This window comes from Sceloporus occidentalis, unplaced genomic scaffold (assembly GCF_023333645.1).
Source record: "Sceloporus occidentalis isolate IW3139 unplaced genomic scaffold, rSceOcc1.0.p SCAF_98, whole genome shotgun sequence".
Taxonomy (NCBI): domain Eukaryota; kingdom Metazoa; phylum Chordata; class Lepidosauria; order Squamata; family Phrynosomatidae; genus Sceloporus; species Sceloporus occidentalis.
The window spans coordinates 175,725-297,580 of NW_028317078.1; the positions used below are offsets into that span (position 1 = coordinate 175,725).

Genomic DNA, 121,856 nt, shown 5'->3' on the forward strand with positions numbered 1-121,856 from the left:
ACATTTAATTAAAAAAAACATTTCGGGAATCATTTTTTTCCTCCAATCCTCTCCCGGTGATGTCACATTCCTTAGACTCACTTTGGGATTCATTACCTGATTTTCCGTATTTTAGCTCATACTGGGAGGTGGGAGGGGGGCTGAGCGGCTGGATGGGGTAATTCCTGTACACATGATGCCCTTGTGCTGAAGTGAAGGGCAAACGCCGGTCTGTGTTTACTGTAAACCGCAGTAATCCAGGGCAGCTGCTCGCCGCAAGTGATGTCATAATTCACCTGCCAGGTAACCCCCTCGCTTTATGGCAGCAAACTAATTCCTGGGGTCACTGCGGGGGATGCTGAGACTCCGCACGGGGTAGTTAATGGCGCTTGACGACTGGTCTTGGCCCAGCCTCAACGTTTTCGATATAAACTTTGCTGATTTCGTTTTCTCTTTGCAGAAAATTGTACGAAAGCTGAGGATAATCCCCTGTGTTAATAAAATGAGTGGGGGGCAGTTCAGGCGATAGGGGGCATTACTGTGGGGCTGGTGAAACTCCAGGGGAGGGTAACAAAAGAAATTTGAGTCACAGCGACACCTTGTGGCCATGTGTGGTACTCCTTGGAGTAATGTAACAGCCCAATGGATACATTTCTTAAAGGGACAGTAACATCTGTTACTGATATATAATTATATTATATACATTATCATTCACACAGCGCTGACAATACATATGCTATATAAGGAGAATGACGAGACTAGAACAGACAGCTTACAATCTAGAGGGAGGAACAGATGTACTATTAAAGGGAACCCCTGAATGCGTGATGGCTCCCCAGATATTTGTCTGGGGTCCACGCAGAGCGTAGCGCCAGGAATCCTATGGGGGGTTGGGAAACCTGTAGCAGATTTGGTTTTGGTTTCTATAAATGTATTAGTTTCATTAATTTAGTTTATTAAAACCTCTCCAGTAACAGGATGGACTCGGTGTAAATATAAAGCAAATGCAGCAAAAGACTCCAGACCAACATTTACCAGCAAATGGATTTATTGGGTTAACTAAAACACAGCAGATTGTCACATAAAGAAACGTATGTTTAATTACTTCTTAACCCCGATATATGCCTCCTGTTTCAGAAGAGTGGCGTATGGCATCCCCCGGTGCGTATCCGCCAGCTGATTCTCAGTATGTTCCTGATGTATGTGGACCGTGGACTGTGGACGTGGCCCTAAAGCAGCACATCAGCGGTAACAGTGCAGGCGGCCCTGGGGGCTCTCTGCTGTCGCCGTCACTCCTTGGCTGTGGGGACGCAGCACGACAGGCCCCGTAGGCAGCGTTTGAAGGATTCCTGAAGAGGTCTGAGCAGCAGAGTGTGGCCTCCAGCCATTTTCCTTTGGGGTGTTTTGGGTGAGGATTGGGGGGTTCTGGAGGGTATTTTGCATTTGCCCCGAGGAGTGGGCCCTGGTGCATTTGTTGCCCGCCCGGGTTCTGCACTCGGCTTGCTGACGGTCTCGCGGGGCAGAAAGCATAGTCTGAGCAGGTGCCTCGAAGCCGTGGAGCAGTTGCGCTGGGCAGGGATCGCCGGCGGTCTGGGGTCTCCGCTCAGACAGATGCAGGCCCCCGTCTGGCAGTTTATCAGGTAGGTATGGTGCTGGGAAGACATGGCGGCTTCTCGTCTTCTGACTGCGCAGTCACAAAGCTTTGGTTCTGGGGCAGAAGGGAACAGAAAAGTCATTTGGTGCGACCCCCGCTGCAACCGGACCCCTTCTTAACTTAGTCTCATTGGGCTAATTATACAACATGCACTGCTACACAACAATGTAACCTAATGACATGTAACAATGTAACATGTAACATGTGATGCGTCCCGCCGGTGGAGCAGAGGCCGTGCGCTCTAATACATGCAGAACCAGTGAATGGAGGCTCTGTCGCTCCCCAAGGCTTACACTTAGTCGGCGACTAACAACATCCCACCGGTAACCATGAAACCTGCCACTCGCCATGCGCCAGCTCCATGGTACCTGAAACCCCGGGATTTGTCTTACTTGTACCTTCTAGGTGACATCGCTGCCTGCATACAGGTGGACATTTCGGAATAAACACATTCTGTGATGGATAGATTTTTTTGCTCACATGGCTGTCAAACGTATGTTACACGTATGCGCAGATGCAAGACTGCTTTGGCCAAATATTTGGAAACAGCAGCAATTTTGTGCATTTATCACAACGGATTTCTAGAAAAAGTGACTGGCTTGGGAAAACTCGCATTTCCGCATCCGGAGGAATCTTATTTTGGAGCACCCATCTAAATATAATAATTGTTATAGCGCCAACATATGCTAGAGAGACACAAACAAGGAAAATAGCAATTTGTAAGAAAAGGAAGGACATCTGATGGCGGAGAGAGAGTGTTGGCACTCTCATCACTCTCAGCACAGCATGAGACAGCATCAAGGCTCGCGCAACTCATGCTGCTGGAAGCCGAGTGACGGCGGTCAGGGCTAGGAACAGGTTTGTTATAATCATCCATCTTCCGACAAACCGACCTGTCCACATTCTCTGGCTTTAACACTCTCAGTGCTGGAGAGGGGAGCCGTGCAACGCAGCATTCAGCTCGCCAGTCACTGAAAGAGTTAAACGCGGCTTGCTCCTCGGTGGCATAAACTGCTCTCCATCTTCCTTTGGAGCCGGCGGTCCGAACGCAGCACTCCTCCGCCACGGAATATCGTTCCACAAATAAACGCAGAACATTAATAACCGCGGGAACGCTCGCTGCTCTTACCGGCCGCCTCCTGCAGACTGTATTTGAGACACATCGTGGCCCTCGGATGAGGCTGATCCTGTGGCGTCCTCGCTCCGGGCCTTTATGAACCCGGTCCTGGGGTAAGTATCCAATCAGCTGCCTGGATCTGCTCCCTAGTGGCTGTGAGCTCAGCGTGGGGACAGTAATGAGCAGTCGTGGCAGCAGCTGGTGTCAGGCAGATGAGGGCGGAGAGGAGCTCTTTGTATCTGAAAAAGAAACAATTGTGTTTGCGGTGACAACATGGCGACACGTGAAGGACATCGAGATCAGACAACCCCCCCCTAGCCTCATCAGCTGCCATGACCCCCGCCAGAGAGACCGCCGGGCCCCCAGCTCGCTATAGTGATGCCATACACACCGGATATGGTGACGGCAGCAAACTGAAGCCGTAATCAGAGCGTTAATAATGAGGAGCGTTAGACACCCCCCCCCAAGGGTCGCTTCCCACTGGAATCTGGCCCCAATGTCACCTTTTTATAAACCCAAGGGCCGCGTATTGGCGGGGGTGATCTGTAGTTGGAAAGGACCGGTGGATTTAACGGTCTACTCGGACCGTGTACTACTAGGAATTCCTAAACTCTCCTCCTGAATTAGCCCCTACCACCTCTGCTGAGAAGCCCCCTTGTTCATGCCGCCCAACCACGCGCTTGCGCTCTATGAATCGGGTTTCTTTTTGTACGTTGGCCGGCATTATGTAGGTCCTCTTCACGCGGCTGAAGTGTAATATTTTTACAGTCGGCGCTCGTAAATGGTGTGAGAAAGTGTAAGGAATACGGCTGCTCTGATGTCACCGAGCCCTGCGAGGAACCCCAACATGAGAACGTGATCGGTAAATCCGCCAAACTGTCAATCATCCCCGGCAAGGGGATGGGTCAGGAGGAAGGACGGGGCTGCAGGCGGTTCGGGGGAAGAGGGTCTCACGGCTCTTCACCTTGCGCAGGTACAGATCGGAGGATCCGGCCGTATTGTGTTTGTTGCACAAACAGTGAGGTGACGGCCGCGTCGCTCCCCCTCCCCCCCAGGACCCGGCAGCGTCTGGAAGCTGCTCTGTTACATTTTGATGGGTAAACACAGGGCTGTTAGAAGCAGCTCTGGGGCATTAATGTTTAGCGACGCGTCAGCCACGGATCCGCTGCAGGAAAGACGCTCCCGTGTCCTGCGTATGTTTCTCTTGCCGGCGTGTCTAGTCGCAGCACACGCGCCCGCATGCACCTATAATGTGACTGACCCGCAGACACTGATTAAGCCATTTCTTCACACCCCCGGGCAGTAGGGGCCACGTGACTCTCTTATTGTAATGAGTCATATAGAATGGATTTTATACACATTTGTTAGAGGGGTTAATAGTCTGGGGCTAATATGACAGAAGGTCCCTTTAATTCGGCTGCAGTGGGGCCCTTGTTCTCCTCTCAGTCAATCAGGAGCTACGGGCAGACACCAGACACCAACATGGAAACCCTTCAGGCACGTGCGTACTACTTCCGATGAGAAGACGTGACGTAAGCGGAAGTGCGACCGCCCGGAACCTACAGGCTTCCGCCCTGTCCCAGGATGGCGGCGCCCTTTGTCCGGCTGTAGCAGTTCGCTGTATAATGTGACTGCGGCGGGGATCCGGGATGGCAGGTACCGGGTCACCCAGCACTACCCCTAGGGGCAAATCCTGGCACTCCCCGGGGAGGGAGAAGGGCTGTCCTACCCCCAGCCAGACCTTCATTACCCCCTCACACAGGGGCTGAGAGTGAAACATGCTGTGTATTAACACTGACACCCGGGGGGAGGCGCTCGCTCGCCCCATCTCTGCATTCACAATGACATTAGGGGGAGTGAGAGCAATTACCCCCTGCCTGCCCCTCATTGCCCTATTGGGGTGACAGACAATAGTGTAGGGGCAATATGCAGAGGCAGATACCCCAAGGACAGATGCCTGAGGTGTAGGGGCAGTATGATGAGGTGGGCGCTCAAGGTATAGGGGTGAAAAAAGTGGGGGCGGCTACTGGGGCACATGGACTGTAAGTGGAAGCGTTAAGAAGGGGCAGATGACAGATTTGAAGGGCAATAAGTGTGGGGTTAGTAGTGAAGGGGCAGCAAATGTGGGCAGAAGTCACAGGTGGAGTAAGCGTGGGTGGTCACCCCAGATGTCAAGGCAGTAAGGGGGGTGACACCCTAGGTACAGGGACAGTTAGGGGCCACACATGGGAGATGATACTCAGGGTGTAGCAACAGAAAATTCTTAATGAAGAACCCTGAGACCCGCTTCCTCCTCCTCATCAGATAAACCACGTGGGACGTCGTGTCGGGCGCGTGGCTGCCGAGTATAGAGATCTATCCCCTTCTGCTGCCCCGCGGCGTTTCTGCATCTGCCCCCAGGGTGCAGGTTAGCAATGATAGCAATGAACACCCTGGTACCGGTACGAGAGGGTTCTGGATACTATAGATGCTTTTTGATTGGCAGTAAATCAATGAGAACAAGCCGGCCAGATACTCGTCCCTCGCGTCCTGCGCATTGTCCACGCCAGGTCACCAGTGGGTATGGTAGAGTGCCAGCTCTTTGGGTGCCCTTCTTACAGTTTCTGGGCTGCTTGTCTCTACAGCGATGGACTTCCCTCAGCACAGCCACCTGGTTCTGGAGCAGCTGAACCAGCAGAGGCAGCTGGGGCTTCTGTGCGACTGCACGTTTGTGGTGGATGGGATTGACTTTAAGGCCCACAAGGCGGTGCTGGCGGCCTGCAGCCAGTACTTCAGGATGCTCTTCGTGGAGCAGAAGGATGTAGTTCATCTGGACATTAGCAACGCAGCAGGTACGGACTGCACATTGGTGAGTCAGTGAGCTGGCCCTGCGTAATGTATGAGTGAATCGGTGAGCCGGCCCCCTATAATGTATGGATAAATACTATTGTGTAGTTAAATTGGTGTGGTGACTCGGAAGTCTTCCCATTGACGTTACATATATATTATACAGGTTCACCTTGCAAGAGCAGCTTCCATTTTCGTTAAGTGAATGGAAGGTTTGTCCGTCGCTGGTCGCGTGTTGGGATACCGTGTCTTCTGTGTACTTCGTTATTAACGTTGTGTGTGTCTCAGGTCTGGGCCAGGTTCTGGAGTTCATGTACACGGCCCGTCTCAGCTTGACGCGGGAGAATGTCGAGGATGTGTTGGCCGTGGCCGGGTTTCTGCAGATGCAGGAGATTGTCAATGCGTGCACGGCTCTGAAATCACTGAGCATGCCTGCGGAGGAGAGCGCCCTGGAGACACTCGACCCCGGCCAAGGTACGGTTCTAAAGCTCTTCCCCGTAAAGGCGGCAGGAACCCCCGGCTGGGGTCTATAAGAAGTGCGCCCGCGGATGCTGAGGGGACGTCGTACTAACGAACAGAATACCTTTTCCAGGAGAACTGCTTCACGTAGATGGAGAGCTGGCAGCTCCAGCCGAGGACGCAGCCCTAGTGGTGGAGGCGAGTGTCACCGTGCCGGTGATTTACCAGCCTGGCAAGGATGGCGCAGGAGCTCCTGGAGAAGGTGAGGCGTACAGATGCTCCCAGCCGGCATCATGAAGGGATGGAACGGCCAGCAGGGCTGTTAGCGAAAGAATGAAACGTTTGAATGTTGTGTTAACCGGTCTGACCGCGTTCCGCAGAGAACACGCGGTATTCATATATATTTCATACATTCCCTGACACATGAAAACGTTTATCGTCAGAAGCATTGCCCGGAAAGCGTTTTCTGGAGTACATCTGTTTACCGTCATGGCCTCTCCATGTGACCCAGTTCTGCCCGCACAGCCCCCGGGGGGTCGCGGGTGACTGTAACCGTCTTGTAACCGTCTGTATCATCCCCAGGCCTCGCAGCGAGTAAAGCTGATCTCTGCATAGAGCGACCCGCCATGCCTGAGACCAGCAATACAGAGGAGCAGATGCTGAGCCCGGAGGAAGGTGGGTCTGCTGCCAAACAATATTATGGCCCTTTAACCTGATTTACCGGCCCCTAGATATGTTATCTCTGTGCCTTCCGCTGCCATTCGCCCGTTCCTTGCTATACTTGCTCTCAACTCTTGGGAAAGGTCGACATTCCTGCTTTCCGCCGGCTGATTGGTTCCCCAGTAAGGTCTGATGGGGGTTAATTTAGTGGCCCCTCGTGTCACTTCAATCTGCACTTGGGTCTAAAAGTGACAGCGACGAGGAAGACGCATTATGGAGAGAGAATGGGAAAGGGTCCAGTTGTCGTGGCGAGGGGTTTATAAGGGGATGCTTTGTACGATCGGCTTCAGGAAATGTTTGTGGAAATATCTTGCAGACGTTGAAAGTAGGAGTGAGAGCATCAAAGCAGGAGATCCGATAAATCAAACCGCCTGGCACCCGGGTTCTGCAGAGAAGACGGATCCGGTTTCTGAGGTTACAGAAGCACCGGCAGGGCAGGAAAAAGAAGCAGCCGCCGGCAATCCGCAAGAACTCGAGTTGATCTGTGAGCAGGAGGGCGAGAATGCCATCTCCCAGGTAGAGGAAGGGGGCAAGCCATCTCTGCCGGGAGAAGGATCTCTGGAGGAAGAGGAGGAGGACGAGGACGACGACGATGACGACGATGACAGAGCTGCTGAGAGAGACCCTTCAATGGAGAATGAGGAGAGTGTTGACGATAATCAGTCTGCAGCCACTAATTCTGATGAAGGTACGTCGGTGGGATATCGCCACTTGCGGTCGGCAACATTGACTTACGGCGATCGCAGCGAGACCCGGACGTACGGCCCCATCACCCACAAATGTGAGGTAGGTCAGACAGACGGCCCGTTGGGACTGCTTGTGACTCGTGCGGCTGTCGTGCCATTCCTCACTCGTGGATGTGTCTTTGTGTTGTCCAGTACTGTGGGAAAACGTTCACGCACACCGGGAACTACACGCGACACGTACGCACCCACACAGGGGAGAAGCCGTTCACGTGCCAAGAGTGCAACAAAGCCTTCTCTGACCCGGCTGCCTGCAAAGCCCATGAGAAAACACACAGGTAATCACCGCTTGGCACGCCGGGGGGGGGGGGGGCAGCAGCGAATGCAGGCGGGTTACCTTCAGTTTTTTCCAACAGCCCCCTGAAGCCCCACGGCTGCGAAGATTGTGGGAAGAGCTATCGGCTCGTCAGCCTACTGAACCTGCATAGAAAGCAGCATACGGGCGAGCTGCAGTACCACTGCAAGGACTGCGGCAAAATGTTCAGCACGTCCGGCAACCTCAAGAGACATTACCTGGTTCACAGCGGGGAGAAACCTTATCAGTGTGAGTACTGCAACAGACCCTTTTCTGATCCCACCTCAAAGATGCGGCACCTGGAGACACACGACACCAACAAGGAACACAAGTGCCCGCACTGCGACAAAAAGTTCAACCAAGTGAGTATGAGTGAGGGTCCCACCGGTAGGAGTAGGGACGGACAGGGATTGTTTGATCTTGGTGTACGTAATATGTGATCGGCGTGTTTGCTCCCGCAGCTTGGCAACTTGAAAGCTCACCTAAAAATTCACATCGCAGACGGACCCCTGAAATGCAGAGAGTGTGGGAAGCAATTTACCACCTCAGGTAAATAAGCCAAAGGGGCCAAGAGACCGGTCGGGCAAATACCCCCCCTCCCCTGGCCTCATTACACCGTCTGTCCCTGGAGCGGAGGGGGCATCAAAATCTGTATTTTATCCTGTCTTTCGCAGGGAATTTAAAGCGACACCTTCGTATTCACAGCGGAGAGAAGCCATACGTGTGCGTGCACTGCAAGCGCCAGTTCGCCGACCCGGGAGCTCTGCAGCGGCACGTCCGCACGCACACAGGTACTTTCATTCACGGCCACGGGATTTAAGTCTTTATTTATTATTGTTACATTGGGGACGGGCTTGCCAAGCAGTGCTATACGTGGGCGAGGGTTGAACACGCAGATCATACGCTGTCGTCCTTTGGTTAATATGCCAGAGCTTTCAGGTTCTCGTTTTTATTTCACTTGAAAGGGGAGAAGCCGTGTCTCTGCATGATCTGCGGGAAAGCGTTCACCCAGGCGAGCTCGTTGATCGCTCACGTGCGGAAACACACGGGGGAGAAACCCTATGTCTGCGAGCGCTGCGGCAAAAGGTGAGGCTTTGGCGTCATGGACATGGAGTCGCACGACTACCCTGGGCACGTGGGATTAATGGAAGCAGTGGGGCAGCTGACACGATTAGCGTGCGTGTGAATGAATTACAGTGTTATCTGTGTAAATTAGTGTTAATGAAATGTAATTTTAGGTTTGAACTGGAAATGGGGTTTTGCTAAATTATCTGCTTTGTCTCCCAGTTTTGTCCAGTCCAGCCAGCTTGCGAATCACATCCGCCATCACGACAACATCCGGCCGCACAAGTGCAGCGTGTGCAGCAAAGCCTTTGTAAACGTCGGAGACCTGACTAAGCACGTGATCATTCACACTGGTGAGCGGACGCGACATTCTCACACGCACTCTCTGGGTAAAGTTCTTAGAAAGTTGTGACATTGTGTTGTTTGCTTGGCTAGGAGAGAAGCCGTACCTCTGTGACAAGTGTGGTCGTGGCTTCAACCGGGTGGACAACCTGCGCTCTCACGTGAAAACTGTGCACAAGGGCAAGGCTGGCATGAAAATGAAGCATCACGGGGACGGTGACATGGATGAGGAAGAGGTCAACGTTGTGACGGTGACTTCTGGTGAAATGGTCACGCTGGACACCGAAGCTCTTGCACAAACTGCTGTCACAGAACTCACCGGTGAGATAAATGGTAGCCAGCGATTCGTGTAAATCTAGGACTAGGCAGCACGGGGCGGCAGGAGAGCGATAGATCACAGCAAGGACTGGTCTCCATCCATAAATCTATCTGCTTTTTCCAGTGGTTCCGGTCACGGATGCGGCTGATGAGACGGAGGCACTTAAGGCAGAGATCACCAAGGCCGTGAAACAGGTTCAGGAAGCAGGTAAAATTCACCATTAACCCCTTCATCCCAGAGCTGTCGTCTTTTTTCCTTAAACGTGCACAATAGTTGGTTAGTTTCTGAACGATCGGGTATTATGTCCACGTCGGCTTCATTGTCACAATTACTAGCAGGGGGGCAGAGCTAGAACGTTAGTGAAAACATCACATGCTTATTTGCATACAAGGTGAGGCTGTGATGCTCCTCGAGGTTCCTCCGATGCCAGGAATGAAGGCTTGCGCTTTTTTTGTCTCTCGCAGACCCCAACACACAGATTCTGTACGCGTGCGATTCCTGCGGGGATAAGTTTCTGGACGCTAACAGCTTGGCGCAGCACGTGCGGATTCACACGGCGCAGGCTCTAGTCATGTTCCAAGCAGACACGGACTTTTATCACCAGTATAGTGCCCCAACCACGTGGCACGCAGAACAGGTCATACAGTCCGGGGACCTGCTGTCCGATCAGCCTCAGTCCATGGAGTGCCAGGGCCCTGTGGAGTAGACGCCGCGTCGTCCTGGACGGGAATCAGCCGCACCACGCGATGGAGAAGTGCTGAGCAAAGCTACAAAGCAGCTGTAAAGATGTATTTGTGAGAAGATATTGGCCTGTACCAGTGCCCTTATGCATTAAATATTTTTTAATGGGTCTGTGATGACTTCTTGTATGACATTATATAAACCCCATGCATCGTTCCTGGAGGTGATAAGATTACAAAATAAAGAGGTTTTTAGATGACCTCGTGCATCGCTCTTTGTTTTGGCGACTTGCTGCGTGGTCAGCCATTAAAGCATTTTAAGTTCTGTGGAAACCCCCCCACCAAATACGGAACAATTAGACCACTTGAAACTCATGGGGGAAGCATTGTGTAGTTAAATCACAATGAAACTGGTGTTATCACTATAGCAACTGTAGGGTTGATTAGGTTTGCAATGGTAATAAGACCACATTTTGCCCAGAAATGATAAGCTAGCCCCACAGTGAACATTGATTTTTGTTTGAAGTCACCGTGTTGGGGCAACAAGGTCACAAAACGCACAGAAAGTTCCCACCATGTGCTGGAGGCACGTCTGAGAGACGAGCCACATCAGCTATACTGATTCACCTTGTGCTCCAAAACAGAATCACCAGCAAGTGGATGGGCCTTTCCCCTGCGTTTTGGGATTTCTCGGTGACAGCTGTCCTGAGCGGGCACTGTGGGGTCTGAAGCCGGTACCGGCCGAGCAGCACCCCGATCGGTGCCATGACCTCCAACAGGAAAGGCATGGAGTTAAACTGGTTACATTTCCAGACCCTGCATTCCACAAGCCCCTCACAACAGTTAATGTTTAGAGACTTCAGGCTCTTGCACTGATGCCGATCAGCCCCACCCCCCCACAGCCTGCATATTATGGTTAAAGTCGTGACAGTGGAACCTCGCCTTTAACCCCACATTTACAAAGGAAAAATCCCACTTTATGCATTTAACGTTAACACATTTTTTTTTTGTTTTTTTTTAATAAAGTTTGTAATCCAATGGACACACAAAAACAAAAAAACTTCAGAACGGGGAGGGAAGATTCCATAAATTAATAGGTGTCAGCGGAAAAAAAAAAATATAAAAGGGAGGGACATGAGGGCATTAAAATTCTTTTGTCCGTATGTGTGTAACACTTCCACACAGATTGTGATGAGCAGTTAATGTCTTAATGAAAAGCACTTACAAATGAGGGACGATACGTCTGTATGAAAATAAGATTTTTCTCTGAAAACACATTTTTGGCACAGATTAAAAAAATGTATGTCGAGAGGGGGGTTGGATTTCTTTAAAGTCAGTATTATATATATTTATATATAATATATATTATATATACTTATATACACACACCCATGGAGTTCTATAACATCCAAGGAGAGGAAACTGATCTCCCTTTGAAAGGTTTCCCATGTAAACTGTACATCCCAAGCGAAAGCAGAGACGGGAGAGAAGTCCGGGAGCCGTTCAGGCCGGGTTATATTCACTAAACCCTCGCTCGCTCTCCGGCGTGTTTCGCAGTCACTGGCTGAATATTCACAGGCTCCTGCATTAGTCCACCAGCATATCGGTACTGTGTTCAGATATTCCAACATCACAGCATGTCAATCAAAAATATGACACAAAAATAAGGGGCAAGGGAAATGCTGTACAACGATCCAAAGTCACTAATTTAGTGCAAAGGCAGGTTCAGCTCCTCAAAAAATAAAAAATACACAAGCGCACAAATCCTGGAATATCCTGCAGTTGTGTGGCAGCGGCATCCCGCGCCTGCCAATACCACAAAGCTTCTGGCCGTGTGCATCGTTGTCTAATATGTAAACATCCAAGTCGGCTCTCACTCCGCGGGAAGCTTGGATATCCTCCTCCGCTCTCCACCCCCCCAGCAGCTCGGAGCCAGTGGCAGCTCTGGCAAATGTTTCGTCTAGCGCTGGTCTGGTGTCCGACAGGTCAGGAATGGCAGCTCTAGAGCTCATACTGATGCGATAACAATCATCAGGTGAGGAGAGATGCTGGAAATGCTGGCTAGTAGGTCAGGCGCGAGGTGGGACAGGTGGCTTTCGGAAAATTCACAGGGTGGAAAGATCTGCAGAACGTAGGCAGGCTGGAAAAAGAAAAAAGGCCACGTAAGGCAAGGGTCATATCCAGATAAGACATTGATCCACAGTAACCGGTTCTCTCCAAGGGTCTATCCAGCAGAATGGATCAAACATTTATCAATACATTGTCCTGCTCCTTTACTAATCATTCTGCCCGGTTCTCACTTCATTTCTAAACCTCCAAATTAACAGTATGGGGGTAGCAGTGAGTACCTGATTTGACCCTGGGTTGGGTACGTTGATGATTCCCGCAGCCTGCTTGGCCTGCAGGTAGGTGATAAACGCAGCTTTCAGCGACTCTGTCTGATTGACCACGTCCTCCTGGTCACGGCCACAAGGAAGCGCGAGTAACAAGCAGTAATCGCTTTCCACCTGTCCAACAAACACAATGATTAAAAATAATAGAGATTTTGATGCGGTCCACCCACTTCGTTACTGTAAATGAGCTCACCGTCATTCTTCGGGCAACTCCATCAAGTTGTGTGGCCTCGAGCCTCATGCGTTGAGCGATTCTCAGAGGAGGGCCTCCCTCGGGAGCCGGCAGGGACCTATGAGCCAGGACATTATTCCCGGCCACAAAATGTAACTGCACCGCAGCGGTGTCATTTTTCAGCGCCAGTAGACCCTGCCAGACGATGGGGTATTTCTGCGAAGAGAAGAATGCGGAAATGTTGAGGTGGCTGCACAGTATTTCTGGTTGAATTATGACAGATCAGCTAATATCTTCTGCCCCTTGCCGTTCTGTATACTCATGGCCATGCTCCCTTATGAAAATCTCCTTAAATACAACCCAGACTAGTGAATTCTCCACGCCCGAGCGCACGTGGACTTTCCTGTAAACCGTCCATCCCCGTACAATCGAGAAAAAAATCGTTTAATTTCATGCAAGGCGTTCCGTAAAAAGTTTAAAGCTTTCAGGCATAAAATTTGAGAAACCCTGAAATCCACAACTAGCAAACTAAAGAAAAAGGATGGATACGTACCGTCAAAAGTTGTACCATGTCGACGGATCGATGGGGCAGGTCCTGTTTGGGGACAGACAGGGATTCTGGCCTGGACAAAGTCATGTTAGTCATGAACACCGAGTGTTTCTGAACAGCTTGGGGCTGGTGAGAAGAGGACATTTCAGACTTCAGGTTGATGGCACCAGGCGATGGGTAGGACGTTTGAGACGTGTCCACGGAGCCCCTCTGCAGATGCTGAATGTGCGGATCCATTTGTCCAGTATGCCTGTTGAGTGAGGAGTGGTGGCTCTGCTCACTGACCAGGGGCTGCGGTACCTTGGAGTCTTGGCTCACTTGCGGCGTCTTGCTGCGTACTGGCTGGTTTGAATGCGAATGCTCCCCGTCTGGGCCGACCTGTAACATTAAAGTCCACTTTCCGTTAAACGATTCGGATAACGACCAATATCAGGGTAGCCTTTTCTAGGTGGCACATGCCGTTTGCACTTTTTTTTTTTTTTGCATTAACAATTTGTTGTGTTAAACCATTATCTAAATATGTAACTACATCCACTAACACTCCTCCCTTCTCACTGTCCCCCCTGTAGGGCTGCCAAGAATCACATCTACTCAGAGATGCTCAGCTTGATGGGGAGCAGTAATCGCGCCACGAGTACGATGGCTGCTCCCAGGTAGGTTTCTAAAACACATTTAAACCTGTAAACTCCTTCGTAGATATTAAAAGAAACTAAAGATGTGCGCGCATGTCATGCTGCTGTTCTCACCTGTGACGGGGTCATACTCCGAGACTGCAAGCCGATGGGCGATGCCCCTGAAAACTGAGGGTGACCGAGCTGGGTGGCGGTGTGGTAGTTCCGTATATCCGTGTACACAGGACGGTAATCGTGAAAGGAACCCCCAGAGGGGTGCATAAGAGGCACACCATGAGGTACCACCACCGGCTGAGGGAGATTCAGCCCACTAGGTGGGACACTAAGCATTCTGGCATCGCTGTGCGGTGAATGGGGCATTTTTACATCAGGTTGTTTGGCCAAGTCTTTCACAGGCTGTGGTGTCTTGCTGGTAGGAGGTGTTTTGACCGGACCCTCTGGCGTTCTGGACTGTCTCGCCTCCTGATGGTGATCATTTACAGCCGTTATATGAGAGTGCATCATCATACGGACGTCGCGAGTGACACCGTATGGATCTATACGCATGCCTGACGTAGGCATTCGGTAATCAGGTTGCATGACCAATACGTCTGACTGGACGTGGCCCGAGCCTCTAGAAACAGGGTGGTGGTAATGCATCTCCTCTTCCGGGGGATGTTGGGAAGACATGGTAGGAAGCACTATCTCTCGGATAGGTGCTGGTTGGGGTGTGCTGGACCTCTGGGGTCGGACATCAATCTGAGACTGCATAGCTGCTCTGGGAGAGTGAAGCGCTTCCGGGCGAATGCCATACTGCATTGACGGAAGAGGTGGGGTATTTATTCTGACGTCCCCTTGAGCCAGATGGCCGAGTGGCACCGGCTGCGTCACGCTGTGCGGAGGCATGATGACTGTCTGTTCTGGGTGCATACTGGGCAGATAAGGAGGCACGGGGATTCCAGGAGCCAACATGACCGAGGCGCTGGTATTTAAGGCAGATGACGCCGTAACGCTGGGATGACACGATCTGGTGAAGGGAGACGGAGAATGACCGGCAGTGCAGGGGGTATGCTGCTCCTGTTTAACCCCATGATGTGCGAGAGTCCGCTCTGTCGGCGTGCTTGACCCGGAGCCCACGTGATTTGATTCCGACGGCATTTTGCCAGACAGCGATGAATGATGGGGACTGAGCCCGGGGCTCATACTCGCAGGCTGAAGAACCTTTGACTCCACTTTGGCGTCCGTAATCTTCTTGCTGGCAGCTCCTATCTGAGTCTGCATCACCTGGCTGTGCATTAGCACCGGGGCGGTGTTCTGGGTAAGTACTTTGACTGCTCCAGCCTGGGACGAAGCATTGGGGATGGTTATGTGACTGGATTCAGGCTTCTCCTGTTTGACAGTGGATATAACAGGAGAGGCATTGTAAGGCTGATAGCCGGCGGACGGTTGAGAGCCTTTTGGGAGTATCTGAGATGTGTTGAGAGGTTCTTGCTTCACTTGAGTCTTTGAAACAGACTGCTGGATCTCTATATCAACAGCACTCGCGGGAGGGATCTGGCTAATTTTTGCACTAATTCTTTGAGGGCCCTCGGTTTTTTGGCCAGAGTACGTTAAGAACATTATTCCTAGCGACGTGTTTACTCGCAGGCCTGGACTAGGCCCGGTTTCGGCAGGTCGCTCCTCTATGATGGACATGGTGGGTTTCATGCAGGAACGACCGTCGTTTGGGGCTTGCCTTTGCTTAATCTTCTGCGAGGGGATACAGGGCGGCGCAGCCTGGAGCTGCGGGGAATGCTTTCCTGAAGCAATTCTCGGCATCTCCTCCAGATCAAAGGCAGGAGGCATTCTGCTAATTACAGAGGTGGCCTTGGGAGTCACCGTAGCCCCTTTCTCCTGAATAACAGGAGCCTCCGCTGCAGGTGGAACTACTGTATTAGTGAGGGGGACAGAAGGCTTTTCCTCAGAAACTGGTTTAATGGCCTCCACAGGAGGTGGAGGAGCGGGCTCCTCTACTTGGGACGCAGAGACAGGCTCGGAAATAGAAGATGTGACAGTTGTTGGAGTACTGCTAGATGAAGAAACATATTTGGGCTCCATTAAAATTTTCCTCAAGGTGCTGGAGTTGGTATCCACGTCAGATGCCTTTGTATCTGGAGGCATTGCAGGTGGCGGTGTAGGAATGCTAGTGGTATCTTCATGCCTTACCATCCAGTCTGATATGATGGCCGGCCCCGTGTGAGATAACGGAGCCGCAGGCAAAGGTGCTGCTATTTTTCCCGGTGCAGCTGAAGGAGCCGAAGGTGTGGCGACACTAGGTGGCGATAGAGGGGGATTGTCCATACTCGAACGCAGCTTAAAACTGCCCTGGCTAACATCGTCTATGAGCAGTGTTTGCGGGGAACGGCTTACGTTCGCGGGCTCTACAATGTCGTCATCTTGTTCGGCGTCTCGAGAAATGGTTTCAGAGGAAGAATTAAGACTTGTGTCAAGAGTCTGTTTTTCAGGGATGGAAGAAACGGACAGATCAGCAGACTTTACAACTTGGCCTTCCTCTAATATCTTTTCATCTTTTCTGGGAGAAGCATCTTGGAGATCATCACCCGCGACGGCGTGGCCGTCTGTCGGCTCCAGTTTTTTGCCTGGTAACTTTTTCCGCCTAGGACGTGTCTGCTTAGGTCGGCCTTTCTGTTTGGGAACGAACTCAACGTCTTGCAGAGATTCTGCTTCTTGCGCAGAATTTGAAGACTCGCTGAAGCTCACGTCTTTCCCTTCCACAGATTCCGTTCCAGCTGTCGCAGGACCAGCAGATGAGCTCTCGGTACCAACGGCGGAATCGGTCTCTAAAATAACATTCACCGCCTGGTCGGTCTCGGGCTCCATGTCTGGCTGGGAAGTAGTAGGGGCAGCGGGAGCATCTGCCGGTAGCTCGGTTTCCCCTTCAGGTGGATACGTTGGGGGTGCCGGAAAGCTCTCAGCATCCGTAGAAATATCGTAGATGATGGACCCGATAGCCAACGCCAACTCTGTTTCACTGGCCTGATGTGCAGGCTTTTCTCCATCTTCTTCTGAGCGACCTTCTGCCACCTCACCGCCCTGCGCATCTTTGTAAACCGGGTCGGCCGTTTCGGTGATTTTTTCAATGTTTTCCACAGCTTGCTCAAGTTCTATTTGCCGAGCGAGCTGCGCTGCTTCAGGTGTAAGCTTGGGATCGCGATTGGCCTCTTTTTCCGGTGTTTCCGGGAAAGTCGTGTCTTTGTTTGTAAAAATGGTCGTTACAGCGTCATCCTTTTGAGGGCTTTTAACCGTAACGGGTGATATTGCCGTAGGCTCAGCATCTTCAAGAGGCCTCATGGCGCCCTTAACTTCATCCACGTTGAGGCGAATTTCAACACTTTTCAAACGCACAACAGTCTTTCCACACTTTGTCCGTCCGACTTTCGATTTTGGCGTTTTTTCGAGACTTTTCTTCTCCAGCACATCGGGAACGGGGTCATCCATCAGAGTTTTGTCTGTGTCTCCTTCCTTATATTCATGCTTAATGTCTGTGATAGTTTCTTCTTTGGCCATTTTTGCCTTGCTGCTGTCTTCAGGAGTGGGTTCTCTGTTCTCGATGACCTCCTCAGGTGATTCCTCAGAAGCGTCATGTGGTAATTTAGAGTCGGTCTTTCCTTTCTTACCCACCTGACTGCTAGATCCAGGAGAGTGCGTCAGCGCCCCCTTTTGTGACCGTGGAGAACGCCATCCCTCTGTTGGCTTTGTGGCCTCGATTGGCTCCTTACTTTCTGTATCTTCAGACTCAAGCTTTATAGCCTCTGCTTTGGTGGGAGATACCTCCTCTCCAGTTCTGCGTCGCATCTTTGGAGGACGACCTCTTTTTGGTGTGTTCGGTACAACTGCAGGGGCCTCCTTGGGTTCTTTTTCTACCCGCTTCCTAGTTGACCTTGGTGTCTCAACAGGTTCTTTAGTAGAGGTCTGCCCATCGTTGTCCCCGGTTGTAGCATAAATGGATCTAACGTTTCTTCGCCTTGTCCTTCCCAACAGCAAACTTGTTTCTGAAATCTCAGGCTCGGGAACCGAGCTCGGTGACTTTGCTGTGCCTCGTGAAGTCCGCTCAGACTCGCATTTTGTTTCAGTCTGTTTTGGGGCCTCACCACGTGGAGATGTGGATCGGTTGCGTTTCTCACGGTCAATTCGAACACTTTTTCTGGTTGCTGGCTTATCTGCTGCAACTGACCTCTTGTTTTTGTGGCGATTCTTCTCTTTCACCGGGGTAGGAGGCTCTGCTTCCACATCATTTTCAGAAACTTGCGGCTGCACCTCAGGAACAATATCAGGTCTTTGACATGTATTTGTCAGCGAGGCGGTATCTTCAGAGGCTTCATTCATGTCTTCTGCCTTTGTAATGGACTTGGAAGGAGAACTACTGCTTGTGTCATGTTCTATTTCACCTACAGCATCAGAGCGGGACTCTGCGAAAGAAGCTCCTGGAGTAGGGGGCTTTGTATCCAAGTATGAAGGATGCTCCTCTGGTGGGGGACCTTCAGGAACCGGAGGGGGAGGCAAAGGTTCCTTTGGTTCCTCTACAATGTGTATAGGTTCTGCTGGAGTTGGTGGAGATGGAGGATCAACAGCTCTTGGAGGAGAAACCGGAAGAGGTGTGGGCTCCGGTGGTGGGGGCTCAGGTGGTTCAGTCGGCCTATCTTCTTTAGGTGGTTCAGTGTCAGGTGGGGCTTTATCTGGAACTAATTTCTCCGGAGCAGGTGGTGCAGGCTCCTGTTGAGAAACGGGGGCAGGGGTTGGCACTGTAGATGGCTTAAGGTCCTTCTCCTTGGGTTCAGGGACACTGTCAGGAGTTGGCTGTGACTCCTTTTCCTCTTGTTTCTCTATTTCTTTGGGTCGATGCTCCTTTTCTTTCTCTTTCTGTTGCATTCTTGTCAGCTCAATAAAACGACTGTGAAAAAGGACAACCGGCTCTTGCACAAGGTCAGGCACGCTGCTTGTTCCATCCGAAGATATCTGCCTTCCGTATGGTCGAAGAAGACAGAGGTCGGTGTCGTCATCTTTTTTCTCCAGGTGTTGAAGCCGTTTGGAGTCTTGTTCAAAAATGGAGCTATGCAAAAAACGGGAGGCAAATAACTCCTGTTTCTCCTGCTCTTCTTCTTTATTGTCCTCTTTCTTATCATCCAATTTACCATCGGAATCTGTCCTGATTTTCTTCTTTTTCATGTACCACGATGGTATCGGTCGTGGAGCAGAATCAACTTTTTCTTTATCTTTGTTGCTCCGGAAATTTGCAAATCTAGAGTCCCAGTCTAAAAAAGACCAGTTTTCTTCTCGGGAAGAAGAGAGAGACTTGGCTCTCTCCAGCAAAGCTTTAGTGTCAGGAGTGATAGTTTTATCTAATGCAAAAGAGTAAAATTTGTTTCTTTCCAGAGAGCTAGTTAATCTTTCTTCACGGTCACGCAGTTTTTCTTCCCCGTCTCGTAATAAAATAGAAAACCTTGAGGTGTCCAACAAGGAGGTGGCTTTGGGTGAGTGGGATTTATTATCACTGTCATCATCAGAATCAGAAGGAACCTCACCAGGTTCTAGATCCCGAGAGCGTTTTCGAATGCTCTCGCGCTTGACTATGTTGCTGGGGAAGCTTATGTCAGCCCTGTTACTCTCCGGCTTTATTTGGTTGTCCCACTTGCCGTGCTCTTCGTCAGGACTCATAACAGACATTTTAACTTTGGCTGTTTCTGCAATTGGCTCCTTTTTGACCGAGTCACTAGGAATCGGCTTAAAAGGCTCCTCCTTAACAGCTACGTTAGAGAACGCCATTTTGTCATCCACCTTAGGAGACTCTCTGAATTCCTTAACCGGTATTAATCGTGGGGAACTTGTTGCATCCTCATCTTCGTGAAAAGGAAAATGTCGCAGGCTCGGAGAACAGATCCTTTCTGGGTCATCGCTAATCTGGCGGGAGCTCCGATAGTTCCGTTCCCTTTTTGTAGCATTTTCAAACTCTATGTGATCAGTCTTTTTTTTTTTACTTGGAGGCGAGTCGTCGGTGACATCTTGAGGTGGTTTGCCCACCTCATGCACAAGACTTCTCCTCTCCAACTCATCACTTTCCTTGTTGAGGCTACCAAATTTTTCAGATTTCAATATTTCCAGCTCCATCTGCTGCTTGAGCTTGCGGCTCTGTTCCATTTGCTTTCTGTAACTCTGGGTGTAATCAATGTCTATACCAAGTTTCTCTTCTGTCTCCGATCTTTCCAATCCTAGCATTTCTCTTGAGAGAGAGTACATCTTCCTGTTCTCTTCTTTAGCAGCTTCTTTATCCAGGTCCTCGGCCAGCTGCAAATGCCGAGGAAGAATTTTCATGGCGCTGACCTTTTTACTTGATGCCTCTGCTGTTTCAAACGGGTCATCAACAGGTTCTCCTAAACGGGACTGCAAATCTGAGTTAGGGTGTAGAGCAAGCCCGAGTGATTCCTGACCATCTTTAGGACTGCTTGGTGTAAAAAGTCTGTCGGGTCTGGCTTTTCTGGACTCCCTTTTCAGAAGATCTTTCCTGGAGCCTTTCCTTTCAGACTCTCCTTCCCGAAGCACAGTCACCTCTCTTGAGGAAACAGCCTCCGTTTGCTTTTTTGATACGACGCGTTGATCCTCCTCATCTTGGTTGCTCCGTCTAACTTCCATTTTCTGCCTATCGCATTTTAAAGTGACATCAGCAAACCTCCTTTTTCGAGCTTCCAGTTTGTCCAGGTCAGCTGCCGTAGCCCCTTCCACAGGTTCCGTCTTCAAGTGCTTTTTTACCTTTTGCTTACCCTCTTTGTCTACCACTTCGACGTGGCTGGAAAGAACCTTCTCTTTTGGCACTTTGTTCCTGGCCATTTCAAGTTTTGCTTGCTCAAACTTAGGTTGTTCGAGTCGGGGCGCTGACAGTTTCTGGTCCGGCGGTGGGGACTTTACAGACTCGCTATCTGATTTAGACTTGGCTGGTTTCTCAAGTCCAGGGGGATCAAAAACTTTGCCTTCCTTTTCATTGACTCTAGTAAGAACCACGCACGGCATAAGGTCCAAGCGGTTCTTGGCTATTGTATCCTTGTCTGGCTTTTCTTTGGCTTGCTGTTTACTAGACTTCAGTCTCTCAAGGCTTGTCTCTCTCTCGTTTTCCTGATCAGTCTCAGAGGATTGAGAGCTTGGAGAATGATTTTTCGACTTTCGCTTTGTCCGGTCAGGTTTGTCTTTCTCAATTTTATCAGTCTTTTCTTTCCTAGGTGGCCTTTTCTCTTTATCTGGTCTTTCTAAGTCAAAGGAGCGTTCCTTCTCGGTTTTTTCATTTTTGATATAACGATCTGCCCGAGCTTTGTCTAGCTTGTCAAATCGAGACGGAGAAAGAGAACTACAGCTGCCACTCCGGTCAGACGAGCGGCTGTAGATCCGGCGTTCGGGGTCGCTTGTAATTCTTTCGGATTGTGACGGAGACCCTGCTGGGCTCTGAGGCCGCCTGGAATGGGTAGGACTTTGGCTGCGTTCGATTTGCCGTCGTTCATGATCTCTGTCTGTTTCAAAGCGCTCTCTCTCCCTCTCTCTCTGCCTGTAGCTGTATTCCCGGATGTCCTGCTCGTATGGGTCTCTGTAGTCCCTGTACTCTCGCAGATCATCGTAGTAGCGTTGCTCATAGTAATCTGCGGGGTATGAATCCCAGTCCGCATAGAATTCTCTGCTTCGTGCAGGATACTCTCGTCTGGTTTCCTCCTGGTACGTGCCGGGCGTGCGGACCGTGTCATAGTACGTGCGCTCGGTGGATGTAAATTCATGGTAAGACCCTCTCCTTGTTTCATCCCCTCTGTAAAAGAAAGCATTGATAGTAAAATAGTTATACCACATCCAACTAATATTTTATTTAATTCCATAAAGAAGATAAGGACACGCTGTACTGAACAGAAATATTGTGTTACTGCTGAATGCAATCAATAAACACATTCCCACAGCAATGAATTCAGTGAACCTCAGCACCTTTTCATTCCAATTCCAAACATGTTTATCCCTACGAGATTCACAGCACTCTGAAGAAGAATTGACTCACCGTCTCTCTGAGATGATGTCGTAGAAGTCGCGTATATCCTGCCCCGACGACTCCATAGACCCGTAAAACGCCAGCTGAGACTCTTGGTTTGCAAAATCCACCTTTTGAAAAGAGAACAAGTTTATCAAAACACAAAAAAACTGAATTCTTCTGATTACAGAGGGCAGACGCGGGAAAGGTGATATCGAGCGCTGCAGATCCACCCTTCAGGTAGCGGATGGGTTTCAACACTTTCTGTTTAGTGACAAAATGGATTTATTTGAGCAAGAAGCCGGGGATCAAAAGCAATGGAAATGGTCATTCGCGTCTTTTCAAAAACAAAGATGAACATAATAGTATTTTCGAGTATAAATAATGCAGATGTTAAAATGGAACGTTAAGGAGGGATAGCAGGTTAACTCTGAAAGCGCGTGATGAAAGCATCAAGATTCGCAGCAACAAAGCCTGAATAACGCCATCACCAGTTCTGTCTACATCTCCACGATAGGCACTTTACGATGAAGTTGCCACCGGGTTAAAGGAGAGGTTGCAGGGACAGCAGGGCTTGTAAGCGGCAGCCCACGGGACATACACCCCCACCAATGTTCTTCTGCTTTCCTTGTAAAAGCAGGAGATTCCATTCATGAAGCGAAAATGCATGTTCGGTGTTACCTTGGTGTAGTGGTTTAACTGTTTACCAGTAACAACAGTAGTTTAATGGAACAACACATCACCAAGAAGCTCAGAGACACAAGGACGGCACTCCTTAAACTGTCTGGGGCTCGCAAAATGATCCACGTGCGATCAAACGCTATGGGACGCTGTGAGGCCTAAACAGCTTTTAACCCTTTGGACCCGGTTTCCCCTCGTTTTATTAGAGTACTCCCATGATCCCTAGAGGAATTTAAGTATTGTGGTTTATAAATTTTGATACGCTTATTAAGGTGGTCTCTGCACACCTTAACGTCATTCCCACCAATCTTCCTCCCCTTGGTCTCTTTTACAGCTGCTTGGGCATATTCAATCTCATTGTAGAGTATCAGGGCCATGCCTTTAAATCGATCAAACACCACCTGTCAAAAAAAAAAAAAAAAAAAGGACATATAAGAGCCTTGCCCACTAAGGATTTGGTAAAAGATCACTGTTCATCTTTTCTGGTTTGAATCACGATTTTCAATGAACGGCCTCCTCGCAATCCCGCACAGTGCAACCGATTCTGTAGAAAGCAGCTTCAGGCACTGCGGCAATGTCTGCTCGTCATTTTAAATTTTGGGTTACCAAATTATTAATTTTCAGGCTCTTCTGAAGAAACGTAAGATCTGGGAACCTACCCCACACGAAAATCCTAGGCGTTACATTGTTACTGGTAAGACAACCACATGGTCCTTGATAGGAAAGAATGATGCAGTCCTTCCTAAGCAGCGGCATGGGGAAAATGCGGCTCGGGATGCACCCAAACCAGAAGAAACTGTCTGAAAACAGATTGCATGCAAGCGCTACCTATGACACGGCTGAGAAGAGGGTGCGGGGTCTACACATGTAGCGTTAAATGCTCATTACAAATACAGTCAGACGAGTCGACACAACGTTCAATGTTCCTATGCACAGCCTGCCTGGTCTGACTATATGCGTAATTACGGTTAGAAGCAAAGGAAAGAGGTTGAGGAGATGCAGGATCCATTCAATTAAACAAAAAACCCCACAGCCTTCCTGAAATTTCACCTACCTTTACGACGGGCCCATAACGACAAAAATGCCGGGTTAAATACTGTTCAGTGACGTTGGAAGAAAGCCCATCTATCCACACACAGTTGGTAGGCATGCTTTTTCCGAATCCCAGCTGTAAGAAGAAAAATATGTATATTTAATACGGAAATAATACATAGTACATAAACTGAAGTGTCCCTGCTGGAAAACGACACTTTGATTATCTGGGTAATCATGTTTTCGTCGTTTACCATCCTCTTTCTGTTCAGTTGCTTAACTTTCTTTACCAGATATTTTTTTTTTAGAAGTTATAACTTAATGTTATATAAACTACCCCAGGAGGAGAACTTTCCCCAGAAAAGCCCAATTCAATCACTGCCGTTACAGGTTAATAAATCTTGGTCTAGCAGAAGTACTTATTGTTTACATAATAAAACCTGATCTGACGTGTTTTACTAAAACATCGATAAAATAGGGTCTGAAAAACACGATACATATGCAAGTAGCACTGAATGTTATACCTTCAGCCGGTTATTCCCCAGATACTCGCCGTCCATCTTCTTAATGGCTTTACAGACGCTGGCGATATCGCAGTACTGCAGAAACGCGTACTGAGGGACTCCATTCACTTTCTTCACATCGATATCCTGGACAGGGAAGGATAAGAACAAAGTCAAATCAATGGCACCCGGCAGGAAGAAAACGAAACTGGATAAAAAGACAAAAATATCAATCTAAATAAATCTGATTGTAACCAGGGCAAAATACTGCGGAGCGACCGGACGCAGACAGCCCCGTCTGCATGCGCTGATCGAGTGATGTAACGCAGGCCAGGCCCTGACACGAATGGTCAAAGTATTGTGTTAGATGCCAATGGCTATTCCCCATGTCGAGGAAATCGGCAGCCCCTCACTGGCCGCCATGTTTAGGACACGTTTAGGAATTTGGTAGCAGCCGCTGCATGCGATGGCGTTACGCTAAGCTTTACATACCACTATTTCCCCAAATCGCTGGAAGATGTTGTGCAGCTCTAGGTGAGTGGTTGTCTTCTCCAAGTTACCGATAAACAGAGTCCTTGTTGCTTTTGGGTGAAACTCGTCTATTCTTTCATCCAAAGGCCTGAATTCATTCTCGCTTTCTGTTTCTAAAGCAAAATCAGAGACAGGGGGTCCTTAGACTGCGAACCACGGTTAGTCAACAAACTGGCCGGGACCTCAATGAATGCAGTCTTTAAGGTGCAATTAAAACAACACACGGATATGTCTGGAGGAGCCAGTATCGCCTTTTCAGAAAAATAAATTGGTACCCCCAATTATGTTATTTCACACAAAGCTCTTTCAAGCTGCGTAACGGACTGCGATCCTCAGACATCATTCCATAGGGGCCATGGATGGTCAGCCTTTGGGTACCAGCCTAGCTACCCCGACGCGGTGCTGCGTGTGCCGAGTTTCCATACCTGGACCAACCCATGCGGTGACTTCGATCTGCATGCCAAAGAAGAGCTTGGCTTTTGACGCGTTAAGTGCTTTCTCCTGATCTTCCTGCTGTCTGAAAAACACCAGCCCGTAACGCTCCTCCGACACGCCGTGAATCTGTACCGACGTCACCTTCCCGTATTTCTTAAACTCGTGAAAGAGGCCATCTTTAAGGCTGGTATCTAACAATAAAAAAGGCACCGTCACGGGAAAGGCCGGCAGAGGACATAAAAACTGTGATAAAGCCATTAGCAGGTTCCAAAAGTGCATTAACACAGAGGCAAATGTTTTTATTCTCATGGTAAATGTGCTTCATATACTGCGCAGGCTCCAAGGGCCCGGTGTGCCAGTACGGGCATCTATCGCATGGTGCAGTCCCCCGTAAGGTTTCACTGTTACCACCTGATGACGGCTTCTCTAACCTTTGTACTATAGTGTTTTTGTAAAACTGGAGATATTGCGCGCGCGCACACACACGTACCTACACACACACACACACACGCGTACTTACGTACATACACACACACACACGCAGGCTAACCGTAGATTACCTGTGGAGCGAACAGGAAGATTCTGCACCTTAATCCCAAAGCTCTTGCGAGGCTCGTCCTTATCCAGAGACAGGAGCGGCTGGGAAGGAGGCGCGGGGACGGCGGCAGATTGCACAGACCTCGCCGGAGACTCATCGCTCGAGCTGCTGCTGGAGTCGCTGCTGTAACCAGAAAGATGCCGTTAGCCCCCGGCGTGAACAGGGGAAGGACTCGTGATCTGCTAACCTTTCCACCCCAGTATCTGGCTTTCTATATAGGGTACAATCAGGATCAGATGCATGAAAGGCATTCGATGAACAAACGGATAGGGACATGGCGCTGGCGGCACGTTAGAACTCATCTTTGTGCAGCTGGGCAGGTGCCAACAGGTCAGAGGGCCTGCAGCCGGGGCGCGCGACACCCGGAACCCTGCATGACTTATGTCTAATGATGGAGCTACAGAGGAGACACATATATGGCTGTCACATGATGACAGCGGGAGCGTGACACACGCAACACGCTACACAACATTGTGTTTTGCTGAATCAGTGAACAAACCAAACCCTATTTTTGGCTCTTACTGTATTTACATTATACTGGATGCCAACAGATTCCCATGACTGCCGGCAGACATCCCTCCCATCAATCAGGGGCACGTCTGTCATGCACGACCCTCTTCCCCCATATCTGTGGCTTGGGCCCCTAGGAGCGCTTTTATTGGTGGCCCCGCCAACAGCACTTAGTCTCATTCTAGACAGAAACACAGAATTTAGATAAGGGGCTTTTGGCCCATTTTTCTGGTTTAATCAGTCATTGGTCTCGCCTTAGATTCAGGAGCCGTATATCTACCCAATGCATGTTTAATACCCTCACTGTATTACCCTCTACCACTTCTGCTAGGAGGCTGTTCTCATTGCCTACCACCCTTGCAGTGAAGAGTATGATATTTGGGCAAAACACAAGATAAAATAAAAAAATCAAGAAATAGTGTTTCAGCGAACACTGACGGCTCCCGTGTGCCCGTGGCCCTCATCATCAAATTTCTGCTCACGCGGACCAGGGCTGCATCTTCGCACCTATACTCTCTCTAAACATATACAGCAAGCGCTTCCTAAACAGCCGGCGCAGCACTCTGCTGTGCAACGCAGGATGGCACTCAACGCAGGATGACACCCAACAATAACTTCTTTGGAACGTACCAAGACAAAAAATATGCGCGCGCGTATATGAATGTGTGCGCGTGCGCGCGCGTATATGAATGTGTGCGCGTGCGCATATGAATGTGTGCGCGCTCTGGTTTGAGAAAATCACCTGCTGCCTGGGAAACGCTTGCCAGGTACCGGCTGTGGGGTTCCTGGGTAAGGGATCTGGAGTCTAGTAACGGTTCGAGTCTATTACCCCATAAGCAGAGCGGCCATAACGCTGCTTCTCCACGCGGCCCCCTGAATACTGAGCCACCGTTCGCTGCAACATTTCCCAGAAGCGAGCGCATGTGAACCCTCCTCGCATTTTTTAGGTTTCACTTTCCACTGGGAAGGAATAACGCAGCTATGTGGCTGGTAGGAGGGTAGGAATAGTTAAATCATCACATTACGCAGCTGGGTAACGTAAGGACGGTGCACATTTACCACTAAAAGATCACACTTGTGAACCGGGAGTTTAACCGCCGACACAGAATAAAGAGGATTTAATGAGAACGAGCGCACAGAAATACCCAGGGCCGGCAGCAAGCGGGAGCCAGAAACGCGCAAAAGCTTAGAGCTTCACAAACCCAGCGCACCTTAACATGGAAACGGCCAGCAACGGCCCCTGAACGTCCCCAACTGCACAGCATTCAGAGACCACCGTCTGGTCTCTAAACGAGGACCAAAAAGCTGAAATCTCTGGAACCACAGAAGAGCCGTGGAACGCGTTACGGCACCGCTTTCGATCCATCTCATGACACAGAACGCGTTACGGCACCGCTTTCGATCCATCTCATGACACAGAACGCGTTACGGCACCGCTTTCGATCCATCTCATGACACAGAAGGCGTTACGGCACCGCTTTCGATCCATCTCATGACACAGAAGGCGTTACGGCACCGCTTTCGATCCATCTCATGACACGGAACGCGTTACGGCACCGCTTTCGATCCATCTCCTGACACAGAACGCGTTACGGCACCACTTTCGATCCATCTCATGACACAGAGCGCGTTACGGCACCGCTTTCGATCCATCTGACACAGAACGCGTTACGGCACCGCTTTCGATCCATCTCCTGACACAGAACGCGTTACGGCAGCGCTTTCGATCCATCTCCTGACACAGAACGCGTTACGGCAGCGCTTTCGATCCATCTCCTGACACAGAACGCGTTACGGCACCGCTTCCGATCCATCTCATGACACAGAACGCGTTACGGCACCGCTTTCGATCCATCTCATGACACAGAACGCGTTACAGCACCGCTTTCGATCCATCTCATGACACAGAACGCGTTACGGCACCACTTCCGATCCATCTCATGACACAGAACGCGTTACGGCACCGCTTTCGATCCATCTCATGACACAGAACGCGTTACAGCACCGCTTTCGATCCATCTCATGACACAGAACGCGTTACGGCACCGCTTTCGATCCATCTCCTGACACAGAACGCGTTACGGCACCGCTTCCGATCCATCTCATGACACAGAACGCGTTACGGCACCGCTTCCGATCCATCTCCTGACACAGAACACGTTACAGAACCACTTTCGATAATCTCCCGACACGGAACACGTTATGGCACCGCTTCCGATCCATCTCCCAACACGGAACAAGTTACGGCACCGCTTCCGATCCATCTCCCGACACTGAACAAGTTACGGCACCGCTTCCGATCCATCTCCCGACACTGAACAAGTTACGGCACCGCTTCCGATCCATCTCCCGACACGCGTTACGGCACCTCTTCCGATCCATCTCCCGACACGGAACAAGTTACGGCACCGCTTCCGATCCATCTCCCGACACGGAACAAGTTACGGCACCGCTTCCGGTCCATCTCCCGACACTGAATTCGTTACGGCACCGCTTTCGATCCATCTCCCGACACGGAACAAGTTACGGCACCGCTTCCGATCCATCTCCCGACACGGAACAAGTTACGGCACCGCTTCCGATCCATCTCCCGACACCGAATTCGTTACGGCACCGCTTCCTACCCATCTCCCGACACTGAACGCGTTACGGCACCGCTTCTGTTTTTATCTCCCGACACGAGACACGTTATGATGGGCGGCAGCAGCGAGCTCCGGAAGTCTCTGCACACGTTACATGGATCGTTATGTAAAAGATGCATCTAGCTTTATGATTCAGTAGCGGCTATTTAAAGAACCGCCGCCGAACATGGACCGGCGCCGGAATACGAACATCGACTCAACACCTGATAATCCGTCAAAAGCCAGACTACTCCTGAAAACGGCCCCAACAACCACAAGCAGCCGTCGGCCCGGTGTAACGCGCAGACTCACCAGAAATACGTTAGGACATGTGACAGATTCCAGGTGCATGCTGGGAGCAGACCAAGGCATGGATCAGGCCCTCCTTTGGCAGAGGGACTGGATTTTACCAAGAACGTGCTTTATTCCTCAGGAACAGGCCGGGGTATCAATCACTACATACTCCGGCGTGATGCAGGACCCTGCGCGCAGCTCCCGCATTCAGACAAGGGGGGGCTGGCGTTCCAGTGCAAGCGATCGCACGAGACCAGCATTAGGGGGTCCTTCCCGCGCACACTGTGCACCCTACACGGCTCGTTATACATCATACTCACATACAAGCGCACGCTTCACAAAACCATGCCGGCACACCACTTTCCTCACCCAGAGCCCCTGCACTAGGGGTGAACCAGCGAACGCCGAGGGGTGAACCAGCGAACGCCGACGTTTACACCCTTTACAACAGAAAACGCAGATCCTAGCCATGGTGTAAACCAACCAGATAAATTGCTATACCGTGTAATAAGCACACGCAGACAAAGCCCAATCTGCCATGGAAGTGCTTTCCTTGGGGGTATTAGACGGTGTGTGTGTGTGGTATTAGACGGTGTGTGTGTGTGTGTGTGTGTGGTATTAGATGGCGCGTGGACGGCAGAGGTTTGCACATTGAAAGGGGAAGGGATCAGGGTAAAGTAAAGAAAGCGGAGCCAGGGTAACGAGGGGGTCTGAATCCCACTATCCTCAGCAGGGCCCCCCCCCCCATATTCCCGAGCTACATATCCGGGTTCATTGGAAGCCACACAGCAGTATAAGGGAGCGAGCGCCCCCTCCCCCACCGCACGCTGCCTGCACACAGCCCTGGGATGTGGCATGTGGCCAAGTGAAACTGGATAATTCCAGTCCAGACTGGTTGCAGACATACAAACAAGGAGCCCGGGCCTCAGCAACATGCAGGCTGTGCACCCCTCCCCCATCCGCACAGATCAGACCGGGGCACACCGGCGGCAAACGCGCCTCGTTCCCACGCACAAAGTACCAAATAAACATGGATGCGCTCATTAAATAAACCAGACGGCTAAAAATACCGGGCCTCACACAAACAGCGGATAAAGCGAGCGTCTCCGGCCAGCGACTTGATACGTATTCACTAAGATCAGCGTCCGGCAGCCTAACACCGAGCGCAGCTACTGCTCCCTGGAACGGGCCGGACCCACAGAACGACCGACCAGCTCCGTCAATGAAACCCTGTGTGTGTGTTTTATAATACAGAGCAGGGGCCGTACCCCCGAGAACCACCCCACGCAATGGGCCCCAACACAAACGTTTATTATGTTATAGGTGGGGGAGTCACGGGATATTTACGCTAAGCACTCGGCGCTGCGGTTATTTAATACGCCGGCTCTCGCCATCAATACCAATTAGGAACAGCAGGCCTAGAAATGCAACGATTTAAACGATGAAGACGGCGGTGCCGGCTCCGGGGAGCCCCCCAACGGACTAGTGGACCCCAAACACGAGTAAGGTCTGAGAAGCGTGACTATGGCGTGGCGTGCGGCTGGAGTAGTTCCGTAACGTGTTTGATTCGTGCATTTTGCTGGGTACAGGTACGCGTGTAGAGCGAAAACACAAAATAAAAACAAACTTTACATCCCGCGGACTCCGGTGCCTCGGCCTGGATTACAGAAATTAATTCCCCCCCCAAACCAACGACCCATTCAGCCGGGAATTTCAGGCGGCAGCCGCAGGGACCCAAAACGGCAAACTCACAACCAGCGCTAAAAGTCAGCGGTGCGCGTCGACAATTCGGAGCCAACAGACTAAAGTGGGGGGGGGGGGGGGTCAGATAATCCCCAACATGCAGAATATGAGCTCTGCTCACCAACGGGAAAGGGGGGGGGGAGACAACTTATTCTAACGAATAAGCGGCATAAACATAAATACGGCGCGGGACAAAGCGGCATCAAAACCGGCCATTAACCAAAACAAACGAACACCAAAAAAGAAACCACGATCTACTCCGACCTGCATTCCACAGAGCAACGGGGTCTATTCCACGGCTGGCCAAAACCCGGCACTGGGGGCCATTATAGACTCAAATTACTGCATGAAGAGACACAATATGAACCAGCTCACTGCCAAAACCTTTGTTTGCCACGGACCCCCGACTGGTGCTAAACCCCCGTAAGGAAAACACAAAAGTGAAGTGAAGTGTGTACTTTCCCAAATTTCTGGCGGACGCAGCGAACTGCATTCAGGTGCAGAAACCCCGATCCGCAGCTTTAATGCATTTCTGGACACACGAGGCAGAGGCGTTGCCGTCACAGTAATTGCGAGCTCCGGGGAGCATCGGACGATACAGAACCCAAGCAGCCCGGAGACAGAACCGGATGAATAATCCGGGGAGCATCGCTCCAGACCAAACAGCAGCACGGACCGTGTGAAAGAGCATTTCACCACTTATTATTTTTAATCTCTGGAGACAAAGTCCGCCGTTCCAAGTAGAATAAAACGTGTCGCCTCTGCCAGGAACCTACCTGTCGCTGCTGGTACTGCTGCTGCTGCTGAGAGAGTCGCTGCTGGAGGATCTGCTTCGGGATCCGCTGCCGCTAGGCGATCTCGCCGGCCTGGACGCCTGGCTAGCCAGCCGCTGGGGGGACTGGTTCCTGGACTGGGACGAATGAGGCGACCGGCTCCTGCTGTGCTGGTAATTCCGATCGGGGCGTCTTCCTCGTACCTCCCGGGAAATGTCATTCCTGTAGATGTCCCTGTGCACGACGCTGGGTAATGTAAACGGTTCCCGCACCCGAGACTCATAGCGAGGATCATGGGCATCGAAGCGCGTAGGACTCCGGCGAGAATTATAATATATCCCGTGCTGCAGTGTCCGTTCCCGAGGGTCTCTATAGTAATCCTGATCGTAATGTCTCGTGCGATCAAATCCTCCCGCTCCCCTTTCATGGTGTCCATAGGCACTATGTTCATAAGAACGCTCCCGTGTTTCAGAAGCCCTGCATCGAAGGGGGAAAAGGGATTTTAGGCTAAATGCAGCAGAGAAATGCAACAAAACCATTTCATGCAAACACATCGACAGTGAGATTTAACGCTATGCATTTACAGAAAACGACCTATCAGGCGTATAAAGGATAAAAAGACAGCATCCTCGGGGAGTCTAGGCAACGATCTGCAGGGCTTTCATGGCCAGTGGTCCTACGGAACGTAAGGCATCGGGGGGGTTAGTGTTTGGCTATGGGGCACTTTAAAAAACTCCATTAGTTTACAGAGCAGAACTTGCTCTGTAGAACAAAATATAAAAGAGAAAAGTGAAGAGGTTAAAAAAAAAAAAAAAAAAAGTTTTTTTTCTTTCCAGTGGCCATGAAAACTCCACTTCAAAGCCCGGTCTGGACTGGGGAGACGAGTCTTCATCCATAGACAACGTCCCCAGAAGGTACAAAGTATACGAATGTGTCCATCTATGCATGTAATAGATACATATATTTGTGTGAAGGAAACATCAATAAGGCTGGTAAGAATGCACATTATTTAAACTAGATTTAGACTTGTTATTGGCTATTTTTAAATATTGATTTGTAATACTAATCGGCCCCCCAAAAAAGTATCTCTGCAATGTGGGGGTTGGGATATATACTGCAGAAGAAACCGGTTTTATATGTTGTATTGTTGGCACGCGTCTCGTCTGCTGTATTAAAATGTGGAATTTTCGCTGACTTTTTCAGAATTATGGAAATCATTTTTTTTGGGGGGGGGTGCATGTTAAAACGTACTTCTCTCGTATAAATTCTTAAAGAGTAACCTATCTGTGCACAGCTCTGTGGATGTGGAACAGTCTGGTAATGAATCAATAAGGGGTTAATCTAGGAAATATGAAGTTACGCTTTGACATAGAACTTTGGGAAGCGACTTGCTTGGAGGAGCCACCATCGGTTAAATAAAACCCACGACACGATGGACTCGTTGCTTAGTGAGGTAAGAGCGGACGGATATATTAGTGTTAACTACCTAATTCGCTTTGTGTATTAATTGGGCGGATTGTGGTGAATCGAGTTACTTTAGTCTGTCTTCTGGGTGCTTCTTTATTGGATGATGAAGGAAATCGGGGTAAAAGACTGATCTTCAGTTATTGTCCTGGCTACTTTTACACCTTGTTGGTTACGGCATGGCATCCATTCTCTTCGTTAGCCCCGGGCCCAGAACTTTTATGGTTTAAGCCTAACCCCCAGTCTGTCCTGGGCTTAAAACACATTATTCTCGGCTCGGGGCAGCCTGAGGAATCCCCCGTCAGTGGATACGGGGAGAGTTTACCCGTCAGTTTAGTGGAAGGAAGTGTGAGAAGCCTTTGAATGTTCTGAGCTACGGCAAACACACCGGTGCAGCGGCTGACATTTAATATAAGGGCTGCAGAGAAGAAGCAGAAGAGGAGGCAGACCGGTAAGCTGAGAAAAATAATGACTTTATAACAGTATCTATTAGTACTAATGTCTATCGGGGTTAGTGGAAATAAAGGGTGACGTGGTTAGGAAAGTGGCTAATATACACAGGGCAGCACATACCAACCTTTTCCACGCGAGGAAACACCACCTACAATCCCACTTAAATCTAGGGAGTGATTTGAGAACATAACTTCCCCAATTTGGTCCCTTTTTATGGGTAATCCACCTTCTCAATGAGGCAAAAGGGCAAGGGTTTCAAGTGACACTTTTGATGAACCAACAAGGAAAAAAAAAATCTTAGTGGAAAGACCAAAAAAAAAAAAAAAAATGCGAGAAGAAAAAAATTAAAAATAAAAGTACAATCCACAGAGGAGCGCTCCATCCTATGGTTAAAAAACAGTCCTAAAACTTCTCCACTCGTCCGCTGCGGGTTTCGGGAAGAGAAATGCGTCCTTCAGCATTCGTCGAGCAGCTGGTAAATTGGTCTTGTGGTGGAGAACGATCCCAGACATCCATATTAAAGTCTAAATAAGCCGTTCATTCGCATGGTAACGCTCTACACACCCAGACTCTTTTCATATCCATAGGCCAAAGATAAACCAAAAAAGGTAGGGGGGGGGGGAATAGGAGGTTCCGCGCAGCATTCATCCGATATCACGTTGCTTTTTTTTTTTAATCCAATGCACCGATGTTCTGAGTCACTAAGTCTATGTTTTACACGATAATCCCCGTTCCGTAATTCCTTACAACTCCAAACCGTCTACTGGCGGAGCGCTTCCCTAACACAGAATAATCCCCACGGGAGCAGAATCGCTGTAGTTCCAGCACGGAGTCTTCGGTCTTCCGAGGAAACGAACGTAGAATCCACACGGCTCTCGTACGGCGTTCACCACCAACCCACTTCCAAACGTGTTAAAATCTACCAGCCACCGAACGCGAGCCCTGTACACGTTAGCACTCCAGGGCCGGACTTCACCTTATTGTAACTCCAAGAATAAATCCATAGGTGGAGACGTAGTATCCACAGAACGGTAACCCGATAAGAATTATCCCAGAATCCACGCCAACCAACGAAAGAATCTAATCACCAAACACACATCCAGCCAGCTGCAGGAACAATCCATTACGGATCCACAAGATCCCACCGATTAGGAGAAGCATCACTTCTGTCTCCAAACCCAAGAGGAAGCACATTCGTTTCCCAAAATCTTAAATCCATCGGGGGGCCCTACACCAGTTTTGGTTTTTTTGTCACCATATAAAATACAAAATACCTGCCTAGAGAAACCTTGGAACTTACCCATCCACTCTCCGTTCATAACGTCCTTCCCGTGCATGAAGTGACTGCGGGGGGCCGTAAGTCGGCCCTCCGCCACCTCCTCTGAACCCAGAAACCTCTCTACTACGAGATGTTATGGAAACTGTATCATCCAAAACGCGAGCTGCACCCGGGATGGTGCCGGGTTCATTATAATCCGTCCGTAGGTCTCGGTCACCCATTTTATTAACTGCATTGTGAGCCTTCTGTGCACTTTTGATATCCACAAAATCCACGAATGCTGCCACGCCCCCATCAGATCCCCTTTTCGGCAAGATTTTGACACTTTCAACACGTCCATATCTGCAGGGACAAAAAGAACGGAGACAGAAGTCATTAGAATCAGCTTGGACTGAACATACAGCTCATCCGTCCGGCACGTGGCGAGAAAGGCAATGGCACACAGGCGGGACGCACAGGGTTAAAACAGCAGTTAGGTCACATAAACCAGAAATACTGACTCATCATGTTTATCAGCAGCACAAGTGTTACAAAAAGTAGTAAATTCAAGCAGTTTATGAAACATTTGTACTGTTTTACAAAGACCCCCCCCCATACTTTAGTATTATTTGGTGACCCGGCCGCCGAGGGCGCATATCCCCGGGGTGTCACGGCGAGCCGCTTCACACGCATCTGGAAGTTATTTCCGGCCGCACTCTACTCGTTCCACTAAAAGAGGGGGAAAAAATAGAATCTGACGTTATGGAGTCTTTCTCCAGCAGCCAGACCAGACTGGAAGTGGAGAACCAGCGGAGGTACGAGGGCCTGGAAGGAAGACTCCCATCACCTCGCCGGATGCGGCCGTCTGCGCGGAGCGTGCCTTTTACAGGAGTTAAAACACAAATGGATTGTAAGCTTCCTTCTGTAGCAGGCTGTACCTTGTCGATGTTTGTAACAGCGTATACATTACAGACGCGCTATAAATACACGGATCGCTTTGCCAATCGTACCATTTGTAGCGCACTTAGGATGACCGCCGCAGAGCTGAACACGTGACGAAACGCCCCGCCCCGGCTACATACTGGATTTACATGTAACCCCTGCGGTGCTCGGGCTGAGAAAGCATAACAAGAATGTGACTTCAAAACCATTAGTCCACGAGAAAGGGTCTCAGAACACTAAACGGTATAGTATTTTCCAGCATTTAAAGGGTCACCGGCAACGGCCATCCAAACATAACCTACAGCTACGCCTCACAATCCGGCTACGACTGAAGCCATACTGGAAATATGCGCAACACGGAAGGCGGACGTCACCGAGCCGGCAACACGGAAGCCGAACGTCACCGAGCGAAGCGCGGCCCGACGAGCCGGCAACACGGAAGCCGAACGTCACCGAGCGAAGCGCGGCCCGACGAGCCGGCAACACGGAAGCCGAACGTCACCGAGCGAAGCGCGGCCCGACGAGCCGGCAACACGGAAGCCGAACGTCACCGAGCGAAGCGCGGCCCAACGAGCCGGCAACACGGAAGCCGAACGTCACCGAGCGAAGCGCGGCCCGACGAGCCGGCAACACGGAAGCCGAACGTCACCGAGCGAAGCGCGGCCCGACGAGCCGGCAACACGGAAGCCGAACGTCACCGAGCGAAGCGCGGCCCAACGAGCCAGCAACACGGAAGCCGAACGTCACCGAGCGAAGCGCGGCCCGACGAGCCGGCAACACGGAAGCCGAACGTCACCGAGCGAAGCGCGGCCCGACGAGCCAGCAACACGGAAGCCGAATGTCACCGAGCGAAGCGCGGCCCGACGAGCCAGCAACACGGAAGCCGAACGTCACCGAGCGAAGCGCGGCCCGACGAGCCGGCAACACGGAAGCCGAACGTCACCGAGCGAAGCGCGGCCCGACGAGCCGGCAACACGGAAGCCGAACGTCACCGAGCGAAGCGCGGCCCGACGAGCCAGCAACACGGAAGCCGAACGTCACGGAGCGAAGCGCGGCCCGACGAGCCGGCAACACGGAAGCCGAACGTCACCGAGTGAAGCGCGGCCCGACGAGCCGGCAACACGGAAGCCGAACGTCACCGAGTGAAGCGCGGCCCGACGAGCCGGGAACACGGAAGCGGAATGTCACCGAGCGAAGCCCGACGAGCCGGGAACACGGAAGCCGAACGTCACTGAGTGAAGCGCGGCCCGACGAGCCGGCAACACGGAAGCCGAATGTCACCGAGTGAAGCGCGGCCCGACGAGCCGGCAACACGGAAGCCGAATGTCACCGAGTGAAGCGCGGCCCGACGAGCCAGCAACACGGAAGCCAGATGTCACGGAGCGAAGCGCGGCCCGACGAGCCGCCAACACGGAAGCCGAACGTCACCGAGTGAAGCGCGGCCCGACGAGCCGGGAACACGGAAGCCGAACGTCACGGAGCGAAGCGCGGCCCGACGAGCCGGCAACACGGAAGCCGAATGTCACCGAGCGAAGCGCGGCCCGACGAGCCGGCAACACGGAAGCCGAACGTCACCGAGCGAAGCGCGGCCCGACGAGCCAGCAACACGGAAGCCAGATGTCACGGAGCGAAGCGCGGCCCGACGAGCCGCCAACACGGAAGCCGAACGTCACCGAGTGAAGCGCGGCCCGACGAGCCGGCAACAGAACGTCACCGAGCGAAGCGCGGCCCGACGAGCCGGGAACACGGAAGCGGAATGTCACCGAGCGAAGCCCGACGAGCCGGCAACACGGAAGCGGAATGTCACCGAGCGAAGCGCGGCCCGACGAGCCGGCAACACGGAAGCCGAATGTCGCAGAACGAAAGCATTTTATTTCCTGCGATCATTAACCACAACTAACAACCGGGGTCACCAAATGGTCTAAACTTCCCGCGGCTTCCAGCAGAGGCCGGTTCTACGAGGACGCGGGATGTATTTTAATTAGAAACGGATTATTTTAACAAGCGGGAAATATAATAAACCCGGCGGATTAATGCCGGCCGTGACTACCTATAAACGCGCACTCGTGTAACGGCTCTACGGGAATCCGGGCGAGATAAAAATATCCCTTCCGCCGGGCGGACGGCACAGAACCAGCGGGAACCTTCCTTCTATGAAACGACGAGGTCAAAGCGAGACAACTGGAATCCGCGAGGCCACCGAGTCCCTTACACACGAGAACAAAGACCCGCCGAACGACACGAGCGAAAAAACGTTCTCTGCAAAACTAAAACGCGTCCGGGAAGGGGCCGAACACAAATCACTTAAACTTCGGGCGTCACGGCACGAGACCCCCGCTCCCTGTGCGGCATGAGACCCCCGCATAACAACGGGATGCGCCTGTAATATGCATTTCCCACACAAAATCATTGCCATTTCTGACAGCGAGAATATTGCCCCTCTACAAGACAGCGCCGTCCACCCCGCTACTGGCACCTCCATTACCCCGCTGCGACGACCACATTACGGGGCATTTCAGACACTGCCGCGACCCTAACGCAATCGTCCAGATGTAGTAAGCGGGGGGGGGTTGTGACGTTTCACCGTTTATCCCCTCCAATCCATCCACCAAAGCCCCCCACATTCCACAACATTCGCTCATCGGCGTTTCCCCGGGGCCCCTCAATCTGTATTTAGCATGTGAAGCGACAGTAAACAAACTACGGGTAACCGGAGAGCGATTGAGATGGAACGCGTACGAGAGCCGGGCTTTCACACCACAAAAGAATGGATTAATGCGGATATCGGACGATAAAAGCCCTTCACGCAGGCAAACAAAGGACCAAACGCTGTTTATGCCGCCATGGAGACGATTGACATGGAAAAGAAAGCGCGGACATTTTGTGAGCGATCAGTCAGCATCGAGCTCGCGTTCACAACGGCAGCTCGCTATTTAATTAGCCTTACTAAGCCTTTTGTATTTTCTCAGGCTGGGGGATGGGTGGGAACCTGCACAGTATTTATCGAATATCAGCTACGTGGAAAAGCCCCACAAAGAAAGGTGTTATTCCACCCCAGCAACGACCTGCGGCTTTCCGCATCTCTACAGTCGGCGGCGAGCCGTCAGCTATTGTAAGAGCCCGTCGCAGAGCCTCGTTAACACTTACACGGCCTATTTACACCCCAAATCAAGTCTTTAGCCCCCTCCTGCACAACACAGAATCCCGCATGCAGGTGCCGGGGCGAAACGGGTGAGAAGCGTTATCGTGAGGGCTACCTGTAAATCCCACCCCCATAGATCTCTTAGCAACATCACCGTAGCAACCCCAGCACCATATTTAAACCCCTTTTTTACGTTGCTCGGAAAACCTAGCAACACGAGACACAGTTCGCTGGATCATGCGGAATACAGAACATCACGTAAACCTACAGCTCCAAAAATAACCCCCGCTAGAGGCAGATGGGGCAGAGACTGGGGGAAAAAAAGGCAGACCAATGCCCAGACGGCCACGGGTCTGCTCGGTGCTGGCTACCATATCAAAGAATCGCCTGCAGCCAGCACATCCCTGGCTTGGGGGGGGGTGGGGGGGGGTTAAAGACGACGGCTTGTAAACAGCGCGGGGTATTACCCTTACAAGGAGAGGCAGAGAAATACCTCTGAGCCAGGAGGACAGTCTCTTCCGTACACATAAAAGCCTAAACCCCGCGTTACATCAGGCCTCAAAGAGTTAATCCCGACCTGTGCATCAGCTCCTATTAATAGCCCCGGTGGGGATGCACTGTGAGAACCCACCCCAGCTTCCCACCAAAACCCTGGCCAGCAGGGACTATGAATGGCCGGTACCCGGGGGGGGGGGATGAAATAATTCGCTGGGCACAGAGAAAAGAAAGTCAAACAATACGGCAGCCGGAGGGGCCGCTTTCTGCAGCTGCCGGGAGCCAACTCCATCAGGGAGCAGGGGCTCAAAGCAACCACATTACAGAAGCAAGGGGCATCTACAACCATCTACACAAATACCCCAGTAACGGCTTTAACAGCTGCGGCTTGTGGCCATATACCCCCCCCAAGCGCACACCCCTCAGCCGCCCCATATACCCCCACCGCAGAGCACCTGCCTCAGCCGCCCCATATATCCCCCCAGCGCGCCCGCCTCAGCCGCCCCATATACCCTCCGCACAGCGAAGAGCGCCTACCTCAAACAGCCCATATACCCTCTGCGCCCATCTCCACCGCCCCGTATACCCACCGCGCAGCATGCCCGCCTCAACCGCCCCGTATACCCCCCGCCATATACCCCCAGCGCGCCCGCCTCAGCTGCCCCATATACCCTTCATACGGCGTGCCCACCTCAACCGACCCATATGCCCCCACGCTGTTTGCTCCTCATAATGTTCCAGCCCGGCATCAAAATATCTCCAACACTTGCCGAGGATGGCGTATTAATCCAAGGAAGCGACAGGAAGCTGCGGGCTCCAAGCCGGCTCGGGAATCCACAGCCAGGAAGCCAACACTGCGCGGAAATCCCACACCTGGAGCCGCGTACCTGCGATCCACTCACACAGAGCGCCGCCCTGACTGTCGCTGCTGATCCAGGAGAGCTCGGTACTATCATACGGCACCGAGCGCAGCCAACGTCACACAAACTACACGTAAACACAAACACTACCCACACACCTGAGGGGACATGTCACCCGCAATGACACGGTGTGCACACATTATACACACAACGCATTCAGCACACACTCACAACTACACATATAGTACAGGACGCTGCTCCCTGGCGGCCCGTGTGCTCGGCGCCGGGGGTACCTGCCGCACGTTTACACGGAATGAGATGGTCTGGCTGTCATAGGCGTATCCGGCGCTGGTCTCACCGTTTAAAATGCTCGATAATCTTGTCGTCGCGCACGTTTTCGGGCAGGTTCCCCACCCACAGGTGCCTGGTTTCCCGGACCATGCTGGCTCGCCGTTCCGGCTCATGCAGACGGAGGGAAGAGCTACGGACGGCGGCGGCTCCGCATTGGCGGGAAGCTCTCCGGGGCTGTAGGGCCGAGTCCTCCGCCGTGTCCCGGTCACACACGCACTGCCAACCCTTGGCGCCGACACCGGCTCTGCGCATGCGCGGCCCGCACTGAGGTGAATGGGGAGCCGAGGAGGGCGGGGCCGTTCTGCGCAGGCGCCGAATGAACTGAGGGGGTAGGGGAGGGCGGGGCCGCTCAGCGCGCCGCTGTGTGCGCGGGAGGGAGGTGGCGGGCACTGGGCTTGCGCACGGGCACTGAGGCGAGAGGGGGAGGTTGCAGGCATGCGCATCACACGGGAAGGGAGGACGTGAGCTCAGGGTTGATGGGATGGGTAGCGAAACGCATGCGTACTCTTCCCTCAGCTTGAGCTGGGAAAACAGTGGGGGGGAGGGGTATCTCTTAGAGCAAGTCATTATATAAGGTGAAGGCGGGGCTGGCCTGGAGGTTTCTGGGTACTCGGAGCTGAGGAGAAATGGTCCTCTCACAGCAGCTCCCCTGCCTGAGGCGGGCTTCTGGCTGTTATACAGATATTGTGGGAAATCTGCCCATTGTGTCTGTTTCCGCAGGCCTGTGTGAGAAAGTCCCTGTACAGAGGCCTGCCCTTGGAAACAGGCTCTTCTCCCATTTTTAGTGCTTATTGATTTATATAGTGCCATCATATGCTGTGGTGCTGTACAATGGGTTTACAGGACATGACCAGTAATGCATCACATAACAGTTTGGAGAGAGGCAAAAGGTGAGAAGGCCCTGCTCGATGAGCAAAATAACCCGACCGGTGAAGCTGCCCCAACCCGGGTTGCCCGTGAGTCACAGGGGAAGGCCCGTCGGGTAATTGGGATTGTCTGGACAGTCTGCACCGAGGAGGTGCAGGGAGTTCAGACTGACCAGGAGCTGTAGGGGCACGGCTTCAGTCAGACCGTCTGCCCTGGAGTAGGTGGTAGGCAGGATTTAATCTTCAGTGTTCTGTAGAGCGGAACGTGCTGTATTTCAGTCTGTATATTCGCATTGCAGCAAATACTTTACATAAAGCCATCTCACACACATTAAAAATAAGGTTTGTGGAACTGTGAGGACTGAAAACCACTTTAATGATCCCTATAAGCCGTCACACACCTTAAAGTTCCTTGTAAGTAACAGGAATCTGCCTCCATGCATCATTGCTTGGTGTTATCTGCCCCTGTCCATCATTGCTTAGTTATCTAACCCCGTGCATCATTGCTTGGCGTTATCTAACCCCTCGTGTCATTTCTTGGTGTTATTTCCCACTTTTTCCCCCCCAGGGAAATATCTGTGTTATTAATAGGTTATATAATTGAGTAAAGCCTATAGAAAGCCTGTGGAATTGGAGAAAAATAAAGCTCAATCTAAGTTGTTCTTTGCTCCTCAGGGGTTGGACCTGTGGAAGGTCGGATAATGAACCAGACAAACCTACGGCAAAGTACTGTAGCAGGAAAAAAAACAACGAGCCATTGATTATAATCGAAGATTATGGCCTAGTAGCCAGGCAAATTTAATGCGCTGGGCACCGGACGTCACACATCGGGGAGCACAAGCTGATCCCGTCTGTAGCGACTGAATATGAGTGACTGTTGGCTTTATACAGGTAACCACGGACAAATCCTTAAGACTTTGTTAATGTGATTAAATGTGGTATGTGTTTGGAAACAACAAGTCCGTAGTCACCCGCTCGCGGAACTCGGCTGTAAGGTAAGTGCCTGATGTGGTAAACATTCACAACTGCTTCTATATTACGCTGAATGCTGCTGACGGGGGCGCCCTAACCACGAACTGAAATGACACATTGCGCAAAATGGGCAACAGTTTTGTGTATTTGAATATAATGCTGTGACATGTGCCATTCGTTCTAGTTATTTGGTAATAGTACGGGACGTGACATCATATGGGCGTGATGGCGCTTCCAGCGTACTGACAGTCTGATGCCTAAATATGAGCAGCTTGGCTCAGGGAGAAGAACCGCAGACACAATAAACCTTTTCTTTCTGTATCATTAGTGATTCCAGCTGAAGTGTTCACCTATTCCCCAGCCCTTAAATTAATCCTCTTAATTATCAGCGCTCACTTTAGTATTTGCCTTCATTGTGCGTGACTCTGCTGCTCTCTAAATTTAGCCACGAGCAGCTGTTCTGCAGCCCGGCAGAGATCTCCGCAGGCTCATGTTCAAGGACATTGTTTATGCTGCTCCAGTCCCGGGACATGATGCAGCTGGCGACCTTACGGTCTCGGCACGGCGCTTCCACCCGTCGTCACGTCACATGAACGGCCTGTAGAGTAAAAGCCCTCCCTAGTCTATGGCACGGTCTGCAGAAGTCGTTACACACCGGGGGCCGAGCCGGAAGATCGAGCTCTGAAGAGACCGTCTGGCTGTTCACGTGCCTGAAATGAGCTCATAGGCCTAATGATGGTGGGTCAGTGAGAGTTGGCTGCTAGGAGGAACAGGACCTGTGCCGGCTCTATAAGGAGTCTGATCGATCACGTCTGGAGTTTGTCATGCTTTGTGTGGATTATTTCTGCTATGCTGGATGTTTTTTAAGGAAATGTCACGCATGTAACAGACCAATCCATGTCCAGAGGCCGCCATGTTATCCCCCCCCCCCCCGTGTCTGATGCAGAGAAGCAGGTGGCACACACTGGAAAATCCATTCCAGGGGCTTTAAATCCCTTTAAATCTCCTTTATTGCCTCTCTGGTACCAAGCGCTGCTTTGAATAGATTTGCATTGTCGTTTCTAGTGACAGCCTCGGGTGGAAGCGGCTCATATACATATTCAGGTTTTTTGTTTCACCGTTTGGTAAACGAATTTCCTGCGTGGTACCGAACATGAAATTATTGCGAGCCGTCTGCTGGGCGTCTGCGCACTCTGAATGTTGCTGGAGCCGGCAGGAAGGGGCGCCCGTGTGATTGATGATGTTTCTTGTTACTATTCACAGCACGGCTGCACCCCGACGTATCTCTGTAAATATTCGGCGCTCGCTGTAGCCCCGGCTTTGTTCTCTTTATGCTCCAAATGGGGGATCTTGAATGTCAGGGAGGAGACTGTGGGATTTAGGACAAGCGACACGGGAAGCGCGTACTGCCGGCCGGCGTACAGCAGCTGTATTATTTATTATTATTTATTGATTTATTCCGCAGAGCCCATTATTGATCTTCGGTTTTGGTTATCCGCTGGTGGATGCCGTGTGAGGTGTGTAACCGCAGATCTCATTGAGCAGGTGGAACGTCCCTTTGTTATCCTGCATTAACACTGAGGAGCTGCTCGTGCGGGGTTCATGCATGAATTAGATTTATCATGGAGGGGGGGGTGAGGTTAAGATGGCGGCCAGAGATCTGCAGGGGACGGTCACTTATATTCAGTTGCTACAGACATGGGACATGCGGTGTTATTCACTATTGTGTCACACGCTGTTCCTTCAGGCTCCGGAAGATCTGTGTAACCATGGTTACAGAATGTGCTGCAGCCGAGCCCTTAGCAAGTGATAATATTGTGAGCGTGGTTTGGGGCCAGGGCCGGAACGTGCTGCGTGTCCCCGCATATAGCGACTGGGGCCAGGGCCGGAACGTGCTGCGTGTCCCCGCATATAGCGACTGGGGCCAGGGCCGGAACGTGCTGCGTGTCCCCGCATATAGCGACTGGGGCCAGGGCCGGAACGTGCTGCGTGTCCCCGCATATAGCGACTGGGGCCAGGGCCGGAACGTGCTGCGTGTCCCCGCATATAGCGACTGGGGCCAGGGCCGGAACGTGCTGCGTGTCCCCGCATATAGCGACTGGGGCCAGGGCCGGAACGTGCTGCGTGTCCCCGCATATAGCGACTGGGGCCAGGGCCGGAACGTGCTGCGTGTCCCCGCATATAGCGACTGGGGCCAGGGCCGGAACGTGCTGCGTGTCCCCACATATAGCGACTGGGGCCAGGGCCGGAACGTGCTGCGTGTCCCCGCATATAGCGACTGGGGCCAGGGCCAGAACGTGCTGCGTGTCCCCACATATAGCGACTGGGGCCAGGGCCAGAACGTGCTGCGTGTCCCCACATATAGCGACTGGGGCCAGGGCCAGAACGTGCTGCGTGTCCCCGCATATAGCGACTGGGGCCAGGGCCGGAACGTGCTGCGTGTCCCCACATATAGCGACTGGGGCCAGGGCCAGAACGTGCTGCGTGTCCCCACATATAGCGACTGGGGCCAGGGCCAGAACGTGCTGCGTGTCCCCACATATAGCGACTGGGGCCAGGGCCAGAACGTGCAATGTTCCTCAACCGTGACCGGTTACGTGCAGGGAACGTTGCCTTGTGCCGCCTGTAACGTGCAGGGAACGTTCCAGGTTGGTGATTCCCGGAAGGCTCCGGTGACTTTGACTAGCACGGTGCCATGGAGTGACCGGCTAACACCCAGTAATACCAATATCCTCCAACTGCACAGAAGGCTTTGGGGTCTGGGCTTTGTAAGCGTGCAGCTGTGTGTCTGTAGCTGGACGGTGGGCAGCGTTTAGAAGGGCATTGTGGTGCGCCCGGCTGGCCACCTGTGTACAGGATGCGCATGCCCGGAACCTAGCTCTCCGGGACTGAGCAGCGTGTGCAGGGACACGGGGACGCGCACATAGCAGAATAAGCGGGGCCGGGAGGTGACGCGGGAGCGCAGTCCGGGTTTGCCGTGTCGTTGATTCGGTGATTTATTAATGTGACTCTCGTGGTGTAAATGCTGCTACACGCTGCATTGGGTTTAAGGTCCCGGGAGCTCGGTTAATTGCCGTCGTTAGCTCCGCCATTTTGCGATCTTCTGGAAGCTTCGTGTCCGCCATTTTAAGTGATGGATTAAAGGCGCGTGCGCACTACCTGGCTACTTGCCAACCACATCATGGCCGTAGCACTGTGGTTTATACCCCATTGCCAACCAGACTGTAACACAGTAAGCAGCGATAATTAACAGTTTGTTTGCTGCGTGTCACAGATTTCCTTCTGGAGAGTGCCAAGTAAAGCAAGCAACAAAAAAGATTCTACCGTTTTTGTGATTTTAACCTACCCCATGTCTGAGGACATTCCTGGCTGCCTCCTGCACTGTGACTTCTGACCTTTACTGGGATTCTTTTACAACAGCACAGAAGAAAAGATGTTTCAACGAAGGAATAAAAAAAAATCAAAGTCCACTAGTGATAAAGGGCATGAAACGTGCAAGTCGCTCATTGGAACTAATACAATTACAGAGGGGCGTTCTCAAAACGGATGGAAATGTCAGACCGGTGTATTCCGCACAGCCAGTACCCACTACCGCTGCCCTCTAAATGTGCCTGGGGGGTTAGATGTATTGTGATTATTGGAGTCTAATGATAAATATCAACAAGTCTTACTGTAGCCGATGCTGTAATGCCCCGGATTTCAGATTGGAGAAGATGATTGAAGGGTTTTGGAGCGCCTCGCGTGATTCATCCCAGAATCTCGCGCTGAATGTTTTATTGTGAAGATAATTATAGAGTCGTTGGAGAAGTTTGTAAATCTGCTCATCTGCATACAATGGATTCCCATGACCCGGATATTTGAAATGGTTACATTGCGTTTCTTCTATGTAATGAAGCGTGTCCTGGGGCCCGTGGAGCCATTGTGTGTGCTTGTGCTGTAAGAGGGCAGTGTGACCTGCCCAGGGGTAGGCTCGTTAAACCAGTTTTTGTTCCTTTGTGGACTTTGTGTCCATTCAGCGTCTGTAACTGATATAAGGTTGTGTAATGCGGTAACCGGCTCGGTTATTGGGAAAGGTTGTATTTCTTTTTCTTTGGGTTGGAAAAGGCATTTGGTAACATTTTCGAGACCTGTGAGGTTACCCTGCGTGCAGTCGGCATCTCACGTTGTCTTTAAATCGTTAATGTCTCATGGACATGAATGAGTTAAATTTCGCATTCATGTAAATCGGCTGCGATTTTTTTTTTTTTTTCAGAGATGATGTGTATTTAGGTCGATCGGTTTAACCGCCTTGGAGTTCTGTGGCATCCGCCCACCGGTTCTTTGGCTGCGTTGCACGTTATGTCATCGTCGTCACGTGTTATTTGTTACTAGTTTATCTGTTTGATTACTAAGCATTGTAACTTCATATGTGGAGCAGGTAGCCCTGACGGTTAGGGATTGTGGGTATTCTCACCATGTGGTATATCTGGACAGTGTTTCTGCACCTTAGCCGTGACCCCATGTGAGTGCCGTGTATCCATTTCACTGCTCCGGGCTCCCTGCAAGTACATGGTGTCACCTTTCATGATTTCTGCATATTCACGTTTTCAGTAACTCTGCCTGTACGAGGCCGGACTCTCTGACCGTTGGCCCGGCGGTGCCAGGCTGGACTCTCGGACCGTTGGGCCGGAGGTGGGAAACAGGACAGTGTACATTTTCTTTACAAAACCGGCAGCAATGTGTAGATTTTCCCAAAGCTGTTGTGCTGAAGCCAGCTTTAATTCCCGCATCTGCCGGATCCCGGCGAGGGTGTAAGTTGAGCCCCCATTAGCCGCAGACAGGAGGGTCTAAGCCATATGCTGCCTGCCTAATTATTCGTGAGGGATTTGTGTTGCTGATCAAATGATACACTATAGAGTTTAGCCCCTTCACCCCGGGGGGTGGCATGTGTGACACTGTAAGGGGTTATTATGGGGAATTAGCGGCTCCCATTACACAGCCCGGTGTGGGAAGATCTGCCTCTTCCATCTCACGCTGGCTTTTTCACTGCCGGCCCTTCCAGCAAATTGTAATTTATGCGCTGATGACAGGCACGTTCCCACGGAGAGCAATTACCCCGGCACAGGGGCAAAGACTCCTCTGTAACCAAACTGCAGAAAGGCACAAACATCTGTTATTACCTCCCGAAGCGAACGTCTAACCAGCTCCGTTGTGCGGGGAAAAGCCGTGTGTCCTCTCCTTAGGCTGGCCTTCGGCGAGGCGTACGATAGGCCAGAGTCAGCGCCTGGAGCGGGTACTCGGCCCTGGCAAACAAAGGGTTGCCGCTGGTGGAAGCTGACCGGAGTTAGAGTCCCTGGGGCCTGAGAGTCTCATCATATCAGCCCTCATATCTCAATGGCTTCATGGGGATTGTTGTAGCTGGATATGGCGCCCCCCCCAGCTAATGAAATACACAAAGCAGACTTTCTGTCTCATTGTGGATGTCATAACAGACGAGAGTGTTTCGCACACGCGTGTAACGTGACTGTCACGTGTCTTTACCTTCTTTGAGTTTATCCTGTGTCATTTACCTGGGGGTATTTAATCTCTACTCCGGGATTAACAGCTCCCGACCCGGTTTTCATGGTTACCCCCCCCCCCGGCTTTTGCCAATTATTTTTCATTTATTCACCAGCCTTTTATATACAAATAAACTCCGTTCTCCTACAGATCAGAAAGATGGCAGAGTCACGAGGAACATGCAATGGCCGCAGATCTAAATGCTACTAGCCGTGCCCAGACAAACCAGAATATCCAGAGCCGCAGCCGTTACGTAATGAAGGGCCGGGTCGGCCCACCCTTTATCACCACAGCCGGCACGCAGGTCATCCTTTAGGCTATTAGCGCCACCCAGTGGCCATGCCTCTATCTGCACAATGGCAACAGTGTTAAATAATAGTGAATACAAACATTGAGCGTGAATGCGGCTGCTGGCTGGACCATTCACCAGAACACGTCATCCTGATGTATGGGGGGCTTTTGTTGCAGAGCTGAGATGGCGCCCCAGCCTTTTAGAGGCACTGTAAAGGATGCTGAGTTTAGAGACTGTTTACAGGAGCTTCATATAGAGAAGAGCTTACAAAAGCTTATGTTCAAACTCAGCATCTGTTTGGGAAAAGGAATCTGCTTCGACTAAAGCCTCGGGGTATAACCACTTCCGTTACCCCATCCTGTGGCAGAGAGACCCTGAAGGGCCGGGTATACCATAACCCAAAACACTACAGAGATACATACACTCTGCACGGCAGCTCATTGATGCTGAATCTCTAGTGTTCCTCAGGCTCTGCCATGATCTACAGCTTCCCCTGACGTGAGGATGCGTGAGGGGCCACAGGTTTTATCACAACATTAGTAAAACACTTGGCGATGGTGCGTGTCCCTCTACATGTAATACCTGGGCAGAGCTATGTTGTGGGGAGCATAGGGTTAAATGATTTGTAGAAATGACTTAAACATGCTGGATCCAAATCTCCATGCTTGGACATCGATAAAACATAAATTTTCAGGTAAAAATATATATAAAATTATCATTTATTTGATACAATTATGTAGCATAAACATAAAATTATAATAAAATAAAATGTGTCTCCAAAACAAAGAGAATTAAATATCGTTACAAAAAAACCCACGAATATCGAACGATACGATTATCTGGTAAGTTTTCACATTCTGGTTCATTTGCAAAAGTATTTGATTATTTTTAAGCTGTAATTTATAATTAAAAAAAAAAAAAAAAAAGGATTTTTGCCGTGTTCCGAGAAATGTTCGTAACTTTGCATCGAACGTAGTGAAGTCTGAACAGTTAACGTACACACTGTGCCGTGTTCCCATATTTATTTTATATAGCGCCTTCATATTCTGCAGCGCTGTACAACGTAGCACCGAAGCCGTGTAAAGCTGCACTTGCACAGTCCTGTGTGGATTGTTGTTATCTGTTGGATACTGTGCGGTTTAGTCGTCTTGGTCGGCTGAAATAATGGTCTCTGTTCTTTTATGGCACGTGCACTATTTAGTTAATGAGCTGCAGCTGGGGGGTGTCTGCGCCACGGTCTTTAGTCTTCGGATACAGCGGTGTCCAAAACGGGTGAGAATAAGTGGTTTCTTGTGAATTCTGTGCAGACGTCTTTCTGTGAGTGAGCTCGGCCAGCTTAATCTGTGCGCTGGGATGATGTTTAAAGACGCCCCGAATACGTTCATTACGACCCCCCATCTTTCCATGTGAGGTGGCAAGGCTTACACAGCAAGTGCCCGTTCCGGGGGTAACAGCCGCTCTCCGTGGGCTCCAGAGACAAGGAGATGTGACAGTGCTGGAAATGCATTAAACATGATTGTTAAACATGATCGGGAGTTAATGAACCCCCGGAAGAAGAAGTGCATTTGCGGCCCCGTCCCTCGTTACAGACGGGAATTCCCACGGAAGGGATTCTCACTCACCTCGCAGCGGTAACAATTCTCGTGGAAGTTCTTCCCAAGACATTCAATTTTATACGAGTCGTCTCTCTCTCCAGGAATTATGGGCTCTCCACAAGCACTACAGATGGGGGCATATTTCCTGGGGGTAGAAGATGAAAACGCCATGTCACTTTGTGTCTGGGAAGAAGTAATTGCCGATCGAATTACCATATTGAATAATAAAGGTAATGTCCGTAACCCTGGGCTTGTGGTGTGAATGCGCGGCAAGTGATAAGAGTGAAGTGTGTGTTCCTGGAGCAGATATTTGGACCCTCACCTGTAATAATCATCAGCGCAGTGAACATCGTTGTATTCATCCACCGCAAAGCTCTCGTCCGCGATCCTCCGGTGGCAAACTACACATGTGAAGCACTCCGGGTGGTACCCGTTCCCCATGGCACGTACAATATGCTGGGTGATCAGCGTCTGGCACTTGGCACATTTTTCCAAAGTGTCCTGAAATGATCAGATAATCCACGTTTACTCCTCGGTGGGCATTTCAGGGAACGCGCTATTCAGGGGGATCCCTCTTCTACCTGCGGCCTGCTCATCGTCTCCATTTATCCATTTAGATACCTGTCTGTATATATATCATTCTGTCTGTCGTATAACATGGTGCTCTGTCAGCTGGCCTCTCGCCGTAGTCTCCAGTCTAATGACACAGCGTCTGTAAATGATCTGCACGTCAGGGGACACACCTTATATCTGTCACGCACTTTCCCCTCCTGACCGCTCTCCTGGGACACGTTGTGCTGATATTTTTATACCTGGCGCTTTGTTGCGTTGGCATTTCTGGCCCTTTTAGTAACAGAGACACAAACAGTTTTAACTGCTGATCAGCGGAATTTGCTAAATTGGCGAAACTATCTGCAAGCTCACAGTCCGCTGCCTGGGGAATAACTGCTGCTTTGTACAGTAACCTCTGCTGCTTACCCCGCCGGGTTTGGAATGAGTTCAGTGATGTCAGGGCCATGGGATTCATCCATGCTTCATCCAGAGCATCACGCAGACTTTGTCACTTAACCAAGTAATGTCCGATTCTACTGCTGGATCCCACTGTGACTGCTCACGGCTTCTACTGCTGGATCCCACTGTGACTGCTCCTGGATTCTACTGCTGGATCCCAATGTGACTGCTCACGGCTTCTACTGCTAGATCCCACTGTGACTGCTCCCGGATTCTTCTGCTGGATCCCAGTGTGACTGCTCCTGGATTCTACTGCTAGATCCCAGTGTGACAGCTCCCAGATTCTACTGCTGGATCCCACTGTGACTGCTCCCAGATTCTACTGCTAGATCCCAGTGTGACAGCTCCCAGATTCTACTGCTGGATCCCACTGTGACTGCTCCCAGATTCTACTGCTAGATCCCACTGTGACTGCTCCTGGATTCTACTGCTGGATCCAACTGTGACTGCTCCTGGATTCTACTACTAGATCCCAGTGTGACTGCTCCCAGATTCTACTGCTAGATCCCACTGTGACTGCTCCTGGATTCTACTGCTGGATCCCACTGTGACTGCTCCTGGATTCTACTGCTGGATCCCACTGTGACTGCTCCTGGATTCTACTGCTAGATCCCAGTGTGACTGCTCCCGGATTCTACTGCTAGATCCCAGTGTGACTGCTCCCAGATTCTACTGCTAGATCCCACTGTGACTGCTCCTGGATTCTACTGCTGGACCCCACTGTGACTGCTCCTGGATTCTACTGCTAGATCCCAGTGTGACTGCTCCCGGATTCTACTGCTGGATCCCACTGTGACTGCTCCTGGATTCTACTGCTAGATCCCAGTGTGACTGCTCCCGGATTCTTCTGCTGGATCCCAGTGTGACTGCTCCCGGATTCTTCTGCTGGATCCCACTGTGACTGCTCCTGGATTCTACTGCTAGATCCCAGTGTGACTGCTCCCGGATTCTTCTGCTGGATCCCAGTGTGACTGCTCCCGGATTCTTCTGCTGGATCCCACTGTGACTGCTCCTGGATTCTACTGCTAGATCCCAGTGTGACTGCTCCTGCATTCTTCTGCTGGATCCAAGTGTGACTGCTCCCAGTATATCAGACTAATCTGTTCCTGTTCCGTTTGCGCTTTTTTTTAAAACCCTACAAGACCCCTTTTCTGTATAATTGTACCAGTTACATTCATATTGGATTTTTTTCCAACATCAACAATAACAGAGCATGAAAGCTGTGCATGTGCCTTGCACGGGGCATCTTTACCTTGTAACAGTGCTCACATATAGGCTGCCCGTCTTTCTGGTAGTACAGCTGTCCGGCCAGTAACCGATGGCACTTTCTACACGTGAAGCAACTGGCGTGGTACTGCTTCTTCATGGCTTCGATGGCAGCTGCGTTGGGGGCAATGGATTTATGGCAGAAAGCACAAACATCTGATCAAAAGAAAAAGACAATACATAAGGTGTGAAACCAGGAGACCAAGTCTGGAAATTAGATTGAAGAGGGAGCATTGAGCATTTATTTCTCTGTAAACAAACAAATGTTCTTTTAGCAGATAAAACCTCTTCTATGCCTCCTGCCCCTGCCAGGAAACTCCTTAGAAAACCATGGAAATGGAGTCTTAGTAAAGCATAATTCACTGTCACTTTCCATGATATTAGGGGAGGGGACATCAGCCTCATTTCAAATAAAATAGACACATTTCAAGGCGTCTATATTTCCTTAATACAGGAAGCAGAAGAGAAGCGGCTTTATGAACAGATAAGAAACCCCTCATACCGTAGTCTTCCTGCTTCCCTGGGTATCCGTTCTCAGGCTTCCTGGCTGGCATCGGCTCTTCTCTCCTCTGCTGGGTGTAAGGCCCAGGAACACTTTTCGTAACATTCAATTCTGTCGGGATCTCAGAGTTGAGCTTCTGGGAACAGACCGTGTCTTGTCAAAGATTGTGTACAGAAAGACAAATAATTTCCCCAAAACTGTTACCAGGAACTGTATTTATAATATAACCTGCAACCAATGGCTGTATCGGTTACGGTTTACATTAGTCCTGATTCTTGAGTAGAGACAAACATCCCAGATGTGGAAAAGCCACAAAGCCTGACCTGCGGCACTCAAGAAACTGCCCACCCTAACGTCTATGAGAGGGAACAGCACCTCTCTCTGCATTCTTGTTATTGAACTGGGAATGTTGTCCTAAGGTTGGGCCAACATGACACGTAAATACCGGCCCCGGTCAGTTCATTGTCCCGGGGCTATAAACATTGTTAGAGAGGGGGGTTTCAGGAATGTGACTGAGGGCACCCAGTTCAATATGTTCTTATGTTTAGAATAACCATTTATTAGTTATTGAGATATATACTTCTCTCACATACTTTATCGTCATTACCTGAGCAGAGGTGCTGTGGGTCAAATCCAGCTTCATCAGTTCTAAACTAAGTGAATCTGGGACAGGAGCCGGTGAAGGATCTAGTGGGATCTGTTTGGAAGATGTTAACAAATCTGGGGGAGGAGGCGGAAGATCAGGAACAGAGAAAGCCTCCTGTGGGATCTGTATCGGACTCTTTAGCAGACTCGGAGATGGGAGACCGTGGACAGGAGCAGATGAGGGATCTCGGGGGATCTTCTTTGGACTGTTTAGCAGACTTGGAGGTGGTGGTGGGAGATCATGGACAAGAGCAGATGAGGGATCTCGGGGGATCCTCTTTGGATTGCTTAGCAGACTTGGAGGCGGTGGTGGGAGATCATGGACAGGAGCAGATGAGGGATCTCGGAGGATCTTCTTTGGACTGTTTAGCAGACTTGGAGGTGGTGGTGGGAGACCGTGGACAGGAGCAGATGAGGGATCTCGGAGGATCTTCTTTGGACTGTTTAGCAGACTTGGAGGTGGTGGTGGGAGATCATGGACAGGAGCAGATGAGGGATCTCGGAGGATCTTCTTTGGACTGCTTAGCAGACTTGGAGGTGGAGGAGGTGGTGGTGGGAGATCATGGACAGGAGCAGATGAGGGATCTCGGGGGATCCTCTTTGGATTGCTTAGCAGACTTGGAGGCGGTGGTGGGAGATCATGGACAGGAGCAGATGAGGAATTTCGGGGGATCTTCTTTGGACTATTTAGCAGAGTTGGAGGCGGAGGAGGCGGTGGTGGGAGATCAGGCCCGAGAAAATAATCTGTAGCAGGGATGTCATCCAGGAAGGAGTAAGGGAAGGATGAGAAACCTGTAGGGAGGAGAGGTACATGGTCTGTAGCAGCCTATGCTGGCAGCACTGGTAGGGACAATGCAACATAAAGGGCTTAACAAGGGGAATTAATATCTGGGTGCACTCAGGGCCAGGAGCTGCTAGGCAGGTGGGAAGATACGCTGTGAAAGTGACCTATAGCAGTTATAAGACTTCCAATCCTATCATCCTTTGCCTCTGAATTTGTCTATAAGAGAATTTGTGTAGGATGCATCCGCAAAATGTTATTACTGTTTGTTAGACCCTGTGCAGCGGCAGGGCTGGGGTATATCTTCTGTGGGGTGGAACTGAGGTGGGAAATATCCTGACAAGAGAGCACGTCCTGGTGATGCTGGATTTCATATCTTCTGCAGAGCGGATCTAGGTGGGTTGAGGCCTGTTAGGGCAATTACAGGGATTTCTTGTGGTATTCCCGGGATTCCTCATGGCATTTCTGCGGGAGGGGTCACCCCGTCCCTGTCTCCGGCGATTACATGGAACTTATCGGGGACAGAAACCTGTGTACGTTTCAGGGTACATACATCGGCCATGGAAGAGGAGTCACGGAATTAACCTAATCTACACGTCACAAGTGGTTTTCACTTCCTAGAATCTGTGAAGGGGTCACCAAAACAAAACAGCCCTGCATAGAATTCTAAAAGTGGAGAATTCAACCCAAGCTCAGCGCATGGAGCAGAAGACTTTGAATGCAGAGAGGGAGATGGATGAGTGTTATATAGAGGGGCAGGGAGAGAAGCGCCATCCCCTTATTACCTCCATTCTGGATGTCTGCTTGTTCTGCTACGGACCGATTGTCTGATATCTGCAGGTGCGGAGGCGACGGGGGGAGTTCTTGCCCCTCTCTGGGCCGCCCCTGCTTGTCTACCTGTGTATGTGTCTTGTGTGGAATTTCAGCTCTCCAAGATGAGGTTAAAGTGATATGAACCGAGGACACCATCCGTTTCCCTGACATCTCCTGAGGAAGAGAGACCCACATAATATAAACATTTTACTAAACGCTTTGACTAAAGGACAAGAGCAACGGTGTTCAGTGGAGTGGGCGTCTCGGCTTTAGCAGCATGTTCCATTCCCTTTGTTCACTTGGTTGCCTTTCTTTGTACTCTTCCCGAAAAAAAACACATCTTTCATGGTATCCACCCAGATGCGTAACTTTACATGTATCAATGTTAAACGTCATCTGCCGCCTAGTAGGATTTCTTTTCGAGGAACGTGCCCTGAGCTGTGTTTAGTGTTATTCATTAATATACTGACTTCTAAGTGATTAATCTACAATTTAATTAAGTAGAGGACCTAGTGACCCCTGCGCCACTCGCTCCTTCACCTCTACAGCTACTGATCTTCACCCGTCAACCCCTGACTAACTTCCAGCTGGGAGATTATCCACCAATGCAGAGCCACGTGGGTTTCAGAGGAGCTTTGCCATTTCCATCTCATTCCTTATTCTTATAAATTGCAAGCTCTTAGGGGCAGAAAACCCAATAGCTCTATATCCGCCGGTGATGACGGAGTTATAGGCACACCCGTGTATTTGCTGATGGCGTTTACTCAGTAATGTGCACTTTGCTACCAGTTCAATCATCCCAGCTTCGTACACGGCACATGCATGATACATGCAGAGTCACGGTCATGCAGATAGGGATCTAGGGCTCCTGTGTTTCATGAGAATTCTTGAGAAGTAAAGGCAGGATCCCCTGGAAACCGATGTATGTTGATTACTCCCGGAACTCGCCCGGGTAAAACACTAGCAAATTCCTTTCAAGGTCGTTAATGCCGCAGACGGCCGTGTCTTGGCCAGAGGTCCCTATCGCCCGTTCAGTGGCATTAAGTGTTTGGCAGTCCCCGCTGTCACACAGCCTGCTAGTAATTCTGATAAGATTCAACGTGTCGCTGACAGGTTCACTTTACTTAGTGTCTAGCGATGACCTCACAGTTATCTGTATATAGTGTATACTACTGCCATATAGTATATCCTCCATACAGTATCTGCCCCTATCACCAAGTACCCTATAAAACAGTGTACACAAGACACATACCATATAAACATGTAACACCAAGTAACAGGAAGGGGCGTAATTACCCCGCTCCCTCTGTAATTATCCCAAGCACTTCCAGTATAATTATAGAAACACATTTCACCAGAAAGACTTTCCCTTTCCGTACCTGCGGCGTTCACAAGCGCCATACTTATAGGGTCTTATTCACAAAACAGTGAGTTTAAAATGAAAAATGTAAGCCTCCAGAATTACGTTCTCCCGGGAGGAGCTCACTGGGAGTCGATGTCACATAGATCATATGATAGTGAATAAGCCCCCTGGTAAAACACTCATTGCTCAGCCTTCCTTTATAGAGCTGTCCCCATTAGCACACAGGATGTATCCGATCACACGTCCTTTTCTGACCATAATGTGCATTTCCAGTACGGAGCCTGGCAGGGCAATGCGTAACGGGGCCCCTGCGATGCTCAGGGCGTTGTATAATGGGGTCCCTGCGGTGCTCAGAACGTCATCTGTCCACCAGACCGCAAAGAAAGCTCCGCCGGGGAGAAGGATTCTAACCCAAACTGTCACAGTAGCTCTTTACCTGTACCATTCAACAAAACCCCCTAATAACCCAACATAAACACACACCGGCGTAAGGACCACAAGAGCTTAACTCTTTAACCCTTTACTAATAACACCCATCCAGACTGAGGAGCTCAGAGATGGGCAGACACGCTTACCTATATGAGCCAATTCACTCCCTATTCATTTTAAAACATGAACCCAAAAGACTGACAGAGGGCAACGAGTCTTTCAGCTTCCTGTGAAGCAGAGTCCATACCTGAGTGTGCCGTGGGGATTCCCTGAGTAATCCTGAGTGGGTGTGTGTCGGGTCCTTCTGTCTTCCCAGAACAATAGCTGAGCTGCGTCTCTTTGTTATTTGTGATCAAGCCTACTGTGAATTGTGCAGGGGTCAGCGAGTGACACAGAGCCTCCTACTGACATCACCGGCCCCTTCCTCCACTGCCTGCCTCCCTCCTTCCAACCTTGTCCTGCCCCTCAGCCCTCACTTTACCATAAAAGGTGGAGGCTTTGGGAGTATCAGTGCAACAGGAGGAACTTTTCTTCTACCTGCTTTTTCCTGCCGGCTGTTCCAGGGCTGTGAACTCCCAAGTCCTATACCTCCAAGCCATACCTTAGACTCCCAGGTTTCTAGCGTACGTGCATCTCACTCGCTCAGAAAGTTTGTGGGTCTCGGCATTAAGCTTATTGTTTTATTCACAGGTGAGCCTGTGTTTGCACGTGGTCGTGGCAGGCAAATGAAGCAATAACCGCGCTATTCCCCTGTGGAATGCATCAGGGCGTCCTGAGTGCCTGGTTGGGTACACTTTGGGTTTCTCTAGCTCTGGGCTGCTGTTGCAATGTGACTTTGGGTCTGATTTTACATCTGGATATGATAAAGGCCTGGGGGCAGCAGACATCCTGTGGGGGGTCACAACCTGATGGCAAAGAGTAGAAACATTCCACACATGTCGGGCCCGCTGCTACCCCCTGCTGGTGGTTGCAGTATTCTACACACACTACATTGACACTTTTTTTTTCTTTTTTTCTTTTTTATTATTTCTTTTTTCTCCTTAGTTCCCCTGTTCGGTGGTTTTCATCACCTCCTATTACATATTCATGAGGGTGTCTGCTCTGAATGTGTTTCTTGTTTTTTCTTGGTATGCTTGTTGGCCTCTGCTGCCCTGCCGGAGCCCGCCGTCCCCAGGCGTCCTGCCTGGCGGTCCTGGTCTTAGATCGTATTCTCGATCTACTGGCTCATTCTTCAATGCTATTGCATTTGACGATTGCTTCGTCTTGGTTACTTGTTATATTGTTTTTGTTTTCTCTTTTTCCTTTTTTTGCTGAGCGGTGTCGACGTCATTACTGAAGGGTTCCTGCCAATTTCTCCATGTCTCCTGAGTTGATACGTTTTACCTCTCTCAATGTTAGGGGGCTTAATAAGCCACAGCAGCGCTCCAAATTGTTATATGTCTTACGCTCCCTGAAAACTAAGGTCGCTTACATTCAAGAAACGCATTTTCTGGCCTCTAAACAGTTTAAGTTGTCTGATAGATATTTCCACTCGGTCTACTACGCCAGTAGTCCGGACTCCATCCGGAGTCGCCATCTTGATTCACAAAGACATTCCCTTTAAGGAGCTGGAGGTTTGGCGGGACCCTGAGGGACGCTGTCTGTTTATTAAATGTTTTATTGGTCAACAAAAGGTCACTATGGCTAACCTATATGCCCCAAATAAGACTCAAGCTGCGTTTATAGTGCAAGTCTTAACTAAATTGTCCACCTTTCAAGAGGGCCTCACCGTCCTTGGTGGAGACTTTAATATGGTCCTGGATCCTGCCATGGACTGCTCGGCCTCGACTTCTCACATTTCCTTTTCTAGCATTAACAAGGTTAAGAGGCACTTGCACCTAAGCCAGTTGGTTGACGTGTGGAGGGCGCAGCATCCTAGGGATCGTGATTATACTTACTTTTCGGCTCTCCATAAACGTTACACCAGAATTGATATGTTTTTTCTTTCCCACCATCATTTGTCCCTTCTTTTTAAGACAGATATTGGGATCCAATCCTTAAGTGATCATGCCCCTGTCTGTCTTTCTCTCTCCCTCCTCAGTCTGCCTACGAGACTATGGTCTCGGCGCCTGAATGACAACCTTCTGGGGAATCCTCAGGATGTGGCTGACCTGTCCAGTCACCTTCACAATTATTTCCAGGAGAACATCTCTCCTGACACCCCCTTCCCTACTGTCTGGGAGGCCCATAAAGCGGTCATTCGGGGCCACCTGATCAAATTGGGTTCTCGAAACAAAAAATTGGAACTAGCTTCTATTTTAAGTCTTAACCAACGCATTGCTCAATTGGAGATGCGCCATAAGCGCACTGGTGAGGGCGCTCTCCTTCTCCAATTGCAGGCACTTCGTGATCACCTGGCTTCCCTTTTAAATGATAAAGTTAGGCGCAACTTCCTGCTTCTGAGGAAACACTTTTTTGAGCTGAGGGATAGGCCCGGAAAGTCTCTGGCCAGGGCTCTCCGACATAAACGCTCGTCCACATATATACCTAAAATACGTGACGTGCAAGGGACCCTCCACTACCACTCTGAGAAAATCGCGCAATGTTTTCAATCCTTTTATCAAAAGTTGTACAATCTGCCGTCCTCTTCGGATAGTTCCGTACGGGCTGCCATAGACGCTTATCTATCCAAATACCAGAGAACCCGTATCTCCAGGGACGATAGGGCGGCATTGGACGCCCCTATTACCTTGGAGGAGCTGGATCAGGCCCTGAAGCTACTGCCGCGGGGCAAATGCCCGGGACCGGATGGTTTCACCCTGGTATATTACAGGAAATTCCTCCCTGTGCTGGGCCCCCATTTGTTGAAGCTCTTTGGAGTTCTTTCTGATGGCTCGCCCTACACCCTTCTTCTAACACTGCTGTAATCACTGTGGTCCCCAAGCCCGGCAGGGATAATGAATGCTGTGGCAGTTACCGGCCAATTTCGCTCATAAATACCGATCTGAAATTTCTGGCTAAGATACTGAGGCTTAGGCTCCAGCCCCTGATCACCTCCTTTGTCCACCTGGTGGGCTTTGTTCCTGGTAGGGAGGCACGGGATAATACGATTCGTCTACTTAATCTCATAGCGCATTCTCAATACCATAAAACTCCCTCTGTTTTGCTGTCTATGGACGCGGAAAAGGCCTTTGACAGGGTGGCCTTATTTGCGGTGTTGGCTAAGGCGGGTCTTGGACCCATTTACTTGTCCCTTATTAGGTCTTTGTACACCAATCCGTCGGCCCAGGTCAGAGTGAATGGAGTCCTGTCGGGCCAGGTCGCCCTGTCGAATGGCCCCCGTCAGGGATGCCCCCTCTCCCCTTTATTATTCATTTTATCCATGGAGCCGTTGCTTACTGCTATACGTCTTAACCCCAACATCTCGGGCTTACGGATAGGGGGCGTGGATCATAAAGTTATGGCCTATGCAGATGATGTGCTCTGCTTCTTTCAAGATCCACCTACATCCATTTCCCACCTGCTCGCTGAATTGCCCGCATTCCAGACCCTTTCTAACTATAAGTTAAACCTCCAAAAATCAGACGTCCTTGGGCTCAATGTAGACGTATCGCTCCGCGCCCGTTGTACTACTTCCTTTCCCTTTCATTGGCGTTCCGATAGTATTAAATATCTTGGTCTTTTTATTTCCCCTGACCTTTCCGAACTCGCCTCTCTTAATTTCACCAGACTTCTCCGCTCCATTGATTCCGACTTGAAAAGATGGTCGTTCCCCCATCTCTCCTGGTTTGGCAGGATGGGTGTCCTTAAAATGAATGTCCTCCCTAGGTTACTTTATCCCATTCAGACCCTCCCCATTTTCTTACCGAGGTCGTTCTTTAGGGCCTGCCATAGGATTTTTACTGGATATGTTTAGAGAGGTAGGGCCCCTAGGCTCTCTTATTCTCATTTGACTAGACCAAAATTGTCAGGTGGTGTGGGGCTCCCTAATATTGAGCTTTATTGGACGGCCTCCCATCTCCGGCGGCTTGTCGAGTGGTCCATCTTTGCGCCTAAACTCTGGGTTGGTATGGAACACTCGATTTTTGACCAACATATCTCCGTTATACCTTGGGTCCCTGAGCCACTACGCCTCCCGCTCATCCCACGTCACCCTACCATTTCACCTACCTTGAGGGTTCTTAAGAGGGTCCTCTCCAGGGGTCATCTCCTTACACATCCTGGCCCCCTCACGCCCATCTCACATAATCCAGCTTTTGTCCCAGGTTTGTCTCTTGCGCACTTGAGGGCATTGTTGCCTGCCGGGACTTGTGTGCTCCGGCTGCATCATGTCCTCGCGGGTTCCTCTTTGCGCCCGCTTCTTGACCTTTGTAAACTCCGTCCTGTTCCCAAACACTTTAATTTCTTTTATATCCAACTTAGGCATTTTGTTTCAGGCTTGCTCAGAGATCCCCGGGTGCTGCGTCCTCTCACGACCTTTGAATCCCTGTGTGATGTTGGCAAGGAGACCCCACATCTCCAAACCGTATTACTATAGTTTCTGGGAGAATGAGCTGGGGGTTCAGTTCTCGGATCAGGAGTGGGGAAACATTGCCTACCTTACTCACAAGGAGTCCATTTCTAGTACAATGCAAGAACTGGCATTTAAGATACTCACCAGCGGAACTCCATAAATTCTTGCCTCAGGTTTCTGCGCAGTGTTGGCGCTGCGAGTCGTACGCGGGTTCCTATGTTCACATTTGGTGGGATTGTCCCTTGGTACGTCCATTCTGGTCTGTGGTGTTCGCGGTTATCAAAGAGGTTTGTGACCCTGATTACCAGTTGATGCCTCAGCTGGTCCTGCTACAGGCCCCTGCTATCCCGATTGGTCGCTATAAGCGCTCCCTGACCCTACACTTTCTGAACGCAGCCAGGGCCATAATTCCTCAGCTCTGGAAATCTCATTCCACACCTCCGATTAGGCTTTGGCTGCAGAAGATTAACTTTCTTTGTCATATGGAGTCCCTGGTTATGACTTCTAAGGGCTTGTCGCATAAACATGAACTGCGCTGGTTTCATTGGAAGACCTTCCTCCTGTCTCCGCAGTTTCCTACCATAGTGGGTGTGGATGCTCCGCTGTCTCTCTGAGAGCTCAGCTCTCCCTACCTCGCACACACACACTCCCCTACACTCTTGGTTACTTACTCCCTTATTGCTTTTGACTTTTTCTTTCATTTTTGATATTGCTGTCGATGCCGCTCACGTTTGCTGTTCGACGTTTGATGGTGTTATGATTTCTTATTGTTTTGTTTTTTGGTCATTTTCGTTTGTTTTGTTTATGACATTCTGTGCTTCCACGCGCTGAGGCGGTATGCACACGATTACTGCCAGTGTTTATTCGATCTTCACAGACCTTTGCATACTCTGCTCTTGTTTTCTCAATTGAACCACATACTGTGCTACTTACCTGGTGACACTCTGTCGCTATTGGATACGGGTAATTTGTCATGTATGTCTTTTTGCCTATTGTCTTTTTATTTGGTTTCAAGCCATGTTTTGTTTATCTCTGTATGATTGTACCTATGTTCCCAGTACGCTCATTCACTTTGTGACTGTGTGCCGTTTTGGTTCTCTTTGCAATAAACGGAATTGATAAAAAAAAGAGTAGAAACATTCCACTTTTTATGTTTGAAATGTTTAAAAATCTACTTTTTTATAACGTACCTGGACAATGCGAATATTTCTTTATAACGTGTCTCATTTTCTTGTTAAAGTGTAATAAGGTTCTATATATTAACCCAGCAAGTAACTTGCATTCAACTCCTAGACAAGCAACATGCGGATTCCTGCATGGCTAGAACAGTGGTATACCAAAAATGTCAAATCTACATAAGTCTAATGTAAAGAAAGGTGGTACATATGTGATACCGCCTCCAGGCAGAAGAGGTAGCAGCTAATGCAGTGCATGGGATAGGCATATGGCTCCTGAATTTAAGACAAGACCAACTGATTAAGGTTTCAGCCTTTACAGCGGGAGAAATGGGTGACTAGACGGGGTATATTTTGTATAAAATCTCATTTTCTGAGGAGTGAATCAGACACTCAAAGCATCTCCAAAATCATTCCAGATGCTGATCCCCGCTGTTCTTTGTATTTGTAAAATGAAGTATATGGAGTGAATAGCATGTGCGCACACACTGGGTTGCTCGGTAAGCGCGTGCGCACACACTGGGTTGCTCGGTAAGCGCGTGCGCACACACTGGGTTGCTCGGTAAGCGCGTGCGCACACACTGGGTTGCTCGGTAAGCGCGTGCGCACACACTGGGTTGCTCGGTAAGCGCGTGCGCACACACTGGGTTGCTCGGTAAGCGCGTGCACAGACCCGTGTGATCTGGGGCAGGATGTTGCACAGTGAGGCTGAGTCAGCTCTGTCTGCCCGCCGCTCCACATTCCTCCCGGCCTGGGAAGAGGCTGCAGGAGGCTGCCTCCTTGTCTGTTTGATGCGGCTCCTTCCCTGCCAGCTCCAGATGCTGGGATCTGTGCGTCGGGGGAGGGGGCATCTGCGCCGTCACACCCAATAATTATTAGAAGGATTCAGCAATACCCAGAATATTCCCACAGAGAGCGCCGGGAGCTTGTTTTAACTGGGGTGTTCATTAAAATGTAATAAATGTTACGTAATTCTCTGCTGATTACATCATATTATAGGCAGAGTGTGCAGTTCCTCCTGGCCTTGCTTTGTACTCCCCTATTTCCCGGCGCACATCATGGTCGGGGGCTCGGGGGCTCGGCCACCAGACAGGATATTCACATGAGAAGAGTCTGTGCGAGGCTACACATTACTCCAGCCAATCCGAACTGACATATGACACGTGTCCAATGCTGTTAAGGGTTCATATAAAGGGGTGGGATTCCAACCGCTAAGCATATTGTGTTATATATCTGTCTACTGGGAGAAAACGTTCCAATGGGGACTTACACCGCTATAGAGACATACGCTGGGGTGCGTTGTTTAAAATCACATGACTCCTGACAATTGAAAGGGGAGTAGGGTCTGAACATAAAACATATCTGTCTGGCAAGTTTAGTTTGAAACTTAAATATGTTTAATTTTCATTGTGACTCATAGAAATTACCTCATTTCTTTATCGCATCCAGGTCCACATGGCCATGACATCATCGGCCAAATAGCCAAACATTACTTGGAAAAAAAACAGCACCCGTCGTGTCTCTCAACCAAATTCTAGTCAAGTTTCATAGTTACAGAACCCCTCCTGTGTACCCCAATACTAGATGGTAACCCCTAAAAAAGTTAGTCCCTCCTGTGTACCCCTATGCTGGATGGTAACACCTAAATCTCTCAGTCCCTCCTGTGTACCCCCATACTGGGTGGTAGCCCCTAAATCTATTAGTCCCCCCCTGTGTAGCCTGATATTGCATGGCAACCTCTAAATCTGTTAGTCTCTCCTGTCTACCCCAATACTGGATGGCAGCCAAGGTTCAGAGAATAGTCATTATCCTTCCAGATGATGGGAAGGTTTAGTAAGATCAGGAAGGGGTTAATATGAAATCTGTTTTGGAAAGGCTCAGTTTTAGGTACAGCTGCACCTTTTGAAATGTGCTCTTTTTTTTGCTGGTTGTTTGGCAGCGCTGCCCCAGACCCTGATGTAATGCCGGATTCCTGCACCAACATGAACCTTTCCTCCAGAGACTGGTTAAATGAGATTAACTGTTTGGTGGCAGCATGGCCTGCGAGAGACCCTTCTTGGGCAGAGTAGCCAGCACTACAGGCACTGAGTTAGTTAATCTATCCCCATTGTCACTTCCTCTGGAAAAAATTCTCTAAAACAAAAAATGTTCTAGTTACCGGATCCACAATGAGAAACACATGTAGCCGTTAACAAAATGAATATTTATCAGAAGTGAACAGCCCGAGGTCTGTTCCTATCAGAACTAAACTATTATTAAACCTGTCTGAACTAGAGAGAAAGGCTGGGAGTCGGCGGGAGGAGGCCGGGGGGGGGGAGAGAAAAAGGCTGGGAGTCGGCGGGAGGAGGCCGGGGGGAGAGAAAAAGGCTGGGAGTCGGCGGGAGGAGGCCGGGGGGGGGAGAGAAAAAGGCTGGGAGTCGGCGGGAGGAGGCCGGGGGGGGGAGAGAAAAAGGCTGGGAGTCGGCGGGAGGAGGCCGGGGGGGAGAGAAAATGGCTGGGAGGAGGCCGGGGGGGAGAGAAAGGCTGGGAGTCGGCGGCAGGAGGCCGAGGGGGAGAGAAGAAAGGCTGGGGAAGAGGCTTGTTGGGAAAGGGAGGCTTGTTGGGAAAGGGAGGCTGGGGAAGAGGCTTGTTGGGAAAGGGAGGCTTGTTGGGAAAGGGAGGCTGGGGAAGAGGCTTGTTGGGAAAGGGAGGCTTGTTGGGAAAGGGAGGCTTGTTGGGAAAGGGAGGCTGGGGAGGAGGCCTGTTGGGAAAGGGAGGCTGGGGAGGAGGCCTGTTGGGAAAGGGAGGCTGGGAGTCGGCTGGGGGGGGGGTTAGAGGCTGGGGAGGAGGCCTGTTGGGAAAGGGAGGCTGGGGGAGGAGGCCGGGGGGGAGAGAGAGGCTGGGAGTTGACGGGAGAGGCCAGGGGGGGGGAGAGAAAGGCCGGGGGATTTAGAAGGTGGGAGCTATTGGCAGGGGTCTGGGAAACCTGTGTTTATTTTTCTCTAGTGTTGCCTCTTAGATAAGGTCCTCTTGATCAGACCATTTCTTATTGGTAGTCAGGGCCGGCCTTAGGGGTGTGCGACCTGTGCGACCGCACAGGGCGCCATGGTTGCAGGGGCGCCTGACTGGGACTTAGATTAAAGCATCGTTTTGTTTTTTTTTGTGTTTTTTTTAAAACTTTATTTAACATCATTCATGTTAAATAAAGTTTAAAAAAAAAATGATGCTTAAATCTAAGTCCCGGTCAGGGGCGCCGAGCGGTTGCTCGTGAAGTTCTCGGCAACCGCTTGGCGCCCCTTACTCTCCGTGACTCCGTCGCTGTGCCGGCATCTCATGTTGAGCGCCGGACTATTCCGGCTCTCAACATGAAATGCCGGCACCGCGGCAGAGAGAGAAGACGGATGCCTCCCGCTCTCACCGCAGGACTCCGGCAACAAGGTAAGTGGGGGGGGGTGTAGTTTGAAGGGTGTAGTTTGAAGGGGCAGAGGGGGGGGTGTAGTTTGAAGGGGCAGAGGGGGGGGTGTAGTTTGAAGGGGCAGGGGGGGTGTAGTTTGAAGGGACAGGGGGGGTGTAGTTTGAATGGACGGGGGGGTAGTTTGAAGGGGCAGAGGGGAGGGGTAGTTTGAGGGGCATGGGGGGGTAGTTTGAAGGGGCAGTGAGGGGGGCGCCAGAGGAGTAGTCCGCACAGGGCGCCACAACGCCTAAGGCCGGCTCTGTTGGTAGTTACTGAAGGGTGTGCAATGTTTTAGATAATTTCAGTACCTTAGACCCCTTCATCACATGTTCTCACTTTACCATGTTAGTTATTATGTGTTCCAGAGTTTCCAAGCCTCTGGTGGCCTGTGGCTTGCAAACAGATGTTAATATTTAACCAGAGGAATTCCACTCAGCAGCAGACTGAAGCGTGACCTCTAGTGGCCTCTTTTAGTACTGCAGCGTAAACCCAGGCAGTGGCAGACTGCGCTGTTACTTCTACGGGGCAAATGCAGGAAGGGCTGCTACCGTGACCAATAATTTTACCGACTCTGTGTTACTATACACTTTTAATAAAAGATTGCACATTGGGAGTATAACAGATCTCAGACGATATGAGGCCAGTTCCTGTAAGGTTTGCACTCCCCATTCCATTTTCTATAGAAGTCATCCAACACCCTGCAAATAACAGAGAGCCAAGTGTGTGCGTCATGTGTACTTAGTGTATGAAGGTGCCATCTGTCCCGAGTGCTGAACATACAATAATACAACATTCATCTTGTAATCGTTTGCATAAAATACATTAGAAAAAACATAAATCACACTGAAAAGAATGAAGACTGAAAAGAAATAACTATACACATTCCTGTAAATTTAAAGATGAGCAAAAATATGTTCAAAAAAATACACAAATACGGAGAGATTCATTGTTTGAGTGTCTGGCGGTTGAAGGAGGCATTGTGACCTGTGGATTATAGAGGTTTTCCAGTTTAATGAGCCGTGGTTGTATGGAATTTGTTTCTTCGCAAGGTAATTTCAGATGCTTCCTTTAAACTGCAGAACTCGAGCTGTCCCTCCAATAACAGTTCGGTTAAATGCATCTTGTGTGGTAAGTCCTGACGTGCTTCTGTCAGCACAGAGTCATATAGGCAGAAGCTGGGGCTGCCCCTGGCGGGAAGCCATGCAGCAAGCACCCTGTCCCACAAACCACCCTGAAGATTAAAACTAAACGCTTCAGTAAATCTTCTAGAATTCCGATAATTCCTGTAACTCTGTAACCGACTGAGAGTCTCTATCCCTCCAGCCCGGTGTCTTCTCTACTGCGTCGGGAGTTTGTTGACATCTTGGAGCTGTGGTGAATTGAGGCTCTTCCTGCGTAGTCCTATGGGAAGGAATGGACACGGTATCACACACAGCCTTATACTCTACCCAATGGCCATATAACAACAGCTAGCATAGGGTATAGAGATGTCTTCCTCTAACCTGCTCTCGGCAGATGTCCAGCATGGCTCCAGCATGGATCAGGCACCATATCTCCCCCACCAATGAGATGATGATGTGTAAAATGTCAGACCACCTGCCAACTGTCATCATAAGGATGAGGAGGCCCCCCATTCGCACAAACACCGTCTGAAACGCCATCTGCTCTGTGGGATTTTGGTGCTGCTCTTCTGCAAGCAAAATCATAACAGTGCTAAAGATCAAAAATAGGTTCTACAACAGCAGAGAAAAGCCCCTTGGACACAATGCCCAGTGCTCTTAGCACAGATATACAGATGAAGCCCCAAGCCCCTGGAAGTTTAAAGTGCATTTGTTTCCCAGAGCCAGACTGTCACAACGATGGTCACTCACCTTGCATGTATATGACCAGCAGAGTGTAACAGATGGTGAGAGGGGTCCAGAAACGGACTGCCTCCGAGGTGCTGAGGAAATCTCTGTTGATCACCGCGACGCCAGCCAGATCAGACACCAGAAAAGCAACTTTTAGGGCCCGACACAGGACATCAGGGATATCCCTCCACGAGGCCAAGAGGGACAGGCATACCCCACAGTAACGCTCTCTGCTATGCAGCTGGTACATGGTGCCCACATGGTGGATCATCCTCCTGCTCAGCCAGAGGATTAGCCCTGAAAGTCCCACGGCCAGAAGAAGGTTCCAGGTGCGATGCGGGGCGCCCTCGTGGAGGTAGTCCAGGCTGCAACTCACCCCACATCCCAGGGAGAACTGACACAGGAGGAAGAGCTGGGAACTCTGGGCACCCTGCATGGAATGAGATGGAATTAACCATACAACCAGGTGGCCTGCCCCTCCATACTGGCAGATAGGGTCTCACAGATATGGACAGACCAGTCACTTGCATCATTCTGCTGTCTAAGTAGGTAACACCTTACCTTACTGAGAGACAGGACCATGGAGACAGCTCTCAAAGAAAACTCCAGGACTACCAAAGCACCTACTCGTGGTCCCAGCACAGAGTAGATGATGGCTAGAAGCCCAAGGTGCAGAGTGTCACGCAGTCGATACTGGGAGCGAAGCCGATCTGCATGCTTCTCTTTGTCTGGATCACTGTGACAAGAATGTGCCTATTTAATGGGTCTCTGGTGTGTGTATTAGCCAAAACATAGTGAGTGCGTGATACAGAGTTATAGTCAGGGGCAATACTGAGTTAGTGTTAATGCAGGATACAGAGTCATACCAATAACAAAAGTTATGGTGGGTAAAGGTGACGTAAACCCTTCGACTTAAAATTAAGGGGGTAGTAGAAGCATTTTTAAACACTCATCTACAGACACCAGACAAGCCAGAAGGCTTGTTTTTTTCCCTCAGAAATCAGAGAGGATACAGAGTCAGCACAGATACTGATAGGCAGTGCGGGATACAGAGTCGCAGTTGGCGCGGGATACACAGTCGCTGTCGGCGCGTGATACAGAGTGGCCGCGGGATACAGAGTCGCGCTCGGCGCGGGATACAGAGTCGCAGTCAGCGCGGGATACAGAGTCGCGCGCGGGATACAGAGTCGCGGTCGGCGCGGGATACAGAGTCGCGTTCGGCGCGGGATACAGAGTCGCGTTCGGCGCGGGATACAGAGTCGCGATCGGCGCGGGATACAGAGTCGCGGTCGGCGCGGGATACAGAGTGGTGGTCGCGCGCGGGATACAGAGTCGGGGTCGGCTCGGGATACAGAGTCGCAGTCGGCTCGGGATACAGAGTCGCAGTCGGCGCGGGATACAGAGTCGCGATCGTCGCGGGATACAGAGACTGTATCCCGCGCCGTCCGCGGTTCTGTATCCCGCGCCGTCCCCGACTCTGTATCCCGCGCCGACCGCGACTCTGTATCCCGCGCGCGACTCTGTATCCCGCGCGCGGGATACAGAGTCGGGGACGGCGCGGGATACAGAGTCGCGGACGGCGCGGGATACAGAGTCGGGGTCGGCACGGGATACAGAGTCGGGGTCGGCGCGGGATACAGAGTAGCGGACGGCACGGGATACAGAGTCGCGATCGGCGGGGGATACAGAGTAGGGGTCGGCGCGGGATACAGAGTCGCGGACGGCGGGGATACAGAGTAGGGGTCGGCGCGGGATACAGAGTCGGGGACGGCGCGGGATACAGAGTCGCGGACGGCGTGGGATACAGAGTCGGGGTCGGCGCGGGATACAGAGTCGCGGACGGCGCGGGATACAGAGTCGGGGTCGGCGCGGGATACAGAGTCGCGATCGGCGGGGGATACAGAGTAGGGGTCGGCGCGGGATACAGAGTCGCGGCCGTGCGCGGGATACAGAGTCGCGGACGGCACGGGATACAGAGTCGCGATCGGCGGGGGATACAGAGTAGGGGTCGGCGCGGGATACAGAGTCGCGGACGGCGGGGATACAGAGTAGGGGTCGGCGCGGGATACAGAGTCGCGGACGGCGCGGGATACAGAGTCGGGGTCGGCGCGGGATACAGAGTCGCGGACGGCGCGGGATACAGAGTCGGGGTCGGCGCGGGATACAGAGTCGCGATCGGCGGGGGATACAGAGTAGGGGTCGGCGCGGGATACAGAGTCGCGGCCGCGCGCGGGATACAGAGTCGCGGACGGCACGGGATACAGAGTCGCGATCGGCGGGGGATACAGAGTAGGGGTCGGCGCGGGATACAGAGTCGCGGACGGCGCGGGATACAGAGTCGCGGACGGCGCGGGATACAGAGTCGGGGTCGGCGCGGGATACAGAGTCGCGGCCGCGCGCGGGATACAGAGTCGCGGCCGCGCGCGGGATACAGAGTCGCGGCCGCGCGCGGGATACAGAGTCGCGGCCGCGCGCGGGATACAGAGTCGCGGCCGCGCGCGGGATACAGAGTCGCGGCCGCGCGCGGGATACAGAGTCGCGGCCGGCGGGGGATACAGAGTCGGGGTCGGCGCGGGATACAGAGTCGGGGTCGGCGCGGGATACAGAGTCGCGGACGGCGCGGGATACAGAGTCGCGGACGGCGGGGATACAGAGTAGGGGTCGGCGCGGGATACAGAGTCGCGGACGGCGCGGGATACAGAGTCGGGGTCGGCGCGGGATACAGAGTCGCGGACGGCGCGGGATACAGAGTCGGGGTCGGCGCGGGATACAGAGTCGCGGTCGGCGGGGGATACAGAGTAGGGGTCGGCGCGGGATACAGAGTCGCGGCCGCGCGCGGGATACAGAGTCGCGGCCGCGCGCGGGATACAGAGTCGCGGCCGCGCGCGGGATACAGAGTCGCGGCCGCGCGCGGGATACAGAGTCGCGGCCGGCGGGGGATACAGAGTCGGGGTCGGCGCGGGATACAGAGTCGGGGTCAGCCGGGGATAATCGATGTCAGTTTGCGCTACCGTCGGCATCTCTTATTGCGTCACATTCAATGTTTGCTACTTACTTCAGGCACATGATGTAGAGATGAACCTTCATAAAGTTGTAAAGCACAGACACCGCGCAGGCCCCGACCAGACCTGTAATGAGGTGCATGTAAGAGGGGCCCACATATAAGAGTCCGCGAATGGCAGTAAATAAGGCGATCCAGCATTCTGAGCTTTTTACTGTTAAATACACACCGTATCAGCCATAACATTCTGCAAACTGACAGGTGAAGGGAATTACCCACATCAACACGGATAATCTCATTATCATGGCGCCTGTCACTGGGTGGGGGAATATATTACGCAGCGAGTGAGCATTTCGTCCTCAAAGTTGATATTAGAAGCAGGAAAAATGGGCAGTGTAAGGATCTGAGCAGCTTTGGCGAGGACAAATTGTGACAGCGAGACGACTGGGTAAGAGCATCTCCAAAACTGCAGCTCCTGTGGGGGGTCCCGGTCTGCAGGGGTCAGTATCTATCAAAAGGGGTCCAAGAAAGGAAAAGTGGTGACGGGTGGCCGAGGCTCATTGATGCGCGTGGATGGGGGCGGCCCGTGGGGCCAAATCCAACAGACAAGCGACTGCAGCTAAAACTGCAGTATGTTGAGTATGGGGCGCATGCTGCCCCCTGTCCACTGCCGAAAGTGCCTACAATGGGCACGTGAGCACAAGAACTGGACCGCAGAGCAATGGAAGAAGACAGCTGGTCTGAAGAATCCCATTTTCTGTTACATAACGTGGATGGCCGGGTGCGTCGATTACCTGGAGAACACACGGCACCAGGGTGCACTATGGGAAGAAGTGTGATGCTTTGGGCAATGTTCTACTGGGAAAGCTTGGGTCCTGCTATTCATGTGTATGTGACACGTACCACCTACCTAAGCATTGTTGGAGACCATAGACACCCTTTCATGGACACGGTATTCCCTGATGGAATTGGCCTCTTTTGGCAGGATAATGCGCCTGGCCACACAGCAAAGATGATTCAGGAACAACAACCAGTTCAAGGTATTCACTTGGTTTCCAAATTCCCGAGATCCAAATCCAATCAAGCGCCTGTGTGATGCGCAGGACAAACAAGTCCGATCCATGGAGGGCCTATGTCAAAACCTGCAGGACTTACAGGATCTGCTGCAAACGTCTCGGCACCGGATACCACAGGGGACCTTCAAAGGCCTAGCGGAGTCCGTGCCTCAACGGGGCAAAGGGGGGACCCACACAATATTAGGCAGGTGCTCATAATGTTATGGCTGATCGGTGTGTATCAGTGTGCGGTATCAGCTCTGTTCTGGTGCTAAAGAACAGGAATTTAACGGGACTGAGGGATCTTTAGATAGCCCGGCAGATAGTCTGTGGCATGAATAGGATGATGGGCGAATGGAATAATCTTTCAGCAGAGGTGGCAGATTAAGAAAATATGAGACCAACACACGCTTCTCCTGAACTGGTAACTTGCTATGAATTAAAGTCCTGGCTTCCATGCAGATGGGTTAATATCAGATTTCTCCCTCCCCAGTAGGGCCACTTTGAGCTCAGTGGTGAGCCCGGAATCCCTTAACATTCTGGCTCACCAGTGGCATAAAATCAACACAATCCCAATGTGAGCTGCGTGTGTTTGTCACATATATACATACACACATATATACACATATATATAAAACACACACGTTTACACACACATATATACACCCACATATATACACATACACATATATACACACACATACATACACACATATATATGCACACACATGTACATACACACATATATGCACATATATTTATATATATATACATATACACATAAATTGACACTGTGTGCTTTATATGCTGATGTCTCTGTTCCTTTTTCCTAATCTAGCTGTCTCTAGCCCCTGAAAGGGGAAAAAGTGGCTCACCTTGCAGCAAAGAGTCCACACTGCCCCAGTGTGGCCAGGGCAGGCCGGGGAGGAAGGAGGAGATGTAGGAGATGAGGCCCATGGCTTTCGACTGACACAGAGGAATGGGAGCCTGTGGTCGGGCTCCTCTCTCTGTGGCAATGTGGACTCTTCCTCTCTGTTATTTGAGTGTAAAGGTCAGTGCTGGCAAGACAGCTGATAACAGCCCTACAGGGCAAAGGGAGGCCAGGCAGACATTAACTCTGCGAGAGCCAAGCCATGGCACACACTCCCAAACCTCTTACTCCAGGTAATTTGTTATTAGGGTTAATAAGGTGAAATTTGGCCAAAATAATAATACTATCCGTGTATCTCACCCCCAGCCAGGCCCTGACCAGTAGATCTTTAGGACGCCTTTGGTGCAGAGGTATTCCTTGCCACAGTAATAACGGCACCTTTGTCTGTGTGACAGGTACCCGGTACTCCACTCAGTGACCATGAGGGCAGGTGGCACAAACAGGGGCTAATCCTAGCCAGTCTCGGGTGCTGGTTTTAGTACCAGTCTGAATCGGGCAGGCTCTAAGCATGTTCTTCCTAGACAGACAGCCCTTAAATGGTGGCTGCCCCAGATCACCCTATTGTGACCTCAAACCCTGATCCCCCTCTCTCCTCCCTCGATGCTCCCCCCGACGCCCCTCTTTTCTATGAGGGCTACGGTGACCACATGTCCCGCCGGCGCTTTAGAAATAAATGTTATCCCGCAATAGAGAGGGGGCAGATAGTGAGAAGGGAGGGAGAGGGGGTACATAGTAAGAAGGGAGGAAGAGGGGGTAATGAGTGAGAGTATGAATTTATGTGTGGATGAATTGTCTGAATGAGGGAGAGAATTAATTTGTGAGAATGCATTAATGAATATGTGTAAATGATTTGTGTGAATGAATGAGAGAATACATAATTGTGTGAATTAGTGAGTGATTGTAAAAGTGTTTGTGTGTATCATAGATGTGTAATTTGTGGAAAGGCAAAGATGGCAAGCAGGGTGTTTGAGCCTTGGGCACCAAGATGCCACAAGCAGGGTGTTTATGGGACAAAGTTGACTCATGGTGGACTGTTTGGGGACAAAGATGGCAAGTCCTATGTGCTGGTCGGGTTCTATGTGGGCAGTGTGGACGCCAGGACTGGCTTTGGGGTGTGTGACCTGTGATTTATGCCTGCAATTTAGGGTTTTATCTATACCTTTAATGCCATGTTTTTATGTGAATTCAAATTGATCTATACCTGCAAAGCTGGGTTTTGTGTGTTCATGTGTTGATCCATATCTGCTATGCTATGTTTCCATAAATTATTTATGTTTACCTGCAAATATAAAGTTTGTATGTTAAATTATTATACATATTACGTAGATAAAAATGCATGTCTAAAGCATATATATACACACACACACACACTTATACATAACCTTTATATATCACATGGAATCTCATGGTGTGCTTCATAGTGTGTCCCTGAATGGCAGAAATAAAATGTGGTCACCCGAATGAGGGTATCGCAGGGTTCTACAGCCCTAAAAGCCCCGATAATGTGTATAGAAACTGCAGGGAGTATACGTTAAACTGGGGTACTGTTTGGTCACGGACTGGCGCTGGGAGCTGTTTAGCAGGCATTGGGGGCACACATTCCTTTGTATTTCCTCTTTGTTGAGTCTGCTGATGGTCCTTGGACTTTGTATTATGTGAGACCCCCGCAGGTCACATACTCACTGGGTAATGCTTGTTATTTAAATAGATACATGTTTACAAACCTGGGTGTTTGTGGGGTGGCCATTACACATTATGATGTAATAGTGTAAAGGAGGAAGACAAATATTTACAAGTGTTAAAAACACCCTGCAGGGGGGCAGACCGGCCCAATTTAAGGTACACCAAGGGGGAGACCCCTGTGGAGAAGAGCACACAGCCTCAGGACGCGGGGGCTGGTTTAAAAGAGGGGGGTTTTCTACTTTGGGTTCAGATCGGCAGTTTGCCTCATTTTATCTTAATGGCCAACGTTAGAAACAGTAATTTAATATTTTGTATTATAATCTGCGCTTTAATATAATGTCCCCATTGCCGCGTTTATTAATCAATTATGTTGCTTATTTTGAGAAATGAGTCCTCGTCTGCCCCAGAACCAGCATGTTTCTCCAGCTACTCAGATGGACGTAGGGGGCAAATAACTGGACGAAAAGGGCCCTTTAATAAATATTTCTCCAGCTGTGTATTTAAAACTGTTGGAACTTCTCCATAACACTTAGACGATTAATCCCATATCGCCAATACTTTATACGACCATTGGACTTCAGCCTCTTCCCTGAACCACCACCAGGGGGCAGTTAAATACCATTAAACCCAAGCCCTAAAAAGATGTGTCTAGAACTTGCCGTCGGCACCGTCTAATCTGCCCGTTTCCCCGTACTCGGTCTTTTCTGTACCGATATACCGTATACCTTTCCTCTGATGGCTGAATGTGCCCGAAAAGTGTGTTCTTAACCTCTGTTAAAAGGTCCCAAAGCTTTAGGTGAATGAAGCCTCTTTACTTACCTGTCAATGCCCACCTCCGATCGTCGCTGTCAGGTGAGGAGACGGACGCCTGTACTGTCGAAGCCCCCCCTGGAATACTCTTCCCACCTGCACTGTGCGGCAGCCCTCTCTATATTTCAATGTTTCTATCATATCCCCCTTCTCTTTGACCTTTACGTTCTGTTTAATGCATATGTTTGCTTACTATACTGGTATACGTGGGGTTTAGGACGTGTAACCCCAGGTCCCTAAATATCGGTCACATTCCAGTTTGGCCGGATCTGCCGTACGACAATCACCCCTGAAGCAGCGCCCCCCGATGACTTGGAGAGCCAGAGCTGTATTTATAAAGCACTTGTTTACAAGCTCAGATTCCCCTGAGTTCAGCTGCTCCTAGCACCCGCACGGCCCGAGGAGACAGGGCTTTAAATAGCACGTGGAAAAGAATTGTCATCACAGCTACGTGTGAATCAACACGATAACAGAGGTTATAAGAAGAAAAACTACCACAACAAGAGGACATAGTTATCATTTAGAGGGGCAAAAGGAATATTACTTTACTGAGAGGGTAGTGGATGCATGGAATAATCTTCTAGCAGTGGTGGTAGAGGTTAATACAGCGAAGAAGTCTGCTCATGGATCGGATAAGCATAAGGCTATCCTAGAGATAAGATAAAGAGTCTGACATCAGCGTTTTGTTTTATTGCTTCATCTAGCAGCTCCACTGACCTCAACGCTCTGGTAGAATCAGGACAGTATGTTGTGGTGACATCACATGATGTCACGGTCCTAATACATTGCATAGCACACCCCTTCCATGTTGCATCTGACAGGACTGTTTTGAGATGGTTGGCCGTAAGGCTGCGCTGCTAGTAATGATTACAAAAGCCGATCCTTGTAACCCATGTTTTGGACGCGTTAAATAGGTGACCGGGGGGCTGTCGTGTTTTAGGGCACACGTTAGATTTTAAAGCATTATAACGTGGAGCAGGCCGGTTATGGTTCTAAGCACTTTCCTGGAGACCTATTGTGTCTGTGACTATAAACATGTCCAATGTCACAGCCTTTCTGTTTACATACCGGGTCCCGGGAGACTATATCTTACCATCTGCATCATACGTCTAGCCCTGTGAGAGTTACATGGCTGAGTACACGTTAACCACGTATCACCACCTCTGCCAAACACATTCACTGAATCAGGACGAGAAGCAGAGCCGGGGTTACACCTTCTTTGGCCGAGTAGAATTAGAGTGCAAGCTTTAGAGGCAATATAGGTCTCACCTTCAGGCATGCCCGATGAAGAGACTTAAGCTGTCTCCATCCCTTGCACTCTAATTCTAAAAGGCATCATCTCCACTCTGCTTGTCTTCTACCTCTCCCCGAAGTAACGCACTCCACTCACACCAGAATCAGGAAGGACGCACAGAAGTCTGTATCGCTTTGTTAAAATATAATAGCCGTTTTGTGTTTAATGTCTCTTGACGTGTACAGCGTGAGGTATGTAGTTGCAGCGAACATCACCCCTGGAACATGTAGCTCAGAACCTGAGAGTGGGGATCAGGACCCAGAACAAGGCCTTCAACAGAGACCAGTGCGGCCCTAAAGCGAACATGTTAAGTTCCCCTAATGAAAGTGGTCAGCGTGTCACGGGGTCACTGGACGCAGCTTCACCTTTCGGATAACGCAGTCAGACCGTTCCATGGTCGGCGTCCATCTTGGCTGCTGGAGAAATGGATTCTCCGTGGCGTTCATCACTCCCTGTTTGTAGTTCTTCACGTTCTGCTGGGGCTATAACAAACACCACCCGTACACCATGCCCCTCACCCCTTTCCTTAGGCTGTTTCTCCAACAAGTTCCACGAAAGGTTCTTTCCGCCTCCCGTAGCACATCTTTGCTGGTTGTCCGTTCCCACTGCCGTCAGTGGTGCTGATAATAGTACGTAAATTTCCTCAGCTCTTCCCAGAAGAGCAAACTAAGTATAGTATGTGGCCCCAGACGCACGTAAGCCGGCACAATCCCTTTATACAGAGCTAGGACCCCTTCTGTATTTACGATCTTCAAAAAGCAGTCCACGAATCCACGATACAGCTGTCCCTGCAAAATACGGACACAGAGCATCGTTCAGCCTTACGCCCGGCATTAGGGGTCCGCCGCATGCCTTGGTGCTGGGTACGGGGGCTGCCGTGTGTGGCGTGTTATGTACTGGAAGGAGCGGAGATGTGCTGCTTACCTTGCCTGCACTGTCCACGGGTTGATTGTACAAGCGGGTGCTGACCACATCAAACGGCGTCATTGCGATGGCCACTCCAATGCTGCTGATCATGCCTCCGGCCAGGGCCACCAGCCAGCTGTCCTCAGAAAACCACTATAAGACACTCGGTATCAGAAACCTGAGGCCCCAACGTTACACAGCCCCCCGAAGGCACCAGATACCCCCGCCCGTCACCATCACTTTACATACCTTTCGCTTTTTCACCCATTCTTTGGCGCTGGCGAATGTCGCCAACTGGACAGCAGAGCCCACCATGACCCGCGGAACCGCGCCGTTCACCCCGCGCCATAATCCCAGTATCCCCTGCTTCTTGTAGATCGACTCAAAGGCCCCGGTCAAACTCTACAAAGAGAAAATGGAATATTTATCAAAGAAGAAACGTGCCCCTCCTCCGCTCTCACGTCACGTTACATACAAAGTTCACGCCGCTTTGTTTTTCTTTCATAAACAGAGACCTTTGCACATTTCACTGATACGGGATTGCAGGCGTGGCTCCTGGGGGCTGCTTCAGTCACTTTAACTTGTTTGAGGCAAAAAAATATTGAGAGCTCACACCCTAAAACACGCCGATCCCCCTCAAAAGCCCACCGTCGGGTTCCTCTCCTGCTTTTACATTGGAAGCAGGGATACTCAGCTCGTTATTTCAGTAAGCTGAGCCCATGTTCCATTTCCTTGTTTTTAGATTTAATTGTAACGAGTAATTTCAGCAGCTCTGTGATAAGCGATCCGCTTGCCGACCCCTTCATTTCTGGGCTCTCCCCCCACCTCTGCAGGAATGGACCCCGATAAATTCATTGAGACGCACAAAGAGAGCTCTGCATCTTTACGACCTTGTGTTTTGGTGTCTTTGATGCAAAAATATCTTCTAAAGAAATGCAAATATAGGGAAGCAGGAATACTGGAAGCGCAGCAGAGGCTCTCGGGAAACATCCTCCTCTTCAATGCACTTATGTGAGCCAGGAGAACACAATAAGACACTTTTACACGGGGCACGGTGGGGGGTCCCGGCTGGAAGTCGGGGGAGGCTGAGGAGTAACGTGCCAAGCTCGGGGCTAGAAAACTCAGGAGAACAGCTAAGAACTACAGAATTTGATGGCGCTATATAAAACAATAAATAACTTGCAGAGCCAGCGTCGGATAAACAGAGAGAGAGTCTTTACTGCCAAGTCCTGCTGTTTCAATCTTTGCACGGATCTTACTTTTCCTTTTAATAATCTTACGCTGCTCTATGAGATTGGTAAATTCTCTGATCCTCAGAGAGGAGCCGCCGCATGGCATGTTCAGAGGGTCTGCAGCTGGCAACGGCCTTCCAGCTGCCCATCGGATTATTCCAGAGACATGGGGCTAGGTTCACTAAGCATTGCTAAGGGAGCTGCAAGTTGGCTGCTCCTGGTTTAGGGGACTTGCCCCTATGCTGCCACATGGTAAATGGGTTTGTGATACTCCAGTTGACTCTGCGTGTGGTCTGGCAATACAAGAGTTAATACATAGAATGGCATTTTATGTAACTTTGCCAAAGGGTTAATATTGATGGTCCCAGTCTGTGTGGCCCCGGCAGCAGAAGGGTTAAGAGCGAGTCTGTATACTGCCACTGGTGTTTACTGACTGTGGTCTGACCAGTCAGGGTGCAGCAACCAACCAACACCCAGCGGGACTTTGGAATAAACTGAGCACCTGGGCAAGGGTGGCCCTTCCCACACGAAAGGGGTCCCCGGGGGCCAGGCGACTGCCAGCTGGCACAGGTTTTACAAATGACTCTTGTGTACCCCAAAATACCCTGCGGGCAAACCCTGCGCAATGCAAGTGTGCGACAGGAGGGCTGGACTCACCTGGTGATCGTGCTGATGCCCAACTGCGATGGCAGCCACCGTCTGTGCCTGGAGATGGGTCTTTATCTGCAAAAAACAAACACATAATGATATCCGCCAGTCCTGCCGGCCCCCGTCTGTCATTCACGTGCAGTACATGCGGGTGCACTTGTGAGTCACCGTGCACAGACTTATTGTGCGAGTTGTGCACAGGACACAAGTGTCAGCTTATTGCCGGTGAACCACGTTTTGAACGCAGCATGGTGAAGAATATTCACCCAAGGGCCGCGATCAGCTGCCACTGGCCCTTCTCACTACTGCCATTTAAATGACCTCTCTCCAAAGCAATTTGTCCTCTGGCCACCAGCTCTATGCTTTACTACTCCGGGTATGGACACGGCTAGCACACAGCCCCAGGCCCTTAACGCAGACACATATGTAGCAGCACACGTGCTAACTCAGCAGAAGCGCATGTTCAGCGGGTTTGTGTTTACTGCGAGGCTTTGGCGCAGCTGCAAGTGGGGAGAGAGACGGTGATGGTGGCACGTCCGCACCCCGGCAGACATGTGCGTGTAAAGTGTTTATATGTGGTGGGTGTCTGGAGGCTCGTGTGTATTGGGGGGACCTCCATGCTGCGGCAGTGCGGTTTGCGGGGATACGGCGTGTAAGTTATGTGGTGTTCACGGGACCGGAGGGAACACCATGAGGGGCATATAACGGAGGGCTTGGTGCAGTGATACGTGATCTGGAACAGTCTATATACGCTGTGCATACACTAGAGTATACCTGGGGGCAGAATGCTGTATATCGGGGGGGGCTGCTATAGGGCTCCCTGGGAAGGGAAGCATGTTGTATATTTGGTGGGTAACAGTTGTGTAATTGGGGGCACAGTGCTGTATAATTGGGCTCTGTTACAGGGCTTGTCTCCCGTGTCAGCCTTCACCCGAGACATGCACCAGGGGTGGGCAGCGGTGTTTGCCGTGGCCGGAACTGGGTCCGGTACTCTAATGTAAGATGCCCCAGGACCACTGATGGGTGCGTCACTCGGTGTGTCCCCGGGTCCCCACGCCATGCGGCTCATTCATGCTTTATTCTCACCAGATATGCAGGGCTCCCGAAGAATGCTCCCAGCGCCCCTGCAATGGCTCCCGCTGCGATGTTTCCACCGGGTTGTTGGGTCAGCCCCATGTCCTCCGCGTGCGAGTACAGGTAAAAGCGGACTCCGTTCATCAGCCCCTGATATAGCAGTCCAGCCGTCAGCCCCTTCTGCAGCCCCCGCAGCCCGTCCGCTTGCCCCACGGCCAGCATGGCTTGCATGACCCCTCTGTAATGTCGTGTGTACGAGCCTCGGGACCTTAGCTCCCCCTGCAGCTGCAGCCGCGTCTTCACCACCTCCAGGGGGTTAGTAAATACACAAGCCATGCAGCATGCCGTGGCACCGAGCACGAAATCCACTGGCGGAGAGATGGAAATAGCCGGGTGAGGCGGCGGAGTCGTCATAGCGGATCTTTAAAAACAAACCAAAATGTCCTATGCAATCATTCCAAAGAAAACGTATTACATTTGATTTACAGAGCACCAACAGATTCCGTAGCGCAGTTACTAAAATTAACAACATACAAGATGGACAATAACTTAGCCTAAGACACAGCATCATAGACACAAAGAATGCTTACTGTCCGAGGGGGGTTAACACCATCTGCAGCGCCGTCAAGCCTCCAGGTGATGAGGGGTTCCCAGATTATGCAGACAGTGGCCCCGGAGCAGAGTTACAAGTCCATGGCAGGGGCCACACACACGGATAATGTTCTGCTGCTCGGCCCCTGTTGTCTGGGAACAGCTGGACGTCAGGCGTGTCCTCAGGAAAGTTGCTGGGGACATGGGCTAAACTTTGTATCGTGCGTAAGCTGGTGTGTGCCTGCGCTGATCGCTGCCGTGCCGCTCATTGGCAGTGTGCTGTCAGCCATTCACCGCCTGTGTGCGCACACATCCTCTCTCCAGTGTGGGCTACAGAGCCCAGCCACCTTCTAGCCACACCCCCTGCCTCCCTGGACCAATCCAATGTGTGTTAGCAGTTCACACCTCCACACAGGCCTTCCCAGTCGCATCAAATGTAGGGGAGAGGTCAAAGGGAAGCAGCTTATTTAACCCTAGTCACACCCCCTCTGGGTTTCAACTTGACAATGCAGGGGGCAAAAAAAATATCAGATGTTTTGGGTCACTTTGTATGTAAAATGTGTAACATACAGTTATAAATGTTTCTTTGTATAAGAGCATTTTTATTGGCTATTCCCAGTGCAATGTATCCACTTCCCCTGCACCCAGATTCGAAATATTCTTATTTAGCAACACATTTAGCTCTGTGATTTCAGCCCTTTTGATTGGACATTTCCTTGGATTTTAAATCGACTACTATGTTTATAGTAGGAGATATTTTGCAGCCTGGTGTAAAAGCTACAGTAATGGTTAGCTCGTCAGGCGAGTATTTCTGTGGCACAGAGAGAACAAGGACCAGTCTCCGTAACCCAAATGGTTGTCACGGACATAGACAATAAAGAGGAAACCAGCTTCTGGACAAGGGATGGAGTGAAATACCACAATCACACAATGCTCAGCCATTCCCTGATTCAGAACTCCCATCAGGCTCAGCCAACTTTAATAATAATATAATGTAATAATGAAAGCTGGGAAGGCAAGTGTCCTTGTTTACTTGGTGAGGTAAACAAGCTGTGTGCTGCCACCAAGTGGCTGTGCAGGGGACAGCAGCTAGTAGTACAGAGAGGCCTCACCGAGCTCTCCCAAATAATTGAATGAGGTTAAAGAGCACGGGAGTTAAGAGGATCTTTATAAGTACAATATTATGGATTTCATGCTTTCATTTTCCTTGAAGTGAACACTTTCTGAAGTTTTCACTTAGCCTCTTGTGTTCAGGCCCTACTGACATACTGGAGCTGCTTCACTTAAACACCCCAGTAATCTGCCCCAACAGGGCATTGCTACCGAGGCATCAAGGAAAGCGTGCCTAGAAACTGTGTTAACATAATACCCCCCGCACCTCGCCAGAGGAAAAATAATGAGTGCCAGGGATGAGGAGCAAGAGAAGGTTCCTTTGTGGTCCTCGGCCCCTAGGAGATCTCACACCTGTCACACCCAACCTGAGGAGTAAAAAAAACCCCAATATTTTCTGCCCTCCCTCGTCTCAGGAGATCGGCCCTTCTCACCCCACGCCTCACAATGGTAAATAAACACGGTGACCCTAAAGAGGACCAGATATCCGTCAGGCACTAACTGGGTATCACCAGCTCTTTACATGAATGACCACGGAGTCAATGTGAGCGCATACATAGTGTTTATTTACATACAGAGAGCGGACAGAGGAACCGCCTCCTGAATCCAGAACATGATTTTAGCTTCTGTTATTAGTCCGTTAATCTAGAACAAGCCGTTTACTCTTCATTATCACAGACCACGTCCGGCGGAGATTTGGCAGGAGGACGTTGCTCTCGGATAAACCCACCATGGGGTGTATAGATTACCCCAGTATTTGGCTTTACTCCCGACCCGGAAACATGCGCAAAGTCTCCCTGTTCCAGAAGGCCTCACCTTACAGGAGAAGTACCCCCCAAATCAGTGCAAAAATAAATATGGTACCTTAGCATTTACAGAATGCTTACCGTACAAACACATGTGACTCCAGAGACGCAAGCAGCTCTGGCATGCACACGAACTTAGAGCGGACCTCGCAGGCACAAAGCCGTGAAAGCAATCAGACACAACCAACTCAAGAACAGCTCGGAACCAGGTCGGCACAGCAGATTGGTGACTGGACCCCCCAGGCCCTAACCATTAGTGGTTCGTCATACATAATTTATACAAGTCCCCGAAGACACTATACAATGTATACGAACGAAAGGGACTGTAATTCGTGCCCTCACGTGGAAACAAAACATGTTTGGAAGATGTCAGAGAGAACGGATGTGTTGTGTGGCAGGGAACCGCTTCGTATAATGTAACAGAGTGTATAATGTGCAGCGCTTCGGGACCACGGCCGGAAGCCAAACGCACAAAACCGCAACGTGCGATCCTCAGCGATGAAGCACTTACTGTAAAAAGATTTCCATTAGTGTAAAAAAAAAAAAAAAAGGTTAACCCCCAAGATGCCAGGCATTGCAGTTTGCTGGAACTCACAGGGTTAAATCTAAAAGCAGCACTTTGGTAGACTATAACATTTGATTCCCCTCCACCCCGCCCCCAGCCTGGCACCGAGCTACATTTACCCTGGAATTCCTGCCTTTTCTCCCTAAATCGAGGAGACGGACATTCAGTCGGCCACAAACACCAACAGGATGCCCCATAACACTATAAGGCCACAGACTGAGCCCAGACCACGGCGGGCCTGCTCCTGATTCAAACTGTGCAATACTCCCCTGCCATGGACATGTTCCAGGTCAGGCCCATGGGGGGTGCTGTTATTCTTACTTACTGGGGCAGGGTGACCATTTCTTGGTCATATTTAGCATTAATTTAGTTAATATTCTTGCCAAGGGGTGGAATTAATCCCACCGGCCGCATCAGTGTCTACAACCCAGCCTTAGTGACTCTACTGTAAATAGTTTTGATTAAAGTCCTATCCGTACGCCACAGGCATACAGGTTAAAAGCAGCAGCTTCTCAGCATATGTACACATATACACCCATAGGCTTATATTAATATATAAATGTATAGATATACACAGTTCTGTGGATGTAGGAAGCTTCCAATGCAAGGCTTAGCCCTTAATCTCTACAGAAAGCAAGGCAGGTTTTCAGTCCTCCTGCCCCACCAGAGAGAGGCATCCGAGCGGGCCTTCCTCTGAGCCTCCGGACTGGCACACGCCTCGCTGGCAGGGGGTTCAGAGACTTTTCCTCTGGCGTGTAGATCAGCACCAGGGGTCTCGTGAAGCACGGCCTCTACACAGACTGTCGCTTCGCTGCCAGGAGCTGTGGATAAGAGACAGAGCGTCTTCGCATTTCTTCAGGGTGGCTTCGTCGAAGGTCTTGTGAGACAGATCCACCTGAAACAAGACACAGGTCAGTGTCCACACTCTGCTCGTTGTACTCCGCGGCCGCACCTTTCTGCTTATAGAACTCACCTGATACATGGCTTTCCAGGCCGATCTCAGCGCAGACACAAACCTCTCCAGCTCCTGCCTGCAGCTAAAGTACAGGAACCAAGGCGGCAGGAGCTGCCTGTGATCCTGAGTGAACTCCTACAAGTGAGTGAGGGTCAGATGTTAAATGACATCTACTTTATCATAAACCCACACGTCCTAGAAACGGCTAAATACACTTAACATATCCACTGATATAAAATATACATCCAAGGTAACTGTGACACAGCAAGAGCGTCGCCAAAGGAGGCCGACACGTGAAGAGTCTGAAAGAACAGGCTGCAGGAAACAAGATCTAACTCACTGCTTAGACTGTCCAAGACAGGAACGGGTTCCACTCTACCTACAGCTTAAGCAGAACCGGTATAGTTCTGGCACAGCCATGTTCTAGAATTCTGCAGGCCCGTGTTATAACAATCCCAGGTACCACTAACCACAATGCAGTACTCCTTGTGATCTTCAGTGCTCAGGGAAGAAACATTATGAAGGTCTGTGATGCCAAGTGCTCGGAAGAAGCTGGTCTGGCAGTCCTGGTGACAGGTAATGAGCTTGTCCTGGGTGAGCACTAAACAGCAGGGAAGGCAGGGGGAAGGTGCGATGCCCTGAGGGATGACCTGCGGGGACATGAACGTTACCACAGCTTTATAGCCATTGTTACAGTATTGTGCCAACATTACAGCTAAAACTAGAGCAGGACCTCAGGACTCACCCCCTTGGATACAGCCTGGCACAGATGCAACATCCAGTCTGCCATTTCTTCCTCGTTTGCTGCACTCAGCTCCAGAGGAGGCTTCTCGGTGAGGATGACTTGGAAAGAGTGAGGCCGCTCCGTGGTGTTTGTTCGCCGGCAGCCGCCACACTGCTCACTCCTAGGAAGGTCCGGGCAAAGCGTTAGAAGAAGGGACCTTAGCTGTCCACATGTCTCAGGAGAGTGAATCCTCACCTGGTGACAGCAGCACAGCAAACAACTTAAAGCTACACAGATTAGCCAGACTTACCCCAAGTTTACAGACAGCACAGGAGTCCGATCTGTCCTCTCTAGGTACTGGTATAAGATTCCATTGCTGTAAAACCAAAAAATGTGACAAGTCAGCATAAAGACCAACAGCGGTAAAGAATACGAGTCCAACAGCGTGAGCAGAACTTCAACCAAGTCCGCTGATACATAATGCGAATTACTCTCACAGACACTTACCTAAGGACCACAAAACACGTCTTCCAGGTCTCCCTGCCCAGGTAGGATGTGTTGGCTTTATAGTATAGAACGCCTTCTTTGGACACATTCTGATCAAAACATGTAGAGTCACCAGTTGCAAGAGCTTCATCCAAAGGGTCTTCCCAGTGCACCAGCCCATAGTACAGCATGACCACCTCTGAAGCCTGTGCCAAGAACACGCATCCATTACACACGCACACACCAGTAATGACCTCTGAACCAAGCCACGCAGACGAGGGAGCTCACCGGCGACCATAAAGCCAATCTAACTGGCCTTTGGAATGGGCCGTACCTCTTGCTTGGACTCCTGTGACACAAATTTTGCCAAGGCCAGTCTCTCCATGGTGGCATCAGTTAGGATCCCAGGGTAAGGAGGCTCCCGGCATCCATTAATCATGGCAGACTTTAAAGCAGCAATGAATATTCTATGGAGAAATTAAAACCATATGGGGTATTAAAGTTGAAGGACAGTGCTGTGTAGAGTGGGAATCACATTCTGGTCTTCACAGGAGAACATATCTATAAAGAACCTCAGAACCTCCAACTAAGTTGAGTTACAAAGAAGACTCAGCCCTCACATCCTTCACAGTTTTCTATAAGCAGAGACCATTTAACTTACTCTGTCAGACTGACGTCTGCAGCGTCCAGCAAGAACTGACGCCGCCTGTTTGCACACACAAGGGTCACCGCCTGCTGGTCCAGACCAACCTGTGACAGACAGAGGAGACAAACACTTAACAGACAGAACGACAAAAAAATAATGCAAAGACTAGGTTATCCGAGAAAAGAACGGATAGCACGTCACATAAAACAGGGCTCCACTCACAGAGATGTAGTCAAGCTCATTATACGATACGGCGTCTTCCACCATGTACGGCTTATCGGCTGCACCTGGAAGACAACAAAACCAGGACATCACACAGTGCTGCAGGGAATACCCCCAGAGACAACACCTTTCTGCCTGCGCAACAGGGAGCTGTGGGAAATCTCAATAAATGCCCCACTCAGGCAAAGAATTTTATGCCTTGGCATCTTCTGTCTAGACCAGATCAGAGCCTCATGTGGGCAGATCTTACAAAGTGTTTCTATACCAATTCTATTTCCAATTTAAACAAAGGTGCTTCTAATCCACGCTGCCCGACATCACCTTTTCTGAGTAAGTAGATGTAGCAATCTGTCAGTAACACGTAGACAAGCTGCAAGTCACCCTCCATGTGCCCCGTACTCATACGAAACATCTAGAAAAAAGCAAGAGGCCAATTATGAACATGAAAAGGTCCACACGTCTCAGGGGCAAGACAGCACCCAGATACCCCGCCGCCTTTACCTTAAAGAGCTGCTCCTCGTTTTCCCGGAAGACGTGAATCATTAGCAGCAAAAGCAGATTATTATCTACCCTGGGAGGAGAGAAGACAGATTTGGGGTTTAAGAAGCGGAAACTGTCCCTCAAATTCAAACAGATCAAATAATGATAACATTGTGGCAAAAATCGCATATCTTGCTTTTATACATTAAGATTTGGTATGTGGGTCTCTCCAGAAATATCAGATTGAAAAATATTCCAGTGGACGTACAACAAGATCGTAATAATCAAACTGTACACAGATTTAGGATACAAGTTTAAACCTCCCCTGTAAGAGGAGAAAAGGGTGGTCCGCACCTGAGTGTCACTCAATGTTTGCAACCACGAAGGATAAAAAATGTGCACAAGTCAAACATAAAGAACATTCATCCCAGATGGCATCCCTGACACACGACCTACAGCTCCTGCCGAGAACTTTTGCGATTTTACCTCTGCTACATCAGTATTCACAGTTTAGGCCATTTGATATTGTGCTAGTGTGACCGGTACCTGAACTCGCTGGGGTGCGGGGAATCAGAGGGACTTCCCTGGCCTTCTTCAACACCAGAGTCCTCTGCGATGCTCAGAGATGGGCTGCTTTTCCCACCAGGAGGCACTAGTGATGTCCCTTCTGACCGGGCTTCTAGGGATCCTTTAATCTCTGCCGGTCCTCTTCTTCCTTCTTCCTCTTGTCGAGCATCCTCAAAGCCACCAAAAACATGTGCTGGTTGGCCCGGGCCTGGAGAGTCATTGTGGCCACTACCTGTTGCAGCAGCGTTTGGACTCTCTGGGGTAAAGTAGTAGAAGTCCATAGGGTCCTGGGTTCCTTGTCTGATGTCCTGCCTTTGAAAGCCACCGGGAGTCTCCCCCGAAGAGCAGGTCCGAAAGGACTGGTCTGTAGGTTCTGGATGAGTGTTCCAGCCATGAGGGTCCAGCTGACCATTTAGCTTATCTATAACCTCACTCAGTGGTTGTCCTACTCGCTCCATAGAAGTGTCCTGCATCTTGGGCAGCCGGAGAGCTGGTTCCGGAAGATCACTTGGTCTCTCCTCCTCACCTTTGTTGCTGGGCTCCAAAGACTTTTCCTGCTCCGCATCGGGGTCCTCAGGTTCTGAGGTGCTGAGGAGCAGACGCTGGCATCCCTCCTCTGCGCGAGTTCTCCGGCGCTTCCCGTTACGCTTTTTCTTCACCAGCCTGGAAGGAGGTAAATTCAAACATGCGCACGCACTATTTATGACATTTTTGGATTCCCTTGTTTTTATACATGTAATTGTACGATATGTTCTGTGCACCGGGATATCCGAATAGCCCACCTTATAACGCTACTGTGTGATTTAAGCACTACACAAACACTGCTGTGTGCCGGCGGCTCTCACAGCGCGCTCTCTGTATTAAAGTCTGAAGGTCAAAGACGCTAACGCAGCTAACACCGCTAGACTGAGTGCTACGGAACCGTACTTCTCGCGTCCCATGTGCGTTTAATGTTACTGCCCCCCCCTCTGACGCTGAGAAAGCCGTGAGACAAGTGCCCTCACTCACCTGATGACCTCCAGCTCTGAGTTGTTCTCGGTGTAGGTGGTATAAGCGGCGGGAGCCTCTTTCCGGCAGCCTGCGCCGTGCACCGGAGTAGACTCTGAAGTGGACAAACCATCGGCCGGATCGTGTGTGCTGAGGTCTGTGCTGTCTGACGTCAGCTCGTTGGGCCTTGGTGGCTGATTATAGGACAGGGTGGGGTCCAGGGAAGCAACATCAATCTCTGAATCCTGTGTGATGGCTTCACTGGTGTCTGGAGAGTCCTCAGCGGTTCCCGGCCCTGGGATGACATCAGAAGATGACAGATCTCGTATAAACGGATTGTACCGATGCTTTATTCTCTTTCCTTGGGCTGTGTGGCCATTGTGCAGCCCGGCCGCCCGGCTGGAGAAGCTGCTGCCGTTGTGCCCATCTCCGTCTGTCACAGGAGAGCATAAAGAGTGAGAGGAGTCATGCAAAGCAAAGGCGTAGGCAAGTCTCTGTGGGACACAACTACCAGCATCCACAGCCAATTCCGGGCTTAGTGTGGACAGTGGAAGTTGTAGAGGAACAAAAGGCAGCAGTAAGAGTTTGCCGACACCAGAGGTAAAGCAGGGTTAGGCGTGTTTGCCACTCATTGTAATGGATAATTCACATTACCAGCAGATAAAAACAATCATACAGAGAGGGGACACACATTTAGCATCAATTTGTGGAATTATTACAATTCTATGTAGTGCCTTTTGTATTCAGGGAGATTAGTAAGAAGAGCACATGCGCAGCAGGCAGCCCATCAGTAAACTGGATCACAAAGCTGGTTAATGACACGGCTGATGCATGCTTTACCAACACGTTATAATTATCGGCAACAACCCCATCCATTACCGTGCCGGTTAATTCGGTTACATGTACAATGAGAGTCCCGAGCTCGAATTTTTTTAGTACGGGGTTTGATGTTAAACTGAGCGCAAGAACCTCGTCCCTCTTACCCGCCGACAATACTGAAAGAGGGAAGAGATCTCGGAGATGATGATCCGCGTACTCTGTGTAACTTAACTCTTCTGCAGTAATTGCTCTGGTCGTTAAGCGTTGAGGTTCACTCAGAGACGTGGTCCGCTAAGAGCGTAAAAGACCCCTGGAGTCGTTAGGACCACCAGGGAGCGTCACAGCGAGAGCATTCAGATCAACTAATAGAAAAATCTTATCCCCCGATCAGTGTTTTTTTTTTTAATCGGCTCAAGAACGTGCCGCTCTCTAGAAACATAAAATCTGAAGACAAAGCATTTCCCTCGTGATCTCAAAGCCTTGCTCTCGTGCACTTGTGAAGAGGAGGGAGAGAAAGCAGAGAGACAGACGGACGGAGAGAAGGAAGGACGTGACGGAGAGGACGCGGGTACTATAGAGAAGGCTGGACGGTCCCCACCTTCCCAATCTGTCATGGGTACGGATGGCACTGCAGGGTAAGCATCTCCAAAATCATAATCTACAGAGACCGGGGACAAAACAGCTGGTTAGAGAGAGGGTCTGGATCGCCGGGGAAAGGTATGGGGCAGCCGTGTCTGGCATGAGGTGCAGTGCCCAAAATCTGCACTAGCTACCCGCACCTGGGTAACTCTACACAAGGGTCAGGGGCAAAACATGTTTCCGGGAAAAATGCAGGGGTTTTCAGCAAAGCTTCATGTTACGCATTCAAATGACTCGAATCATGTTCTGAATCAGTCTCAGTAACTGCCACATGGGGGGAAGAGAGGGCAAGAGGCAATCAAATATATGGGCAAGAAAGCCCCCTGTATCTTCTACCCAGAAGAAGCTCACAGAATGCCAACAGCCCCAGATGGCACCCATCACCTGACCCCCCCCCCCCACTAATACAACACATTCCAGATTCCAACCGTACCCTCGCTGGATGGGGCAATGGCGCTGTCATCCCACTCCAGGTTGGTAGAATTATTGGAGGTGAACGAGTTGAGAGAGAGGCTGTCTGAACCGTGCACAGAGGTAGGAAGACGGTCTTCGAAGTCCAGAAGATTCTGGGGTTTGTAGTAATCGGGCATGTACGGGGCCAGATCCAGGTACGGAACATCCTGTATACAGAGCGGGGGGCAGGTTACAAACAGCAAACAACTATACTGTACATGCAAAAACACCAAGATGCTTTACCCTGCTTCCTGGCCCCACTGGCCCTTGGTTAACCATGTTAAATAAATGTGTTCCTGTCAAGCGCAATCCCTTCCGCTGCTCATACGCACCAGCTCCAGCTCAAATCTGATAAACTCCAGGCCAGATACGAGTGTGAGGAAGAGCGTGAGGTGATCATGGCTGCAGACCAGCGCGTTCCTGGAAAGGAGAAGGCCGGAGTCAGGGCAGGCAGCAGGCGCAGCCGTCAGGATGGGAGGTCTGGGACTGCGGACTTACTTGTAGTAGTATTTCTGGAGCAGACTTTGGTTTTCCTGGAATAACCGTAGGTAGCTCTCCAGAGAGTTCTCATTAAGCGCCAGGTACAGCCAGGCCCGACCTGCCAGGCACAGACAGAGGTATTAACCCCAGAGAATCAGAATACCCGCTTCCGGGGCACTTACTGGCACACTTCTATTCTCACTGCCTGTTACTCACTGCGCCCCAGATGGGTAGCCACATGCTGCTGCTCCTCAATTTGCTTCACGGCTTCCCTGCGAGTGAAATGGACAACAAGGACCCAGTAGCCGGAGGAGATGTCCTGCAACCTGTAATATGGAATGAGACGGAATTACGCTTGTGCAGTGCAGGCCCCAGGGCCGGTGCCACATGCAACAGGGTGCGGTCAGCCTGCCCTTGCATTGCACGAGTGTTATCTCTGCACCCACATGGAAATCTTACTGCTCTCTCAAGACACAGGGGCTCCTACAGATGCCACGTTACTCACCCATACAGCAGCGCATGGTCAAGATGCTCGCACAGCCTCTGCAGCACCCGGTCATGGTTTCTAATGGCTGGAGTCTCATCTTCGCAGGCAGCAAAGTAGCTCTGCAACTACAGACATAGTGGGTGTAAAACAGATCCCCTCAGGACAAGATGTGCATTCTCACACCCACCTAACATCTGGTGCCCAGAGCACCGCCACCAACTGCCAGCAGGATTAAACCACAGACTCCCAGCACTGCCACCAACTGCCAGCAGGATTAAACCGCAGACTCCCAGCACTGCCACCAACTGCCAGCAGGATTAATCCGCAGACTCCCAGCACTGCCACCAACTGCCAGCAGGATTAATCCGCAGACTCCCAGCACTGCCACCAACTGCCAGCAGGATTAATCCGCAGACTCCCAGCACTGCCACCAACTGCCAGCAGGATTAAACCGCAGACTCCCAGCACTGCCACCAACTGCCAGCAGGATTAAACCGCAGACTCCCAGCACTGCCACCAACTGCCAGCAGGATTAATCCGCAGACTCCCAGCACTGCCACCAACTGCCAGCAGGATTAATCCACAGTGGGAGTTAGTCAGTCTGGTTGCGTTAGAGACGATTCTTACACAACAACCCGCTTTCTACAGAATATAATGTTAAAAGGGAAGCACTGGGTGTGCTCGTAAAACACAATGGGGCTGCAGCAGCAGGAAGATGGGGCCGGGGTTAGTAATCTGCCCGGGCGACGGGGCCGGGGTTAGTAATCTGCCCGGGCGACGGGGCCGGGGTTAGTAATCTGCCGAGCCTGCATGTTGCACAAGAGCAGCACGATGCGGCCGGACTGGATTTTTGGCATTGCTGAGAGCTCTTGAGCTGCACACAATCTACTCGTTGCTGTAACCGGAGGAGACACCGGGGTCCACTTCACTGAGAAAGCTACCTGCGGGGGCATCGTGAGGGGCCACGCGTGTGCAGACGGTGCGGCAGGGAGTGGGGGCCACTCCACTGAGAAAACTACCTGCGGGGGCATCGTGAGGGGCCACGCGTGTGCAGACGGTGCGGCAGGGAGCGGGGGCCACTTCACTGAGAAAGCTACCAGGGGGGGCATCGTGAGGGGCCACGCGTGTGCAGACGGTGCGGCAGGGGGCCACTTCACTGATGCCTGCTCTGTGATTTCCTCCCAGCACTGAAAGGGTTGTGGCCCCGGTTCCATGCGCACTTTATCCCGTGTAGCGTTGCACACGCCTGCTATAAATTTATTTACTCCCCGACCTCACAGAGGGCCCATAAAACAGCTGCATCAGAGGGCGGAGGCAGCTGCTGCACAGACCGAGTATGCTGCCGGCAGCCGCCACACGCTGAACTTTTCCGGGCAACAGACCCATGGCTGCTTTACCAGCTGCCGGGGACGCCGAGGGGTTACTGGGGGTCACAGCTAAAAATAGCACACAATGTAACTGTTCTCACCCACACTGCGCGTGACAAAGCCACTGGTGGTGTATCCGGCACTGATACACACACACGCTGTGCTGTCAGTGTACCCAGCAGTGGTAGACACACACACACTGTGCTGTCAGTGTACCCGCCAGCGATACACACATACTGTGCTGTCAGTGTACCCGCCAGCGATACACACACTGTGCTGTCGGTGTACCTGGCAGTGATAAACACACACACAATGTGCTGTCAGTGTACCCGGCAGTGTTATATAAATATATATATATACACACACTGTGCTGTCAGTGTACCCAGCAGTGATACACACATTGTGCTGTATGTGTACCCCGCAGTGTTATATATATATACACACATTGTGCTGTCAGTGTACCCGGCAGTGATACACACACACTGTGCTGTCAGTGTACCCGGCAGTGTTATATAAATATATATATATATACACACACACACTGTGCTGTCAGTGTACCCAGCAGTGATACACACATTGTGCTGTGTGTGTACCCGGCAGTGATACATATATATATATATATATATATACACACACACACGCTGTGCTGTCTGTGTACCTGGCACTGGCACACACACACACACACTGCTATCAGTGTACCCAGCAGTGATATACACATTGTACTGTGTGTGTACCCGGCAGTGATATAAATATACACACACACACACACACACACTGCTATCAGTGTACCCAGCAGTGATATACACATTGTACTGTGTGTGTACCCGGCAGTGATATAAATATATACACACACTGTGCTGTCTGTGTACCCGGCGCTGATATACACAGTCACTGTGCCGTTAGAATAGCCGCCCCCTCCGTTCCCCGGGCACCTTTTTAACGGACAGGCTGATGTTGTCCAGGATCCGATCCTTCACCTCCCGGGGATCCATGTCCGACACATACTGCCCGTCACGTGACCCTCCCGGAACAGCCGTCACGATCAAGGCGGGGCTATGGCGCGCGGGGCGCTGGGAGATTCTCACTCAGCGAGAGGCTGAAACTCTGATCTAACCGGTTACCCTGGAGCTGGCTGGAGAGCAGGGCAAGTCTCTGGGATTAACTGCCCCAGCATCGCACTGATGTACCCCAGGTCTGCCCTGGTGAGGGTAGGGCTGGGGTAATTAATGTGTGTGTGGGGGAGCAAGGCAAGTCTCTGGGATTAACCGCCCCAGCCCCATACTGGTGTACCCCAGGTCAGCCCTGGTGAGGGTTGGGGTAATTAATGGGGCAGTACCAGCATTCAGCCAACACCGACCACAGCAAGAAACCAAATTCACTAAGGATAATACCCCAGGGGAACAAGCCGTCCTCTGCCGTGAATGCTATCAGCCTGAGGGCAACCTAAATATGCCCCCTTCCCGTCAGACCCATGGAGCACGTGGAAAGGCTTGCGGGGTACACGGAGCAGCTGCGCCCTCATGGTGTTTCCGTATGCAGCGACTTCTCATTACTTTGTCACCATAACGTATAATCTGCCTCCTGCTCGCTTAGCAGATTTGGGGCTCCGGTGACGACGCGTTGCCATGGGCACCACACCGGTTACAAACGGGAACCCGTCATCTCTGAAACGCGCGGCTGCCACACCGTGCAAACCCTCCTTAAACTAAACAAAAGAGAAAGTCGCTGTTAATAAATGCACCGGGGAGCGCTGGCCCAGCGTTGCAGCAAATGAGTCCACGTCCAGTGTGAAAGAGGACAATGTCTTTATTTCCATGAGCGTGTCTCAAATATCTGTAAACAATATGATTTAAGAGGCTAAAAAATCCACCCCCCGATTTACCATCAGAGAACAATCCCGTAAACGACTCAATAGAGGAGGGAAACATTTCACAATTTAGTTAATGTCACAAAACAAAAGAAAAACGACTGATGGAGGAGGTGGATTTCCTGGACAGAAGCTTCATGCCTTTCTAAAATAGGTTAAAAAGGGTAAAATATGATTATGGCTGTAGAAGCTGCAGCACACGTGATAGAGCTAACACTAACGTCACTCGATTATTGTGGCTTTGGTGAGACCGCGGTGCCGGCCAACTGGTGTCTCCAGGGAACCTGCTTGCGACTGGTCTGTCTCTTCACTTTCAGGCCACAGAAGAACATTCAAGGCTGACAGCGCGTGGAAGGACTGATCGGTCAGGATGAGGTGGCTTTCAGGCAGAGCTATCGAAGTGTTTCAGAAACCATGACGGTGGTCTTATGTAGGGACAACAATGTTCTTTACTAATAAAGCTAGGAGGGCAAGCTCAGCATTGCCATCGGCGTTCTCTAGTGCCAGGACCGCATCTTCCACTGAAAAGCCAGCACTTACAATCTGTTCTACGGCAGAAGTCAGGAAGGAAGGTGGCAGCTGCGAGGGGCTAGGACCTTCTGTGGATGGTTCAGAGGTTATTTTAGGGGCATCACAGGCGAAGTCTTTCTCTGTCTGCGACCCGGATAATGGCTCTTGGTTATCTGATGGACAGTCAGCTTGGTTGGAGGTCAGACACTTGCTTGTGTTAGATGCCTCCGCGGTAGCAGAACAGCTCGTTAAACTCTCTGCGTTGGTTCTGTGAAGATCAGTTGAGTCAGTAAAGCCCAAACCTGAAGCAGATCTGAAGCGTTCATCGGCATCAAACGAGCTGTTAAGATCTTGGTTAGGCGTCCCATTGCCGTCCTTAGATTTAGTAAATTGAAATCTCTCGCTGACAATGTTTTCTGGAGAGGCATCTTCCTTCTGCTTAAGGCGATCATCTGAAAGTCCATTCACACAAGACCTTTCGCAGTGGCCAGTGTCCGTGCTTTCAGAAACTGCATCATCCTGAGCCGTTCTGCAGGGCCCTTGGCCACTCAAGACCAAGAGTTTGTGAAGTTCCTTCAAGGCAGTAGCCAAAGAGAAGCAGTGATCCTCCACGTGCTGTGCCAACGTATTTGAGGACACAGAGCCAACCACCTCAGAGAGCAGATTTTGATTTTCAGATCCCTTGTCATCTAACAGCTGCATGGTGCTGTCTCGAGGAGTTTGCTGTGTTACGGAATCGTCACGTTCTTGATGCTCAGGAAATCCAGGGCTCTCACAAGCTGCTCCAGGAATATTCTCATCATTGTGACAAATAGCAGATACATCCACATCCATCGGGGCTTCGGCACAGACAGACAAAGCTCCTCCACCCTGTCCATCCATAATATCTTGACACAATGCGGACGAGTCAGGCAAGCTATCCGAGACAGAGTCCTTTTGATTAAAGTCATCTTGTGTTTGTGAATTAGATTGCAAAACAGAAGAATGAATGGGTTCTACTGGTCGGGGGATGTCACACCCGTCTAACATCGAGCTGTCTGCACCTCCCTCTATATCTGTCACAGCTTGATCAATCTGCAGAGACCCAGCCCCCCGATCAGCACCCAGTACAACAGAAACACCCGAATCAGCCACATTATTACAAAGACTGAAACCTTTGCCAGCTATAACAGCGGACGGGGGCCCAGTCGGCAAACCCCCTTTAATGTGTAAGTCCAGGCCGTCCTCTGCAGAGCTCTCCACTTGGGATAGTTCTTCCAGTGGCTCTGTGCTCTGAGTCACAGCGGACGGGTGCGAGCAGACGGCAGGGGCTTCGGAAGCTATGTCCGAAGGATGGGCAGGGAGGAGATGTCCATCAGTTGGTGCCACCAGCAATGGATCTTTCAGTGAGGTAGTTTCCTTAGCTAGGAGGAGGGGAAAAAAACATGGAACCTATGAGCAATTAAAGAAGCCTCTGAAGCTGCTTTACGCTGCCTAAGAAATATTAATCATTTTATACCGTATGTCAGAGTTTCATTTATCAGAAGCAGATGACAAATTCCTTTACATGTGTTTCATGGGATTTTTATCTATGGCGGTTTTTCTCTTTTTATCTTAGCGGTTTTGAGTACAACCAAAAAAAGAACCTTAGTGCGTGACTAAACAGGGCGGATTTCAGAGTGCGGGAGCGATATTCTACAGACACGTCTATAAATACCTGTGGTGTGGCCCCTCCGGCTGCAGAATACACACACATGCATCAAGGCTTCTGTTGGTCTGTGTGGATTAGGAAACACAAAACAGCAAACAAATGTTACACAGAAAGCATCATGCAGAGTTAGTGGATCCGGAGCATGAACGCAGCAAACATCACACAACATGCGCACGCAAATTCTTGGCACCAAAACTATTCGCAGCCCCATTCACAAAGCCCTATCTGTGAAAACGCTCCCATCCCAGATTACTTCCAAGAGGAGCCTTGGGGCTTTCAAAACACTCAAGTCTGTACAGATACGCTTTTCAGGGGGTAACAACAGCTAAAGCCCCCAGCTGTGCTAGAAACCCCCGTGTGATGAGCAGTCACGTCAATCGCTGCACTTTCAATGGGACGCTGAGGACATGTGTAGTATTCTGGATACATATTAACTTGCCAAATAATAGTCGATATTGTACACGGGGCTGGAGGGAAATCACAACCTGACCACGGAAAGAGGAGGAACATTTCCTCAACCTGGAAAATATGGAACATGCAACTTGAAGCTGCTCAGGATGGAAACGTTTGCACTTCTGGGGAAGATCACAGCATTCAGCGCACCCGACACGCCTGTCCCACAGCAATTCCATATCACACGGAAAGGCGCACACTACCTGCTTCATCTGCCGATTTCTGCAGCACTTCTGCCAATTCGCGGTCTGCAATCTCCTCTGGGCGCATATCATCTCTGCCGGGGCCGTACGCCAGCCTCGCACACTCAGGAAGCTCACCCTCCGGCAGGAAGCTGGTGCGAGTACCCGTGGTGCCAATCACCAAAACATTCTTCTCCAGGTCAATGGAACACTAGGCACAACACAGATAGAGGTGAAACACTTCCCCACAAGCAATCCACCAGGGAGGCCGTTCAGAACTACACTAATGACGTCTGACCAAGGTGTGCTCTTTGCTTCATTGTTTGGCTTGTCAGTGGTTGCAACGTGTCCTCGGACTGATCAGTAAAAAGTCAATTACACGAAGGACACAGTCAACGGATTTACAGAGCGGAGATTAATGTCTGGGTAGAAAGGTCTTGTGGAGCTTTAGGAACTTCAATCTGTTATGCAGAGCTACATATGGACCCTGACGTGTTACTGCTGTGGCCCAACGCACTAGAGTCCATAACACACACACACTGTGATTACCTGATGTCTCTTCAGCATGTCCAGCCCAAGCAGCATGTCCATCGGCTGCTCCTCCAGGATGGAGAACGAGCATGGCAGGAAGTCACCTTCAATTTGTACCTGAGCTGGAGGACATGCATCAGCCAATCAGAGAACAGCATACCTCATGGCAGTAAAAACACCCTCATAGCGCAACAAATACCGGATTAATACACGGGCAGAACCATTACATGTACCAACAATACGTATGATATACTCATACTGTCATTCACACTTCTGATGGTACACAAATATTTTACTGGCATAACAATAAAAAACAGGTGGAAGGAGATTTACCCAAATGCACCCTGCCGATGATCTTCTGCGTCCCGACACCTTTGGCAATGCCGGCCCACCTCCTATCCACTAGCCTCATGATGTGGCATCTTTCTGCACATGCCTGGCTCATAATGGTCATCTGAGCACCTGTGGTGACAGAGTTGGGCTGTGAGAAGCTGCAGGGCCTGGTTGCAGTTTCACATTTTACTCTCAAACACTCTGCATCCTCACCTGAATCAACAAAGGCTTTCACGGGGTAGCCGTTCACTTTACAATTGATGTAGAGCATCACCACCTGGCCAAAGCTTTCCGGAGCCTCTTCCATGGCGATTGTCATGTTCTCCTCTATATTTTGCTGCCTGTGACAAAGAAGAGAAGCCAGCAGTGAAACCGACCACAAAGACCTCCTGCTTTGATAGGACAACGTATCATGGGTTCTTATCTTTAACCTCTGTGCGTAGAAGGTTTTACGACAGAACTCTTGGTGACACTTAAGGCCTCACCTTATATCTTCCTCGATTTTTGCCTGAGCATCCAAATCAAAGGGGTCAGCTGAAAAGAGACGTATGCGTTCCTGCTCCCGGCGAGCTCTCTCCTGCTGCTGCTCCAACAGAACCTTAGTGAACTTTTCTATAAGAGATGGAAACACACAAAGTAATTCCCAAACTGCTCGTATCCACAGCCATCGTACGATACGGACACGCCACGAGGAACTTACCTATGTCCCCACTCAGCAGGGCCTCAGCCAGTGGGGGATTACGTTCCTTCAGCAGGGACAGCTCGTGAGGATTCGCCAGCAGCATTTCCCGCAGTAATACGGGGTTATCCAGACCCTGAGGGAAGGACGTGGAGTCAGGGGGAGCAGCGACAGGCTGCGGGGGAGCCGGCTGCTGGGAGGTCCCGGGGACCGCGATGCTGCTGAAATCTATCCTCGGCAGACCTGGAACCAGAAGATAAAACCGGAAGAGCTTCATTACGGAGTTTTATCCAGATCATACGTATTAAAGAGATGAGCAATGGCCTGACAATATACCCCGCACAAGCCCTCCTGGGGGTACAGCCGGTGATGTAACCCTGTATGCTGGACCTTTACCTGGAAATGGCGCAGCAGGTCTTGGCTCGCTGGGTTCTTTCTGCCGTAAAACAACAACATCTCCATCTTTCAACCCGTACGAGGCCAGAGATCTGTGGTTGTCGGTCAGGGGTCTCTCGGCGTAAACTATCTGTAATGAATGGTTCGAGGGTTAAGGTTTCCCTCAGCAAACGAGCGGATTATTTGGGGCTGCAAATGCAGCTGCAGAACGCCCTGCCCCGAGCCCAAATTTCCCCCCAAAACAGACCTGAGATCTGTTCAGGGCAAACAACGTGATCCAATTAGGCCTTTCAGCGCTTCTTGCAGTCGGGGGATCCCAGCCGCTCACCCAACTCACCAATGGGTGCAGCAGGTGGGGTGTTATGGCGATTTATAAACCATAACGCAGAATAATGAAGGCCAACGGAATCCCTGCTCAGTTTCATTACTACACAAAGGGGTGGAAAAAGTCGGGGGAAGGCGGCCAGTCGGGGGACGGCGACCAGTGAATTTTTCTGACGGCTGAGGAGGAACTCGCAACCTGTGTGTCTGTCGCAAGACAGAGCGTCAGCGCTTTCTTAGCAAGCATGTCATGACTGCTTCACAGAGAGACATTCTACGACACGCGCTCGCAGCTCTCCAGACAACGTCCCCATCGCAACACACAGCCAGATACCCCAACACTGCCTGATGCGTTACTGGTTACTGTCAGGGCCCAGCGAGTGATACCCGGGACCTCCCTCAACAACGTTCCACTCGCACACACCCCACTCCATCGGCCTCCTGTCTCCCGTGGAACGTTCCCCTCACAGCTATCAGGATCCCTTCTGCCCCTACAGTGTATTCACCCAGCATCCCCTAATGCGTTTGGGGGGGCCCCGGTTTCTCTGGGTCCGGATCTCTAGGGCCCAATCCCCTGAGGGCCGCTCACCAGGGTCTCGGAGGCCGGGATCCCGCTCTCCAGCTCACACAGCGCCCGGAAGTTCTCCAGCTCGAAGTCGTCATCCACCTCCAGGGAGAAGGTGACCTCAGACAGGTCGCTGCGCACACAGTACACGGTGACGAGCATGGCGGCGCCCGGTACCGGATGTTATTGTTAGTTAGCAGCCGGCGAGCTCCTCGCGGATACCGGAAGCAGTAGGCTCGTGCACACTCACCAAGAGGCGGTGTCTGAATCGACACGACTCACATACGTGCGAAGTCATGTGATGCACGAGCACAGCCCACTAGGCGGGAATCTTGGGGGTGGAGCGAAGGCCTAGGGGGTGGGGTGTAGGGCGGGCGCTTGTAACCGGAATCGGGCAGCACATAGTGAAGTTTCTCAGACACTGAATGGGGAAACTCGCGTGTGTTTATTACAAATGGTCAAAAATAATCTCCAAGGGCACAGCACAGAACACAAAGGGCACACTGACAGCCAGGCCCCCCCCCCCCCAAACAGAAATGGACACAAATTATACAGATTTTACAAAACCTTCCCCAAAATCACTGATGTTTCCGGTTCCCCCTCCCAGCCCCATCTCTGCCGCGGCTCGGTGAGCTGCCCAAAGCCGGCGGTGAGGAAAGTCCTTCTCAATCAGATTTCTCCTTCTCTTTCATGTGTAAGAAAACTATGCTGAATACGAAGAGTCCGGCCATCATGGAGAAAGCGCTGGCGTAGTAAGGGAAGGCGGAAGGAATGAACCTCTCGTACTGCGTGTGCTGGAGCGGACGGACAGACACCTGCAACGGAAGACACAGTGTCAACGGCATGAAGGGAAGCAGAGCTTGCGGACGCGACCCGGGGGGGGGGGCGCGTGGTTTGTCATTTAACGGGACTCTGGGCCAGCCACCCAATAACCGTTCAGCGGGCGATGCACGCAAGGGTGACATTTACACCGGCAAATGGACATAACAGGAAAGGCCTAGTACAAGCGTCCATAACCTTTACCAAGATACATGGCGGCAGCAGAATATTAACCCTCACCCATCTGAAAGGAAGACACCTAGCAGCGCTACACCGCCAGATACACTGAGCTCACCTGGGTGGCGGAGTACAGGTGAGTGTATCCAAGCCTGTTATAATCCACCTTGAACTGGAACACACCGTACACATCAGGGAGTTTGAACTCAACGCTGTACTTGCCACCTGCAGGAGGAAACAGCATGTTACTCTGTCAGAGAAAACTAAGGCATCAAAAGAGTTAAAAGCAGATTTGCCGTAACTAACCCCAAATCCCCTACTAACCCCAAGGAGCTGCAGAGGCCTGACTGGGGACGCCATTAATAACGAATCCCCCCCCCCAAACATTACAGGCAGCACCGAACTCACCGTTTTTCTTCAGGAAAGTCCGAACGAACGGATCAATGCGAACGAACTCCAACTGAATATCATCTCCATCAAAGGGGACCCACTTTCCTTCTGAGAGCTTCTCAATCACTATGCTGTATTCCTGGGGGAGAAGCAGGGGCCACACGTGAGAAGAGACAACATGTTTCCCTCCTAATGCCAACCTGACAGCGGCTCAAAGCACTGCAGCTCCGTATAAAGTGTTAGCAGGATAGACGTGCGCCTCCAAACAGTACCGACATCCCCCGACAGCCACGCCATTAAAATGAAACATTGCAGACAGGTCTATAAAGCGATGAGTGCAGAGGACGCGGGATTTCTAATCTTTACAAGAGGTATAAAGCTCTGAAATTGAATTAATAGTGATCTATATTACTAATTATATATCGCTATAGGACGCCTTCTCCTCGTGTGTCGGTTCAGACAGCAGGTAAAATGTTCCCAACCATGACGCGCCCCGTCGGCACTCCTTACCACAAGGTCAGTGATCGTGTAAGCGCTGGGAGGCGTGGATTCCCCCACGCGGTGATGGGACACAGCACCCACTCTCAGGACACCCTCCTCTTTAAACACCCAGCGGGACAGCGCTACAGCCAGCTCGTAGTTCCCAGTCTTTGGGTACCTAGACAGGGCAAAAGCACAATAAATCCTGTTCTGCTGCAGTACCACAAACGACTCAACTCTACGCCGATGATGACCCGTAACCAAGTTTAATATACCGGGAATAAAATGCTTCCTATTCTGTTTTGTATATCAGAGCAGAAAACAAAAGCTCATCAATCGCCTCTTAAACATCCCGTCACCGAGTGACTGGCGAGGGACGCAGAAGGAGCAGGACTACGGCAAGATGGCCAACGCCAGTACCTGGTAGAGCCGGCACTAGCTTTCTGCACGGCTGAGTTAAAGAAAGCGTCGCTGAAGAAATCCAAGGATCCACTGAACACCACACGGGCGTTATTTCTGGCCTGCAATCCTGCGATCAGCAGAGTGTTCTTTCCCACAGCGTGCGGGTACTAGTAGAAAGAAATAGAGATTAACCATGGCAAGGGCCGACGAGGAAGATACACAGAACCTGCTTAATCTGACACCGGGACAAACACCATGCCCAGACCACCACACACGTTTCTGAACCGTGCAACACTGCGCATGTCCTGATAAATAAGAGCTCACCTGAGTGATGGGTTTATCAGGGAAAAATGAGTAGGATGTGGAAGAGCCGGTGAGAATGTCCAGTACAAGAGGGTTATCAGGATCTGCCACCATTCTGCAGGGCAAAGGGAGAGTGCAGACAATGAACCACGAGCACTCACGCTCACACTCATTAAAGCCTAGCACCAGTCAGCAGGGGGACACTTACCCAACACCGCGGAACAGGATGGGGTTCAGTGCCGATTTCCCTACAATGGTTGGGGCTTTCAAGAGGTTTTCTGGATCAGCCACGATGAGAGTGTGCTGCAGGCAAAGAAACGAGCGACATCTCAGGGCAGAGAAACACAAAACGTTAAAAAAAAAAAAAAAAAAAAAAAAAAAAAAAAAAAAAGCAAAATATGCAGCGAAACACCCCTCAGAATCTACAAGAAAAGGCAAGTTAGCTACAGACGGATTTTCGCTACTATAGCAACCATATTATATGTTTTACGGTGAAAACTGCCTTGCAAAGTAGTGTTTTAATGCTGTATTTGTACATCAGCATCGACAGTTTGCTGGATAACCACTAATTACATTCACGAATTAATACGGATTGGAAACATGCCGCTGCCGCGTTCAGCCTCTTTCCCTGCTGCTTTACGGACACAAACCTGGCCGGGATCAGAGATGTCGTAGTTGTGATGATCAATCACAGAGGTTCTTTCTTCATCAAACTCAATGCCGCATTCGCTGCCCAGTTCCCGCAACGGGTCCCCTGAAGGGCAAAAACACGAAGTCGCGGGAAGTTAGAGAGCATCACGAGGGGCAACATCACCCTCCCAGAGGTCAGAAATACCCTCCCTGGGGACACGGCAGGTGCTCCCCACAGACTGTAGTATAATGAATCAGCGTACAGATGGCGTTTCGTCCCCCCCCCCATGTGATCCTGAGCACATTGTGTTCCTATGAGAGAGGAGGACGCTGCGTGGGGTTACCGGACGTACCGATATCGGAGCTCGCCGCCACCAGAACACTCCCGCCGCCGTCAATGAACGAGCTGATCGTCTCAACATTGATGTTCCCTCCAAAATCTGCAAGAGAAAGCGCAATTCTTTTACACACCGCGCGGCATCGACAAGTACGGCGCGGACATCCGGAAGTTACCAGAACAGCGTATTAAAGCAGGTTACAGCGGCGTTTGCACAGCACTCCAAAGAACGGAAGACATGCCGAGAAGGTGGAAATAATTGGCCCCCTGCACCTCGCCGTGAGGCTTAACGTGTCTCCATTGTTGCCGTGATTTTGGATCTCCGGGCCGTTTCCATCTGTCACATCTAAACACTCTTATTCTTTAATAAATGTATCCCTTAACAACCCCACTACCCCAAGCATTTTGGTGCGAACGTCCGTATGATTATGTGTCGCGGTCTGGATTACAGACTGTTGGGAACGTACCTTCCACTGAGGGCGAGAACAGAATCAGATTGTCGTACAGAAACTCGCCATACTTGATAAGCGACAGGCTGGGGTCGTCAGCAGTCCTGAAGGAAAGGTCAAATCCCCTGTCTGCAGAAAGAGAAACCAGCAATTGGAGCCAAGTAACCAATCAGCAGAGCGTTACCGCGCGGTCACCGCCGGGGCACAGGAGCCCCAGCATTAGAACGTTTAGAGCGCACATCAGCCGTAACGGACTCACTTCTATTATCTGCCCTTTATCATTAACATGCACACCCCGTATTGGGGGTATCTATAGATGTATTGGGGCTGTGCAATAGCGTATTGTTCTTGTAACTGCCCCACATCTTGTCAGCCCCCTGCCTCTGTTACAGCCCCCTTTCCTGCCTGCCCCCTGTTTCTACCCCCCAATCCCTGTAACTGCCCCATCCTATCAGCCATCTCTCCAGTAACTGCCCCATCCTGTCAACCATCTGCCTAGTCACTGCCCCATCTTGTCAGCCTACTACCCCTGCCTCCCATCCAATCAGCCATCTATCCAGTCACCGCCCGTTGCCCCCCTGTTACTGCCCCTAATCCTGTCAGCCCCTTTGCCCCCATATCCTGTCAGCCCCTTTGCTCCCCTGTTACTGCCCCTAATCCTGTCAGCCCCTTTACCGCCTCCCATCCTGTCAGCCCCTTTGCACCCCCGTTACTGCCTCCCATCCTGTCAGCCCCTTTGCCCTCACCGGTCAGGCTACGGAAGAATAACGAATGGGTGTCTCTGATGTTAATGTTCTCCAGCAGAACCAGCGTGCGGGGACCGGCAAGTGCCCCAGGGCCCAGCAACACACACAAGGCGGCCAGCAGCAGCGAGGTGCATCGGGAAGCAGCCATCATTCCCTCTCCAAACCGGCACAGCCACTTCCACGTCACCGGAAGCGCTCACCGGGCATCCAATACCGCGTTGCCAGCTCCTGCACTGAAGCGAAGAGCGGAAGCCAAGCTGACCATCTTGTGGAAGGGCATGTTCCACTCACCGCAAAGGGCGGGCCACCAATTTTAAAGATGGCGGCGGAGTATGCCTAGTTTCCAGCTTTCTGCTGTAGTTGGCCATATGCCCACGCGTGGGCTCAGTGTGGAAATGTGGTACAGATAATACAGGGGGTGTGACTACGGAACCGCGGCACCTAAAAAAACAATCGGTAACCGGCCGCTAAGGACATGGCTACGCCCACCTCGTCTGTAACCAATCAGAAAGAGACAGATATCTAAGGCACGTGATCAAGAAGCTAGAGAGCGGGAAATGTGAGGAATTACATACTGAGGAGAACCTAAGAAAGACAGGGAGGGTGCTAGGGGGGCAGATAGCAATTTATAACCAGGGGAAGCTGCCCCCGCGCAACCAAATCAATTACTCAGTATTCCTTACAGTGGGGTTCTTTAGGAGAGATTCCTTTTGAAAATTCCCCTCAGACAAGCTGAGATTGGTAGCAGCCTGTGTCAGAGCCAGCATTCTCCCATCAATTCTCTGTCACGGCAACCCTAACTGCCTGAGCAAACCAGCAACTTAACAATGGGGGAGCGATAACATAACGGGGAGGAATAATCCTGCAGAGAACAGGGAGTTCAGACACGTGGCTGCCCCTGTAGGATACCGTAAGGTGGGTTTGTATATATATATATATTGCTTTCTGTATAAACGCGTAAAAACAGTGACAGGAAAACCCATCCTTTATCATAACTGCTTCCCAACACAGGGGTTTAATCACAAGCTGTACAATGAGGGTGACATTTAAAATGATTCTGGTGCAATCACCATAGCAACCAGCGGGCTGTTCTAATTGATTGCCGGCACCGTTCTGTCAGTTTGTCTGGGGGTCCTCTGTGTCCGGGCCGGCCCTTCATGTCTTTATATAAAGTGGGAGCTCGCAGCCTTCTCACAGGGCAGTAGAGGGGCAGTTGTCCCGGCCGAGCTGGTGCGTTCTTGTCTCTTAATCATGTCATGTCTGTAACACATATGTTCTTCTATGGGGACTGAAGTCGACAGCCTGTAACTCATATAAAATGTGCCCCCTCAGGCAGTGGCGCAGCATGCAGCGGTTTGGAGGTGGCGCAGCTGGTAGTGACGCTCACTGGTGCCCCGTCTGTAGCAGAGGATCCTGGGCCGGCCAGAACCACCAACTGGATTCCGGTATGGAAACAGGTAACGCCAAGAGCTTTGATGGAGCTTGAGGGCTGCTTTAGGAACTAACAGATTATGATGTAATGTTCTTTGTTTGAGAAAAGCCGTATAATATCACGTATTTCCCAACATAACGTTATAACCCAAAAAACATTCTGACATTACATTTAACGTTCCAAGACAGCAGGGTCTGGGCGACACGCATCAGACAAAAAACGTTCGTATCGGGTGCTTTTCTTGTTTTTAAAGGTAAATACTTGAGTTTGTGAGTCGCGCTTCTTCTTTGTAGAAGAAGCTGACCCTTTAAGGGCAAACAAATGGGAACGTGGCAGATACTCTGCAGCAATCACAGCGGATCCACGCCGGGCGGCAGCTTGTTCTTTTTCCGTTTACTTTTGGCAGATGGGTTGGGAAGTTCTAAGGATTCCAGCCGGAACGGTCGAGGCAAAGGCAGGTCGATTCCTTGCAGCGGCGATGCTGAGCTTATACTCGCAGTTAAGAGGGAACTGGATGCGCTTGGAGATGCGGAGTATACGGGCGAGGAGTTATGCAGCGCTGTGGGCGAACACAATAAAACTAAAATGAGTTCAGTTATAGCTGCGGTTCCACTTACTCCGATTAACACTTCTCCCAGTCCTGCTGAATGCCCAATTCCTTCACTCAAATACAATTTAGCTGCATTCATAACAGGAACATAAAAGCAGGCACTAATAGGTTGTTGCCATAGCAACACCCCTTACAAGTTTCTGTGTTGTTTTTATGTGATTAAAGCATCATTGGAAATAATGAAATAGCAGGTCTTCTAAGGTTTATTTGTGTATTTTGCTTGGGATTGCAAGTAACGTTTTGTCTAAATGGAACAAGAGCTTTAATATTTTTGTTTTCGTTTTATTCATTACTGCTAATAAACAGACAAGAACAGACAGCTCCTCGACACTATGTATTAGTGGGGATAGTGTATGTCTCACCACGGATCATACATACACAGACGTGCGTGTCAGTGATGCCCCACAGCTCAGGCAACCCTTGCGCAGTATGATCTGCCCCGTTACCTCCTGTCTGCTCTCTCGCACTGTTTTTCCACCCCAGGTCTTTTTTTCTACTTATGGCTTACTTTTTCTTGTTTTGCCTGTTTACTCCTAGTTACGTCTAAGCTCTAATTCAGTCCTCTCTAGTTCTCAGCTAGCTCTTTTCTGTGGCACGGATCCCCTGTCTGTACATAGCTTTGCTAGAGCTCCTTACCAAAACTTTTCATGGGATCAGCGCTCAGGATTTGGCTCGCTCTCTTGGACCTAAAGTAGTTACTGGCGATGTTCTCACTGTCGCTGCGGCTGAGCATCATCCTGTAGCGATCTTCTTCCTGCAGGAGGTCATGTAACACATTACATATCTACTGATTTCAAGATTATTTACAAGCAACTGCTTAAAAGGGTTTTATAATGACGTTATATCACTTACCATGTGATGGTCTCCATTCTCCACTGGTGATGTCTTTGTTTTTGCCTGTGGCAAACCAGGAGCTGCTGCAACAAAAAATACCAACTAGTAGTGGCCAGTCACTAGTAATAAAAGGCAAGGCAGCACGGTCCCACCTGAAACATCTGAGTGCACCCCTTTCCTGTGCCTGACATTTACTTACTGGGACCCCGTCTGTGGAGAGACAGTACCTGTACGAGACACGGACATTCATACTGTGTTATGTCCAGGACAGGCATTGGGATATTGTGGTGAATTAGTGGCACTGTGTGTACTCTGTATACACTGTGCCTTCTCATTACATTTTTAATAGCATTTCTAATGGTTGCATAGTGTAACAGGAGGCAGGGAGTATATTAATTGACCCACCTGCGGGGAGGCTGGTTTTATGCGACACAAGCTCTGGTAACTTCCAGCAGCCGCTGTCCTCATCCCATGAAGCCTCTCTCCTTATCCTGTCTAAATTGCTATAATTGCAGTCCCGTCGGATGAGCGACTGAACCTGGTCCAGGATCTGCTGGGACAGAAGCATCTCTCGCTCCTGCCGGCGGATTGTAGCCAGGTAGTCGTTCCTCTCACGCTCAAACTCAGCCTGCAGATCTTCAATCTCGGTCTCTGCTGCCTTTAACTAAAGAGCAAAGCAGATCATTCGACTCTCCCCACACTAATATATACTACTGGGAACACAACTACGATAGGACTGAGTTTATCAGAAGCGCAGAGGGCGGCATTTATTACGCCCCACTTTCTTTGTCTCTTAAAACCACTCAACTACTTTGGCTCCTGGTCGCATTCGTGAGTAACCCTACCTTCTTCCGCGACTTTTCCAGGAGCCGGTTCTTAGCCTGTAGCTCCTCTTGAATTGACTCGTAAACATTCACCAGGGCCCTGTCGCTGCCGTCCTCATCCATACTCTGCAGAGCTGCCACCAGTTCCTTCTTCCTCTCGTCAGCATATTTTTTCCGTCGCTTGTGCTTCTCCTTCAGGTCCTTGTTTTTAGCTTGTTCTCCACCTACCACCTGCTGCTCCAGAACCTGAAGCCTAAAAGGGCAATATGGATTTCTCTTTACAGTTGGAGGTAATACAGGTAGCAAAGGCTTTTGGATAAGAAGAGGAAAGGGGAATGGCCATATGGCCTTTCTACAGGGAACCTCATAAATGCAGTACCTACGCCAGCAATTATATTTAGCGAAATTCCTAAATATCCAGTACAGCATTTCCACATATGACTCCTGTCCTGTGCCCTCCCCAGTTATGTACCGTTGCATCATTCCCAGTGGGTCTAGTGCATCGGCAGTACATCAGCTTTAAATGTCCAGTGTGTTCATTGACGTGGTAATTGGTTCTCACCTGGCAAGTACCAGCTGGGGGCTTACCGCCCCAGTTGAGTCCTCTGGAGGATGCAATGTGTTCGGGGCCAACTGTGGCCCCAGATTCCCTCTCTTCACACTCTGCAGATGCACAGCCACCTGTGATTGAGGCACTTCAGGCTAATGGGGAAATGCAACGCAAGGTAAACAATTCACATGTAGACATCTCGTAAACACGTAAATATGTTAGCTGTGGCTAGAGATATCTGTGCAGAATGGGCCTTGTTGTAACACGCTGTGTCCATGTCTAAACAACTCACACTCCTTACTACAAGTGCTGGATCGTAAAACACCCTTAAAAAGAACCGGTGCTGGAATAGGAGACATAAAGGAAGCTCTGGAACGGTGTTCGCTCAGGGATGCTTGTACCAGTTCCTTAGAGCTGCGTGTGACCAATAATTTCTGCGTCTGCCCCCTGGAGATCCCTTGTCTATGAAGTTAAAGTTTCACACAATACCTGGAGGATTGGTGCATCATATGAGCTCGCTGCCCCAGGAACAAGAGGAACAGCTGCAAAGAAACCAGAAGAACATTTTGTGAGGTGGCGAGTGTTACGTGTGACAGCAATGACCTGTGTCATATGTAGCCCCAGAAAGGGACCACTAATTCTCAATATTTTTTGTAAATCCAGTCACCTGATGTCTTCTTCAGATCCTCTTCCATGCTGGCCAACCGCATGTCATAAGAGTTGCGCAAATTGCTAATATCCTCCTCCAGGCGCGCACGCGACTTTTGTTCGGCTTCATATTCTGCTTTTAGCAGGGCGAACCTTTCCTCGTACTCCTGAAGGAGGGGAGGAAGTTTGGTTACCTTTAGTAAAATTATGCCTCCTGTGTGGATTTATTACAGGACTAGTACGTGGCACCCCATGAAGCAAAGTCAGGCACGACGCTCCCATGCCTTTTAAGAACTACAACTCCCAAAAGCATGGCCGATGCATAACTAGTTTGGAAACAGCTTGACTCTTGCAGCTGTGGCTGTCATAGTCACCAAAGAATATTATCAGTTTAGGAAAGGGATGGAGTGGCTCATATTGAATTATATCCAATGCTCTCTATATAGTGGACTTTGTGTTTGGTAAGCTAGTGGGGCACAAACCAGTTGCCTGTGTTCTACCCGTACAGGTTTTAAGGATCTTCCCAGGTAAATCCACTCAATCAGTAGCTATTTCCCAGACCCCTGCACTAATTTATCAACCCGCTGCCTTTCTTTGAGGGGAAGACTTCAGGGCTGAAGATGTGAAGCGACTTTCAGGCCCGCAGACCCAAGCAGCTGCTCCACACACGTTACCTGTCTGATCATTTGTTTCTCAGCCTCTGTATCCTTTTCAGAACCATTTGACTGCATTTCTGGTGACTTTGTTAGCCTTTCGAATGCTGTAGGAGAAGAATTATCATTACTTATGGTGAATAAACCTCACGGCCATGTCCACATCGAGGGGTACGAGTGAAGCCTGTATGCTCTACAAGCTCATGCAATGAAATCCAGCAATGTTCATTTACTTGGTCCTAGTTTGCCACGAAATGTACAGATCTGGTGTTTGTTTTGGCTCTGATTCCTCAGGTACTTTTCTCATATATAAGTTACATGTCCTGGCTGACACCTATCAGCATATAGTTATGTGACTGATGTCTGAGCACAAGCTGTTTTCACTATTTGAGTGTCAGAGACCTCTTCCTGAAAGGGTTAAGGCACAAATCATGTTTTCCTAGTGTTAAATATGTTATGGGAATAGCAAAAGGTTCACTACAGGCTTTCGGTGACAGGACAGGGACAATACGCATGTTTGGCCCTAACAGGAGATGGACAGCTGTCTACCTGCCAGGTCCTTCACGTTGCTCTGCTCCGTCAGCATGCCCTTCAGCCTTTTAATCTCTTCTTGGTACTCCCTGAGCAGGGCATCCTTGGGGTCCTCATTGATGCGCGGTTTGTTCTTGATGTTTTTAGCTCGGTTGGCATATCTCAGGGTGCTCAGGGTCTCATCGTAGTTGTTGTCAGCGGGAGACAGGCATGCCACCATGAGGGTCTTTGTATTCCCCCCTAGCGAATCCTGAAGCAGGCGAGTCAGCTTGGAGTCCCTGTAAGGGATATGTTTGGACTTTCCGTCCACTAGAGCTGAGATGACGTTACCCAAAGCAGACAGGGACAGGTTTATTTTGGTGGCTTCCTTGAGTCTGTCTCCTGTAGCCCCTGTTTTGGCTTGTCTCTCACTGCCGGCAAGGTCTACCAAATTGAGTTTTCCAGCTCGAAGATGATCTTCTCCGTTTGCATCTACGTGTAAAGAAATTAGATTTAAACAAATGACATTAAAACCTGATGCTTGCCATGCAACATGCAGCTATGACCCAACGGGGGTAACTGTCCCCATTCCCTTCGTGCTTCGGAAGCCGCCGGCTCAGCTGAGAGTGTACCAGTGGAGCAGATTTCTATGTGGATGGTGAAGATTGAGTGAGAGCGCGAAGAGTCCTTGTTCATCAGGGTGTAGCCAACAGATCGGTTTCTCCAGCCAGTCTCCATTATCCTCTCGCACTCGGCCACACTGTGCACGGTGTGCAGCGATAAGGCCTTCACGTAGATGCCTCTCTCCGGGTGCTCCTTCAGCTGAAAATACAGAACACACCCCAGATGAAGGTGCCCAGGGTACAAGTCAAGACGTAGAACATAAAAACTGCCGCTGCTGGTTAGGTGCGTGGATGGCGATGAAAACAAGTACGTCTGATATCAGGTTTTCTGCATTTGGTGATCTAGCGCCTGAATCTCAAGGCGCGGCGGATGCAGCGCAAGAAGAGGCAGCGGACGCGGCGCAAGAAGAGGCAGCGGACGCGGCGCAAGAAGAGGCAGCGGACGCGGCGCAAGAAGAGGCAGCGGACGCGGCGCAAGAAGAGGCAGCGGACGCGGCGCAAGAAGAGGCAGCGGACGCGGCGCAAGAAGAGGCAGCGGACGCGGCGCAAGAAGAGGCAGGGGACGCGGCGCAAGAAGAGGCAGCGGACGCGGCGCAAGAAGAGGCAGCGGACGCGGCGCAAGAAGAGGCAGCGGATAAAGAATTGATGTTTTTGACTGAAAACATTAGACAGACTGGACTACAGAATAATCGGGATGGAATTACTCCTCACTCCATCCTGCCTGTTAAGCTGTAGCGGGGCTCCGGCCCTCCCAACATCTTCACCTCTCAATGACATTAAAAGCTGGGCCTTCTATCATGCGCAAGCAGGGGAACTGGAATGTCTCTAGTGTCATTAACTATCCCGGAGGACTGGGGGGTCTCTGGCACTGAACAGGCCGGGTTATGTGATCTGGATGAGAGTGTGTGCAGGGCCTGGTCTGTGAGACTCGTGCAGACGCTACGTATACTGTCCACGAGGTCAGACAGCAGATCCCGGTGTCGCCGGTTGCCATAACCACTGTCACACATAAATGCTATTCATGCCAGCAGCCATGGAGCCTGCAGTTGTCTTGGAAACACAGGTCGCCGAGCATGGAAAACAAAGCCTGGCATTTAACCCCCATCCAATTTCTGTGAAACAAGAAATAATTACATTTCTTTCACATTTTATTTTATATAAAGGAAACTTTTGTTTTCAGATGAAGCACTGGACCTTTTGTAGGACTATAGGCAGCACATTTAATGGTTAATGTACAAGCCAAGGGACATCAGAGCCACGGAAATGCCAGCTGTTACCACAGTTGCCTCCTTATCTGCACCAGACTCTGACACCTACCTCCAGCTTCTGCTTAGTGTCCTCTCCCAGCAGGTCACGGATCTCCTCGTTATAAATTTCCAGGTATGAAGCGCGCACCAGGAACTTGGTGTTCTCCGCACACTGTATGGAAGATGAGAAGATGAGACAGGTTGGTTCTCTCCCAGACAGAAGATGTCTCAGGTATAATGAAAGCAAGCACTCGTAATCACCTGGATGCTCTCAAATACATGTTCGAAGGCTCTCGGGATGATTCCTCTCTGTGCAGGAGGGTGTGGGACGCCCTGCATGCTGAATGATTTCCCGCTGCCCGTCTGCCCATAGGCAAAAATGGTGCCGTTGTACCCCTCAGTCACCCCCTGTGGCAAGGAAGCAGGTGATACCTGGTTACCAAGTGACGTGGGCGCATAATTCAATGTTTCTCAAAGGAAGGCAGGAAGAGTGACATGGACTGTAGGAGAAATCCAGGGCTTTTTTTGGGGGGGGGGTAAATAAGTAAATTATTGGAAATTTCCTCTCACACAAGCCTGTGAGAAGTCTGAGAAGAAGACATTCACCATGATATGGGGTAACCCCCAGGACATTCACCATGATATGGGGTAACCCCCAGGACATTCACCATGATATGGGGTAACCCCCAGGACATTCACCATCATATGGGGTAACCCCCAACATTCACCATCATATGCGGTAACCCCCGGGACCGGCATCGTCCGGTGGTGCGGCCTCCACTTACCTCCACTAACGGATAAGCAATCTCGTTATAGATCTGCTCAGTGCAGTGCTCCGTGTAATATGCCCCGTCAAAGGTGAATTGTTTGGGGCTCTCCTCGGGAGATTCGGGCTTCCTGATGAAGCACTGGCCCCGGCTGCTGTCCATGGTGACCACCACCCGACAGTTAAGGTCTCGTTCTCTTTCGTTGATGGGCCTGCATCGTACGACCACTTTCACGCTCTCAGCAGCCATCCTTCCGGTAACTGTGATGGCAGAGAGTAAAGATAAGTGCCACTTAAGCCACAGTCATTGTAGAGCGCCATGGATTATGATGGCGCTATATAAAACAATAATAATAATCTTTGGAAGGAGCGCAGGAAACGTGTCCCGTCTTCAAACCAACAGTCATTTTTCAAATAAAGTCGGGGGGGGGGCTGATGGGACCAACACGTTTTACCCGGGGGAGCACAAAGCCTATTATGACCACTTTATTTAATAAAATACTAAAGAATTTACCCCAGATCTCTGCCCCTGGTATATTTACCCTCATCATCACATCTCTGCCCCTGGTATACTTACCCCATCATCATATCTCTGCCCATGGTATATTTACCCCCATCATGATCATTACATCTCTGCCCCTGGTATATTTACCCTCATCATGATCATTACATCTCTGCCCCTGGTATATTTACCCTCATCACGACATCTCTGCCCCTGGTATATCTACCCCCATCATCACATCTCTGCCCCTGGTATATTTACCCCCATCATCACATCTCTGCCCCTGGTATATTTACCCTCACCACGACATCTCTGCCCCGGTACTCTTTACGATCTGATCCCCAGACGCCTCTGCACCCTGTTATATTTACCCTGACCCCCAGTTCTCTCTGCCCCCCCCCCCCGGTATTTGCCCTGATACCTCGCCCTCACAACCCACTGGTATTTACCCTTTTTTCCAGATGTCTCTCCTCCGTTCCTTACCGGGTTGGTTCCCCGGCTCTTTTCACTCCCCCCAGATGTTGCCCCGCCTCCTCCCGTAGAGCGTTCTCGTTTCCTAGTAACGAGCTGCCGCCGATCAATGACGTCACCGAGGCCTGGGGAGTGTCGGCCAAGTCTCTCTCCTACAATCAGCCTTTCCGGTCCCTAACTGTAATTTATGCAAACGGGAGTGGGGTTATTGTGTGTGCATGTTGCTTTGAGTGTTTGTGTTATAGTGTATGCATGCTGGCTGTGTGTGTTATTGTGTGTGTTGCTTTGTGTGTTTGTGTTATTGTGTGTGCATTTTGCTTTGTGTGTTATTGTGTGCGTGTTATATTGTGTGCATGTTTCTTTGTGTTTGTGTTATAGTGTGTGCATGTTGCTTTGTGTGTTTGTGTTATAGTGTGTGCATGCTGGTTGTGTATGTTATAATGTGTGTGTTATCAGGGCCGGCCTTAGGGGTGTGCAACCTGTGCGGCCGCACAGGGCGCCATGGCAACAGGGGCGCCGTCCGGGACTTAAATGAAAACACTGGGGGTTTTTTGTAACTTTATTTAATATCCTCCATGTTAAATAAAGTTGTTTTTTTTAATGTTATTTAACATGGAGGATGTTAAATAAAGTTAAACAAAAAAAATCGGTGTTTTAATTTAAGTCCTGGGCAGGGGCGCCCCTCACTCTCCGTGACTCCGTCGCGGTGCCAGCGTTTCATGGTGAGCGCCGGAATTTTTCTGGCGCTCTGCTGTTAAGCGCGGACCGTGGCAGATCAGGAAGACAGACGCCTCCCGCTCCCACCGCAGGACTCCGGCAACAAGGTAAGTACGGATAGGGAGAGGGGTTAGATAGTGATAAGGGGCAGGGGGGTTAGATAGTGATAAGGGGCAGGGGGGTTAGATAGTGATAAGGGGCAGGGGGGTTAGATAGTGAGAATGGGCAGGGGGGGAGGCAGTGAGATTTCTTTCCTTTCTTTTTTTGGGATGGGGGGGCGCCAGAGGTGTAGTCCGCACAGGGCGCCAGAACACTTAAGGCCGGCTCTGTGTGTTATAGTGTGTGCATGCTGGCGAGTGTGTATAATAATATGCGTTTGTTATGTAGTTGCTGCTGATCATACTGTCGCTGTTATTGGAACGTCTGCTTTAAGTAAAGAAATGACTGCATCGTTAGCTGAAACATGATAACGTTATGATTCTCCATCTGTTTTATGCGTTGTGTTACATTTAAGTTTTTGTAAATGTTTGCGGCCCCTCGATGTGACTCTCGGGAATAAAAGAAATAATATATTATCAGACGCATGAGTCAAAAGAAATATCTAAACGGCGATATTTATACCAATAATAAATTACACACAGGAGGGAAAACACTTTCAAGACACCGATCAGCTCGGCCCGTTATTTTCACGCGAGGTTTGGTCGGTTGGCGGGTTGTTGCCAGGGTGGTCAGATCCCAGACAGCGGGTGCTGCAAGAACCACATACCAAGCCTAAAGGTTATAGTAAACAGAAACAAGGTTTGTGGCTAAAGTTCTACAGCCAACCATTGCCTTGCGCAGTCGCCTCATTTGGATCGTACGGGAGGCCGCCTACGTGGAGCTGCCTGCTAGTAGACAGACGGGAAGGAGTTTGAGGTATTAAAACGCGAGAGACGAGCAGCTCGGTGCATCTCCCGTGGCTGATACAAACACGCGAAACCTTTGCGTCTCACATTTAATAAATGCACCTCAGTGACTGGATGACACGCTGCTTATTTCCAGCGTTATTAATTTGCTCCATTATTTAGAAGGAGTGTATCTAACAAGAACTTGGCAGCTCCAGGAAACCATAGGTATAGGAGGACGTTGTTCATTGCTGGTCTTTTGATGTCATTACTGAGGTGACTTGCGTAAAATCATGGTGAGCAGCAGATACCTGGCATTATAAGGCGTGCAATAAACTCAATTTGTAGGCAAATGAAGAGACGTTCCTTCAGCATGCGAGTGACCAGATTTCACCAAAGCATTGGATTCACTTGTGGGTTCGTTGGACTCGAAACAGGGATTTACCCTGCCATGTGCCAGCTGATTAAAGAGACTGGTGTCAGGCCCCGAATGGTGCTTCACCAGGGCTGCCAAACTTGGAAAGTCTTCATGGAGATGCTACGAGAGAGAAAAAGGATTAAAAAGGTGTCGGTACTGAGCCCACCAGGACCTGGACCATTGACTCAACATTTTATCTAAGACCAATGGGGCAGGAAGAGTCCGGAGCTACAGTAAGGGGTGGTATAAGGACTAAGGTTAGATCCGGAACCAATACAGGACATTTCCTGGTCTATATGATTAAACACACCGCTGAAAGGACAGAACGTTAGTGTATACACGAAAACTGTCTGGACTTGGTAGTGTAGTCACAGCTGAGGAAAGGTACAATTCCGCCTTGCGTCTGACGTACCTCGAGGCAGTACACACCCTGCGGGGTCCTGTGCACACTGTAAGGAATGACCCCGCACTGCGTCCTCACAAACAGCGTCAGAGTCCCTGCTCCTTCGGTGGCGGCACATAACAGGAACGCTCCCACCCTGTCATTCTTCAGTAACGAGACTCCAGCGTCTCTGGGAAAGGAAATTAGCACCCGATGTATCACCGGCGTAGCTTAAACCATTGTGCAAGGGATTGCATTTTGGACAGTGGTACGTTGTAGGAAAGAACCATAGAAGTTCTATTCTGAAGCACTTAGCAAGAAGACTTCAACCAGCTGGTGTTCGTAATGCACATAACAGTAACTGACTGAAAGGCAGAGAACAAGACACAGCCCCCAGAAAGTGACGTCATGTTGAATGCCTTACCTGCCAATCCCAGCATAAAACCAAACATCATCCATCAGTGTTTCCACTCTGTCGGACAGCCTGGCTGCGAGGCAGCTCTGGAACATTCCCGCTGTGGACTGACCGCTGTTGGGGCTCGTGGAGTAGTCTTCAGCCGTGCAGACTTTTCCAGTTTGGCTCGGCTCTTCTGCCTCTCGCCGCGGTAGAGACTCATAGTGTGGGTAGCGATAGGCACCTGACCGGAGGACTTTGCTACGAATCGCTTTTTTCCGAACCAGAGTTGGGGAGCAGTAGGGATTTTCCAACGAGGACATCCTGGTGATGGAGATGCCATTAGATCCCTCTGCCTGGGGGTGAGACACTCAGTTTAGTTCACAGATTAGTTTAAACTTTCCTCAACAGGAGCGTCCATACTAAAAGATTATTAAAACATTGACTACCTAAAGTTTAGTGCGACTGATACATTAGGTGTTGCTGTATTAATACATAGCAGGCTGTGCATCTGGTTATTGTGCCCACACTTGAGCAAATTAAATAAGGGACAGAAATGTATGAATCACACTAACAGTATAATGACCAGGAGAGCTCACATGTCTGTCGGAGGATCCAGGATCTGCAGTTAGTGGCAGGCGCCGGAAGGACACCAAAGCGTTAACGTTCTGAGACACCTGCTCAGGGTCCAGAGGCTCTCTTATAATGCTCGTTGCAGATCCCAGCGTCAGGGCTTTTTGGGGTGAGGTCTTAGCAGGGCCCTCTTGGTACCCGACATCAGGATGCCGGAGCAGGTATTCTAGCTGGAACAATCGGCATAAGAGCAGGTTTAATACCTGGGCCTGGAGACAGAGAAAGATTATGCCGTGGATAATAGCACCATAAACAACACTGAGATGAATAATCAGGTTTAATAATACGTGGATAAAGCCTGTTCTACTATAAAACATTCTCATTAAAGGTGCGGCTGTTCCATCACAGGGAACTGCATCTCATACACCCAGCTAAGGGTGCAAAGTCCAGCCTTCATCCAGCATGTTCCAAATCTAACTGGTGTATAATGGTGTTTAGACAGCGCTTGCTGTTTCATTGAGTTTATTTGGTGATCATACCTCACTGGGATGTCTACTAACAAACAGGTGGCAGAAGAGCTCATGGGCCGGGCTGCCCGGGTTACGGGACACAAAGGCAAACTGGCAATCTTCTGTCCGACACGTGGTGTACTGAATCCGCCTGAGCGCGTGAGCCATAAGCAGCGTCTGAAACAGAAGAGCACAGGTAGCCATGAGCAGACCAATCCCGAGAGTCTAAGGGACCATGCACTTCATCCAGGTGATACATTAGACATTATATGCCCCTCCAGGTAATATATCACGGGTATTATACACAATATAACACCTGGAGGAGGTGAATAAAATCTATACAATCTAACCTGGAGCTGACTCACACCACCTCAAACAGGAAGCGTGACAGACAGTCCAGCGTAGTGAGATCAGCATGGAATGGTTTTCTACAGTTTGGCAGAGTGGGTCCTGCGCCCAGGGAATTTGCTGTCTGGTGTCATGATGCACTTTTTTCATACCCACTCTTAAATTGCCCCGGCCATTGGCTGGTGGTAGAGGGTGAAGTTTTTATCTTACCAGCCATTGGCTGGGGCCTGTGATACCTTCGCTGGCACTTATTTCGGCACCGACACTTTTTTGGGGGGATTCAGAGCACGTTTGATTCAGGATTCGGAAGGGAGTTGAGCACCATTGGGTCGCCTGAAGCTACAGTGAAGCTGAGCCCCCGAAGACTCAGTCCTGTATTGATGGGGGGAGCGGTGTGTGCCTTCTGGCCCCCATTCCCCCTTAGTAAGTTTATCGTATGGGAAGATGAGAAGGACTTCAGTGGATCTCCTTTCGGGGAGATCCTAGAAGATCCGGCACACCCAAGGCTTCTGCCTGGGTGGGAAGGAAGGGGATGCATATCCTTTAGGGGAGTGCAGCCCCAGAAGACTAAGATTGGGGATTCAGCTCCACTGTGGCCTCCACAGTTTGGATCACCGCAGCACCTTTTCTTCACGATTTGATGAACGCACGATAGAAGACGACTGAAGAGCTGTCTGGTGCAAGCAGGGGCAGCCGCCTCTGATACCATGGTGCCCACACAGCTGGCAGTCTATGAAAGGTCTAAGGGTAGGATCTGACAGCATGGCTTTTACACGAGGTCATTTTTAATGTTAAATCTTAACTTTTATGTTCAGTTTTTTGGTGTTTAGATCTGTCTTGTCTCACGACTCTACAAAGCGGCTTCTTATTAATACATTAACGTAATGACACCTTCTTTAGTACTGTGATTAATAATAATAAACTGCCGGATACACCCTGGGGGTATCAGATACCTCGCTATTGGCATCATACATCTTCACCCCCTGCTCACAGAACCTCAGGATCACACAACGTCTCCGGGGACAGTCCTGCAGGAGAACACACAGGAGCCATTAGCCAAAAAGCCAACCTATTCAAAGAATTCTAGGCCGGCGATAGGGCTATGTCCGGGTTAGTGTTGGAACCCCTTGTGGCTGGAAAGCGGAATGTGCCCACTCAGGGTGGGGAGTTGTAGATGGCAGCTTGCTATGTTTGAGTGGGGATAGACAGTGGTCTCGTGAGCAACTTATCTTCAAGTCAAGCATCTGCTCTTCTATAATCCACACTCTCCTCCTGCAGTCTGTTTCTTTCACGACAAACGAACCAACATACTGAGAAAAGAAGAGAGGGAAGACATAGTAATGGCGCTCGTTACACGAGTACAAATCAACAGCCTGTCCGAGGTGCTGAGATTAAACATAAAAGTAACACTTGTCCTTTGCTCCCTTGAGCTTTGAGAACATTCGAGAAACTTGCAGAGCTTTAGAATCGAGCTTCAGGGAGCTTCTCTGAGGACCGGTCAGATGGTGATCCCAATCAATTTTTCCTGCTTGCGGAGGCCTTTCACGCCGTGAAGTAAAAGAAGTTACTCGTGTCACCTCTTGCACTCACCTCAGCAAACTTGGTAATGAATCGGACTCTGGGAGCAGCCATTCTTGAGGGCTCTACTTGTTTTGACATCTTTCTCGTGGTATAAGAAGGGAAATTATGCTGAAAATAGGAGACAAAACATCCCAGATACATCCTCAGCAAACAGAGAGCATTCAGGCACAGCGTTATCAGCCACACTAATACATAAAGTATGCAAATAACTGTAATACATGGAAAACAGAACTATTTTGAATACGTTTTGGAACAGGGCAGAAAGCATGTGAACGGTAGGAAGGGGTTTGTTTTAACTCCACTCCACACAGGACTGAAGGTGTCTCTGTTTTGGCCACCATGTAGTGTGTCTGGCAGGTCAGCCGTTAATCTGCAGGTAACTGAGACCTCCCCACCGGATCGGTAGAGCCGGGCTTTGTGGATTACACTATGGAGGCATCAAGGTGATTGGATTAATGTGTTCACTAGCTTGTCAGAGCAATGAATGTGAGCAACTCCTGCCCCGAGACTATGGATCAAAGCATGTGAACACACGCGGTGCCTTCTGTCTGACCGCTCACATCAGCGTGTCTGAACAAAACGAGAGCTCTGTGTGAGTAACACGGTAGACGTCAATATATCACCCTATCCTCATCATACGACAGTGCACCAACACTACGGGGCAGACATAGTGGGGTTATGTATAAAGAGCAGAGTAGTAGAAGCAGACACTAAGCACGCTGGGTCATCCAGCAATAGACTCAACACACTCATTATACCCGTTATAACACGCGCAAGCTGAGCTCATGAGAGACATTCAGACACTGACCCTCCTGCAATGCGGTTCCTTATCCCATTCACCGACACCTTTCCTGCACCAGCCTGAATCTGCCATACGACAACTAACCCCCAGCATGTCTCACCCACTCCGCGTCTCTATAGTCTCCTGTATCTGCAGGCTCTTCCTGCTGCTCCTCAACGGTGACTGAGCTGCTTCTCATCCAGGGATCAGTGTCTGTCTCAGAGGACTAGACCAAAGATTAGGCCAACCTCCCCGTACCTGAGAGCAGCCTCCTGACTCCCGCCTCTCTGTAGCTGAGAGCAGCCTCCCACCTCCCCGTACCTGAGAGCAGCCTCCTGACTCCCGCCTCTCTGTAGCTGAGAGCAGCCTCCCACCTCCCCGTACCTGAGAGCAGCCTCCTGACTCCCGCCTCTCTGTAGCTGAGACCGTCTTCCCTGTACCTGAGAGCAGCCTCCTGCCTTCCACATGTAGCAGGGAGAACCAGAATGTCCAAACCAGCTTGAATTTAATGAGTTTTCCACAAATTGAGCAATTGTCACAGGACATTTGGTGTGAGAGGCCCTGGCAAGCTGCTCTCCAGAGATGGTCTAGTTGGCCACTTTTCTCTATTATAGTTATGCTGCAAAATGAAATATTT

The 121,856-nt window shown here is 50.4% G+C and overlaps 10 protein-coding genes across 10 annotated transcripts; 1 reads left to right on the plus strand and 9 right to left on the minus strand.

The window, feature by feature from the left end:
• The first annotated feature begins 5,376 nt into the window (after positions 1 to 5,376).
• Positions 5,377 to 10,225, plus strand: LOC149284148 (zinc finger and BTB domain-containing protein 17-like). The gene is made up of 14 exons (XM_089497091.1): positions 5,377 to 5,581; positions 5,865 to 6,050; positions 6,169 to 6,297; positions 6,618 to 6,710; positions 7,072 to 7,541; positions 7,634 to 7,776; positions 7,855 to 8,155; positions 8,255 to 8,342; positions 8,468 to 8,584; positions 8,759 to 8,879; positions 9,081 to 9,211; positions 9,294 to 9,521; positions 9,643 to 9,726; positions 9,984 to 10,225. The coding sequence occupies exons 1-14, from the start codon at positions 5,377 to 5,379 to the stop codon at positions 10,223 to 10,225; spliced, it is 2,538 nt and encodes an 845-aa protein (XP_089353217.1).
• Positions 10,226 to 12,207: 1,982 nt separating this feature from the next.
• On the minus strand, positions 12,208 to 40,751 carry LOC149284149 (msx2-interacting protein-like). The gene is made up of 15 exons (XM_089497118.1): positions 40,669 to 40,751; positions 34,914 to 35,234; positions 31,700 to 32,173; positions 25,718 to 25,878; positions 25,148 to 25,348; positions 24,684 to 24,835; positions 24,213 to 24,338; positions 23,711 to 23,824; positions 22,944 to 23,057; positions 22,006 to 22,106; positions 14,061 to 21,765; positions 13,318 to 13,692; positions 12,786 to 12,980; positions 12,548 to 12,706; positions 12,208 to 12,339 (listed from the first exon to the last, which is right to left on the minus strand). The coding sequence occupies exons 1-15, from the start codon at positions 40,749 to 40,751 to the stop codon at positions 12,208 to 12,210; spliced, it is 10,413 nt and encodes a 3,470-aa protein (XP_089353244.1).
• Positions 40,752 to 49,713: 8,962 nt separating this feature from the next.
• LOC149284150 (uncharacterized) lies at positions 49,714 to 56,343 on the minus strand. The gene is made up of 7 exons (XM_089497093.1): positions 56,322 to 56,343; positions 53,311 to 54,140; positions 52,704 to 52,839; positions 52,188 to 52,357; positions 50,247 to 50,425; positions 49,952 to 50,069; positions 49,714 to 49,824 (listed from the first exon to the last, which is right to left on the minus strand). Exons 1-7 carry the CDS (start codon positions 56,341 to 56,343, stop codon positions 49,714 to 49,716), a joined length of 1,566 nt encoding a protein of 521 aa, XP_089353219.1.
• Positions 56,344 to 63,114: 6,771 nt separating this feature from the next.
• Positions 63,115 to 72,697, minus strand: LOC149284151 (transmembrane protein 82-like). The gene is made up of 7 exons (XM_089497094.1): positions 72,616 to 72,697; positions 70,740 to 70,812; positions 68,246 to 68,420; positions 67,706 to 68,114; positions 67,338 to 67,524; positions 65,966 to 66,062; positions 63,115 to 63,252 (listed from the first exon to the last, which is right to left on the minus strand). Exons 1-7 carry the CDS (start codon positions 72,695 to 72,697, stop codon positions 63,115 to 63,117), a joined length of 1,161 nt encoding a protein of 386 aa, XP_089353220.1.
• A 4,372-nt stretch (positions 72,698 to 77,069) lies between these two features.
• LOC149284152 (solute carrier family 25 member 34-like) lies at positions 77,070 to 80,732 on the minus strand. Its single transcript, XM_089497095.1, has 5 exons — positions 80,331 to 80,732; positions 79,254 to 79,319; positions 77,614 to 77,766; positions 77,383 to 77,517; positions 77,070 to 77,246 (listed from the first exon to the last, which is right to left on the minus strand). The coding sequence occupies exons 1-5, from the start codon at positions 80,730 to 80,732 to the stop codon at positions 77,070 to 77,072; spliced, it is 933 nt and encodes a 310-aa protein (XP_089353221.1).
• Positions 80,733 to 84,150: 3,418 nt separating this feature from the next.
• Positions 84,151 to 93,694, minus strand: LOC149284153 (pleckstrin homology domain-containing family M member 2-like). Its single transcript, XM_089497096.1, has 21 exons — positions 93,635 to 93,694; positions 91,354 to 91,460; positions 91,065 to 91,174; positions 90,867 to 90,966; positions 90,701 to 90,788; positions 90,349 to 90,535; positions 89,849 to 89,934; positions 89,441 to 89,567; positions 88,479 to 88,890; positions 87,450 to 88,133; positions 86,925 to 86,994; positions 86,745 to 86,835; positions 86,424 to 86,488; positions 86,217 to 86,305; positions 85,890 to 86,022; positions 85,577 to 85,761; positions 85,380 to 85,445; positions 85,091 to 85,250; positions 84,816 to 84,995; positions 84,364 to 84,480; positions 84,151 to 84,285 (listed from the first exon to the last, which is right to left on the minus strand). The coding sequence occupies exons 1-21, from the start codon at positions 93,692 to 93,694 to the stop codon at positions 84,151 to 84,153; spliced, it is 3,252 nt and encodes a 1,083-aa protein (XP_089353222.1).
• A 1,301-nt stretch (positions 93,695 to 94,995) lies between these two features.
• On the minus strand, positions 94,996 to 100,391 carry LOC149284154 (uncharacterized). Its single transcript, XM_089497097.1, has 9 exons — positions 100,254 to 100,391; positions 99,344 to 99,473; positions 98,969 to 99,190; positions 98,754 to 98,880; positions 98,482 to 98,609; positions 98,269 to 98,397; positions 97,954 to 98,057; positions 97,426 to 97,615; positions 94,996 to 96,482 (listed from the first exon to the last, which is right to left on the minus strand). Exons 1-9 carry the CDS (start codon positions 100,389 to 100,391, stop codon positions 94,996 to 94,998), a joined length of 2,655 nt encoding a protein of 884 aa, XP_089353223.1.
• A 503-nt stretch (positions 100,392 to 100,894) lies between these two features.
• Positions 100,895 to 105,110, minus strand: LOC149284155 (dolichyl-diphosphooligosaccharide--protein glycosyltransferase 48 kDa subunit). The gene is made up of 11 exons (XM_089497061.1): positions 104,963 to 105,110; positions 104,235 to 104,345; positions 103,784 to 103,870; positions 103,451 to 103,554; positions 103,009 to 103,103; positions 102,822 to 102,915; positions 102,516 to 102,664; positions 102,126 to 102,273; positions 101,634 to 101,754; positions 101,344 to 101,450; positions 100,895 to 101,044 (listed from the first exon to the last, which is right to left on the minus strand). The coding sequence occupies exons 1-11, from the start codon at positions 105,108 to 105,110 to the stop codon at positions 100,895 to 100,897; spliced, it is 1,314 nt and encodes a 437-aa protein (XP_089353187.1).
• A 1,634-nt stretch (positions 105,111 to 106,744) lies between these two features.
• Positions 106,745 to 113,909, minus strand: LOC149284156 (kinesin-like protein KIF17). Its single transcript, XM_089497098.1, is given in 14 exon segments — positions 106,745 to 106,953; positions 107,641 to 107,758; positions 107,857 to 107,921; positions 108,244 to 108,502; positions 108,684 to 108,915; positions 109,225 to 109,364; positions 109,702 to 109,754; positions 109,880 to 110,027; positions 110,535 to 110,600; positions 111,025 to 111,515; positions 111,656 to 111,845; positions 112,964 to 113,065; positions 113,155 to 113,301; positions 113,679 to 113,909. Coding segments are annotated over 14 exon segments (2,451 nt in total).
• Positions 113,910 to 116,570: 2,661 nt separating this feature from the next.
• On the minus strand, positions 116,571 to 120,116 carry LOC149284157 (SH2 domain-containing protein 5-like). Its single transcript, XM_089497099.1, has 7 exons — positions 120,089 to 120,116; positions 119,811 to 119,887; positions 118,540 to 118,686; positions 118,027 to 118,269; positions 117,458 to 117,783; positions 117,064 to 117,223; positions 116,571 to 116,771 (listed from the first exon to the last, which is right to left on the minus strand). Exons 1-7 carry the CDS (start codon positions 120,099 to 120,101, stop codon positions 116,571 to 116,573), a joined length of 1,167 nt encoding a protein of 388 aa, XP_089353225.1. The 5' UTR covers positions 120,102 to 120,116.
• Positions 120,117 to 121,856: the final 1,740 nt, after the last annotated feature.

What these genes read in the sequence shown, in the direction of transcription:
- LOC149284148 (XM_089497091.1), top strand. Translation starts at nt 5,377, where the DNA reads ATGGACTTCCCTCAGCACAGCCACCTGGTTCTGGAGCAGCTGAACCAG. An exon ending in GCGACAAAAAGTTCAACCAA is followed by an intron (nt 8,156 to 8,254) that starts GTGAGTATGAGT and finishes TTGCTCCCGCAG; the next exon opens with CTTGGCAACTTGAAAGCTCA. An exon ending in TGCGAGCGCTGCGGCAAAAG is followed by an intron (nt 8,880 to 9,080) that starts GTGAGGCTTTGG and finishes TTTGTCTCCCAG; the next exon opens with TTTTGTCCAGTCCAGCCAGC.
- LOC149284149 (XM_089497118.1), bottom strand. Translation starts at nt 40,751, where the DNA reads ATGGTCCGGGAAACCAGGCACCTGTGGGTGGGGAACCTGCCCGAAAAC. An exon ending in TGGGGAATAACCGGCTGAAG is followed by an intron (nt 23,825 to 24,212) that starts GTATAACATTCA and finishes TTCTTCTTACAG; the next exon opens with CTGGGATTCGGAAAAAGCAT. An exon ending in GTTATGGGCCCGTCGTAAAG is followed by an intron (nt 23,058 to 23,710) that starts GTAGGTGAAATT and finishes TTTTTTTGACAG; the next exon opens with GTGGTGTTTGATCGATTTAA.
- LOC149284150 (XM_089497093.1), bottom strand. Translation starts at nt 56,343, where the DNA reads ATGGCGCTTGTGAACGCCGCAG. An exon ending in TGCGCTGATGATTATTACAG is followed by an intron (nt 50,070 to 50,246) that starts GTGAGGGTCCAA and finishes TTCTACCCCCAG; the next exon opens with GAAATATGCCCCCATCTGTA. An exon ending in AGAATTGTTACCGCTGCGAG is followed by an intron (nt 49,825 to 49,951) that starts GTGAGTGAGAAT and finishes ATGCATTTCCAG; the next exon opens with CACTGTCACATCTCCTTGTC.
- LOC149284151 (XM_089497094.1), bottom strand. Translation starts at nt 72,697, where the DNA reads ATGGGCCTCATCTCCTACATCTCCTCCTTCCTCCCCGGCCTGCCCTGG. An exon ending in CTCTACATCATGTGCCTGAA is followed by an intron (nt 68,421 to 70,739) that starts GTAAGTAGCAAA and finishes TTCTTGTCACAG; the next exon opens with TGATCCAGACAAAGAGAAGC. An exon ending in CCCCTTCAAACTACCCCCCC is followed by an intron (nt 63,253 to 65,965) that starts GTCCATTCAAAC and finishes GTGACGGCGCAG; the next exon opens with ATGCCCCCTCCCCCGACGCA.
- LOC149284152 (XM_089497095.1), bottom strand. Translation starts at nt 80,732, where the DNA reads ATGACGACTCCGCCGCCTCACCCGGCTATTTCCATCTCTCCGCCAGTG. An exon ending in TCGGGAGCCCTGCATATCTG is followed by an intron (nt 79,320 to 80,330) that starts GTGAGAATAAAG and finishes TGTTTTTTGCAG; the next exon opens with ATAAAGACCCATCTCCAGGC. An exon ending in GGCATCAGCACGATCACCAG is followed by an intron (nt 77,767 to 79,253) that starts GTGAGTCCAGCC and finishes TTCTCTTTGTAG; the next exon opens with AGTTTGACCGGGGCCTTTGA.
- LOC149284153 (XM_089497096.1), bottom strand. Translation starts at nt 93,694, where the DNA reads ATGGATCCCCGGGAGGTGAAGGATCGGATCCTGGACAACATCAGCCTG. An exon ending in GCAGACGTCAGTCTGACAGA is followed by an intron (nt 86,023 to 86,216) that starts GTAAGTTAAATG and finishes ATTTCTCCATAG; the next exon opens with AATATTCATTGCTGCTTTAA. An exon ending in CCTGGAAAGCCATGTATCAG is followed by an intron (nt 84,286 to 84,363) that starts GTGAGTTCTATA and finishes GTCTTGTTTCAG; the next exon opens with GTGGATCTGTCTCACAAGAC.
- LOC149284154 (XM_089497097.1), bottom strand. Translation starts at nt 100,391, where the DNA reads ATGCTCGTCACCGTGTACTGTGTGCGCAGCGACCTGTCTGAGGTCACC. An exon ending in CATCGGCAGGGTGCATTTGG is followed by an intron (nt 98,058 to 98,268) that starts GTAAATCTCCTT and finishes CATGTCCTCCAG; the next exon opens with CTCAGGTACAAATTGAAGGT. An exon ending in ACATGCTGAAGAGACATCAG is followed by an intron (nt 97,616 to 97,953) that starts GTAATCACAGTG and finishes TGTTGTGCCTAG; the next exon opens with TGTTCCATTGACCTGGAGAA.
- LOC149284155 (XM_089497061.1), bottom strand. Translation starts at nt 105,110, where the DNA reads ATGGCTGCTTCCCGATGCACCTCGCTGCTGCTGGCCGCCTTGTGTGTG. An exon ending in GTTCTCGCCCTCAGTGGAAG is followed by an intron (nt 103,871 to 104,234) that starts GTACGTTCCCAA and finishes TTTCTCTTGCAG; the next exon opens with ATTTTGGAGGGAACATCAAT. An exon ending in GCTAGTGCCGGCTCTACCAG is followed by an intron (nt 102,274 to 102,515) that starts GTACTGGCGTTG and finishes TGCCCTGTCTAG; the next exon opens with GTACCCAAAGACTGGGAACT.
- LOC149284157 (XM_089497099.1), bottom strand. An exon ending in TTAGTAGACATCCCAGTGAG is followed by an intron (nt 118,270 to 118,539) that starts GTATGATCACCA and finishes CTCTGTCTCCAG; the next exon opens with GCCCAGGTATTAAACCTGCT. An exon ending in TTTTATGCTGGGATTGGCAG is followed by an intron (nt 117,224 to 117,457) that starts GTAAGGCATTCA and finishes TTCCTTTCCCAG; the next exon opens with AGACGCTGGAGTCTCGTTAC.